A 137707-nucleotide genomic window follows, 5' to 3' on the forward strand; every position below is an offset into this window, starting at 1 on the left:
TCGCCTTCAAGACCTTTAATGAGACCTGAGACTCAAGTCCAGGAAAAATAGGAGGCAAAACCTGAATGAGCCGGCCCAGCTTGCTAGCCTCGCCTTCCTGTCTGGATTGTATCCTCCGAGCTTAGGAACCCTTCTTCATAGCGTTGGGGAAAGCTTTTCCAGTAGTGCCTTCCTGCTGCGACGAGCCTATTTCCCGTGCTGCACCGCGGCCTTCCTCTTTCTCTTCCGGTCCGACGCGCTTCGGTATCTGCGGGCCCCGGTGAGTACTAGCCGCGCGGTATCCGGAGCCATCCGTGACTCCTGGATGGCTGTGGGGCGCGAGGCTTGGGAAGGACTGGGAGACCGGCGCCTGGCTGTGAGGAGCGGAGGCCGCGGAGCGGGGGCGGTGCTCATGGGTTTTCACCGGGTGGATGCGAGTGGGAGGATTCCGTTTTAGCGGGAGAGCGCAATCTTGCGGCTAGGGGTTGGTTTCAAGGTACCCTTACCTGAGTTTGGAAGGGGGAGACTTGGCGTCGGGTCTTGCAGAGTGAATCGAGGCACATGCGTCTGTGCTGCAGCCTCATTCTGGCCGCACGATCTTCTAGATCAGGGCGAAAAGGTAGACCCAGTCTGGTGAGCCCCCAGCTCTGATCTCCACTGTCGTTCTCCAGGTGCAGACATGGCCAAGTCCAAGAACCACACCACACACAACCAGTGTAAGTTCCCTGGCCCAGCCTTCATCTAATGCTCCAGGCCCTAGCAAGGATTAGGGATACTGAGCAGGGAAAGGCACATTTTCTACTGTGGGCATGGGGCTGATGTTACTTTCAGCATTATCTTTGGGGTTTAGATTTACAAGCCTTGAGATACTCATTTGCATTCAGTGATAAAGGGTTTCTTAAACAAATATTAAGTAATGGGACGTTATGGTTCTCCCCGGCTTGCCACCTGTGATGGTTGTCATATTAGAGGAAATCTCTTACTTTGGTCTAATTCCTTTCCTTTCCTGCAGCCCGAAAATGGCATAGAAACGGCATCAAGAAACCCCGATCACAACGATATGAATCTCTTAAGGGGGTGAGTGTGTGCACCGAGTCATATGAGTGTGTCTGTTTGGCTCCAGTTGCATGGATAGGGTCTTTCATTCATTCATGTGCTTAACTGTCCTTTGTTCTACTTGGACTTCAAGCTCTGTCAGGCCTGTAATAAAGTTTTACTTGGCCTTTATCGGCCTGGTCAGGTGGTAACCTGCTACCTGAGGGCAGTCTGATCATCTCCCTTGGTCACCCAGAGCCTTCCAGGGAAAGGATGGCCTTGCCGGTGTGTGCCTGGTACCTTGTGAGCACTGCATTCCACTTTGACCACCCATATGACTTGATCTGACCCTGGGCTAGGGAGTTCTGATGATTAGCCAGGAAGGCTGATGCCATGGGGTCTGAGCAGAACTGTGCCCTCTCTCCACTTTGCTTCTCCCCTGTACCATTGGTCTCTCCCCCTACTCCTCTTTCCTCCCTCAGTCTCTTAACACCTTGTTTGCTGTGAATCTGTTGTACCAACCTTGGTATTTGACATTTTTTGAGGAGGAGTGGGGGGGGTGTCCCTGAAGGGGTTTTCGGGGAAGACTCAACCAAAATCCTGCTGTAGGAATTTCTTCTTTCCTTCTGTGCCTGCATTTGAACTCTACTGGGCTCTGGGCATGTAGCCCTGAAAATATGTTCTGTGTATAGCATTAGCAGGGTGGCATTACTGACTTTTGGGGTGGTGGTACGCATTTGTCTGCAGATAGTTTCTAAGGCTCAGGTTATTTTTGCATTTAAGGTTGACTTGATGCTGTCTCGAGTCCCAGTAGGCCTGCTAGTCTCCAAGGTGCTGCTATAGAGAGGGGGACCAAGGGTGACTTGGCCCTTACATGCTGCACTTACAGCTGTCTGTACCTTTCTTGTCTACCAGGTAGACCCCAAGTTCCTGAGGAACATGCGCTTTGCCAAGAAGCACAACAAGAAGGGCCTGAAGAAGATGCAGGCCAACAATGCCAAGGCCATGAGTGCACGTGCTGAGGCTGTCAAGGCCCTCGTGAAGCCCAAGGAGATCAAGCCCAAGATGCCAACAGGCGGCAGCCGCAAGCTCAGCCGACTTGCCTACATCGCTCACCCCAAGCTGGGGAAGCGCGCTCGTGCTCGCATCGCCAAGGGCCTCAGGCTCTGCCGGCCAAAGTCCCAGGCCAAGGCTTCAACCAAGGCCAAACCACCTTCGGCTGCGGCTCCAGCTGCCAAGGGTGCCCAGGCCCCCACCAAAGCTCCGGAGTAGAGACCTTCATCTGCCAGTGTGAGGACAGAAGGACTGGTGTGACCCCCTGGGCTGCTGTCTGCGTGGGGCTGGTGTCCTCCTGTGCTATTTGTACAAATAAATCTGAGACAGGATCTGTCGGTCAGCCTGTGTCTGTGATCCCAGGGCTGGAACTAGGGTTTGGGTTGGGTGGGTACCAATGTTTTATGTGGGAGTAGAGTTTTAGCCTTCCTGGATTGGTATCGTGTGTGAGTCAGGAAATACGGCCTTGAAGTGCAAGAATGGGACCTGGTAAGTGAGTGGGTGGGTGCCTCTGGGATATTGGGACACACAGGTTGCTGGACTGGGCAGGATGGTGAGGAAACAGAAAAAACCCAAACACCTTCATTATGTCTTCAAGCTTACCCAGAAGAAAGGGGAATTCTGCACTCTGGCCTGAGGATTTCCAGGTTCCTAGCAGGCTTGGGCCAGAGAAGGCAATGGTACCCCACTCCAGTACTCTTGCCTGGAAAATCCCATGGATGGAGGAGTCTGGTAGGCTGCAGTCCATGGGGTCGCTAACAGATGGACATGACTGAGCAACTTCAGTTTCCCTTTTCACTTTCATGCATTGGAGAAGGAAATGGCAACCCACTCCAATGTTATTGCCTAGAGAATCCCAGGGACAGGGGAGCCTGGTGGACTGCCGTCTCTGGGGTCGCACAGAGTCAGACACAACTGAAGTGACTTAGCAGCAGCAGGCTTGGGCAGCATTCACTACTGAACGGGCCCCCAGGAGGCCAAGCAATGGTGGCACTATCTGGTATGACTGCTGTCTTCTCTGCCCCCTGGATCAGCTGTTCAGCCTGCTGTCTTAGTCCTCAGAGCAGCCAGTGAAGCGCCATTCAGTCACACTAGGTCCTCAAGACTGGCTTTTGAGTATGGTGGTCATTTGTAGTCCACCATTTGAGTATGGTGGTCACTTGGGGTATTGGGAGGCTCAAAAGGAGTTACTGATATACCGGGGCAACGGGCGTGGCGTGTGGTGTATGGTCCCTCATCTCTGAAGTAGTTGTTATCTTTGAAACCCTGCTCCATGAACATCCTTGCTGTTAGTACTTCGGAGTGGCCCCAGTCCACAGAGACTTTATTGTAGGGCAGGAGGGAAGAGGGCTCCTTGGCAGTGGTCCAGGGTGGAGGTTGGACTGCACAGGGCTCAGCTTTCACTGGGCAGAACCGGCACACTGGCCAGGGCAGGCAGCAGCCGAGTATATATGTCTACCCCACGGAGGAATACGGCCTCGTGCAGCCGTTCATCGTGGTCATGGAGCAGTATGGGCGTGCGGTTCATGGGTGAGAAGCCCAGAGCTGGGACCCCTACCTGCAGGGAATGAGGGGAGCTATTAGGGGGAAGGCCAGCACCTTGGAACCACTCCAGTGCCCACCCTCCTGCAAGTGGCTCACCGCGCGAAGATAGCGGCTGTCCGTGGCAGCGGGGAAGATCTCTGGCTCCAGAGTGAGGTTCCTGGTGAATGTGGAAGCAGGAAGGGCAAGGGAAGGATTAAAGGAGCAAAGGAAAGTGGAAGAGAGGGGAAGGGGAGAGGAGGGCTGGCCAGCGTGCTCACATGTCTTTGCAGGCCCTGCTAAATGCTGCCCACCAAGGGTCTGAGTCATCAGTAGGTGTCACTTGGGGCTCTGTCCATTTCTGTGGGGAGAAGGATGGCAGGATCAGGACAGAGTCTGGGCATCTTGCCCTATTCTTCATAGAGTAAGCTGTGCCTGGCAGAGGACACACCCCCACGCACCTACCCAGACATCCAGCTGGCCAGTCCAGCAACAGGCCCTTTTTCAGTCTTTCAAAGGCCACAGGCCAAGGACCTCTGTCCTCCACTTCCCATCCATCCTCAGATCCTAGCCCAAGTGCCCCTTGCTCAAGAAGGTGGTCCCAGACCTCAGTCTGGTCAAAGACTCCAATTACAAGTCCACACAGTATAAGGTCCCACCCTTTCCTGGATCACGTGTTCATACTTATATAAAATAATTATTTGACTCATGTCTATTTCTCTCTTCATGCTGTAAGAACTGAGGGCAAAAACACTCCCCAGTGTTCCCCAGCACCCAACAGTGGCCTCTACAACTAATGCTTGTTGGTTAATCAAACATGTCTCTCACGGCTAAAGAAATGTCAGGATGTATGTAGGCATACCAAGTGTACAGCGACACGCAGCAAACCCAGTCTCCCCAGCTCCTATGACTCCCCCATCGTAGGCGCCCCCGTCCATACCTGAGCAAACTCGAAGGTGACCCCCTCGCCAGCTGCCTGGCACCAGTCCTGCAGCTGCCCCTCGAAAGCCTAAGAGAAGGGAGGTGAGCTGACCCCGAGGACTGGGCTGAGGACCCGGGCTCCCTCCTGCAAACCCAGGTGGAGGTGGCACCTTCAGGTCCACATCCGGGGCCACACGGAAGTCAAAGCTGGCACTCATGGTGGCAGGTACCACGTTATAGGCCACGCCGCCCTCTAGGATAGTCAGGTTCACGGAGGTCACAGCCCCCTCCTTCAGTTGAGGGTCTGACTGCAGCCTGTGGTGAGGGGGCAGGGACAGCCGGCAGCAAGGAGGAGGAACAGATAAAAAGGTGGCTCAACCCCACCTCCTCCCTTGCATGACCTCCCAGAGCCCCGTGCCCTTTCCCAGGCTGCCTCACCTCTGCCTCTCCTTCTCCCGAAAAGCCAGGATGGAGCTCACAACCTTGTGCTAGGAGAGTATGAGGTGACATGTGACAGGGGCCCCAGGACAGAGCCTCGGGAACTCCCACACTCCCTCCCCGTGGGCCACACACCAGCTTCTCCGCTGCTGTGTCCTCGATGAATCGCGAGCCATGGCCCGGCTTCCCAGTGCTGGTGACCCGTACCCCTGGGAGAGGCAGGGGGAAGGGGGTGGCTTCAGAATGGGACAGGTTGGAAAAGCAACCAGCCCCGAGATGGGCCCATGGCCTTCCCCCTCCTTCCAAACTCCTCAGGCCAGGCTCTGTCACCCTCCGAATGCACAGAGTAAAGCTGGTTTCTGCCCACAGTTAGGGCCTCCACTCAAGCTCAGGAAAGAGACGCCGGAGTAGGAAGGGGCTGGGAGGCAGAGGTCCTGGGTTCAAGGCCTACTCAGGCCCCAGCGTGCTGGGGAGCCCTGGGCGGACGGGCCCCTGTCCCTTGTGGCCCAGCCTCCCATCTGCACAGTGATCTCCACCCTCCAAGTGCATACTCACACCAGGGGCTCCGCTCACTGTAAAAGACAGTGAAGGCGTCAGTGGGGTTGGCCAGGCCTGAAGAGGAAAAGGCGGTTCAGAGGGTGGAGTGGCCCAGCCTCCACTAGCGGCCTCCCTACTCTGCTGGCTGCTCAGTGGCCTGCCACCCTGCTCACCCTCATCCAGGGCAAAGCCAGCCCTCAGGGCCTGGAACTCAGGCCGCTTCACAAACAGCTCCATGCCTTGGTGACCCCCAATCTCCTCATCTGTAAAGGCAGCAAGAATGTGAGACAGGGTGGGTACCCCAACACGCTCTCCCTGCCCCTGAAGGTGCCCCCCATCAGCCACTCCTACCTGGCACAAAGGTCAAATGGATGGTTCTGGGGAAATGGTGGCCTTCAGCCTTCAGCCTCCTCACAGCCTCCAGGTATCTGAGGGGCAGGGAGAGGGTGTAAGCTGGGTGCTGGGGGGAGCCATGAGATGCTTGAGCAGGCAGGCTGGAGCCTTGGGCCCTGCTCCGCCACAGCCTAGCAGGTGACTCCAGCAAGTCTCTGTCCCCATCTCCCCATCCAGGCAATGGTCATAGCAGGAATTCCCACCCAAGGTAAGGGGTCAAGATGTTCCTTGGCCTTGCGGTTCTCCAATCACGCCTGGGTCCCGTGAGGAAACTGGGAATGAAGGACACTCACTGGATGCTGACACACTTCATGTCCTGGGCGCCCCTGCCATAGATGTAGCCGTCTGCATCCTTGAAGGCCTCAAAGGGATCATGACTCCAATATTCCTGGGGGCATGGGCAGGAAGAGGGACCCAAGCCCCAAATGTAGTCATTGACCTACTTTGCTCAACTGTGGTCCCGCCCTGAAGAGGGCTGCTGACAGCCGTCATCCCTCATCTCTGCCTCCCACCTCCACCACCAGCGCCCCCAACCCACCCTGGCACGGAATGGCTACTGGGCAGAGTCTGCCAGAGTGGAGTAATGCTCTATGCGGTCAAGTCTGTGCCAGGACCAGCACCGCAGGCGCCCTGCAGTTGAATGGGCGGGTCTGTACTTTGTCCACAAGGGTTGCTCCATTGTGGGACACTGTGTTCCCACACCCCCACACCCCCAAGACACCTGGAAGACAGGAACCACATCCGTATGGGAGTTGAGCAAGACGGAGGAGAGTTTGGGGTTGGTGCCTGGCCAGGTTAACACAGTCACTACACGGCCAGGTGCCACCTAGAGAGGGCCAGGAGGAGGGGTTGTCAGTGCAGGGTGAGAAGCTGCTTCAGGCCCACCTCCCCCTTCCCATGCAGCGCTGCACGCTCACCTCCACTTTCTGACAGCCCAGGCCTAGCTGGAGGGCTCTCTCCTCAAAGAAGGCCACGGCTGCCCCTGGGGACACAGAGAGCCTGGCTGCTGCTTCTGCCTCCCCACCCATCCTCACCTCCCACGGGCCCAGGCAGAGATGGGGGGACATCCAGAGAGGGGAGCAGACACCTGCCTCCACACAATTCCTCATCCATAAGAGACCTTTGCATCTTGGTCCCCAAGGAAGATGTTTCTTGGCCAGTGACCCTTTGTGGAAGGCCAGGTGGCAAGTCCAGAGTGAGAAGCAGGTGTCATCCTTACCCTCCCTAAACATGAGAAAACAGGGACTTCCCTGGTGGTCCAGTGGTTAAGACTCCAGGCTCCCAATGCAGGGGGCAAGGGTTCCATCCCTGGTAGGGGAACTAGATCCCCACATGCTGCAATGAAAGCTCCCACACATGGCAAATAAGACCTGGCACAGCTAAATACTTCTTTTTTTTTTAATTTGGGGAAAGTGACTCAGAGATACAAGGCTCACCAGCTGGGATGTGGACTGGACCTAGGCACACAGTTATCTGGCACCAAGCCTGATTCCTTAAGGGCTGTGGCCTTTGTTCAACCCCAGGAGACTTCCGGGAGCCTCTGCTTCCCCTCCCCAACCGCAAGTCCTGGGGAGTGAGGGGGAAGATTTTCTAATCTAAACGCCGGTTGTAACTTTTGGAGCAGCACAGACTGGAAGGGCTGCTGAGAAGTCTGTTGACCCAGGGAACGACTTAGAGCAGTGGAGGAGCCATCTGAGGCAGCAGATTAGGCTCAGCTGGGTGATAGAGGCTGCTGCCTGGTTTAGAGCACAGTCCCCGCCCCTGAAGCCCCGCCACAAGTCCTGAAACCGCCGCGTGCTCACCATAGTCCGGCTCGGGCTGGAGGGTTCGGATGCGCAGGTACTGACGGAAGAGAGTCACGGATGGGTGCTCGCCCTCTCTACCCTCGCTGGCCATGGCGCTGCCCTGCCGTGGTGAGCTGGGGGCAAAGCGAGTGGCTGCCTACTCCTCCCCGCACCTGGCGCAGGTGGACTCCATCTGCACGCCGCCCCTCCCCAGGGCGGTTCCCCGGACGTCCCCCGTTACAGATCCCCCATTCTGTTTCAGGCGCTGTGCGGACCACTTTCAACACAGTTCCTTATTTAATCCCCCAAGGAGCCCCATGAAGTTTATGCCTCTGAATGCACACATTACAGAGGAAAAAGCAAAAAGAGGCTGAGAGACAGCTAAAAAGTAACTGAGCCACGTTTGAACCCACACGTTGACTCCCGCCGCCCTTCTCGAAAAGAAATTTCCCCATTGCCTGGATTTCACTTCAGGGAGCTCCAGATCCCGCTACCCCTCACCAAGGCCCCCCACCTCGCTCTCGGCTGGTCTTGGCCCGCGATCGCCGCTTGGCGTCCGCCCTGGACTCTGGGCGGGACTCGGGGTCCTGTGAGGTCTCAGGATCAAAACTGCCCTGGTCCGCCCACCACGTGGCCGGACCTCGCAGGGCGGAACCGAAGACTGCGAATCAGGGCCGTCCCAGACTCTAAGGCCCAGTCGGCCAGGGCGTCCCCGCCCGCCAGTGGTTGCAGCCTCCACCAGTTACCTGAGGCTGGGATTCAGGAGCCCGCCCCGGGGCGGCAGCCTCCGCCACCAGCTCCGCCCGGCACCCGGAGGCGAGCTCCTGGCTGACCCCGCCCCCTCAAGCCCAGTCCCGCCCAGCAGGGCACGCCCCCCACCCCGCCTTTGGTTCTGGGTAGCCGGTCCCACCTCCTGCAACCTCCAGATTGGGCGAGAAAAGAAGAGGGCGGGCACCGACTGGAAACTTCGCAGCAGCCCTCTTGGGCGCCCCCTCGCTCTCAGGGTTCAATCCCGCTAAGTCTTGCTGGAGCTGGTCCCCACCTGCTCCACCACCCCCTCCCGCGAGTCTCTACTTCTCCCCTCTTCACGCTTCAACTCCTTAGGGACGGCCTCCCTGACGGCCTCAACGCTCCCTGTGTGGAGAGGTTTACTGGTTAACAATCTGTGAGCGCCAGGAGGCTGGTCCAGGTACCCTCAGGATCCTGTTCCTGGCAGGGCACAGAGCAGACGGACAGCGTGCCGGGCACGGAGGATAAGTGAACGGATGAGCGCCTGTGTGATCGTGCCGCTGTGTGGGCAAAGCTGTGTGTCAGTGGGTGACTGTGTATGACCACGTGAGTGTGAGATGGTGGATGTGACAGAGGATGGCACGCTGAGAGGATGTAATCGTGACGCTGTAGACAGGAGAGGTGGGAAACTGCACAGAAGCATACGTGTGGCACGTTCTTTGCCGATCCTGGGCCAGTTTCCTTGGCTCTTCTGCAGCCACCGGAGAAGGACGATCAAAGAGGCACAGGTGTCCCACTGGCCACCCACAGGCCGCACACAGTTGTAGCTGCCCATTTGTGTGTCCGGCTGTCCTCTGTACTCTCAGACAGTTCTACCCTCTGTTCCAGAGGGTGACTCAGCTTGGGGAGGGGCGGGGTTGAAGACTTCAACCTCTGGGCACAGGGCAGGCAGGCTAGGAAGGTAGGGTAAGGTCCATCCAACCCTCCTGGGGTTTAAGTTCAGCTGCTGACCCACATATTCCCAGACACAAGGCTTGCTGGTTCACCTGCAATGCTATTGTTGGCATGTTGATTATTTTGAATTAAAGTCACTTAAGAAATGTCCAATGCCAGAGGGACATTCTGACCCTCCTTTCTGTCTCCCTGAAAGCAGGAAAGAAATCTCTGTGAAAGGTACACTCCTTGAATCTGGAGATAGGACACCCTTATCTCCAGGGATAGGGAATGCAGGCCGAGAAGCCTCTATAAACCAACTTTGTTACTTCTTTTAATTTACTACCCCCAAGCCCAAACTCTGTTTATTAATAGATTCTTTACTAATTGAGCATCCAAAATATGTTTTTGTCCTGTCAAGTCCTCACAAATTTATTGTCTAAAAACTATAAAAGCTGCCTGCTTTGGTCACTTCTTATGTCTCATTTCTATGAGACCTCCTTGCACACAACTAAAATTTCTTTTTCTCCTGTTAATCTGTTTTGTGTCAGTTTTATTGTTAGTCCAGCCAAGAACTCAAGATGGGGAGAGGGGGAAATTTCCCCCTCCCCAATACTATGTTACAAGATAAACCACATTCGCCATCCCCTCCTCTACACATCCTGCCCCTTTTGGCCATGGAACCTACATCCTGATTCACTCATCTCAGCCACCAGACCCTGGATTTCCCATGAATCCCAGTGATCATTTAGCAGGAGTAATGACCCCTCTCAATGACAGTCCCACCTGCCGGCCCTGTGTGGCCAAGTGCTCTGCTTACCCAGATTTAGTCAATCCTAAAACCACTTTCTGAACTAGGTGTTACATCATGCCCATTTTACTGATGAGGAAACTGAGTCACAGACTAGCCACTCAGCAGCCATCTAGTAAGTAGCCTATGTCCTCAGCCTTCTCAGGCTGCTGGAGCACTCCCTCCAGCTCTCAGTCCCGAGCAGTCCCACACTTGGCTCCAACTCTCACCCCACCTGCAGCAATGCCAGCAAACAGGACCTGTCACTCCCCAGGTATGACAAAAATGCCTTTTTTTTTTTAATTGTGCCTCTGAGATAAAATGAAAGGTCCCGACTGGGTCTAGCCCTCTGACCTCTGCCCTCTAATCACAGGGGCTGCTGCCCCGGTGTGGACTTGTCCCCCTCCAAGTTCCAGCCAGGCCTGGGGCCTGGACAGTGGGTGAGCTCACAGTAGATGGTCAAGGAAAGCAAGAAGTTCGAGGTGGAAGTCTTGTGGCTTGTGGAGGTAGCAGGCGTGGCCTGCGTTGCGCAACTTCACCGTGGCGTGGTTGGGCAGGTGGCGGAGCTGCCGCAGTGACTCCCGAGCCAGGGTGCGGTCCAGCTCCCCATACAGGATGAGAGTCGGAGTCTGCAGGGCAAGGCAAGGCGCCATGATCCTGGGGCCTGAGGGGGACTGATCCTCAAGCCATCTCCTTAGGAAATCTTCCCGATACACACCCCATCTCTTCCATCCAGATCAAGGATGGGGCCATGTGTCCTCCAAGTACAACCTATGTATTTTCCCCCCATGACCCAAGCCAGGGACAGGAAGCCAGGACTTTCAGAGACCCTCCTCCCAATACCTTCACGGCCTGGAATTGTTCCTGGGTGTAGTTCTGGGTGGAGGCAGGTGCAATGGGCACGAATCCACGCAGCTGGTGGTGGCCTCGCATCAGGAAGGGCAGGGCATAGCGGCCACTCAGTGAAGGGCTCACCAACACAGCGTTCTGCACACTTAGGTCCTGCAGCACTCGCTCCAACAGCTCTGCCCGCCCTGCCTCTGTGCTTGCCTCCTTTGAAGGTGCCGAGTTCCCAAAACCTGGGAACAGTAGAAGGCACCAGCTGAGGCAGGCTGGGAAGGTGGTCAGGACTTCCTGCTCACCATAGTGGCCAAAGAGATGGGGACCAGTGGCACATAACATCTGCTACCCCCAAATCCCCAGAAGTTATGTTTTTGTAAGGTGATAGGGCTGTTAAGAAAACCATCTTTCATTCATCATACTGGCAAAACTGAAGATTGATAGGGACCTCCTTGGTGGTCCAGTGGCTAAGAGGCTATGCTCCCAATGGAAGGGGCCTGGGTTCAATCCCTGGCCAGAGAACTAGATCCTGTGTGCCACAACTAAGACCCAGCACAGTCAAATTAAAAAAAAATTGATAATACACAGTGTTAGGGAAGATGAAGGAAAATGGATACTTTCATGTATGACTGATTGGAGAGTAAATCCATATAGCATTTTTAGAGGGTAAGATAATATTTGTCAAGAAATTTTAAATGTGTGTTCTCTGACAAATCAATTGCCCTGATGGCTACCCTACAGAAATTATTGCCCATATGCTCAAAGAAGCATGTTCAGGGGCCTCCCTGGGGGTCCACTGCTTAACACTCTGTGTTTCCAATGCAGGGGGCATAGATTCCATCCCTGGTTAGGGACCTAAGATCCCACATGGTGTGTTGCGTGGTCAAAAAATAAAATAAGCAATGCAAAAAAAGAAAAGGGGCATGTCCAAAGATGCTTCAACTTCCTTACTTGAGCATTTTGACTGACACTGAAAACTCTAAACCAGCCTACACAGCCACCGGTAGAGGAGTGGCCAAATGAAACCTGTTCATCCCTCCAACGACACACATTAGGATAAGGGAGGGTTACAGTGGCTGACATGACCCATGAGACACGGCAGAGGGGAAGAAAACCAGGTTGCAGAGAGGTTCGCTAAGCAGGCAGGACACCAGTCATGTTTACAACCCCAACCACATAACCCTGCATCTCTAGATCTAAAAGCACCCAAAGAGGATCTGGCACCCTCAAACTGCTTAGAGAAGTGACAGGGAAAGAGAAGTGGCATGGGTCTCTGAGAGGGGTCACTCTTGGTTGATTTTTTAATGACAAGAATAACAGCAAAAAATCATTTGTATAGCTGAAAAAGACATAAAGCTACCTACGTTGTCATAAAAAGTACAGTGAGCTCTCCCCATGTGATCTTTTGTGAGGCAGGTAATGTTTCTTTTATTTTACGGTCGTGTTTCTAAGTGCTCTGTGACATACAACAATCCACACCGTAGTTTCAAGGTAGAAAATAAACACAGAGCTTTTCGTGTTGCCCCTTTGTGTTGTGACTTGCCACTGCCTGTCTAGACCCTGGGGTCCAGATGCTCCCCAGCCACACCTTAGGGCTTTCCTACCCCTCCAGGTCTACCCTCTGGCATTCTGTCCCTTTGTCCCTGCTGCATGTTACCTCCCTGGACCCAGGGGCGGGGGCTCACCTGGAAGGTCAAGGGCCACAGCCCGGTAGCCCCTCTGTGCCAGCAGCTGCAGTGTGCCCAGCTGCTCCCACGTCCGGGAGCTAAAGGCCTTTCCGTGGAGCAGCACCACATCCACCCTGTGGGCACACGGGGGAGTGTGTGTGTCCTGGGGGTTCTTTCTTCCAAGGCTTCTTCCACCACCCTCCCAGGTCCTGAGCACTTGGAGTTGAGCTGGGGGGTCCCACACAGGGATGCTCCTTGGGCCTAGTCCTTCTACTCCACCCTAGGGTAAGCACCTACCTGTGGGCCCGGTGGAATGGGAGCACCTCACGGTAAAAAATGGGGGAGCTGCCAGGGGTGAGACCAGCCAGGATCGTGACATTGGAGTCTCCCCAGAGCCAGGAGGTCTGCTCAGGGGGTCCTGGCAGCCCCACATATAGCAGCAGCATGAACAGCAGGCCCAGGCCCAGGCCCAGCAGGGCAACCTGGGACCGGCTCATGGAGGTCTGTACCACAGTCTGGAGGAGAAGAGGAGATGGAGAAGAGGGTAGAGCTGAGCCCCCACAAAACCCCCTCAAATCCCACCTAGGAGTTCCCAGCAGAGGAAAAGCTCAGCCCTTGCCCTTTCCTCTGCTCTGGGCAAGTGTCTGAGGGTTCACACCCAAGTACTCCACACGCCAGGGCAAGGGCTGAGATACCCCATAAGTGTGAGGAGCATCTGAGATGTCCCCCTGGCATCAGTGGCCACCACCATCCCTGTGCCAGCTAAAACCACTTCCACTCATCAAGGACTTACGACAGCCAAGCCCTATGCTAGGCCCTTCACGTGTAATGACTCATGAATCCACACAAGAACGCTAGGGAACAGATATGATGATAGGTTTCTTATAAAGGAGCAAACTGAAGCTCGGAGAGGTAGATTCTCTTGCCCGATGTGCAGAGTAGCAAGTAGCAGAACTGACACTTGAGCCCAGGGCTGGGCTCCCAACTACCAGGCCACACTAATTTTGCCAAGAAGGAAACTGGGGCTGGGAGGTGATGGATGAACTGGTGGTTGGAGGGGTGAGGGTCATCAAAGGTGAAAGACATCAAAGAGCAAAGCAATGTCCCACTAAGGGCATGTTTGCAAATGGTTCTGTTTATCAGACTGCATACAATAATGCTAAAATCAGAATGTGATGGGAATATTTAATGTTCTACCCCAACTGATATTAAGTGGGAAGAGAACTCATGGAGAATATCCCTGATGGAGGAAGTGCCTAGGCCTGAGTACAGGGCTAGCAAGAAGCATGGCACACTTACAAATGGAAAGGGCAGCAGGAGGCTGGAGTGACAAATGCCTCCTACCCACCAGCTTTCATGCCAAGTGACCCGTTTCATGGACTCCTCCAGTCTGACTCTTTGCCAGCCCAGAAGACAGACCTCAGGACCCACACCCAGAGCAGTCAGCCCTGACTTTGAGACTCCTCTGCCAATTCCTGGCTGTGTACCTTGTTTGTCAGTAAAATGGAGAAAATAACCTTGCAGCTGCTCTCCCAAGCCTTCTGTGAGATTTCAATAATTCAAGGGGCCTGACCAAGGGCTAGCCTATCATCATTTTTTGGGTCTAGGAATCCTTGTTCCTGGATTCCAGGGAACATGTCTTTATTTGAGTGCCTGCTGGGCACTGGCCCTAGATCTGAGCTGGGGAATCGCCTTGGACCCTACCCACCTCTCCCAGAAGTTTTGGGGATGCTTCCCAAGCCCCCAGCCCCAGTCTCCAGGGTCAGGTGGTGACTGGGCAGTGGCAGCCCCTCTGGAGCAGAACCAGGAGCTGCGTGGAGGAAGAATACACTCCTCTCTTCTTTCTGCCCACCACCAGCCTCAGATGCAAGCATCCAGCACATAAGCCTAGGTTCCCACCAAGCAGAGCATCCACGCTGAACCTCTCCTGTGGTGGGCCTGGGGCACTGGGGCACCTCTCCAGGTAGGGAGGGATGGGACTGCAGCCGTTGCTATGGCAACCCAGGCAGCTGGGGCACTAGACAACAGTATGCTACAGAGATGGAAGAGGGGGAGGGGAGGCACTGTACCCACATGAGGTCCTCGGCGTATGTTTCAACAATGACACATAGGTGTACAGACATGCACACAAACTCTTGTCCCCGAACACTTTTCCTATGTACAGGCTAGTCCCTGCATGGCCACACAGCCTCCTTGCGCATGCATGGGCCTGTGTACAATCGATACCTTGAAATACACCCTCAAAATCACACATACATCAGTTATCAGGAAGGCAGACGCACAGGTACACGTACACACACACACACACACACACACGCTTTTAAAATATGCAAAAAAAAAAAATCATATGCAGACCCTCATATCTCAAGCACACAATCCTAAAACTACACACGTACACAAGAACGTGTATTTGGAGGTACAGGCAGGCAGACACCGAAACACAGAGCTTCAGAAATATATATACATACAGGTAGATATACATCCTTGAAGCCACACAGCGCACAGAAATACTCACAGTAGACATACACAGACACAAGCGGGCAGATAGACTGACATACTGCCCCCCCGCGCAGGCACACAGAGAAACTGACACACGCACGCACACACCCAGGCCCCCAAGAACACCCTGCCAACAACTGAGCGGGTGCACACACGTGACAAAGGAACAAAAACAAGCACACTGGCTGCCCCAGCGCGGCCCCTCCGGCAGGGCTCTGCCCCAGGGCTCCGGGGGCAAGGGGCGGGGCAAGAATGGCCCGCCCCGGGCAACCTGCTGGCCTCACTCCCCGGGGACACTTACCGGGCCAACAGGGATGACTGGACCCGCCACCGTTGGGCGGGCTCTGCTCGGATGCAACCAGCGGTCAAACGGCGCCGCGACGTTGGCGCTGCTTCCACCACTCTGCGGGCCGCTGCGGTCACTAGGTGGCGGAGAGCCTCAGTGCGCTTGCGCAGTCCGCGGTCTCAGTCCCGCGCCTGGCAGCCAAGTTGGAAGGGACACTGGGGAGAGGCACCCCAAAGCACAGAGGCCCGGCCCCACTTCCCACTGTCCAGATATTCCAGGTTGTTTTTCGGCCTGAGAGCTGGGACATAAAGAGAAGTCACCCGACTTCTTCCCACCAGCGTGTCTCCACCCTTAGTCTCTGGTCTGTATGGCAGGGTTAAGGATAAGGGTTGTCTTTAGGCCCACCAAGGGTTGTCACCACCGCAGAGAGTTGTCTTAAGGACCTAATGTCTGGAATGGAAGCTTCACTGTGTAACTGCCAGATATTAGTATTGTTTTGAAGCAGCCGCAGGTCTCTGGTCAGCCACTTCCCTGACCCCTGCAAACACACACACACACACACACACACACACATGCATGCACTCAGCCAGAGTCCTGGTGGCCTCTAGGCTCCTTCATGTCTCTATAAGTCATCTATCCTGGTTAGTGACATGTGACCAACATCTGACCTGTCCCTAGCCTGTGTGGCCAGGCCTGGAACAGGGAGGTTGAACACACAGCATTCACTCATTAGCACTCTGTGGAGTAGGCAGCATCACACCCATTCTACAGGCAAGGAAATATGCTCAGGGCAGCTGGGAGATCGATCAAGACCAGGCATTGTCAAAACTTCTCATTCTAATCGGTCTGGCTTCCATATATGTTCCAGATTGAAAACTCTGGGCTTGGGCAGCCCAGGCAGGGGATGAGGCGGGGGTGGGGGGGGGGTGGGGGGGTGGCAGTGGGGAGGGACAGGAGCGATGAGGCCCCAAAGGAACACTTCTTCTCAAGATAAACCATATGCACCTCGGGCAGGTTGCTCAGGGTCTCTGGGTCCGACCCAGTCTGGAGTACATGGGGTCGAGGGGCATGGGGAAACCAAGACCGCTGTGAGAAGATGGGTCTAGCATAGCAGCACCCACCTCCCTGCGACGGATTGCCGCCACAAGCGGGCGCCCTGGAGCACGGCCCAGCCCCCGCCCTCCGGCGGGCCACCTCCCTCCTTCCCCGCACCAGCCCCTTCCCTGCTTCCGCGCCCCGGCCCGAGTCGCCGCCTTCACTCGCCAGCCGCCTCGCGCAGCTCCCCAGGTACCTATCCCGCGCCCTCCGACCCTCTCTTCCTTTCTCTAGTTAGACCCCACCCCCACCCACCGCAAAGTTTCTCCTCTTCTTATCTTGGCTCCCCAGGCCCCCTTACTAGGGTCTGCCCCCCTCGGCTTTTGCATGCACCTTACCAGACCCTGCGATCCACAACCGACCTCGTCGGAGGGGACAGAGCCAGAGGTGGCGGTGCCGGAGACCGTGCCTGGCCTCGGCGACCGTGTGTTGGGCCTCAGCGGGCAGCGCGCTGAGCACCTCGCGGGCTTCGTGGGCCGGAACTCCAAAGCTTTTCCCCGCTCAGCGCTCCGGTTTCCGGCTCCGGAAAATAGATTTTTTTTTTCACTCCAGCCCCGACTCCCTGGGTCTGCGGTGCCAATCCATGACCTATAGCAGTGCCTGGAGGAGGAAAAGGCTGATAAGCAGAATAGTTAGCTACTTACTGTTGATACGTTTGCTATACTTACTGTGTGCCAGGCACAGGGAGTGTTTTACACGCCTGGCTTCATTTAATCCTACCTACCACCTAGGACTTCCCTGGTGGCTCAGACGGTAAAGCGTCTGTCTACAATACGGGAGACCCGGGTTCGATCTCTGGGTTGGGAGGATCCCCTGGAGAAGGAAATGGCAATCCACTCCAGTACTATTGCCTGGAAAATCCCATGGTCAGAGGAACCTGGTAGGCTACAGTCCATGTGGTCACAACTGAGCGACTTCACTTTCACTACCTAGGAGCTAAGTTCTATTGTATTATCCCCAAAGGTAGGAAAGGATAATAACAATGGGAACAATAATTGTAATGGGAGCCCCATGTATTGAGTTCTTTCCAAAGGCAGGCACACTCAATTATCAGTGTTTTGTTTTTTTTTTTTTAACTCATACATTCTTGAGGTGGACGTTCATGTTCCACAGTTCAGATGAGGAAACTAAGGCAATTAGGTAGTGGCAGAGGCAGAAATAACACCTGTTTTCCTCATCCAAGGCGCGCGCCTAGAGTTCTGGGAGCCTCCTTTGCTGCTGCAGGAGAGACCCCTGCCCTCTCCGGGGCAGCCTCCCTGCTCCACGTGGGCAGGGTGTTCTGTGGCAGCAGGTATGGCGGGCGTGGAGCAGCGCGAGGGCGCCATCCAGGTGCAGGGCCAGAGCCTCTTCTTCCGAGAGGCTCTCCCTGGCGGTGGGCAGGCCGCCCGCTTCTCTGTGCTGCTGTTGCATGGCATACGCTTCTCCTCCGAGACTTGGCAGAACCTGGGCACGCTGCACAGACTGGCCCAGGCTGGCTACCGGGCTGTGGCCATTGACCTGCCAGGTAACTCGGGGGGCGGGGGCAGGCTTCTGGACAGGGGTTGTGGGGGCCTCACCGGGGACCTGGGGCTGGGGGACTGGGGGGATTAGCCAGGCTGATCCCTGAGCTGGACAGGTCAGAGTGCACACTACAAGGCCTTCAGGCTTCTCTAGTCCATCCAGATACAGTCTGGACACTGCCCAGCTGCATCTGTGTTGCCTGGTGCAGTGTCTCAGTGTCTCTGAGCCTGTTTCCTTATCTGTAATGAGAGAGAACCACACCCATTCTGGAGGATGGTTTTAATGAGAATGGATTGAGATGCTCCATATGAGTATGTGACCAGTACGTAACACAGAATAATTAGTACTCAGCTGATGGCAAGTAAAATGTTTTGAAAGAGCTGTAACCACTGGCTCTGTTGGAAGCCCTAAGGAGTGTCCCCTGGCACCTTTGGGGGTGGCTAAGCCCCTGGTCATGATCCCACCTTCAAAGCCCTAAGTTAGGTCCTGAGGAGGGAAGGGCAGCGCCAGACCGTCAGTCATAACCTCAACTGGCAGGCCCCAGCCCACGGTGCCAAGTGTGAAAGGGGCAGCATGGCCGACCTGCTTCCATCTCTGGCCGTGGCTGGTATGGTTTCAGTGCCCAAGGGCGGGCCTCCAGGACAGGACAGGATTGGTTCTGACAGTGGGTTGGGCTGAACTTCCAAGCCAAGGCCATGAACGAATCCTTCTGCAGAAGGTAGGGACTGACTAACAGAGGGGAGATATGTGTGCAGAGACCACCCCTCATCCTGTCCTGGAGGGCATTTACCCTGCCAGCCCTGGGACAGGGGTCTCTGAAGCAGTTAACTCACTTAATTTTCACAACAATCTCAAATAGCAGATACTTTCGTTACCTCCTTTTAACAGATGGGGGAACTGAACAGTGGAGAGAGGGCTAAGGGCACTTTCCCAGGATTACATAGTAAGTGGATCACTGGGACTTGGATCCAGCCATGTGGGGCTTCAGAGCCTGATTCTTTGAGGACACTGTTCCGGTGGAGGTGGGCACAAACATGGAGGGAAATGCCTTATGGTTGCCACAGGTACGACAGACCTAGGTTTCTGCAGGAATAACTACGCGCATGTTGCAGGAACCTGACACAGAGCTTGACCTAGGAGGGCTTTCTGGAGGAAGGGACCATCTCTCTGCTGTCTTCCTACTCACCACCTTTGTCTCTCCCACACCTGAATCCCTGCAGGTCTGGGGCGCTCCAAGGAAGCAAAAGCACCTGCCCCTATTGGGGAGCTGGTCCCCAGCAGCTTCCTGGCAGCTGTGGTGGATGCTTTGGATCTGGGCCCCCCAGTGGTGATCAGCCCATCATTGAGTGGCATGTACTCCCTGCCCTTCCTCACGGCCCCAGGCTCCCAGCTCCGGGGCTACGTGCCAGTGGCCCCCATCTGCACTGACAAAATCAATGCTGCCGACTATGCCAGAGTGAAGGTACCCCTGTGTGGGAGGCTGAGATGCCCCTGCCAGGAACAAGGAAGAGTCCATCCTGGGGCCTCGGCGGGGCTGGGTAACCAAAGGGTAGTTTCTGAGATGAGTTGAACCACCAATCTCTACCCTTGGGGTAAGCTGACAGCAGATTACTATGCCAAGCCCATGCTGCGTACTGGGGTAGACACAAATTTATGCCTTTCCATACGACCCCTTCACTGGGCCAGCTTGTCTCTCCCCATCATTTGCAGTGACCCCAGGGAGAGACCAAAGTGATGGGGAGGGCTGGAGCTATCTCTAGGAGGCTGGGTCTGGAATGGCAGGTCCCTGTTGACTCTGCCTCCTTTTTCTTTCTCTAGGCATCAGTTCTTATCGTTTATGGAGACCAAGACCCCATGGGTCAGACCAGCTTTGAGCACCTGAAGCAGCTGCCCAACCACCGGGTGTTGGTCATGGAGGGGGCGGGGCACCCCTGTTACCTTGACAAACCCGAGGAGTGGCATACAGGGCTGCTGGATTTCCTGCAGGGGCTAGCATGAGGAGCAGCCCTGCTGATGGGGGTGGCCCGCTTGCCTGCCCTGGTCTCACTCTTGCTCATTCTCTCTCCTTCCCTTTGTGGGTTCCTTCTCATCCTGTACATTGCAACAGGTATGTCTGTCTATCTGGGTTCTTTTCTTTTAGGGTCTGTCATTTCCTCTTCTTTCTCTTGCAGGGACAGGCTGAAGAGGTGAAATCAAGAGGAAAAAAATTTCAGGAATCAAGGGACATAATCTGGTGGAGGGTAACCCATTAGATGAACTTCTATGTTTTCCTGATCAGCTTGCATTCCTTCTGCTCTGCCCAGCTTCTCCCCACCTACCACCTCCTCCTTTGGCTGCTCTGCTGGGTAGCACAGCCCCTAACTCCGCCTCTTAGGCCACAAAAATATACATACACACACGCATACTTACACATTAGAGTCATCTATGTTCCCAAATATGACCCTTCACTGGGCCGTACACAGCTCTGAGCTGACATTCAAGGCAGCGTTGCATTGCACGCACAGACACACACACATACTCTGCCACCACACAAGTACTTACACAGGCACATTCTGCCCTCCCCAGCCAGGCAGCACCCCATGTCTGGGAAGGCAGGGATCCCACGAGGCCAGCCCTTGCAGGAGACCCTCTACCAGGGTTAGGGTATGGCTAGCTCTGAACTTCACTAACCCACAGGTTGCAGCTGGCCCCGCATCACAAATGCTCCCAAAGGAGGGGTGGGGGAGGGCACCACTTCGACCCTCAGATCTCCCAGCTGGGTGCTCCACAGCTCCCCAGGCCTGGGTCTTCTCGGCCTAGCTAGTTTCCTGCTCTGAGGTTTGGCTGGTGGGGAGACCGAGAGTGAAGGTCTGTGAAATAAAGTGATACAACTAGACCCGCAGGCTCTCGCTGTCTCCAGAGCGCCGCCCCTCCCCCGTCCCTTGGGGACCGCCACTGCGAGCCCCTCCCCCACCCTGGCGGGACCAGATGGTCCCCCTGCCCTTTGTCCACCGGGCCAGATGGAGGGGAAGGGAGATTGGATTCCCCTCCCCACCCCCACACACCCAGGTGCCAAGAGACTCAGCTGTAGGGGAGGTGGAGGTCAGTGGGACCAGGCTGAGCCGATTACAGAGAAGGGGAGGTAGATTTGAGTCCCAGGGGGCGCGTCGGCTTGGGGCGCCGTGCGGGGAAAGCGAGAGCTTGGGAACCGCCCAGCTCCCCCCGCCTACTCTTATCCCTTCCCTAGTCGAGTACTCAACTACGCCGCGACCCTGGCCCAAAAAGGAATTCTGGGGGTAGCTTTGGGGGGAATCACGGGGCGGGTGCACCGGGTCACACCGCTCTCAGGCCCCTCCTCCAGCTGGTCCGGTAACCTGTCCTGGACGCACAAGGGCCGGGCCTGGCGGAAGCTGGGGGTGGCTGAGGGGCGTGGGGCTTGGTGGTGGGCGAGAGCCCCGCGCGGGGATGGATGGCGCAGAAGCCAGGAGCTCCGGAAACTCGGCCCCGCAATGGGTCGAAACCTGAGCTCCGAGGGATCCGAGCGGGAGCGGGGCAGAGGCCGAGATGGGGGTGCAGGGGACTCGGGACGGAAGGACCAGCTGGCCGAGAGCGAAGGGACTGGGAGCCGGGCGCAGCGCGGGCGGCGCGGGCAGAACCGTGACCGGGACCGCGCTTCAGGCCGGATCCCCCTTCGCCCCCCACTCCCGGGGGCTGGAGGAGCTGGCGGGGGAGGGTCGTGCTAGCCCTCCCGGAAGCGGCCGCCGCTCGGGGCGCACCGCGGCGCGCGGGGCGGGGCGGGCGGCTGCGGCACTGGGGCGGCTGGGGCGGGCCCGCCGCGCTGTAATCGGATCCGGGGAGGGGGCGGGGAGGGGCCGGGCCGGGCGGGCCGGGGGTGGGGGGGGGCGCGGAGCCGGGCTCCGGGCCGGCCGGGCTCCGCGCCTGTCAAACCCCTCATTGTTCGCAGCTGATGTCACTCGCAGTTGTGAGCGGCCGCCTCTCCCGGGGACAATGTGGGACTGAGCGGCCCAGCCGCCGCGCCGCCGCCGCCGCAGGACAGCCCCAGCGAGGTAGGGCGCGGGCCGGGCGGGGCACCGTCGGTCGCGAAGTTTGGGGGTTCGGCTGGGGGGCGGGGAGCCCGCGCCAGAGTCCACAGGCCAGGGTCCCGGGTTTGGGAGACCGGGAGACTGCGAGGAACACGTTCCCTGTCCCATACGGGCCCAGGCCTGCACAGGTGGGGGGCGCTGGTCGGCCAGAGGAGCCCCCAGTTACCAGGGAGGGGCTTTCTGGACCCGACACCCCAGATTTGAGGCCCTCATCCCACCTGCTGTTTCTGTCCTTTGGACCTGTTCTTCTCTAGACCTCCTGCCCTGGCTTCTGGTTCTGCTCCACCTCTGTCCCCATCAGCCACTCCCCTGCAGTTCCTGGCTCAGCACACACCCCTTCCCATTCTCTGCAGTCCCTGGGGGCGCCAGACACAGAGCTCCAGGCCAGGAGTGTGTGGAGATGTCAGCTTGGTGGCTCAGAATGGTCCCTGGTGCCCTGTGGCTCTTGAGCCCCTCAGCTCTGACCTAGCTTCTTAGCTGGAGTCTTAGGAGGTGCGGGGGCTCTGGCTACTCACTTGAGCCTGGCCCTGGAGCCTGCCTGGCCAGGAGAGGGAGGTGCCCGCCTCCTCACTCCCCTATCCCAGGCCCGCCATCTTGGGACCTGTGGCACCCAGTGCCCCGCCCGGCTCCAGCGCCCTGGGGAGTGGTCTTTAAAGGGATGCACTTCGGGCCAGGTGCATTCCCTCCTCCCGGAATTGGGCTCTTAGTCCCCCACCAAGCCCAGGATGATCACCTTCACGCGGGTCCAACAGTGTGTGTGTCGCCACGGGCTTTTCTTCTCCCACAAAGAGTTTTTAGACCCCAGGGACTCCCCAGGACCTTAAACATCAACTCCAGCCTTCACTCTTCCCTGGGATTACCCTCGCTGCTTCAGAGCCAGCACCTGGGACCCTATTGTTTTCCCATCTGACAGTCCCCTAGCCCCTTTGGGCCCTGGAACCCCCTCAAACTCCAAGGCGCCCCCATCCCTGCCCCCACCCCCTAGCCTTCATCAGCATGCAGGCTCAGGCCGCCCAAACACAAGGGGATTGTTCTTCTTGCATGCTCAGGGTGGGGGGCTGGGAGCAGGCGGCCCACACACCCTGGCAGGCCCAGGCCACAGGGAGGCTGCTTTGCCCCGCCCCGTGTCCCCAGACAGGCTCTGTCCACCCTCCCTACTCCCATCAGTGCCACCCCCCTACCCCAGCCTTCATCACCATTGCCTGGTGGCACTGACCTCTTGAGGAAGGAGCTCTGAGCCGCACAGGTGGACCCCGGGGTTCCGCCAGCTCTGCCAGCTGCCTCATTCTCATGTAGCTTTGCAGACAAGCTCCTTTTTCTCAGGGCCTCAGGTTCCTGTCTGGCAAGGCCCTTCCAGCTAAGACAGGTTGAGCCTGACTTTGTGAAACCTATCCCACACCGCAGCTCTTCCTTCAGCCTCCCTTTTCCGTGGGGAAACTCACTCAGGGCCCCCAGAAGTCTCAAAGCAAAGCGCAAATCCCCCACCCCAGTGATATGCCCGGGGACCACCTAGACTCAAAGACACAGCAGGAGCAAGGGCTGGGGTGCTGAGGAACGGGAACTGGGAGTCCTGCCCAGGCGGATCCTGACTCTCCCATGCGGCTGGTCCCCTGCGCCCTGAGTCTTCTCACCCTGCTCTCACAGTTTTCTCTGGGATCCTTAGCCTCATTGCTGGTCTTTAATGCCTCCGAGCCCTGAGTCTTTCTTCTCCCTATATACTGAGCCTGGTCCTGGCTCCTGGAACTCTGCATAGTGGAAAAGCAGACTCAGAATTGCCCAAATGGGGCTCTTAGTGAGAGGCATCTTTGAGGAGCAGAGAGGCCTGAGTGATTGGAAGGTTTGGGGAGGGCTTCATAGAGGAGGTGGCATTTGAGAAGGATTTGGACAGAGAGTGGGGAGGATGGGCAGTTGAAGCTAGGATCAGCCTGGGCAAAGGCCCAGAGGCCTGGAGGTGCTAGGCATGTTTTGTAGTCTGGTGTGTGTGGGGGATGGGGTAGGGATGAGACAAGAGAAGTTGGCAGAAGCCGGATCATGAAAGGCCTTGACGGCCTGTCTGTGGAGATCAGGCTTTATTCCTTGGAGACTGGGGAACCAAGGATGGCTGTTGGGCAGCAGAGTGACCCAGTCTTCAGCGTGGAGAGCAGGAGCTAGAGAGAGCTTTCTCAACTGGGGTGAGACAGTGAGGGGATGGGTACCAGTGGGTGGGGCTGTACCATGAAGTTGTGCCCGTTCTTCTGGAGTCCAATCTGGGCCAGGGCCTGCCTTGCTTCCCTTGGCCCTGAGGACTCTTGGGGGCGGGTTGGGGGAGGGGGGCGTTGCCTAACAGTGCTCTAAGGAAGACTGTAGCATTTCTGGCACCAGCCAGCTTGTCAGAGAATCCCTTCTCTGCCTAGTACTGAGTCTACAGGACAGTTCTAGGTCAAGAAACCAGAGGCTGTAGCTCAAGGACCCCAGGCTGCTCCCCTGCAGGCCCCTCCTCCCTGGACTCTCCCATAAAGTAGGTATGAATGGCTATCCTGGGAGGCTGTAAGACTGCGAGGCTGGGCATGTGGGTCCGAGGATGCTGGGGCAATTCTTGCGGAGGCCTAGCTAATTGGAAAGGCTAAGTGTGCCCAGAGAAAAGGATGGGCAGGGGAGTCAGGGTCCCTCAGTACTGATCCCCTCTAGGCCCAGTGTTGACCCCCCCCACCCCCCACCACGCCCTGCCTCGCCTGATGCCCCGAGCCATTCCCCAGCATCACTGGGTGTGGCCAGCATGGCTGCTTTTGGAGTAGGAATAGAAGAAGGCTGTTAGATTGGGGGCTGGAAGGGGATGTTGGGATGTGCGGTGGGGATGAACTTGGAGACTGGACCCTTCTCTCTCTTCCCAGCCCAGGTGGGTCTACAAACCCTAGTTGGGACAGACACTCTGGCTAACAGAGCCAAGGGAATCCCCCAAGGGGCGGGCCAGTCCACTTGAGTTGCTTGGCCCCAGGAGCCCTCCCTTCCCCTGGATTGTTCTTGCTCCAGAACAAAGCCAGGGTGGACACTTGATCCCTGCATGTAGGGGGGGGAAGCTGGCTAAGCCCCCGGCCCTTTGATTGGGCAGCTGTCATGAGAGAGAGACAGCTGGGGGGGGAGGGGCAGGAAGGGGCAGCCGCCATGGCTTACACAGCTGTCACCCCCCGCTCCGCCCCCTGCAGCCCGAGTGGCAGGAAGCCAGGGACAGAAGGAGTGGGCATTGGATCTGGGGTGGGGGTCTGGGGAGCAGGAGGGAACGCCCGAGGTCAGAGGCCTGGTCTGAGCTTGGTATGTTCTGCCAGGGAGCCCTGCTGACCAGAGGGGGCTGGGCACCCCCAGAGGTGAGCTGGAGGTCAGTGTGGCATGGTGCGTAGCTGCCATGTGGGTGGCCCAGCAGGGACCTAGGGCCCACCAGGCTGGAGCAGCGAACAATTCCCTAGAGCCCCTGTGAGGGCAGAAGGGGAGCCAGAATGCCTAGTAGGGCTGCTTGTTTACAGAGCTCCTGGGAGAAGCATTATAGACCTGATCAAGACTCCTTCTTCTCCCCAAAAGACAGGAAAGACCTTGAGGGTCCCTCAGAACAGGAAGGACAGAGAGACCAGCCATTCCCCTTGTCCCCCCAGCCCCCACAGACACACACGTAGCACAGGTGGGTAAACTGAGGTCTGTCAGGTGCAGGCCTGGTCAAGGTCGCTTGGACTTGGGGCAGTGGGGCTCAGTGTAGACCCAGGTATCTTTTTCAGGGCAGGAGCCCTAGTTTTGGCCACATCTCAGCCCTTCTGCCCTGTTTTCCCAGGAGCCTTTGCCCACAAGAGGTGATGTGGAGATGTCAGGTTTCCCACTGGTTATCACCCCAAAGGGGTCCGTGAGCCCCAGAAAATTCTAGAGCTTAAGATGTGGCTCTGGACAAGTACAGTCTTTTCCAGACACAACCCATGTCTACTAACTAGGCAGGGATCTCAGGGATGACTAAAGCCTGCTCCCCACCTTTGAAGAGCTGCCTCTGCAACCGTCCCCCACCCTCAAAGAGGACAGCCAGACAGAGGAGGCAGGCAGGACCCTGCTAGTCCCAGCAGACCCCACCTTTCTTGTGACCTTGGGCATGTTACAGACCCTCTCTGGGCACCAGGCTCCCCTTGTGTTTGGTGAAGTCTTCCATTCAGATAACCAGTGTGTTCTGAGTAACTTCTCCGGCTGGCTCTGGAACACAAGGAGAAGGTGGCAGTCTTGGCTTCTGCTCTAAGGGGCTCCCAGGCTGGCTAGGGTCACCGAAACGAAGCACGTCATCACGAGTGCTTTACTGGGGGAAGTGCTGGCAGCTGGGGGAACGTCAGCAAGGGCAGCCAGCGTGACGCTGGCCAGGATGCTCACAGAGCACCGGCCCTGCATCCACTGTTGCCCTCTGAACTCTGGAGAGCCTACGGAGAGAACTCAAGCAGAGGAAGGAACAGGTTCTGGGGAGGCAACAGTTACTGGCTGTTTGGGGAGTCAGGGTATCACCCCCTTAGTACGGATGAAGAAACAGAGGCCTCAGGCCATACAGTGGCTTCCTGAGTCAGCCAGGCTGGGAGACCCACCCCTCCTCCTCCATGCTCAACCTCAGGCTAGCGGTGGGGGGTGGGGGGTGGGTTTCTGAAGGGGACACTGGACAGAATAGATCTATACTCTTGATGCTGGAGGCAGGATAGGGCAGGGGGCTGGGGAGGAAGGTGCCTAGAGGTCTCTGGGGGCACTCAAGCCCCCGCCCCTCCTAGCAGTAGGGATTTTAGGGTCAGGGCCTGCTCTTGGCTCAGACGGCACCAGGTGGTCCCCTCCCTGTCTTCCTGCTTGGGCTTTGGTCCCCCATGAACTCCCCATCAAGGCTGAGCCTCTACGGGAGATAGCCGCTGAAGGAGAGGGATTTCCAAGCAGGATTAAGGTCCAGGATTAAGTCGGGGCATGAAAAGGGGTCGGGTGGGGAGGGCTGGCGGCCAGGCTAATCCCAGCAGCTAATCTCTGGCTCCTCCTTCCTCCATCAGTTAACAGCCTTGACGTTCCTCTACCGGCCCCCAGTCCCGTTCTTACCCATCACCTAGTCCCACAGGGGAAGCAGTCCCTCCATTTTATGGGTGAGAACACTGAGACTTAGAGTCCAAGTAATTTGTTTCTGGTACAGTAGAAAGTGCTCCAGGCTGGGAACACCGCCAGCTCGGACACTTCTAACCTCCCTGGGACTTAGGAGAGGGCTCAGAAAGCCACCGTGCACACTGCCGGTCCCAACACCCCACGCCCACCCCCAGTGCTGAGTGAACCCTGCTCACAGCTGTCGCAGGAGCCTCTGCTCTCGTGACTCCTAGTGGACAGGCACAGCCCACCCTCCCAGAGTCTTGCTACCTCCACTTCCACCCACCTTTCAAGACCGCCCGTGGCTGCTCCGGCTCCCTCTCCAGCTGCTCCAACCAGGCTCTAGCCAGCGGGGGCTCTGCTTCCTGGACGCAAATGCCTCTTGTTTGAAGTAACCTCTCAGTTTGAACCCAACCTTCAAGGCCCAGTCCACAGGGGTCCCCTCTCCCAGGAGGTCAGGGAGGAGGCTCCCTCTCTCTGGATTCCCACAGGCCTCCGAGTTCATTCTTTCTTTCCATGTACCAGGGAAAGGGAAGAATACTTGTGGAGACACAGGCACCCAACTTATTTTAATTCTCGTGAACTCTGGGGATTGGACTTGGTATTCCCTTTGTACAGATGGGGAAGCTGAGGCTCAGAAGGGTTAGAGATGCTGGCCAGGCTTACACAGCTGGTGAGTCGCACACAGCAGACTGGTCAGTGTGACACTTGAAACTTGTGCTCCACGCTGTCTCCCTGCTCTGGAAGTTTGTCTAGTTTGGCTTTGGGATTCCCATGTAAGGGCAGGGGACCTGAAAGAGAGTGGAGCTCCTCTCTAACCCCTCTCCCACTGTCCCCGCAGAGCCAGCCAGGCCACAGTGTGGACGCATTCCCAGGCGGCCTCAGCCCCAGCCCCGCCTGACAGGATGAGTGGCTCAGATGCGGGGCTGGAGGAGGAGCCAGAGCTCAGCATCACCCTCACACTGCGGATGCTGATGCACGGGAAGGTGAGGCGGGGCGGGGGCGGGGTGGGGGGGCGGTGAGGTGGCTTCCCTGTGGCTCAGGATGGGGCAAAGGGAAAGGTGAGGCAAGACCTGGCCGGCTTGTGGCGGGGAGTCTGATCTTGGGTATCCTGTCTCCTGTGGAGTCCAACCCGCCCCCACCCTCAGTGGGGCAAAGGGCGGTGCCTGGGGTATGGGTATGCTGCTGACTTCACTCTTGTCTGGTTTGCAGGAGGTGGGCAGCATAATTGGGAAGGTAGGTGCCTCGTTCTATTCTGTATGTCCCCTCCAACCTGAGACCTCAGGCTTGGAAAGGAAGCAACAACCGCTTGGCCTAAGAGCCATTTTCTGTTCTGTCTCCTGCAGAAAGGAGAGACTGTAAAGCGAATCCGGGAACAGGTGAGGATGGAGTTTGGGAGAGGAGCCCAGGGTACCTGGTTTGGAGGGGAGGGGAGATGCCTGCCCCACCCTGTCCCTGAATCCACCATCCAGGATCACCAGTCAGTGCCCCTAGAAGGTGGCCACTTCCAGCCTTGGCTGGGGCCTGGTGAGTGGGGGGCAGGCAGGTTCCTGGCCAGGAAGCAGAGAAGGAGCCCCGCTGCTTGTCCTATACCCGCAGAGCAGTGCCCGGATCACCATCTCTGAGGGCTCCTGCCCTGAGCGCATCACCACCATCACTGGGTCTACAGCAGCCGTCTTCCACGCGGTCTCCATGATCGCCTTCAAGCTGGATGAGGTCTGTGGCCGGCTGGAGGGAGGCCAAGGGTGGTCCCCTAGGAGGAACGGGACTCTGATCCACAGAGTGGCTACGGGCGGGATGGAAGGCCAAGTGGGATGTGGGTGGGCTTCCCTCCTTCGCCCCCTGGCAGGAAGGTGCCCCAGGGGCGGGGGAGCAGCACAGGCACGCACGGCCAACCGCGTCTTCCTGGCCAGGACCTCTGCGCTGCTCCTGCAAATGGAGGGAATGTCTCCAGGCCTCCAGTGACCCTGCGCCTTGTCATCCCTGCAAGCCAGTGTGGCTCGCTGATTGGGAAGGCGGGCACCAAGATCAAGGAGATCAGAGAGGTGAGGGGAGGGGGTCTCGAGGGGAGAGCTGGGCTTACGGCTTCCTGTCCCCTGGGGAGCTATGAGCCCGGGCCCTCTGCTCTGGGCTATGGGAGTAGCCGGAAGTGGCCCCCATTCTTTGCCCACAGACTACAGGTGCCCAGGTGCAGGTGGCAGGGGACCTGCTCCCCAACTCCACAGAGCGTGCTGTCACCGTGTCCGGGGTGCCTGATGCCATCATCCTGTGTGTGCGCCAGATCTGTGCTGTCATCCTGGAGGTGGGCCCGGGGGCAGGGAGAGAGGGCAGAGGCTGGACCCTGGGGCTGCCTTGTCAGGCCACCCAAGCCTATGCCTGTGACACCAGGTGGGGGTAGGGCGGGGCTGCAGGGATGGATGTGAGACGCTCAAGGACATCGAGCTGTGTTGATCTGGGGCTTATGGGGAGGGCCTTGGGAACACAGGGCCCTTGGGGAGGGCAGGGGGGCCTGAGAAGGTCCTGACCGAGCCTCCCCATGTGTCCCTTCCAGTCCCCACCCAAAGGAGCCACTATCCCATACCATCCAAGCCTCTCCTTAGGTACTGTGCTTCTCTCCACCAACCAGGTGAGGGGGAACAGCAGGAAGGGTAGGACGTGTTACTGGAGAAGCAGGGGAGGCGGAGGAAGGAATGGGGGGTCCAGGGAGAGGTGGGGAGGGGTGACTCTACCTACACTGCCCTATCACAGTGACCCTCTTTGACGCACTCTGTCCTCACAGGGGTTCTCTGTCCAGGGTCAGTATGGCACTGTGACTCCAGCTGAGGTGAGTGCCCAAAGCCCATGGCACCCCTTCCAGAACAGAGCCTCCTCTGACTCCTGACCCCTCTTCTTGGCACAGGTCACCAAGCTCCAGCAGCTCTCGGGCCATGCAGTCCCCTTCGCCTCACCCAGCATGGTGCCAGGTGAGCAGTCCCTGCGGAAGGAAGCAGGGGCAGATCCCAGGGGGCCAGGCAGCCCCCTCTGGAAAGGACGAGGGGAGGCAGGAAGGACCCAGACTCACGCCCAGTCCCTCTTCTTCCCGCCTGTAGGACTGGATCCTAGCACACAGACCAGCTCACAGGAGTTCTTGGTTCCCAACGACGTGAGCATGGGATGGGGTGGTTTGAGGGGGAGAGTAGGGGAGCCCGGGGGTGGGGGGTCTGGGCCTCACCTAGGGTTGAATTCCACCCCCTCCCCAGCTGATTGGCTGCGTGATCGGGCGCCAGGGCAGCAAGATCAGTGAGATCCGGCAGATGTCAGGGGCACATATCAAGATCGGGAACCAAGCCGAGGGCGCTGGTGAGCGGCACGTGACCATCACTGGTTCACCTGTCTCCATCGCCCTGGCCCAGTACCTCATCACTGCCTGGTGAGTGTGGGGTGGGGGTGTCACAGGTCATGGGGCATCTGTGCCTGAGAAAGGCACCGGTCGGGTGGAGAGAGCGGACCTCCCTTCTCCCGGGCCTGTCCTCTGCCTCCCTAAGCCTGCCGCACTCATCCACGTTGCCCCATCTTCCCCCTGCGTCTGTCCCTCGTGCCCACTGTCCATCCCTGTCTCTCCTCCCTGGCACTCCGGTCTCCCCATGTCTCCCCTTACCCGATGCTGTGTCTGCTTGTCCTTATCTGCTGTGTCCCATCCCCACCCTTCCGACCTGTCCCATCTTTTCCCCAAACACGCCCATCCATGTCATTGCTCTCAATTCCTGTTTTTCATCTAATCTCATCCCTTATATCTGCCCTCATTGCCCCCTGTCTCGCCGCCCCCACCTTCCCTTCATCTCCCCCCTCTGTCCCTCTTTCCAGTCTAGAAACGGCCAAGTCTACCTCTGGGGGGACACCCGGCTCGGCCCCCACAGACCTGCCTGCCCCTTTCTCGCCACCCCTGACGGCCCTGCCCACCGCTCCCCCAGGCCTGCTGGGCACGCCCTATGCCATCTCCCTCTCCAACTTCATCGGCCTCAAGCCCGTACCCTTCTTGGCTCTACCACCTGCCTCCCCAGGGCCACCGCCGGGCTTGGCGGCCTACACTGCCAAGATGGCAGCGGCCAATGGGAGCAAGAAAGCTGAGCGGCAGAAATTCTCCCCCTACTGAGGCTGGCTGAGGCACAGGTGCGGGGGCAGGCAGGACCGCCGGCAGGGGGCTGCCTCTGCTACCTGCCCAAGGACTCCATCCCGGGAGGGGGTCCCAAACGCCGCTAATGCCCAGACGCATGGATGCAACCCCCCCCCACCCTGCCCCAGTCTGTGGGAGTTCCTGCTCTTGGAGTGGGGGTGGTTTCCGGCCCAGGGTTTTGGGAGCTGTGGCAGCCCCAGGATATAGGGGGCTTGACCCCCTCTAGCTCTGTGCTTGGATGCAGGGAGCATCCTAAGTGCCCCCACTTTGGGGGGTGTCACTCATGCACTCCCCATCCCTCAGGGCTTCCCTTCTACTGTCCCCCGCGTGGGGATCAGGGAGGAGGCCTGGGGGTGGCTGGGGGCCTTGCTTCTCTCCCCACCTCCCTGCAGATTCCTGCTGCTTCCACTGATACCCTTTTGACTGGAATGGACTGGCTGGGCTTGGCAGAGGGCAGCCTGAAGAGGGGGCACTGCCAGGCAGCTGGGGGAGTGGCATGGGGGCAGGGGCCGAGTTCTCAGCAGCAGATACTCTGTACAGTTTTTTCAATTCCTGTTTTTGAATAAATATTCTCAGAGACCAGGAAGCTGTGAAACATTGTGGGTGTTGGCAAAACCTACAGAATATGGGTGCAGCCGAGGTCCCAGAGGACCCCAATCTATGACTCCATCAGCCCCAGCTGGGCCTCAGCCCCTTCCACATGCCAATTCTGGGGCTTTAGGGCTCTTTGGGGGTCATGTTGTCCAGCCTCCTGTCTCTGGCACCACAATGATCCAGTTTTTTTCTGGGCATTTTTAGAAGCTGATGGAGGAGTCTCAGTAGTTCTGTCCAGCTTCTTCTTGATGCATATGTCGCAGAGGTCTTTCCGAATGTCCCTCCACTTGTTCTTCCTGCTGTGGCTGTAACCCAGACCCTGCCCTGCTTGGCCCACTCCCTTTGGCTGTGAGCCCTTAGGGCCCTCTTCTCTGTGATCCTGCCCACCTCCGCTTCTTCCTTGGCCTGGGGACCATCTGTGAGTGTCCAGATCACTCAAGCTGGAGGAGCTCTTAGACATAGTCCCGGGTACAGATGGGAAAACTGAGGCCTAGGGAAGGGTAGGTGTGTGTACAAGGCCATGCAGAGTTGGCCCCGAACTCAGGATTGCTCCCAGAAGAATCTGGGCCTCACCAGGCTACAGGCCCCCTTTCTCCCATTCCAGGGTCAGAACTCCAGGCAGGGCAGCTGCCACAAGCTGTGCTGGAGGCTGGACGGGCCCTTTCCGATACCACCCTGCTTTCTCCAGTCCCGGCTCACCTGGGAGACATCTCTCACGTGGCCTCTGACATGCTCAGGCTTTCCCTTTCTGTCAAATCCCGGCCTTGATCAGGTGCCTCAGAAGGGCCAAGGGCAGGGCCCTCTGGAGGTCTCTGGAGGTGCTGCAGGAGGGCCCGCGGGTGCCAGGCCCGCGAAGTGCAGGCTCGGGGGGACCACGGCAGCGCTCGGCGGGCAAGGCGGCCCAGCGTCCGGCTTACAGGGCGCTGCAGCAGGCCGTACAGGAAGGGGTGAGCCGCGAAGGCCGAGTAGGCTATCCAGGTGACGGCCGCCTCGGCCGCTGCGGCCTGTGCAGCAGGCGCCAAGCACGCACAGCCGTAAGGCAGCCAGCAGGCTGCGAACTGGCCCACGGCCAGCGCCGGAGCCAGGGCTGCTTTGCCCCAGGGCGGGCGAGGCCGGAGGGGCGGCAAGATGGAGAGGCGACTATCCAGAGAGTCGGAGCGCGGCCGGGACCCGCGTGCGGGTCGTGGGGGCCGCAGGGCGGCCCGGCGCGCCACGAGGAAGATGCTGCCGTAGGCGCCGAGCAGCAGGAGGGCGGGTAGCGCGAAGGCCAGCAGCGCCCAGAGCGGCCGGAAGGGCCCGAGGCCTCCCGCCAGGACCGAGCAGCGAGCCGGGGCCGGGGGCGGTGCGGGCGGCGGCCCGAGCAAGGACAGCGCGCCCAGCAGCCCGGCGGCCGCCCACACGGCGGTGAGCACTAGGGTGGGCGGAGGTCGCGCGCCGGGCCGCAGCGGATGAACTATAAGGCGGTAGCGCGCCAGGCCGAGCGCCGCCACGCCGAGCGTGCAGGCCGGCAGCAACGCCGCCGAGAGGAAGCGCGCCGCGCGGCAGGGTGCGGGGCCCAGGCGCACGCGGCCCAGCCCCGGCGGCGGAGCGGCCAGCAGGCCCAGCGGCATGATGGAGGCGGCCGCCAGCAGGTCCACGACGCACAGGTGCACGAGGTAGAGAGCGTCGCGCAGTCCCGGCGTCCGCAACACCACCACCAGCAGCGCGCCGTTGCCTAGCAGTGCCGCCGCCTCCACGAGAGCCGCCAGGATCAACCCCATCGAGGCTGCGACTTCTGGGGCGCTCAGCCCTGTGGCGTTGGCCATCCGAGCGCTTAGGCTTCGCCCTGTGCTGGGAGGCAGAGAGAGAGAGGGAGATGGAGCTTTCCCCTCCCCGCCCCCCATTACCCTCATTCCCATCACCCACCATCCATCCCTTGCTCCTCTGGCCTCTCACCTCACAGGCTGCCCAGGCGCTGGCTCAGATGCCCGGGCTGACATCCTTCTGGGGGCTTGGCTGGCCCCATGGAAGGGTGCAAGCCGGGGACTGTGGCTCTGTCTTCCACACCAGCGACTCAGCCCCTGCTGGAGATGGTACCGGCTGTCACTCTGATGCTGCCCTTTGGAGACACACAGAGCTGGCAAGGGAGGGGCAGGGCCTGGCACCGGCCCCCTGGGTCCTAGCAGCTGCCAGCTGGAGGCTAGAGGCTGTGCTGTGGAAATGCTGGGAGGGCCTGGGGAGGGGGACCCGGAGCAATCATAGACTGGAGTGCAGACTGAGGACGTTAGAGTGTAGGCTTTGGAGTCAGCCAGGTCCTATTCTGTCTTTTCCAGGCAGAAAATCTGCTCTCTTATGCCATCCCCCTCAGTGAGGGTAACTGGATCATTCAGCCTTGGTACTGAGGGGAAACTCAGGTACCAGGGACACAGGAGCTGGGAGACGCCTAAGTACCCTCTAGTCCTCAGGAGGGCTAGTTCTCTAGGTAAAGTGAGGGGGAAGCACAGGACTTTGGCGCATAGTAGGTTGCTCTGCTGGTATTAGCTTGGCACAGAATAGGTGCTTCAAGACACTGTGGAATTAATGAGAGGAAGCCTTAGGGGCAACTAAAAGCTTTTTTTGGTTGTTTTTGCTGTTAGCAAATGAGTCCGCTTCTGCTAAGAACACCCTGAATTTTCTTTAGGAAGCTACCTTCCCCAACTCTCAGGACACGTGGTTTGGGTAAGATCCTAACCTTTCATGTCATACTGCAGGCACAAAAACCCAGCCCTAGCCATGGTATGGCACCCCCCGAACAAGGTATTGGCTCAGGGAAAGACGTGTGACTCCAATGGGGTCATGTCGCCCAGTCCCATGGCAAAACCCCATCTATACCCTGATAGCTTGCCTTTGTGTCTGAAGCTCCTTCCTTTCCTCTGAATCCCGGTCTGGATACCCAGGTGCCTCTTCAACATCACTCCCGTACAGAAACTACTGGGCATCTCAAAAGTTCTACACCCTAACATAGGGCCTGACTCATGGCCCCCAACCGCAACTTTCTCCACAGACTCTTAGTAAATGCCATCTCAGAAGTTTCCATCGACACCTCCTTTTCCCACTTACTCCACATCCAAAAGATCAACCTGTCTAAATTCAGCCACGTCTCACCACCATTATGTTCCCAGGCACTGCCACCCCTCACCTGGACTATTGCAGCTTCTTCCTCACGGATCTGATCTTCGTTCCTGCACCTCCTGGTGGTCATTTGTCTGTTTGCCCTTAGATCCACTCCCATATTCCCCAGCACTGCTCTGCCTTCCAAGAAACTGATTTACTGGGCTCCTCTGTCAGTTGGTTTTGGGGTATATTCAGCCAATGGAAGTTACCAGCAGAACTGGAGGGTGGCAGGAGGGAAGAAGCCAGGGTATTTTTCCTCTCATGCTCAGCCTGGATCTACCTCTAGATCCGCCTCTGTGGAAGACTTCATCTCCCTCCATAGCCCTGGCTCCCTTCAGGCAGCCCCCTCTGGGATTCTGGCACCTGCTGGGGGAGCCCAGTCTTGGGCATTGGAATTCCATTATCCTTCCAACCTAAGAATGGTAGCAACTTCCTGCGGTTGCTAATCCCAGGATTGACTCACCAGCCCCTCTGGTAGTTCAGCTCCTTCTTTGTATCAAATTCCTCTTGTCTGGAATACATAGAGTGATTTGTGTTTTGTTGATTGGATCTTGACTGACAACATAGATCCACTCTCTATGCAGCTGGCCAAAGTGGATCTCTCTAAAGACAAACCAGGTCAGGTCATGATTCTGCACTCATCTCTCCAAGAGCTTCCTGTCATCAAAATAGAATCTCAGCCCCTCTGTGCTGAGATTGCCTTCTCACCTTTCTGACCTCACCCTCCTCCTCCTTGCCTCCCATACTTCCAGCCATGCAGTCTTTGTGCTGGTCCCACATGTCAAACTCCTTTTCCCTTGAGGAAGTTTGCATGTGCTGTTTCTTCCGTCAGAACACCCTTCCCCCAGATCTCTTCATGGCTCGCTCTCTCACCTAATTCAGGTCTCTGCCTTCAGTGACCATCTTTCCTAAAATTGTTCCACCTTCTCATCACTACCTCTTTAACCCTGTTTTATTTTTCTTACTGGCCCTTTTCCTACTTGAAATTGTGTTTCCTATCTATGCACGTACTGCTTACAGCCTGTTTTACTAGAATGCAAGCGCCTTGGTAGCAGGGACCCTGTCTGTGCCTTGCTTGTGCCTGTGCCTCGCAGGCATACAGTCCTCACCGGCACGGATCTGGGTGGCAGACAACAGGGCGTGGGTCTCTGGGTTTAACTCACCTGCTGCTGGAATTTGAAGAGCCCTGGTCCGGTTCTCTGTTATTTGGATGAGACTGGTGCTCAGAGAGGGAAGGAGTGTGTTCTAGATTACCCAGCTGAGTTGTACCTGGAATCTGGGTCACCTGCTTCCTACGCTCTGTCCACACAGTCACTACTTCCCATACCTGACCACAACTTTGAAGTGGGTATTTGCCTCTGAGATCCTGGTTCAGAGGAAGGAGAGGGCATTGGCTTTCCCACTGCCCAGTTAGGCCTGTAGGGCCTAGGGAGGACTCAGCAGGACTAGATGGGAAAGCAGATGAGAACAGGTGCCTGGGGAAGGCAATAGGCAGGGATGGGGACTATGGTGGGTTGGGGAGTGCATTCTCCCTCTAAAATCGTTCAACTAAATTAACAGTGAAAACATTTTGTAGTTTATCATCTTTTTTTTTTTTTTCAAAAAGAAATGTAAGGAGGATAAACCAGAAACTCCAGTAGGTTGGTAGGCATGGAGCATGGAGTGAGAGAGCTAGGAGAACACTCTTCCGAGCACAGATTTGGACAGACTGGACTTTGGAGGACCATATTAATGGTCTATGTGTTGAAAAAAAAAATAACCAAGATGAGAAAGCCCCCTAAAAGTGAATATATATAGAAACAAATGAACCTACCTGCATTCCAAATAAATAACCACCACAATGAAGGGAAATAAATAACTAATCCAAGTAATATTTGAACCTGTGTTCAAATTGTTGCTTTGACCATTGACCTTCAGTCTAAAGACAAAAAAGTTAGTTTGAATAAGGTTTGATAAATCTTGAACTCTACTGAGCAAGTTTGTTTTTCACAATGGTTGTAGGTACAGCAATTCTGAAACTGCTTTTGTGTCAGATTAGGCAAATAAGTAAATGATTTGAGGTTGATGTGAACCAAGGTTCCGACTATAGGAGAAGGGAGGATAATTATAGATTTGGGAAAGAATGGAAGGACACACTGGAATCGGAGAAACAGACAGAGATAGATGTGTTTATTTACATGTACATATTTCCTAGTGCTCTTTGCTGCCAGGACTGAAAAGCAAAGACATGCGGTTCCAAAGAGCACACCTCTGCCCAGATCTTGGATTCTCAATATCATCTCCTGCTCTAGGGAACCCCTGTGGAGAAATGGCTGATTCTAGGTTTGTACAAGATGAGCCTGGAACGTCATGTGATAACCAGAACCTAAGGAAGTGCTCACAAAATGATGTAGACACAGGAGTTAGCCTGAAGGACCTTCTGCTAGCCAAAGCAGGGACAACTTGAGGATCAAAACAGCAACAAAACAGCAACAGTCTCATCCAAATAACAGAGAACTGGACCATTCAATGTCAGCTATGGCACAGACATTGAATATAATCAGAACCCATGGGTCCATACTGATAATAAGGAAAGAAAGGTGACTGTTATTAATAAATACAGAAGAAATGGTGGAATTAGATAAAAATTTGCAACCATCGTAGCAAAAATTCATTGAAGTCATCAATTTCAGGTAAAAATCGTCACTGAATGTAAAAGCTAGCAGGTGAAAGTTGATAAGGAATGGGACATTTACACTCAAAATATTTCCCCACAGATTACTGATCAATTACAAATGGGGGAAATGATAACTTCCCCATGGAACAACCTGGTGGACATGACTTTGAGCAAAGTTACATCACCAAGGATGGGATATGTCCCTCCTGATATAGTACACCAAGGACATGTCATTCACATAATGTTCCTGCCAAACTGCAATGCCTGAATCTAATTATTGCAAAATATCAGACAAACGTGAACTGAGAGAGCCTATAAAACAACTGACCTGTACTCTTTAGGAGTGTCAAGAGTGTCCAAAGTTATGGAGGGAAAAGAAAAGGCTCAAGAATGGTTTCAGATTAAAGGAAACCAAAAAGAATGACAACGAAATGCAGGGTATGACCCAGCACTGGGTCCTGACCTGCTGTCTAATATCTGCTCCCCTCGTTTGTGGACAGAGTAACCTGGGGTGATAATTACCACTCCTTTCATGACAGCAGAGCTGAACCCCTCACAAATATTCTCAACTCATTTATAATAGACAAAAGATACACATGGGTGTTTGGTGGCAAGACATGAGAAATGCTTGATTTGCCTGGCTGTGTCTGGACTGAAGAATCACTAGATGGGTCCCCACATGACTAACAGCTCTGAGTGGAGGGGAAGGGTCCCTTTCAGAGGCTCAATGATCAGAGGAGGACAGTTGTTGCAAGGACCAACATAGACTGTGACCACAGTGGGTGGGAGTGTGTGCATGACTGGTGTTCACCCGTGTGAGTGGTCACTCCCTGGAGTGGGGCTGGAAATGCTGTGTGGTGTGGCAAGTTGCCCTGGAGAGCAAGGAGGCCCGGGCCTCGTGCAGCTATGGCACAGACAAGCAGAGGCCAGGGAGTAAGCCAATACAATGTTTAATAAACTTGCCTGTGCATACCTGACGTGCAGCCTACCTCTCTTGTTTATTCATTTTTTTTTTTGATGGTGAAAGATTTTCATAAACAAAAATTATGACTTCACAGAGAATTCATTTATTTTTTTGCCATACATCTTGTGGGATCTTAATTCCCCAACCAGGGGTCGAACCTGTGCCCCCTGCAGTGAAAGCAGAGTCTTAACCACTGGGCCGCCAGGGAAATCCATCATCTCACCTCTCTTGGATGGACAGTTAGGCCACAGCGGATGGCCTGGGTGGATGTGGGACCCACCCACTCTCAGTTTGTGCCCCGCTAACTACACAGCCTTGAATAGGCTGCTGTATTCGTGTTGCAGTCCATCACACCCATCACCTTAGGAGGTGAGACTGAGGCCACAGCCATGCCAGAACCAACAAGGATCAGAGGGAGAGGGAATCCCTGGAACACAGGAGGGAGATGTGAGGGCAGGAAGTTGATATGGGATTGAGGATGATGGTTGAGCTCCTGCCCAGGGGGCGGGAGGGTTGGGCGGACAGCTCAGAGGTGAATCTCTAGCAGGTAGCGCAGGCAGCACTGGCTCTCCTGGTAGATGAGATATTCGCTCTGGGAAAAGTTGCAGCTTCTGAAATCTGGGCAGAGCACGGGATGGCCCTGGGGCACCACTACTCGCTGGCCATCTAGCTCCAGCTCAGTGTCCCGGGTTGGATCTGCAGGGCACAGCAAGGGCCATGGGTCACCCAAGGGCCACTGGTCCTTGGCTTTACCAGTTAGTCCTACCCTCTATGCTCTTCTGTCACAGGGAGTGCCCACTCATTCCCCCCAGCCAACCTCCAAACTGCTGCACAGGGTGGGCCTTCTGCCTGGAATCTCCTCCCCCATTTCTCTGCCTGGGAAATGCTTGTTCATCTTTGCACGCTCAGTCAATGACACCTCCTCTTTGAAGCCCTCCTGGATGCCCAGGAATGATTTGTTGAATCAGTGAGCGTATGTTGAATGACAAAGTGAAGGACTGCGGTGAAGAAGCCGGCTTCTTCTTGTCCTTCTTCACAGTCCCTTTCCTGCTCACCTTCTTCCTGAAAGCGTCCTGCTTCATCTCAGCCTCACCTCTAATGCTTAGGCCTGTCCAGCTTCCTGAGACTCACCAGGCTCTGTGTGGCCACGAGCAATGACACTGTCGAAGCCAGAGGGTGGCTGCTTCAATCTGGGCTCGTCGACGGTGATGTGGTACTCTCTGCCCAGTGCCACCTCACCCAGGAACATGTAGCCAATGTGATGGGCCCCGCAGGATATGCCAGTAACTGGGGGCACAGGAAGGCTCAGGGTAGGCAGACTGGCCTCTGCCTGACTCCCTGGGCCCCTGTTGCACTGTTACCTCCTCTGGCTTTGCTGCCCGGGCCTTCTTCCATCCTTCCTCCCACCATTTCTCCAGGCTCCTTGTCCCTGCCTGCTTCTTTTCTCCTCTCTGCTCCCTGACGCCAGGCCTCTGCCACCCTCATCAAGGTTGGAAATGGCCTTTCAGTGACCATATCTGGGGTGGGGGCTCTTCTGGCCTGCTCTGCTGATCTTGCCACTGGCCTCCTTCACCCTCTATCCTGGGATCCTCTTGCAAAGATCTCCTGAGGCCACTCTCCTCTCCTTCTTAGGCTCTTCTGCCCTCCTAGTGGGCTCCCAGGCCTTGAGCAAACTTCAGCCCCATCTGTTCTTAGACGACTCCCCCAACCTTGCTCTCCTGAGTGGTGGTGGTCTCCAATAATGTGGTCAACCTGGACCAAGGAGCCAGTATAGGGAGATCACCTCAGTGAGGACACCTCTGGACAGAAACTTGGGGGGCATCAGAGACACCCTCCACCGTTTCCCACACGCTGCCCACCCCACCTCTCACATATTCGTCTCCTGGCTTCTCTCCTCCTCCTCCTCCACCTTCACTGCCCTGGACTGGGTGCCCATCAGTTGGCCTGGATGGGAACACAGCCTCCCAGCAGCCTCTGACCTTAACCACCCTCCCTGTGGCTGCAGCCAGGTTCAACTGTACTCCCCATCTTTCTCTGAATAGGTTCTTTTGATCGTCCTGGGCCCCAAGCCCCCCATCCACACCAGGCATTTTCTCTAAGCTTTGTTTCAGGCTGTGTTCAGAGATGCTGACCTGCTGCAGCCTCCCAGGCTTCGTGCCACACCCGGGCTACTTTACCTCAAAGGCTCCTCTTTCACCACCCCCCTCTCCAGGTCAGGTTGGCACCTTCATCCTATCCACATTGCCTCCCTCAGGAAGCTGTCCTGACCACCGGATGCCCCCTGAGTCCCCCAACCGCCAGGATTCCCCACTGAGCTCTCGAGTGAGTAAGCATCCAAGAGATCCACTCCTGGGCCCACCACCAACTGGACAAGCACCGGGCCCCATGCTCCTTAGTGTCCCCATGCCCACCCAGGACTTGGCTCTGAGGGACGCCTCACCACAGCCAGCCGACTTGTGGTTCTCTGAGGAGAAGTAGATGCCATTGCCGACCCGGCCTCCAGAATGTGGCATAATGCGGAGCCCACTGGTGAGGATGGCGGCCACCACGGCCACGTTGGTGCCATGCCACAGTAGCTTCCGATTGCCCAGCTTGGCATGGACCTGGAACCGATCTCCCTGGGGTGGGCGAAGGTGGGAACCAGAAGAGTCATGCCCCCCAAGCTCAGGTGCTTCTGTCTGCCATCAGAGGAGATAACCAAGGCCAAGGGCCCCCTGGCCACTCACACACTCATGCACACATGCACAAGCCCTAGGCCTGGTGGAAACCGCTCAGAGTAGCTCAGCCTACTCCCTAAGGAGCGGGTAAGCCAAGGCCTTCTCCCTCAGGGAGAAGGCAGTGGTGACGGGGGGACTCTCCCTCACCTCCCCTTCTCGGTCCACCTTCTAAACATGTTGAAGAGCAGGGGGCCTGTTGCTGTTGCTAGTCTGTTTTAAGTAGGCATGTACCACCTGCAGAGACAGCAGAAGTTGGGTGTCAAGAGCAAGCGACATGCGGACCAAGCTCCTCTTGTCCCCCAGTCCCAGGGCTCTCCTCAGGGTCTGGAGACACAGTGAAAGAAGGACCAGGCCGAGGGACCCCTCTGGGCACCTGGAGGGCAGACAGGCAGAGGAACAGTGCCCACTGCTAGCTCGGCTCCTCTGCGGGGCCCGGCCCACCTTGTACTCAGGGGTCTCTGGGCCCAGCAGCTGGAGCTGGCACTTGAGGAGCTGGTAATCTCGGTCCAGTGGGTGCAGCACTTCCTCCACTTTCTTTGTCTCCTCGGGGGCGGCCTGCAGGGTCTGGGCCAGCTCGATGTCCGCCAGGACCTAAGGTGATGGGCACTGGCAGCTTGGCTGTCCTCTTGACCCTCCCTCACCCTCCCACCTGACTAGGGCTGTGGCTGCCCCACCTGTGTATCCACCTATTCAGCTGCATCTCGTCTATCTGCCTGGCCTTCCCCTCCTCTGTCCTTTGGCCTGCTCGTCACAGTCCATCTCTCTGTCCCCCATCCCCCTGTCTGTCTGCTTTGTAACCTGCCAGCCCTCACCAGCAACATGTCCTTCTTTGCCTGCAGAAGCTCAGGGGAGTTGATGGGTGGGGGCCGGCTGCGGCCGAAGTTGTGGGGAATGATGGTGTAGAAGTGGGAGGACAGCTCCTCCAGGCTGCGCCCACTGTCTGCGGGGGCTTTCTAGGCCGCCTCCACTTCCTCCAAGGCCTCGAAACCCGGGCAATCTGCTGCTTGCTCAACTTCCCTAGTGGCATCTTCTTCACATCTGGGGGGATGGGGAGAGTGAGGAGACCGTCCCGCAGCCTTGCCACCCCCAGGCCCCTGCTACCCTGCCCGCCCCTGACTCCTCACCCAGGTTCATGAGGGCCATGGCGTTCTGGAACACGTCCTTGCTGAAGATGTTGGTGATGAGCTTCTGCGTAGCTGCGTCCAAGGAGCAGGGCCGCACCCGCTGAACCACAGCCTTCACTGGGCCTCCGTCCACCTAGGGGTAGAGGATGCACATGGGCAGGAGCAGCTGGGCTGGGCACCTGCAGCCAGAGCAGGTCAAGGCTAGAGAGCGAGGCCTGTCCTGAGGGCGCTCAGCCAGGCAGTAGTGTCCCCTCCCTCGGCCCAGGCCCACCCTTCCTCCCTGGCCACTTCACCTTCTCCACGACTTCCTGGGCCTCGTCCTCTCTCTGCACCTCGGTAAGTGTATACTTGCCGGGCTGGGCCACAAAGTGGTCCCGCTCTGCCCAGCTGTTCTTGGTCTTGTCCCGAAATTTCTTCTCAAAACTCTTCTTTGCATCCTCCAGTGACTCGAAGCGGCTGAGCTTTGACTGGCCCACCTCTCCCTGTAAGCGACACAGCCACAGTGCCTGCCACAAATGCTTGCTGGCCTCTGTTGTGCCGGCCTGTGCCAAGTGCCCCTGGGCGTCAGAGACGGGGCAGGGCCACAGTCAGTGGCTGTGGCCTTTCGGCCTGCGTAAGCTGTTGGGACCCTTGGGGGCAGGAGGCATGCACTGAGCAGGGAGAGGTGGGGAAGAGGGGGCACAGGATGGCTGGGTGGCACTTACCACGCGTCCCCAGTAGGTCCAGCAGAAGAAGCAGTCAGCATCTTTCAGCAGCTGGATGATGTAGAACTTGTTGTTTCTCTCAATGTTGGTTTGGTTCAGGGTGCAGTTGTAGTCTTCATGCACCGGTGGCCAGAGCGGGTACAGGGAGGGCAGGCTGGCTCGGGCACCCCAGGGCTACCTGGCTGGACGCTGACAGGAATCAGACTGCACTGGGGCATCAGAGGAGGCCCTGTCCGGGAACCCCGCCTTAAAATGTGGGAGGGGAACGCCTGAGAAGCTCAGGGGCTTGCCCTGTGGTCTGAAGAGCAGACACTGCCTGGATCTGCCTGACCTGCCTGGATCTGATGGGCTATAGCCCTGCCTGACCTCTGGGGTCTCGGGAGAACACAGCTTTCTTGGGAGCCTGGAACCACCTGGCCAGGGCCAAGGCGGTGGGGAGCAGGTCTGAGTGTCCTTGTACCCAGGAGGGAGCAGGCATCGGGACTGGCTGGGGACTACAGCTTACCTGGGTTCCAGGGTTGCAGCTGAGTGGACATGAGGGGTCCACTCGGGCTATGCACTTCTCTGTGGGCGCGGCCTTAAGGGCCTCAGCAGTGGAACGGAAACTGTCCTCTTCTTCTGCCCCCTGTCGCCCCTTCGTCTTCTCAGGACCCTCATGCTGCACTTGGAGCTTGTGCTTTGGAACCGTGGCTGTTCTGTGGCACAGAGGAGTCCCTCAGACCTCCACAGCCTTTGTACCTGACCTGGCTGCCACAGTACCAGTTTGCCCCACTCTGAGTTTGCCTTTGGTAACCTCCTTCTGCCTCCATTTCCCCCCCGCCGCCCCCGCCCCAGTCCCTGACCAAAACCAAATCTCTGCACACCGGACAGACCTCTTTCTCTAGTCACTGGGGCCAGGCCTGGCCTCTGTACAATCTTCCCAGTTTGGTTAAGGAAGAGGGGCTCTCCACCCTCTCTAGCTCTCCTGTGTGTACTGAGGTGGAAGGGAAAGTGAAAGGAAAATCTACCCCTTCCCACTTCTGGGCTCCTCCTTGCAGAGCACTCTCTGTTCCTCCCCCCTCTCAGCTGACTTGGACTTGGCATGGTTGCTGGGCTGTGTCACCTCAGCTATGGAGGAGAGTGGGCAGTGGTTCCTGGGGCAGCACTCCTGAGGCCAGCTCTGTCTCTCCAGAGCTTGGGACCCAGTAGCACAGAAACTCTTCCCATCAGACTCGAGACTTCTGGGATGCCAGTCCGGGTCCTGGACCAGTGGCACTGAACTGGCAAAAGCCAGTCACACCCACCCTGCCCTGTCCTGCCGTGTGGAAGGCTGTGGGCAGAGCCATAGAGCACTCACCTAAGAGAAGCAGGGACCTGGGAGAAGTGGTGGCCACCGGGTCAGTACCTCCTAGGCAGTCAGTTCTAACAACCGTCTGTAAGCCTTAGGGGAGCAGGGATGAACTGGGTGTGGATAGGATTCCAGTAATTTGGTCACCAGTCTGGTGAGTCAGAGGCTGGGCAGGCGGAGCCGGGGCAGCCTGTCCCATGAATGGGTAGACACTTGACCTGGACAGAGCCAAGGCCCAGGGGACTGACGCACCCTTAGCGGTGCACATCTCGCCTGAGACATGCAATACGTGTCCACTGGTTTGTCAAGTGACCTTGGCCGCAGGTGCAGGCATTGCCTTCCTCTCCCAAGGACTGCCTGGCTCCCTCTCCCCCAGTTACTAGGGTGTCAGACTCTCACCCTGGTCCCCGCCCCTGACGGGGAGGAGTCACGGTCCAGGGAAAGGGACCCTGCATCTCTGACGCCCCCCAGCGTCCAAAGGGCGCAAATACAGAGAAGGCGTCGGAGTCTGACCCCTCTTCAGACGTCAGTCAGCGGCGGGGCGCATGCGCCACAGTCGTTGGCCGGAAGCGCCGGGAAGAGGCTTGCTTCCTTTACTGTCTGAGCCACGGCGCAGGAACCTATAGGAACTTTGGGAGGCGGGGCCACAGGCATTTACCCTATGGGAGCTTGGGGGCGTGGCAGAACCTATCCAAGGACCCAATAGAGCTGTGGGAGGCGGGACCTATAGGGCGGTGGGAGCCTATCCCAGCGGGGAGTCGGGTGGGACTGCCTGGGTTTAGCCGCCACGTGAGTTCTCTAGCGGCTGCTGCAACACGCACCGTGGGCAGCATGTCGGCGACACGGGCGGCTCGTAAGAGGGGAAAGCCGGCCTCAGGGGCCGGGGCTGGTGCGGAGGCCTTCAAGCGGCGGCGAAAGGTGAGCATGGCGCTTTGGCAGGCGGGGGTCTATCCTGCCTATTGGGACCACCCTAATCCCATCCGGGGGTCCCGGCCCCGGTCCCCTCGCCCCCGGGACCCGGGTTGGAGTCAGCTTCTTCCCTTTCTCCGTGCGTCAAATCCTGAAAAGTCTTTCACTTGAGCCAGGGGCCACTGCCTTTCCCAGTGGCTCTCGAGGGACCCTAAGGGACTCTTGGTCAGAGCCCGAGTGGTCGGGACCCCTGACCAAAAACGTATTATGTGATTCCCAGGGCGACTCCTCTGGGGACAAAGTCAAGTCCAAGGATGGCGGCAAGATGAATGAGGAGATCTCGAGCGACTCGGAGAGTGAGAGGTGAGCTCTTTTTTTCCACGTAGTGGAAAGGAACCCTGGGACCCATGGTGTATGCAAGGAATCCTCAGTTGAAGGGGTGCTAGAACTGGGCCAGCACCCAGAATCTCAGGTCTTGACTCTTTCCTCCACTTTCTGACCCTGAGAACTGTCATTTCCTTCTCTGCAGGGTCTCTGTGTGGGGAGGACCCCCAGTCCCAATGGGAGACCTGCTGAATCTTCCTGGCTCGTGACAGGGAGCTGAACTCCAGGCAAGGGGAGGATACAAGAAATGCTTGTTAGTTCTTCACAATTTCAGTTACTGAAAGAGCCACGCACTAGTTTCATTTTTTTGAGAACAGAGATGAGCAGGCAGGTGAAGACAGAGTGTGTTGTGATGGGAGGCGTATCTTAGAGCTGTGTGTTGTGGGAACAGAGAAAGGGAGTTTAAATAGGGCTTGGAGAGATCAGGAGGGCTTCCTTATCGAGAGGTAGGGAATGCATTCAGGGATCAGAGAAAAGTCTAGGGGTTAAACGGGCTAAATGGAAGATGGAGAGGGTGGAAGGGCAGGTGGTACGTGCATCCAGATTGTGAAGGGCTTTGTGTACCTCATTCATTCTGCAGGTGATGGGGGTGAAACATACTGCGGAGTTCAAAGGGAGCTAGCAAGTGTCAGGCCTAACCTTGTGGAATGGAAGCTGTCACACCAGGAAATCCTGGTGCCTTCCTTAACAGTTGGCTTTAGAGGACTTTCCTGGTGGTCCAGTGGCTAAGAATCCACCTGCCAATATGGGTTCAATCTCTGGTCTGGGAAGATTCCACATGCCACAGGGCAACTAAGACTGTGTGTCACGACTACTGAGCCCACACAACCTAGAGCCTGTGCTCGTCAACAAGAGAAGCCACCACAGTGAGAAGCTCGTGCACCACAGCTAGAGAATAGTCCCCACTTGCCACAACTAGAAAAAGCCCAGGCACAGCAGCAAAGACCTAGCACAGCCAACAAATAAATAAATACAAATGTTAAATTATTTTTTTTTTAAGTTGGCTTTAGAAATTCTGCCTCTAAATGTTGAGTACATGTTGGTCTTAACCTGCTCTCAGAAGGACTTTATATACTTTTTTGTAGTCCTGAGGTTACTGCAGGTGAGTGTGTGCCAGGCCCTGTGTGAAACACTTTGAAATATTTTTAAAATGTGTTGTGAAATTTATTAGCTACAGAAGAGTTAATGAAATGTAATTGTACCATAGACAGTAATGATGAAATGATGGACCTCTGTGCACCCACCAGAACTAGACCTGTGCAGAAACGTAGAAGACCCAACTGCCATTCCTGACTTGAGTTAATAATTTCTTTGGTTTCCTTCCTTCCTTTTTCTTGATCTCCTTTTTTTTTTTCCTTTTCTGATTCAGGTGTAATTTACATACAGTGATATTTGTTTCTTAGTGTACCTTTCTGTGAGTTGTAACAGACTCATATAAACTGCCACCGCTCTGAAGATAGAGAAGGGTTTTACCACCCTCCAAAATTTCCCCGGCTCCTTTGTAGTCAGTTCCTCTCTTTCTCTCTCCCCTGGTAACTGCTATCCCTAGAATTTTGCCTTTTCCAGAATGTTATATGAGTGGAATTATAATGGTGTGTGCTTCTCTTGATTTTCTTTAGAGTTCTGTCTCCTGTGTGAAACCCTAAACAAAGATTTATTCCTTTGAGTAAACTGAGTAGAAGTGTAGACCTTGGTTATATGAGGGAAGGGCAGCAACTCTGTCAGCTGAAGACTTGCTTGGTGCTGGGTACTAACTGGTCTCAAGAGCATGAGGCCTTGGCTTCCCTGAGAATTTCCAATGTCCCTTTCTGGGAAGCTGTGGGCAAGGTCATGGATGAGTGTTGGAAACAGTTGGGGTACCTGACAGGGACTAGATATCTGCAGGCACGTGATCAGAGGGAACAGGCAGCCCTGGGTTTTCTGCTTCTGAGTTCCCATGACCTACCTCCAGCTCCCAGGAGCAAGTCAGCGTAGGACTCATCTTAAGTGAGGGATGTGGAGGGGAAATCAAGATCTTCACAAGGTCCAGCCAGACCCAGTTAAGCTTCACCTGGAATCCCATCCTCAGGGTAGAGGATGGTGCTTCGGCAGTGAGGATGGGGCGATGATAGTCCCAATATGTCTGCCTCTTGGTTTCTCACGTCAGATCTGGGTTGGCGGCTCCCTTGTGTCTGGGGGTGGTTGTTGTTTTGAGATCTACCTTTTCTGCTTTCCATGTTGGATCTTCTGTTTCTTGTCTCCCATGCCTGGCTCAGACAGTAAAGAATCAGCCTGTAATGCAGGAGACCCAGGTTCTATCCCTGGGTCGGAAAGCTCCCCTGGAGAAGGGAATGGCAGCCCACTTCGGTATCCTTCAGTATTCCCAATCCACTTCGGTATTCCCTTCAGAAGGGAATGGCAACCCACCCTTAGTATTCACGGAGAATTCTGTGAACAGAGGAGCCTGGTGGGCTACAGTCCATGAGGTTGCAAAGAGTCGAACATGACTGAGCAACTAACACTTCCACACCTTCCCCATTCTTAGGTCAGTCTTCTTGTTCAGGAAACACACCCTCCATCCTTAAAAGGAGAAGGGACCAATTCTGTGGCACCTTATACCCCTGAAAATATCTTCATTTGTCACTGATGGCTTAACTTGGCCCGCCATCCAGTGGTTAGCATTTTACTCCGAATTTTGTGTGTGCAGTTCCTTTGTGTCCTGCTCTCAGGGCTGGTGTTGAGGGATGTCTGGAGTCATTTTGATTCTTGACCCTTTGAACATGATCTGATTTTTCTTGGACCTATAGAACCTTCTCTTTCCCTCCAGAGTTGAGAGACTTCACAGTTATATCTTTGGGTTTGGGGTCTGTTTTCACCCTTATGTTGGTCCCTGGATGGGCCCTTTCAGTTTGGTAAGTCACATCTTTTTTCAGTTTTCTGTGTGTGTGGTCACTGGCCATGAGGGCTGGCAGGGATGGAGGTGGTCAAGTGGCAGGGAAGGCAGTGAGGAGGCAGAGTCCCAGTGGCCAGAGGAGTGGGCCGAACCTCCTCAAACCCAGCCCGCTCCTGCCCACAGTCTAGCTCTCAGGAGGACTGAGGAGGAGGAGGAAGAGGAGCTGGAGGAGACCGCACAGGAGAAGAAGCTGCGCTTGGCCAAGGTCTACCTGGAGCAGCTCAGGCAGCAAGGTGAGCCTGTGGGCTGGGCAGGTGAGGGGCATGGCCTGTGCCCCTGGTGGGTGACTGATGCAGGTACCTGGTGGGCAGCCAGGGCTTCAGGTTCTGGCTGCCCTATGGGAGGGTGGCCGTGAGCTCTGATGGACCTCTTCGGGTGGGCCAGGCTTCACAGGGCTTTAGACTGATCTGATAAGCAAAGCTAGAGGGTGGGCAGGAGGAGATCATCCAGCCCTCCCTGCCCTACCCCCCATGCCCCGCCACCTTTGCCCAAGGTGGGCTGAACTTCCGTGGGACACAGCCCAAGTGTTCAGGGCCTAGGACTGAGGCGGCAGGTTGGGACAGGAAGGGAAAAGTGGGGTCTTGGCCTGGGTTTACTTGGGCTCCTCTGTCCTCCACAGAGGAGGAGAAGGCTGAGGCCCGCGAATTTGAGGAGGACCAGGTGGCAGGGAGGCTGAAGGAGGATGTGGTGAGTGTGGAGGGAGGGTGGTGGCAGGGAAGGGATGGGATTCGTCTGCTTCTGGGATCTCATTCCTCTCCTCTCTACGCAGCTTGAGCAGAGGGGCAGGCTGCAGAAGTCAGTGGCAAAGGAGGTGAGTGGGCAGGGCACTTTGGTGTCAGATTGGAGGGAATCACCTGGGTCGGTGGGCAAAGGGCCCAACTGGGGACTCAGGCTGTGGGGTCTTTGCTGTGAAACATAGTGGGCACCTGGCCAGACAGGGTCAGTCCTTGCAACCTTGGGTTTGGCTTTCCTTCTTGGCAGTGTGGTGGGAAAGGGTGGCGTGTGTGTGTGTGTGTGTCTGTGTGTGTGTGTGTGTGTCTGTGTGTGTGTGTGTGGAGGGTGGCCTTCCTGCCCCCAGTCGCAGTGACCCAGCACCTGCCTGCCTAGATCCAGGCCCCAGACCCAGCTGACATTCGAATCTTACGTGGCCACCAGCTGTCTATCACGTGTTTGGTTGTCACCCCTGACGACCTGGCCATCTTTTCTGCTGCCAAAGACTGCACCATTATTAAGTGTGAGTGAGTGCCTGGGTGGGGGTGCAGCCCCAAGGGATCATCTGGGAGGGCTGGTCTGGGGAGGAGGGAATAAGCAGGGAAGACAGAGGCCTGATGGGGAAAGCTTCTGGAGGCAGGTTTGCTCCCTGAGAGGTGTTTTCTGGGTGACGGTGGAAGTGTCTGTCCAGGAGTGGGGCTTTGTGAGCTCTCTGTCACTGTCATCGGAGATATGGAGGAGAGGCGGGATGGTGATTTAACAGAAATTGATGCTGCAGGTGGGCAGTTGGACTAGAGGATGCTTGAGGCTCCGCACAGCCCTGGGATTGAGTTCCTGGTCCTCCTGCGTTCCCAGCCTTTGACCACTGAGGGGTGGCCTCCTCCACCCACAGTAGTAACAGGAGGAGCTCGCACCATCAGCCCCAAGCACTTTCCTGTGCCTTCTCTTCCGGGCTTCCTGGCTGCCCTTTGGGATTACTGGCACCACTTGACAGATGAGGAAACTGAGGTGACTTGTCCAGGAGCTCACAGTGGCTGAGCCAGATCTTCTGACCTGAGGCCAGGACTTTTTCCATGGTCCCATGGGGCCCTTAAAGGGGACTACCAGACGCCTACCCCAGTCCTAGCAGCATCTGTCTTCCCCTTGGTGCCAGGGAGCGTGGAGAGTGGACGGAAACTTCATGTGATCCCTCGAGCCAAGAAGGGCACCGAGGGGCAACCCCCCGGCCACAGCACCCATGTCCTCTGCATGGCCATCTCTTCCGATGGCAAGTACTTGGTAAGGCTGCGTTGGCCCCGGGGGTGGGTGAGAGGTGTGGGCACACAGTGGGTGCCTCTGGCCATGGTCCTTGTCCTCATAGGCTTCAGGCGACCGCAGCAAGCTCATTCTCATTTGGGAGGCCCAGAGCTGCCAGCACCTGTACACCTTCACGGGACACCGGGACGCTGTGTCGGTAAGGAGCTGGGCCGCCTTCAGTGGACATTTCTCAAGCACCTGAGTGGGCCAGGCTTGGTGCTTGGCTCCAGGGAATGGCGTGAATGAGGCAGAGGGTCCTCATCCTCATAGAACCTGCATGTCGGTGTATAGGACAGAAACAGGGAAGCGATGGGGAAGAGCTGGGGGAGACTGAGGCGAGCTTGCCTAGGGAGGAGGCGGCCTCCAAGGAGTCTGTACCTGCTTGACAAGGGCAAGTGAGTGTGCCTCTGTCTCCACGTAGAGCCCCACAGAGCACTCTCGAGGGGGCTCCCTGGGCCTGACCTCTGTCTCGCCTGCTGTAGCCCAGGTCCCCTTCTTCCCTCTTTCCATGAACTCCCAGGGGCTGGCATTCCGCAGAGGCACCCACCAGCTCTACAGCACATCCCACGACCGCTCTGTGAAGGTGTGGAATGTGGCAGAGAACTCCTATGTGGAGACGCTGTAAGTGTGCCCGGGAGAGGGCATGCACACGTGTGTGTTCAGGTTCATGGGTGACCTCATCGTCCATCTGTCCCCTGCTCCAGCTTCGGGCACCAGGACGCTGTGGCCGCACTGGATGCTCTGAGCAGGGAGTGCTGTGTGACCGCCGGGGGCCGGGACGGGACCGTGCGTGTGTGGAAGATCCCCGAGGAGTCCCAGCTTGTCTTCTATGGCCACCAGTAAGGCGGCCTGCCGTGCCCAGCGTGGGGGGCAGCGTGGGCTGGGGGTGAGGCTGGGCCATGCCCCTCACGGCTCCTTTCTCAGGGGCTCCATCGACAGCATCCAGCTCATCAATGAGGAGCACATGGTGTCGGGTGCAGACGACGGGTAAGAGCTGCCCCTCCCCCCGCCCCAGGCTTGCTGCATAGAAAATCCCCCTGGTCGGGAGCTGGAGTAGCCGCTTTCCATAGGTGGGGACACTGAGGCAGAGAGCGCAGGTCACCCTGTCTGCTTCACGTGGCTGGTGTGCACTTGGTCCCTTCCTGCCATGTGGCCCTCTGCCCTGCCCCTGACCGCCCACTCACCCTGCTCCCTGTCCACAGTTCCGTGGCCCTGTGGGGCCTCTCCAAGAAGCGGCCACTTGCCCTGCAGCGTGAGGCCCATGGGCTGCGGGGGGAGCCGGGCTTGGAGCAGCCCTTCTGGGTGTCGTCAGTCGCAGCCCTGCTCAACACAGACCTTGTGGCCACAGGTGGGTCCCCTGTGTGGCAGAGAGGAGGTTATCCCAGGGTAGGCTGCTGAGGGGGTTGCTCACTGTCTCCCTGTCTCCCAGGCTCCCACAACAATTCTGTGCGGCTCTGGCAATGTGGAGAGGGCTTCCGGCAGCTTGACCTTCTCTATGACATCCCCCTGGTGAGTGGGGCTTGAATACCAGCCTGTCTTTACCACTCTCCCAAAGCCCCTTACCAGTCTTTTTCTGCCAGAAGGGTGGTTCCTCAGGGCAGGGCCAGCTGTGACTTCCCTTTGTAGCCCCAGCTCCTACAGGGCCTGCAGAAACTCTCCCTTCTTCCTCTCCCTTCTCCTCCTCCACTCCCCTCCCAAAGGAGTCCCAGGCTCTGTCCTGGGTACTGGGGTACAAGGCAGGGAAGTGTGCACAGAGCACAGAGGGCCTGACCCTGTGATGGGTTCTGCATGACTGGTGCCGGGCTGAATGCCAGGCTAGCGTGTGGACTTGGAACAGCCTAGGGCAGAGTGGCAGTTCAGGGCTCGGTCATGGAGTCTCCTGAGCCAGGATCCAGGCCATACTTGGTGCACACTGTCTCCCTAATCCCCACAAACTGAGATTGTTTGATCCCCTGAGATCTACTTTCCCCATCTCACAGATGTGGAGGCTGAGGCCCAGGCGGCAGAGGGCAGAGCAGGGTAGACCTTTAACTGTGATGCTGGGGCTGTGGTGGAGGGTCTCTTCTCACATCTCACTACATTGTCCTTCCCTCTTCTCAGGTGGGCTTTGTCAATAGCCTCAAGTTTTCCAGTGCTGGGGACTTCCTGGTGGCTGGGGTGGGGCAGGAGCACAGGTATGAGGCATGCCTCGGGGGGCGAGGGTGGGGCAGGTGGCACTGGCTGGGTGGGAACAGAGGTGGATGCTGCGGGGGGCTGGGCCTGGCCTCAGCGGCATCTCTCCCTCCTGCAGGCTTGGCCGGTGGTGGCGGATCAAAGAGGCCCGGAACTCTGTCTGCATCATCCCTCTCCGCAGGGCCCCCAGGCCCCCGGCTGCTGGCTCCTGACACTCACATCCCCTTTATTTAAGTTCTCCCCAGGTCATCCCCTGCTTTCTTTGTATTAAAAGTCTCCTCTTTTGGGTCTTGTCTTCTCCAGCTTCTTGGGTAGGGAGGGCAGAGATGGCTTAGTAAAGGCCTAGGGGCTTTAGCCTTTCCAGGGAATTTGGGGATGGGACCCTCAGCTGGCTTCTGGCTCCTGGACCCTGAGTGTCCTCTGTGACCTCATTAGGCCAGCTTCCCACCCCCCTGCTCTGGGCTCATTGGGGTCGGAAGCTGCTGACCCCTCAGCTAAGAAGCTGTGGCTGTCCAGTGTGTGTAAAGGCCTGGCTGTGGGGTCTGAGGACTGAAAGGAAGACCGTCAGGGGGCTTCCCTGGTGGCTCAGTGGTAAAGAATCCGCCTACCAATTGCAAGAGACGTGTTTGGTCCCCAGTCCGGGAAGATCCCACGTGCTGCAGAGCAGCTGAGCCTGTGTGTGTGTGCGTAGTCATTGCAGTTGTGTCCGACTCTCTGCGACTGTGTGGATCGTTGCAGTTGTGTCCGACTCTCTGCGACTGTGTGGATCATGGCCTGCCAGGCCCCTCTGTCCGTAGGATTCTCCAGGCAAGAATACTGGAGTGGGTTGCCATTTCCTTCTCCAGCCTATGCACCACAACTATTGAGCCTGTGCTCTGGAGTCTAGGAACCGCAACTACTAAAGCCTGCTCACCCAAGAACCCGTGTTCCACAAGAGAAGCCAATGCAGTGAAGAGCCTGAGCACCGCAACTAGAGAGTAGTCCCTGCTTGGCGCAACTAGAGAAAAGCCCACACAGTAATGAAGACGCAGCACGGCCGAAAATAAATAAGTAAAAATGAAACTGTTGTCCCAACAGACCATCCTGGATGTATTCTTACAAGTCAGGCTGATCTGCCCCACCCAGGCCAGGTCAGGAAGCTTTAGGAGCCAGACTGCCCTTGGGGTGGGGGTCGGGGTGGAGGTGGGACCCTGCATTGCTCACTGCTTGGGGACAAGGGTCAGAGGTGGGAATAGCTCTGCCCTTGGTCCAAATGACAGCCAGGCTGCATGACTCCTGTGAGCAATGCCCCTGCCAGGTAAACATGTCAAAGGAATGTTCATTCTCCTGATTTCACTGGATAATTCAGCTCCTGCTATGGGGTGGAGTAAAGAGGTGGAGAGGCTTTACTGGAGAGCTAGCAGTGCAGTGAAGCCACCTCTCCTCTGGAAACTCAGTGGAAAATGGGAATGTTAAGGATTCTGCCCATACCTTTCCTCTAATGCCTTGAGTCCAAAAGCTGAGCCTGTGGTTCTCAAGCGGCAGTGGCTTCCCCCCGGTCTCCCCAGGCCTCCCCCTTGGACAGAGCTGCTCCTTTCATTGTCTTGGGGCCTGTAGGGTCAGGTTCAGACCGAATCCCTGAAAATCTTGTTATGGATCAGAGGATGTTACTAGAATTCACTCCCTATGTCTCCGCCTTAAATTGAGCTTAATGATGGGATACACATACCTCCTGAACAATATTGCAAGTAATATGGAGATGCCCCTTAATCCACAAACCCCTTTTCCATTAACACATTCCCAGGGAGAACGAAAATAAATGCCCTTGGAATTGAAACTGAAAATAATCCCTCCTATGGCCTCTATTCTTGGCCTTGGTCAGCTGAGACTCTGTAGTTGGGCTCTTCCTCCCTTTCTCCCTTGCTCGCTTCCAGGCAATGGGAAGCCACGAGAGGGTTGAAAGCAAAAACGTAAAATGAGCTGGTTCACAGTAAAGAGAAAACACAACTCGCTGCTGTGTGGAGAATTAATTAGTAGAGGTTTGGGAGAAAGAAGGGTGGCCACTTAGGAAGCTATAGTAATAGCAGGTAAGAGGTGATGGAGGTGTGAGAGGGCCCAGTGGCAGAACGGGGAGACAGAGCTGTGTTTGGAGAAGTCAACAGATACTTGTTGATTGTGCAATGAGATGAACGTGGCAACATAGTAGTCAGTGGTGACATTTATGAAGATGAGGAAGACCGAGTGGGGAAAGCAGGATCGGGAGGAGGATGATCAAGACTTCAGTCTGCAGTGTCCAGTAAGTTGCAGGGAAGCTGAGCAGGTGATGAGCTCACTGCTCTGTTTTATAACCAATACAAAGCTCTGTGACTCAGGGGTGCTGCAATATGCCTCCCACCACCCACTCCAATGGGCTCAAGCGCTCTCCTGTCTTCTTCCACCCATGATGGACTCAAGGCCACAGGTGAGGGTGAGGTGAGCCACTGTAGAAACTCTTAGCTCTGTAGCTCTGAACCAGGCAAAAGACACCAGGTGGGGCCCTTCCTGGCTCTGCCTATTTCTGTCCTCTGCAGACCCACCTGGTCATCATGAGGCCCTGGGACTTCCTCAGATCACAGCCCCAGGGTCACTGAGGTGTGCGTTTCTCATTCCTAAAACACAGGTGTGCAGTTTGACAGAAGGGTGGGGAGGGGCTGAAAGAACAGCAGGTAGGGCTTAAAACATATCAAATTGATGCAGAGCCCACTAACCACTTCACAGGTTCCATCAGGAAGCCTGCCCATGTCACTGAGGATGCCTCACCTCCGGATCCCCCAATTGGCCTACAGGCACCCCCAGTCTACCCAAAAAAATACAGGAATAAGGAAATCGTGCATGTCTCTGTGAATATACTAAAAAACCATCGAATACAGACTTCCCTGGTGATCCAGTGGTTAAGAATCTGCCTTTCAGTCTTTTCTCCATCATCCTATCTTATGTTCAGTTGAATTTGCTCCTTGCTGTCTTCTCACAGGACTTGCAGGATCAAGTGATTCCTGGCCAGGAAACAAAAACGGAATCATCCTATTCCCTAGTGGATTCGAATGAAAACTGGTAATAAAATCAGGCAAAGCTCCCAAGAGACGACGCTGGAGAAGATCCAAGCTGGGGATATAAGGAGTCTCACATATGAAGTGGCAAACATTTATGCTGTGTCAAGATCATGTGCATCTTAAGGGAATCACGGCAATGAGAACATCACCACTGTCTGAACAGCTCACGAGTATTTTATGGGAGCAATGGAATGTTTGGCTGTGGGTGTTTCCTCCCTAGGGATCTGTTTGCTCAGTAATAAGTATGTGAAACATTAAAGAAAAAAAGAAGAATTCACCTTCCAATGCAGGGGATGAGGGTCTGATCCCTGGTCAGGGAACAAAGATCCCACATGTGGTGGGGCAATAAGCCCACACACAACTACTGAGCTGGTGAGCCACAACTAGAGAGAAGCCCCGATGCCACACCAAAGTTCCCGTGTGCCAAAAAGACTCGACACAGACAAAACATTAAAAAAAAAACCACTGAACCATGTACTTTAAGGGGATGAATTGTATAGCATCTGCATTATTATACATTCTAACAAAGCTGTTAACAAAAAAAAATTAAAAGCACACCTGAAATGGAAAGATTCAAGGGTTATAGTATACAGAGATCAACTGTATGAGCAGTTGTGAGATGCTTGATACCGAATTGCAAAGTTGAAGAAGATAAATTATCTAATTTCAAGACTTATTGTCTTGAAAAACTATAGTTACAGTAGTCAGAACAGGTAAGAATGTAAGAAGAGACAAACAGATCAATGATACAGAATAAAGAAGCCAGAAATAGACTCATATTTACACAGTCTATTGATTTTTTTATGTACCAAGCTAAGTCAATGCAGAAAGGAAATGTATTTTTCAATGGAACAGAAAACTTGACCCCTATCTAACATCATAGCCAAAAATAAATTAATTCAAGATGTATCATAGACCTAAACAAAAACTAAAGCTAAGCTGATACAAAGCTTCTAGAAGAAAACCCATGAGAAATATTTTGTGACCCTGGAGTTGACAAAGATTTCTTAGGGCAGAGAAAGCACTCAGTATAAAATATTGATAGAACTGGACTTCATCCAAATTAAAACCATCTGTTCATCAAAAGACAGCACTTAAAAAGTCACAGATGGGGGAAAAGAACATCTACAGTACATGTATCTGACAAAGGACTCATATCCAGAGTATAAGAGCTTCTATGACTCAGTGATGAAGACAAACAGCCCAATAAAAGTGGGATAAATGTTTAAACCAATACTTCATAAAAGATAAACGAATGGTCACTGAACACATGCTCCTCATAGCTGGATCCGTGAGCATCTGAGCAGTGAGGGGAGGAATTAAAGTCCCTGCACTCCAAGGACACAGGCACGATTGCACAGATGGAGCCCCGGTAAACGAGGGGGCTGAGTCCCAGTGGGGAGGGAGACTCAAACAGGAGAGGCCAGGGCAGGGGTGTTGGTAAATGTGGTGACCCTAGGGACAGGGAGGATACGGGTGCTTTGAATGCCACCAGGATGGACTCAGACTCAATCCAGTGGGCAGGGAGGAGCTGCCCCAGGGGCCGAGAAGCGGAGGGGCACACTATTCAAGCAAGGGGCCTGGGGCGAGCGTGAGGGGGGTGAGCGTCCTTCTCCAGCCCCCATCTTCTCTATCATTCTTCTCCACCTCTACCAGAAGTCCTAAGGAGACCTCTTCAGGGAAGAGCGGAAAGAAGAGAAGAAAGGAGGGGGTCTGTGAGGGTGTCAGTGGGATCAACGCCCTGAATAGGCTCCCAGCCCCAGAGCCTGAGGGGGAAGGAAAGAAGGTCTGCTGGTTCTGGGGGCCTCACAGAGTTCTGCCGTATTGTATGAATGGGTCAGCAACTCAACTCTTCTCTCCTAAGGTAATCATTGGTAGCTGTTTGGTGTATATACCTTACTCCCTCTTTATCTGCATTTATAGCATATATGTATAATTATACATTTTGATGGGTTTTTTTACCATCCCATACAATGATGGTTTTATATCTCATCTAATGGGATCATAATGATGTTCAGCTTTTTTCACTTACAAATACATCTTGGATACACTTACTCATCAGTACATGTATATAAAATTATTCTTCAACAGTTATGCTATAGGCTATAGTATAAACGGACTATAAACCATTAGATCCATGCCCAATTTTACCACCTGGGGATGTCACCAATGACTATCTTTATACACCTTTATATCGATGGGCCACTCTTTCCAGTGTCTTGCTTTTGGCCATTTCCAGCAGAAGAGAATGGACAGCACTGTTGCCTCTTCCTTGGATGGGGCTTAACTCTTGGGAGCCATCCTGGTGCTTGAGTCACAACTGGCCTTATGACATCACAGGTCTGCCACCCTGACTCTTTTCTCCCATGCCATGACTAGAGGAACACAGACCTGAGGGGATTTGAACCATCTACACCCAATCCATGTGGAACCAATAATGGTGAGTAAGACAGAGGCTGACACACTAGGCATTTGGGGATGTCCCCATAAATCTCAGGGTTGAGAGAACTCCCCCTAACTTCTGACTAGTCTGGGAAGCCCTGTGCACTAGGGCTGTGTGGCTTGCTTACTGGAGAGAGAGGGAGAGCAGCCTCACTCTTGCCTTTCCCCTCTCTGCTGATTGCAGGAGACAGACCAGCCTAAGACAGTTGATGAAAACACTGAAAATAAGCCTCAGGAGAATAAGGGGCTGGTGGAGAATAGTTTACCCTCAGAACCATCGCCGACGTTAGAGAAGGCAGAGGTAAGGGGAGCCCTGACTTGGATGTGTCCGGGCTTTGTGTCCTGATACCGCGGCTAGTGTCTTTGGTATGTTCCAGAGCCAGGAACAGGAATAAACTCTTTCTTGTCTGTCCCCTTTTCCCGTTTTTTTTTTAAAAAAGGCTCAACAAGAGAATAAAGCAGCAACAAAGGGAGCAGATGATGCTGATAAGAGATCAGGAGTGGTATGATCCCCTCACCCAGATGACATGGGGCTGGGAGTGCAAATGTGGGAGTTGTGTTTGTGGAATGGAATGGCCAATATTCTATTTAGAAGCTGGGTTTAATCAGTGGTGTGTATGTGTGTGTGTGTGTATGTGTGTGAGCGTGTGTGCATGTATGTTTGCTTGCTAATTAAGATTTAAAATTTGAAAGTCAAGAGAAGTGAAGATGAGGAAGAGATGAGAGGCAGCATTTTACGGGATGGGGGAAACTTTAAACACTATGATATTGCAGAGGAAGAGAGCAGGTTGTGAATTGGAGCTCGAGCCAAGGATGAAAGGGCAGGATAGCAGAGGAAGCCACTTCTCCAGTAGGTGTGTGGGCTCTGAAGGGAAGAGTCCTGGATCCTGGTTGGGTGGGCAGTCTCAGGTAGACTTTGATAACACTCTGATTATGGAATTCTGGCCTGAGGTTGGCCAACTTGACCCATGTAATACTGGGTGGCCAGAACAAACACATGAAAAGATGCTCAGCATCACTCTTTATCAGAGAAATGCGAATCAAAACCACAATGAGGAACCATCTCATGCCAGTCAGAATGGCTGCTATCAAAAAGTCTACAAACACTAAATGCTGGAGAGGGTGCAGAGAAAAAGGAACCCTCTTACACTGTTGGTGGGAATGCAAACTAGTACAGCCACTATGGAGAACAGTGTGGAGATTCCTTAAAAAACTGGAAATAGAACTGCCACACAACCCAGCAATTCCATTGCTGGGCATACACACTGAGGAAACCATAATTGAAAGAGACACGTGTACCCCAATGTTCATCGCAGCACTGTTTATAATAGCCAGGACATGGAAGCAACCTAGATGTCCATCAGCAGACGAAAGGATAAGAAAGCTGTGGTACATACACACAATGGAATATTACTCAGCCATTAAAAAGAATGCATTTGAATCAGTTCTAATGAGGTGGATGAAACAAGCCTATTATACAGAGTGAAGCAAGTCAGAAAGAAAAACAATAATACAGTATACTAATGCATATGTATGGAGTTTAGAAAGATGGTAATGATGACCCTATATGCGAGACAGCAAAAGAGACACAGATGTAAAAAACAGTCTTTTGGACTCTGTGAGAGAAGGCGAGGCTGGGATGATTTGAGAGAATAGCATTGAAACATGTATATTATCATATTTGAAACAGATCACCAGTCCAGGTTTGATGCATGGGACAGGGTGCTCAGGGCTGGTGCACTGGGATGACCCTGAGGGAAGGGATGGGGAGGGAGGTGGGAGGGGGGTTCAGGATGGGGAACACATGAACACCCATGGCAAAAACCACTGCAATATTGTAAAGTAATTAGCCTCCAATTAAAATTAATTAATTAATTTAAAAAATACCAGGTAGCCAGGACACATATACTCCCGTTTTACAGATGGGTGCTCTGAGATTCAGAGGTCAATGTGGTGTATCCATGCCCATTAACCAGAGGGGAACAGAGAAAGGACACCTACTTGGCCTGTGGGTCCAGCCAGCATCCTGCACAGTGCTCCTGGGGATCAGAGGAGGCGTGGTTGCTCATAGGGCATCAGAGACCCTTCGTGGCACACCCTGGGGCTGAAGTGGGTGGGGAATATCCTCTCAATGTCTCCTTTTATTTTTCTCATTAGGTCACAAAACCCCAAAAGAAGCCTCCCGTCAGTGATCCAGAAGCAGTAAAGATCCAGGCCTGGTGGCGGGGCACCCTGGTGCGCAGGACGCTGCTGCACGCGGCGCTCAGAGTGTGGATCATTCAGGCCTGGTGGAGGGTCAAGCTGGCGCGGCTGCAAGATAGCAGGCGGCGGGCAGCTCTGGAGAACTTCACACGGAAGGAGTGGGCAGCAGTCAGGCTGCAGTCCTGGGTCCGCATGTGGCGCATCCGTCGGCGCTACTGCCGTCTGCTCGATGCTGCCCGCATCATCCAGGCCTACTGGAGGTGCCACTCCTGCACTTCCCGGGGTTTCATCAAGGGCTACTACAGAGTCACAGCCAACCAGCTACATCTCGAACTCGAGATCTTGCTGGGCTCAGGGCCTTGCATTGTGACGGAGTGTATTCCCCTTCCAATAAAGCAGTGAAGTGGTCTATACCCAGCCCCTCTCTGCTTGATAAACTCCAGGACATCAGGGCCAAGGGTGGCAAATGGTTAGCATCTCACATGCTAGCTCTGAGGAATTGGCACGGGTTGTCTGAGGCTCTGAGGTTTTCTGAGGAAGAGGATTCTGAGCCCTAGTCCAGACTGAGCAGTTCAGTTCAGTCGCTCAGTCATGTCCGACTCTTTGCAACCCCATGAATCGCAGCATGCCAGGCCTCCCTGTCCAGCACCATCTCCCGGAGTTCACCTAAACTCATGTCCATCGAGTCAGTGATGCCATCCAGCCATCTCATCCTCTGTTGTCCCCTTCTCCTGCCTCCAAACCCTCCCAGCATCAGAGTCTTTTCCAATGAGTCAACTCTTCGCATGAGGTGGCCAAAGTACTGGAGTTCCAGCTTTACCATCAGTCCTTCCAAAGAACACCCAGGACTGATCGATCTCCTTCAGAATGGACTGGTTGGATCCCCTTGCAGTCCAAGGGACTCTAGATTGTGATTGATTAGCAATGTCTGACATAGGCAGGGAAGTTGGGAGTACAGATCTGCCATGTCGCCAACTCAGAGAGCATCACTCATGTTTGGTCAATGGAAATGGTGCCTCTCCCCAAGGCTGGGTATAATGGAAGCCTGGGGCAGGGATGGGGTTGTCCCACACAACAGCACATTTGCCAGGAATTCATTCACCCCAGACTATTTGCTCTGGGCATGATCTCCCATCCTCATGACTGAGGGGAGCCCACCACCCCAAAGTCTTGATCCTGGTTCCTGTTGTTTCATAAACTGCACCCTGCATCCAACCCCCTGTAAATGGAGGACGAGAAAAGATGGAAGAGGCAGACTACCTCAGATCAGTAGGTGGCAGGTTTAGTAAGCAAGGGAACTTATTTACAAGGCTTGTCTTGGGCAGCTGCAGACAAGTAGATCTCTGTTCTGCACTTGCATGCCAGCATTTTGAAAGTTTATATAGAGGCCTTAATGAGGTTCAGCCACATAAACCATCCAGATATTCTCAATAACACATTACTCTCAAGGCTATATCCTTGAAAATGCCTCTCACTGTGGGAATGGTGGGTAGATCCTACACTTCAAGGACAAGGGAGGCAGTGTTCAGTTCAGTTCAGTTCAGTTGCTCAGTTGTGTTCGACTCTTTGTGACCCCATGGAAACGTCAGGGTTCTCTGTCCATCACCAACTCCCGGAGCTTGCTCAAACGCATGTCCATTGAGTCACTGAAGCCATCCAACCATCTCACCCTCTGTTGTCCCCTTCTCCTGCCTTCGATCTTTCCCAGCATTAGGGTCTTTTCCAATGAGTCAGTTTTTCGCATCAGTTGGCCAAAGTACTAGAGTTTCAGCTTCAGTATCAGTCCTTCCAATGAATGTTCAGGACTGATTTCCTGGAGGATTATTGACTGGTTTAATCTCCTTGCAGTCCAAGGGACTCTCAAGAGTCTTCTCCAACACCACAATTCAAAAGCATCAATTCTTTGGCACTCAGCTTTCTTTGTAGTTCAACTCTCACATCCATACATGACTACTGGAAAAACCATAGCTTTGACTAGATGGACCTTTGTTGGCAAAGTAATGTCTCTGCTTTTTACTGTGCTGTCTGGGTTGGTCACAGCTTTTCTTCCAAGGAAAGGGAGGGGATGACGGGCATCCAGTTGCCCAGGTCTCTCTTGTGTGTCAGCAGCAGTACGTCTTTTCAACAACCCCTTCCAATAACTTCCTGCTCACTTTAGGGGCTGTAACTTCACACTTGGCCTCCAAGTTAGAATCTGAACCCCAAACTGAAAATGGTTAGAGTGCATGGCCCCTGTCCTCATTCCTACCTCAAACTCTGTCCCTCACTCTCTGACCCTGAATGGAGGCTTGGACTCATTCTCTTCCAGACCTTACTGATGTGGGAGGTTCCACAGGCTTGGGGTTGGGGGTGGGGTTAAAGAAGGCATTCCACTTCTAGCTGAACCTTCTGGTGAGTGTCAGCCCCTAGGTGATCACAGATCCAGACCTGAGAAGGCAGAAGCTGGGTCTCCCTCACCCTCTCCCCAGTTTCTGCAAGAACTGGTCCTCTGACCATCCCTTCTTGTGACAAGCTGCCACACTGGGGCCTAAGTGATGATAAAGGGCCAATTAAGAGGTCAAGCTTAGGTTGTCCTTCTGCCCATCTAGGCACTGCTATTTCACGGTTTCCTGCAGAGAGAGGCGGTCTGAGGTCTTGGGTTATTCCCCATCCAAGCTGCAAGCCCAGAAGCCCTACCTCTATCCCGGCTCCATGTGGTCTGCCCTGGCAAGTGGGTCCCTGAGCTCACATTTCCCAGAGGTCTCCTGCTCCAGCTCTCTGTCTTGCACTGGGGCTTGAGCTGTGTCTTTCCCACTTTTTGTCCCTCTGTGTCCTGCCCCTGTGTCTCACTCAGGTTCTGGTCTCTCTCTCTTGCTCTGAAGGATTTCTGTCCCCTCTCCCCTCATTTCCCTTTCTCTCTTGTGTTCAGTGACTCAGAGTTAACAGCAAGGACTTTCGAACCAAACCGAGCTAAGTCACACCAACGTGGCTTCCCCACTCACTGCTGTGTGGCCATGGATATGTCATTTTTCCTATCTGAGCCCCAGTTCCCTGAGCTGTGAAGTGGGGCTAATAATCCTCATCATTCAGTGTGAATGTCAAATAGCATAAAAATCCAGCCTTAGCAAAAGAACAAGGAAAGAAGGTTACATTTACACACCTTAAAAACTGGCAGTCAGAGTGGGAAGGGAATCATGTTTAGTCCAATTAAGAACACCAAAGGTTCCCTACCATCAGAATCAACTGCAAATGTTTGGGGCTTCCCTGGAATGCCCTGGAGCCTGTGCTCAGCAACAAGAGAAGCCACCGCAACTAAAGAAAAACCCACACAGCAAGAAGACCCAGCACAGCCATAAATAAATACATAAAATTACAAAATTTTTAAAAAAGGAAAAAAGTATATACACGAAACTATAAATAATTACATTAGGAGTGTGAGTGTGCATGCTGAGTCACTTCAGTCATGTCTGGCTCTTTGCAGCCCCATGGACTATAGCCCTCCAGGCTCCCCTGTTCACGGGATTCTGGAGGCAAGAATATGGGGTGGGTTGCCATGCCCTCCTCCAGGGGACCTTCCTGACCCAGGGATCAAAACCACATCTCTTATGTCTTCTGTGAGAAGAGTTGAATTGCTGATCCATTTATATAATAGTGGGAACCTCTATGAGGCCCCTAGGACCAGCAAACCTGCTTTCCTTCCCCTTCAGGCTCTGGGGCTGGGAGTATATTCAAGGGGCTGATCCCACTGACACTCATTGACTCCTCCTTATTTCTTTCTGCCCCTCCCGGAAGGGATCTACTGAGGCCCTCTAGGAGGAAACTCTGGTAGAGGTGGCAGAGAATGGTGGGGATAGGGTAGGAGAATGGGGAGAGACCCCAGAATGCTGGTACTTCTGTGGTCACCCGAAGTGGTTCTGAGGGCTGCCTGTGTTTGGTTTCCTGTGCTATGGCCCTTACCCCAGCCTCAGGAGATGTACCCTCATCATGATCAAGCCAGCACACCTGCAAAAACTCCCCTTGGATGATGTTACCCCTGTGCTCCTCAGCCCCTGAGGAGGCTCCTCCCTGCCCACTGGCTTGAGTCTGAGCAGGTCCTAGTGGCATTCAAAACCCCAACACCCTCCTTGCTTCTAGGGTCACCACATCCACCAACACCCCAGTCCCTGGCCTCTTCCCTAATCAGTTGTAAGGTCTCAGCACCTCAGTTTCCTCATCTGTGAAGTGGGATGAACGTCATCAGGGACAGTAGTGACTAGGGGCTAGACTCTGGAGGCAGACTAATGGGGACATTAAACTGATGTGGGTCTCCCAGGAGTCTGGCCAACACCTTTATCTTCACAGGGATGCTTCCTGTGCCTTCACTGTCCCATGCATTGTACTCCACTGTTGCCGCATTCTCCAATTTACTCTTGTTCTTTCCACTCTCCCATTCATTATCTTCACATTGACACTCCCTTTCAGCCTTCAATGCCCTCCTCCTCTTCTCTTCAACTGCTCTCCCCCTAGCCCCACACCGATTTCCTCCACACTCCCTCTTCACACTGCAATGCATTTCTGTGACCCCCGGGGCTGTGACCCTGAGGGGACCAGGGCCTCACTATAGCCAAGCGGGTCTTTAGAGGCCAGGAACAGGAAGAGGTGGGGCCCTGTGCGGTGTCTGACTGACCCCCCATCTCCTCACTGCGACATTGAGGTCCTCAGGGAAAGAAGAAGAATATAGAAGAGTGCTTGAGGCCACTTGAGCCTGAGATGTGGGTCCTGGCTGGTCCTGAGGTCTTAGGGGTTTTCTGGCCTGTGTGGTTCTTGCTTTCCCTGCTAAGTCACTTCAGTCATGTCTGACTCTGTGCGACCCCATAGACGGCAGCCCACCAGGCTTCCCTGTCCCTGGGATTCTCCAGGCAAGAATACTGGAGTGGGTTGCCATTTCCTTCTCCAATGCATGAAAGTGAAAAGTGAAAGTGAAGTCGCTCAGTCGTGTCCGACTCTGTGCGACCCCATGGACTGCAGCCTACCAGGCTCCTCCGTCCATGGGATTTTCCAGGCAAGAGTACTGGAATGGGGTGCCATTGCCTTCTCCTCTTGCTTTCCCAGGGACCTAATAAACAGGAGACTTACAGATAGATAAGACATAGGAAGTTTAGCCACAGGAAGGGAGTTTACTTTGTTCCCCCAACTCTGATATCCTCATCAGAGATGATCATTGTTAATTTTTGTGGATATCTTCCTAATTTCTACCACCTTTTAAATTAATACCTTTACAGGATATGTGTATAAATCTATGCTTTTATTTAGTTCATTTTGATTTGATGAACTTGCTAATCTTGCTAAATCTTGTACAATCTTCTATATCAGTACATAGAGGGCACACTCGTTGCTTTTAACTGTTATTTGGTATACCATTGTTTAAACGAACTGAAATCAGGACTGCCCTGGTGGTCTACTGGCTAAGACTTTGCACTCCCAATGCAAGGGGCCCGGTTCCACCCCTGGTTGGAGAATCAGATCCCACATGCCACAGTTAAAAGATCCCGAATGCTGCAATGAAGATCAAAGATTCTAAGCATGACAGCTACCATCTGGCACAGCCAAACAAACAAACAAATAAAAATAACCATTAAAATAAATTAATTGAATTCTATCATACTCAGTGAAGTAAGTCAGAAAGAGAAAGACAAATACCATATGATACTCATATGTAGGATCTAAAATATGACACAGATGAACTTATCTACGGAACAGAAACAGATTCACATAGATAACAAACTTGTGGTTGCCAAAGAGGAGGAAGAGTTGGGGAGAGATGGACTGGGAGTTTGGGATTAGCAGCCACAAACTATTATGTATAACATGGATAAACAAGGTCCTACTGTGTAGTGCAGGGAACTGTATATTATATCCTATGATAATCCATAATGGAAAAGAATATGAAAAAGAATGTATATATATTATATATAACTGAACCACTTTGCTGTATAGCAGAAATTAACACAGCATTATAAATCAATTACTTCAATAAAATAAATTTAAAAAACAAATGAACCAAAACCCTCTTAACGAATACCAGGTAGGCTTTAATGAGCAACGTTATATACCTTTCCATCAGTGGGTCAGTATTTGAGGTGTTCTTCTTTGTAACCAGAACTGTGTTCATTTAGGTTGGAAAGAAAGGACAGGTTCTTAAGTTTTCCTTAGAAGGGGCTCAGCCGTTGGGAGTCATTCTGGTGCCTGAGTCATAGGTGCCCTTATGACATCATGCTCTCTCCTTCCTCCCCTCCATCTCTTCCGGCCAGAGCACTGGCTTGGACAGCAGACCTGAAAGCAATGGGAACATCTAGCCCCTAACCATGGGTAATTTAGTAGAGTTAAGACCTAAGGGGGTTTGACTATCCAACCCAAACAATGGGCATTTAATGTCTTATGAGATAGATCTACCCAAGCTTTCTGGAGCTGGGTACATCTCCATAGTTAGCTCAGGATAGGATCCCTTCTCATGTCTGAGATCCTAGGAAAGTCCAGGAAGCCTCGTGTGTGGCTGACTTGGCACCTAGTGGTGGGGAGAGCACCCTTACTTTTATGTTTTTCTCTCTAACCTCTGATAAGGACAGCAAACCTTCCAAATTATAATCACAGGTTATGATGAAGTCTCACTGATAGAACAGAGCTTGAAGGAGCAAAGGAGAGGGGAGCAAGGGATTCCACTTCCAACACCCTACCCACACCACTGCCACTGCCCTCCCACCCTTCCCTGGGTAGATGGATCTGGGATACTGTGTTGGGGAGAGCCTTGACTTGTGTTATCTCTGGCCCTTGTGGCCCAGTGGAGTGACTCAAAGGTCTGTGACCATGTAATTTATTTTCCAAAGGCAGATGCTTCAGGGAGTGAAAGGGGCACTTATCAACATCACACCAGGACAATAGGCACAGACCCAGGATATGCTAGGCAAACTGGGACGAACGGCCACCACACAGAGTAGGAAATGGAGAGGGGGTGACCCCTCCTTGGCTGTCTTTTCCCCCTATTTCTTCCTTAGGTTGAGAGTCTAGCCAAGGTGTGTGCTAAGGAGGAGGGCAAAGAGTGTGAATCCAGGCCTCACACGGTTGAGAGACTCAAAGTGAGGATTGTGTTTGGGCAATGCAAAGGCCAAGGTACAGGAAGACTGGGGTGTGTGAGCGCACGCACATATGCGCGTGTATCTTTGTAATGAAGTACGTGTTGACTGGTGTTAAGAGCTTAAAGTGTGTGAGGTGCAGGAATCTTTTAACATTTTGGTGAGGCAGAGGGAGGCAGCAGGCAGGTTTAACCTGAAGTCAGAGGTGAGACAGCAGGGAGAGCAAAAATGCCACTCTTCCAGCAGATGAGAGGCGACGGAAGGGAAGAGTCATGGTTCTCAGGTAGGTGGTCAGGTCCAGGTGAAATGGCTATCTCTTTCACTTCTAGATCAGGGTGTTCCTGCTGTAGATGGTCAACCAGGTCCGTGCAAAACTGGGTAAGGTTGCAAGTGCAGGTGCACCTCCATTGTACAGACGGAGACCCTGAGACCCAGAGGACAAGATGAGGCTCCCATGTCCATTAACTGGAGAGTGGCAGAAGCAGGACACTTAGTCGATCTCGAGGTGCAGCTGCTGCTCACGACAGATCTCCCAAACGTCAAAGAAATGGCCCCTTCCTGCCACAACTTAGGGCCAAAACGTATGTGTTTCTTAAGTGTCCTCTGTTTTCTCTTTTAAGGCCCCAAAGTAAGAATCGTGAGAAAAGAAGAAAACAAGGCGATTGTTTCCATTCAGGCCTGGTGGCGGGGCACTCTGGTGCGCAGGACGCTGCTGCATGCGGCTCTCAGAGCATGGATCATTCAATGCTGGTGGAAACAGAAACTGGTGCTGCTGATGGAGAACAGGCGACGGGTGGCCCTAGATGCCTTCGCAAGGCAAGAATGGGCAGTGGTCAAGCTACAATCCTGGGTCCGCATGTGGTGCATCCGCCTTCGTTATTTACGTTTGCTCCATGCCGTCCGCATCATCCAGGTCTATTGGCGCTGGCATAGTTGTCATACCCGTGGTTTCATTCAGGGCCATTATGACCTCAAAGAAAACCAACTGAATCTTCAACTTGAAATCTCTTTGGGTTCACAAGCTTGTAGAGTACAACAATGCATACCACTTCCAATAAAGGAATGACCAGGTCTGCTATATCTGTGTCCCCAGCTCTTTTGTCAGACATACTCAAGAAGGTCATTAGGCTAAGGATGGCAAACACTTCAGTTCAGGTTTAGTTCAGTCGCTCAGTTGTGTCTGACTCTGCGACCCCATGAATCGCAGCACGCCAGGCCTCCCTGTCCATCACCAACTCCCGGAGTTAACTCAAATTCATGTTCATCGAGTCGGTGATGCCATCCAGCCATCTCATCCTCTGTCATCCCCTTCTCCTCCTGCCTTCAATCACTCCCAGCATCAGGGTCTTTTTCAATGAGTCAACTCTTCGCATGAGGTGGCCAAAGTACTGGAGTTTCAGCTTTAGCATCATTCCTTCCAAAGAACACCCAGGACTGATCTCCTCTAGAATGGACTGGCTGGATCTCCTTGCAGTCCAAGGGACTCTCAAGAGTCTTCTCCAACACCACAGTTCAAAAGCATCAATTCTTTGGTGCTCAGCTTTCTTCACAGTCCAACTCTCACATCCATACATGACCACTGGGAAAACCATAGCCTTGACTAGATGAACCTTTGTTGGCAAAGTAATGTCTCTGCTTTTCAATATGCTGTCTAGGTTGGTCATAACTTTCCTTCCAAGGAGTAAGCGTCTTCTAATTTCATGGCTGCAATCACCATCTGCAGTGACTTTGGAGCCCAAAAAAATAAAGTCTGACACTGTTTCCACTGTTTCCCCATCTATTTCCCATGAAGTGATGGGACCAGATGCCATGATCTTAGTTTTCTGAATGCTGAGCTTTAAGCCAACTTATTCACTCTCCACTTTCATTTTCATCAAGAGGCTTTTTAGTTCCTCTTCACTTTCTGCCATAAGGGTGGTGTCATCTGCATATCTGAGGTTATTGATATTTCTCCCAGCAATCTTGATTCCAGCTTGTGCTTCTTCCAGCCCAGCGTTTCTCATGATGTACTCTGCATATAAGTTAAATAAGCAGGGTGACAATATACAGCCTTGACGTACTCCTTTTCCTATTTGGAACCAATCTGTTGTTCCATGTCCAGTTCTAACTGTTGCTTCCTGACCTGCATACAAATTTCTCAAGAGCCAGATCAGGTGGTCTGGTATTCTCATCTCTTGAAGAATTTTCCACAGTTTATTGTGATCCATACCGAAAGAGGCTTTGGCATAGTCAATAAAGCAGAAATAGATGTTTTTCTGGAACTCTCTTGCTTTTTCCATGATCCAGCGGATGTTGGCAATTTGATCTCTGGTTCCTCTGCTTTTTCTAAAACCAGCTTGAACATCTGGAAGTTCACGGTTCATGTACTGCTTAAGCCTGGCTTGGAGAATTTTGAGCATTACTTGACTAGCATGTGAGATGAGTGCAATTGTGCGGTAGTTTGAGCATTCTTTGGCATTGCCTTTCTTTGGGACTGGAATGAAAACTGACTTTTTCCAATCCTGTGGCCACTGCTGAGTTTTCCAAATTTGCTGGCCTATTGAGTGCAGCACTTTTACAGCATCATCTTTCAGGATTTGAAATAGTTCAACTGGAATTCCATCACCTCCACTAGCTTTGTTTATAGTGATGCTTTCTAAGGCCCACTTGACTTCACATTCCAGGATGTCTGGATCTAGGTCAGTGATCACACCATTGTGATTATCTGGGTCGTGAAGATCTTTTTTGTACAGTTCTTCTGTGTATTCTTGCCACCTCTTCTTAATATTTTCTGCTTCTGTTAGGTCCATACCGTTTCTGTCCTTTATCAAGCCCATCTTTGCATGAAATGTTCCCTTGGTATCTCTAATTTTCTTGAAAAGATCTCTAGTCTTTCCCATTCTGTTGTTTTCCTCTATTTCTTTGCATTGATTGCTGAGGAAGGCTTTCTTATCTCTCCTTGCTATTCTTTGGAACTCTGCATTAAGATGCTTATATCTTTCTTTTTCTCCTTTGCTTTTCGCTTCTCTTCTTTTCACAGCTATTTGTAAGGCCTCCCCAGACAGCCATTTTGCTTTTTTGCATTTCTTTTCCATGGGGATGGTCTTGATCCATCTCCTGTATAATGTCATGAACCTCCATCCATAGTTCATTAGGCACTCTATCAGATCTAGTCCCTTAAATCTATTTCTCACTTCCACTGTATACTTGTAAGAGATTTGATTTAGGTCATACCTGAATGGTCTAGTGGTTTTCCCTACTTTCTTCAATTTAAGTCTGAATTTGGCAATAAGGAGTTCATGATCTGAGCCACAGTCAGCTCCCAGTCTTGTTTTTGCTGACTGTATAGAGCTTCTCCATCTTTGGCTGCAAAGAATATAATCAATCTGATTTTGGTGTTGACCATCTAGCGATGTCCATGTGTAGAGTCTTCTCTTGTGTTGTTGGAAGAGGGTGTCTGCTATGACCAGTGTGTTCTCTTGGCAAAACTCTATTAGTCTTTGCCCTGCTTCATTCCATATTCCAAGGCCAAATTTGCCTGTTACCCCAGGTGTTTCTTGACTTCCTACTTTTGCATTCCAGTCCCCTATAATGAAAAGGACATCTTTTTTGGGTGTTATTTCTAAAAGGTCTTATAGATCTTCATAGAACCGCTCAACTTCAGCTTCTTCAGCATTACTGGTTGGGGCATAGACTTGGATTACTGTGATATTGAATGGTTTGCCTTGGAAATGAACAGAGATCATTCTGTCGTTTTTGAGATTGCATCCAAGTACTGCATTTCGGACTCTTTTGTTGACCATGATGGCTACTCCATTTCTTCTAAGGGATTCCTGCCCACAGTAGTAGATATAATGGTCATCTGAGTTAAATTCACCCATTCCAGTCCATTTCAGTTTGCTGATTCCTAGAATGTCGACATTCACTCTTGCCATCTCCTGGTTGACCACTCCAATTTGCCTTGATTCATGGACCTAACATTCCAGGTTCCTATGCAATATTGCTCTTTACAGCATCGGACCTTGGCTGTATCACCGGTCACATCCACAACTGTGTATTGTTTTTGCTTTGGCTCCATCCCTTCATTCTTTCTGGAGTTATTTCTCCACTGATCTCCAGTAGCATATTGGGCACCTACCGACCTGGGGAGTTCCTCTCTCAGTATCCTATCATTTTGCCTTTTCATACTATTCATGGGGTTCTCAAGGGAAGAATACTGAAGTGGTTTGCCATTCCCTTCTCCAGTGGACCATATTCTGTCAGACCTCTCCACTATGACCCACCCATCTTGGGTGGCCCCACAGGACATGGCTTAGTTTCATTGAGTTAGACAAGGCTGTGGTCTGTGTGATTAGATTGACTAGTTTTCTGTGAGTATGGTTTCAGTGTGTCTGCCCTCTGATGCCCTCTTGCAACACCTATCGTCTTACTTGGGTTTCTCTTACCTTGAAAGTGGGGTATCTCTTCACATATTTGCCAAGATGGCAAATACTTGGCATCTCATAAATCAGCTCTGAGGAAGAGACAGGGTTTGCCTGGGGTTCGGTGTGGAGGATTTTAAGAGTCTGGTGCTGGATAAGTGGGGTCTGTGGTTGATTAGCAGTGTCTGCTGCCATGGCTAGGAGAGTTGAAGTTGCAGGGCTGCCAAGTCCGCCAACTCCAGGGAGGCTCCTTCAGTGTGTGGTCTATGTAAATGGTGCATCAATGTAATCATGCAACATGGAGGCCTGTGTCATCTTTTGCTCTTTTCCCCAAAGTCTTTAAAAACTACTATTTAAAAATGGTGGTAAATATATACAACATAAAATTTCCCATTTTAACCATTTTTGAGTAAAGAGCTCAGTAACATTACGCATATTCACATTGTTGTACAACTATCACAACTGTCTCCAGAACTTTATCTGCAAAATTGAAACTCTGTACCCACAACCTCCGGCAACTACTATTCTACTTTTTTGTCTCTATGAATTCGATTACTCTAAATGCCTTGTATGAGTGGAATCATACAATATTTGTCCTTTTGTGATTATCTCACTTAGCATAAGGTCTTAAAGGTTCAGTTGTTTAGAGTATTTTTATATTAATGCTACCCTCTTGCCTTTCTCAGGGACTGTTTCTGTTGATTTACTTTTTTCCTTTGAATGGGCCATAATTTTCCCTTTCTTTGTATGCCTTGTAGTTTGTTGTTGTTGTTGTTCTTGTTGAAGACTGGACAATTGAGGGAACTTCCCTGATGGCCTTGTGGCTACGACTCCATGCTCCCAAACCAGGGAGCCTGGGCTCAATCCCTGGTTAGGAAACTAGATCCCATATGCCACAGCTAAGAGTTTGCATGCCACACATAAGACCCAGTGTACCAAATAAATACATGACATGAATGTTAAAAAAATGGTTGGACATTTAATCTCACAATGTGGTTCTTCTAGAGGTCAGATTTTCACTTTTTCCCTGATTTTGCTGTTTTTGTTGGTTTGTTGTAGGGAGTCTCTGTGATGAGGATCAAAATAAGGTGTAAACTTAAGATCATCTTTGGGGTTTTCTGGGCCTGCACATTTCCCTGGGAATACATGGTAACTTTTAAAATTCTCCTTTATATGTGGTTGCTTTTAAGTGTCCTAGTCCTTGATTGTCTGGCTTCCAAAAAGGGGAAAAAAAGAAAGGAGGAGGAGGGAAAAAGGTTTTCTTTAAATCCCGTGGAAGTCACTTCAGGTGGAGGGTGAGGGCGTTGCAACAATTGTCTATGGGACTTGAAATGAAACAGTGCCCCCACCCGTTTCTGTACCTCTATGATAACAAGCAGCCATCAGCAATCTGAGCACAGATCCCCACCAATATTGAAGCACAGACTCTATTGCTTACCTTTGATTCTGCAAGCTTCATACACATTTCTCTAGAACTCATTTATGGCTGCCTGCCATAAATGTCTTGCGGGTCATGATGAGAGCTGAAATTAACCAAAATTAGCCACAATTTACTGTCCAAGTTTCTGGAATTATGCCTTCAACTAGACCGTAAAGACTCTACCAGTAAACTGAACTAATAAACAAATTCGGTAAAGTTGCAGGATACAAAAATCAATTGCATTTCTATATACTAAAAATAACCTATCTGGAAAAGAAATTAAGTCTCATTTACAACTGTATCAAAGACAATAAAATACCTAGGAATACATTTAACCAAGGAGGTAAAAGATCTATATATTGAAAAAAAAAATCTATATATTGAAAGCTAACAGAATGGAAGAACATAAATACATGGAAAGATATCCCATGTTCAGGGCTCAGAAAAGTTAATATTGTTAAAATATCCTTACCACACAAAGCAATCAATAGACTCAGGGCAGTCCCTATCATAATTACAATGGCATTTTTCACATAAATAGAAAAAAAATGATCCTACAATTTGCATATAACCATAAAAGACCTTGAACCAGTCAAAGTATTGTTGAGAAAAGAGAACAGATCTGGAGGCATCACACTTCCTGATTACAAATTATATTACAAAACCATAATAATCAGAGCAGAATGGTATTGGAAAAAAAAACAGACACATAGACCAATGGGACATTGACAGTCCAATAATGAACACATACATATATGTATGGTAAAGTAATATTTGACAAGGGTGCCAAGAAAATACTATTGATAAAGAATTGTCTTTTTCAGTAAATGGTGGGAAAACTGGATATCCACATGCAAAAGAATGAAATCGAACCGCTCTTTTACATCACATGCAACCAACTCAAAGTGGATCAAAGACTTAAGTGTAACACCTAAAACCACAAAACCCCTAGAAGAAGAGAAGGGAAAAACTGCTTGACATTGGTCTTGGCAATTATTTTTTTTATATGTGACATCAAAAGCACAGGCAACAAAAGCAAAAATAAACCCAAGTGAGATACAGGAAATTAAAAAGCTTCTGCACAACAGAGGAAACAATCACTAATATGAAAAAGCACCTTACAGAACAAGAGAAAGTATTTGCAAGACTTGTGTCTGATAAGGGGTTAATAGCTAAAACATACAAGGAACTCAAATAACCCAATAGTGAAGAAAAGCAAAAACAAACAACAACAAAAGTAAACCTGATTTTAAAATGGCCAGTGACCTGATTAGACATCTGTCCAAAGAAGACATACAAATGGCTAACAGATGAAAAAGTACTCAACACCACTAATAATGGAAATGCAAATCAAAACCATGTGAAATACAACCTCATACTTGTTAGAATGGCTATTATCAAAAACATAAATGGTAAGTGTTGACGAGGGTGTGGAGATGAGGGAATCCTTGTACATTGCTAGAGGGACTTAGAAGTAAAAATCCACAACAAAACATTAGCGGATCAAACCCAAAAATGTACAAAAGAAATTATGCACCAGGACCAAGTAGAAATTTATATCAGGTAAGCAAAGCTTCTTCACTTTTATTTATTATTTTTAGAGAGTGAAGGAGGCTTTTACAATAATTAATTACTCAATTAGGCTGCATTGGGTCTTAGCTGTGGCATGTGGGATCTTTCAGTGCAGCATGTGGGTTATTGTGGCACAAGGGCTTCTCTCTAGTTGTGGCATGTTGGCTTTTCTCTGTAGTTGTGGTGTGGGCTCCAGAGTGCATGGGCTCAGGAGTTGTGGTACAGGCTTAGTGGCTGCGGTGTGGCAGGCTTAGATGTCCCCTAGCATGTAGGATCTTGATTCCCTGACCAGGGATCGAGTCTGTGTCCCCTGTACTGGAAGGCAGATTTTTAACCATTGGATCACCAGGGAAGTCCCAAGGGTACTTTAAACATTCAAAAATTAATTGACCCACCATATCAACAGGCCAAAGAAGAGAAATCACATGGCTATTTAATATAGACAGAAAAATCATTTGACACAATCCAATGCCTATTCATGATAAAAAGGAAATTCTTAGAGAGTTAGGAATACAGGGAACTACCCTAACTTGATAAAAAGAACCTATATCTAACATCACACTTTTACTGTTTCTTGGTATGGTGAGTGATTTTCTACTGTATAATGGACATTTTGGATATTAGGAGACTCTTGATGCTATTTAAATCTTCTGTTCTAGAAGGCAGCATCCTGTTTAGGTTTAGCATGTGGATGCTGGCCTACTTTTGTGGACCCTATTTCCAATGAGAACTTTCTTTTCTGGGTTCCTTCAATGCAGTTCTGGTCTGCTTTATTCTTTTGGTTCCACTGGACCCCTTCTGGTGCCACCTGCAATGTTGAAGGCATTTTCCTAGGTTCCTTCTTGTCATTAGATGGAGGGTTTAGGATGTTGGACTTCTGAAGTAGAGAGCAATACCCTGGCCTGTTCTCTGACCAGCTGATGCCAAATGGGTTTCCTACTCTGTCTCTGTTGGTGCTACTGGATGAGAGAAGGGCCTACTTGGACTGACTTTGCTGTTGGGTAGAGGGCCAGGAGGCTCCTGTTCTGGATCTTCTGTGGCTGGACAGACAGCCAGGGGCTGCTGGGTCTGGATTGCCTTCTGAGTGGAAAGCGAGGAGATTCTAGGCCTTTTGGAGCTGGGGTACAGGAGGACCCCACTCCTTCTTCCCATCTAGTTTGTGGTGGGAGATGCATTGGCCTACTCAGGTTCTGCTGTTACTGTTGTGGGCAGATCATGCCTGCTTCTGCCAGCAGATGAGAAATGCAGTGGGTTAGCCCACATGGATTGTGCTGTTACTGCTGCTGAGGACAGACTGCGTCATCACTGCTGGCAGATACGGGGTGTGGTGTGGGTGGATAAGCCTGGGTTCCACTGTTGCTATGAGCAGATTATGCCTACTGCTACCAGTGAGCGTGGGGCATGGGATGGGTTGGCTTATACAGGTACTGGAGTCACTTCTGTAGGCAATTCGGTCTGCTGCTGCCACTAGACATGGATCTCCCTGCTGAGTCTCTGCTGGGCTTCTCTTACTTTGACCAGAGGGAGCATGCTTCTCACTTTGTTTTCTTTTGCTTTCCCTATGCCTGCTGTTGGTACTAGGTTGCAGACGTATCTGATGTCCAGTGTGAGATGTATGGCAGAGAAAACAAAACCCAGGGAATTCATCGAGGTGCACCTTTAAAAATCTTGAGATTCCTAGATAATCTGCCATCTTTCCACATTTCAGAGTCCTTTTATGATTGTCTGTTGGATTATTTCCAGAGTATTTAGTTTGTGTTCAGAGGAGAGGAAAGGGAGGGAAATGAGTTACACCATCTAGTAGAAATGGAAGCTCTCACTCCTAGGTTTTTAGCTAAATAGAATGCAAAACTTGTTTACACACACACACAAAACCAAATATGTATAGCAGATTAATTTCTAACCACTCAAACTGGAAGAAACTCCAAATCCTTCACCTGGTAAAAACTTCTGATAACATTCTTTAAATGGAATACCACTCAACAATTAAAACAAATGAGTACACACAATACCAGAGAGAAGTTTCAGACACATTATGCTAAATGAAAGGAAGCCAGACTCAAAAAGCTACAAAATATTCCTTTTACGATGTCCTGGAAAAGGGAAAACAATAGGTACAGAGTACAGATCAGTGGTTACTAGAGTCTGGTGGAGAGTAGTGGGCGAGTACAAAGGAGTACAGAAGAATCCTGCTTTATGTATCTAGAAGCTCAGTTATTGGGTACATATATATTCTATATCAAGGAATCATTGTGACTGTTGAAAGATATGATAATACTGATGTTATATTTTTTACAAAGGTCTTCTATTAAGAACACATATTAAAGTACTTATGGATTGAGTGGTATGATTTTTATTGTTTGCCTTTAAAAATTATTTTAACAAGAATGGAGTAGCTAACTCTGTAGCCTGATGTAGAGAGAATGCATAAGGACTGAGAAATGACCATTGGATTTGGTCAGCTGGAATGTTGGTGATGTTGATCAGTGCAGTCTCAGTGAAGTGAGCGGGGCATAAGCCTGATTGGAATGGGTTGAAGAGAAAATAGTGGGAACAGAAATGGAAACAGTGATGGCATGTTTTGCTATTAGGAGAAACAGAGAACTGGACAGAAATTAAGATGGCATTTTTAAAAGATGGAAGAGGTAGACATTGATACTTTGGACAATACGGTTATGAATGCAGGATCGAACACCTCGAGATGGCAGCAGGATAGTGGAGGGGTTAGCCTTTGATGGGATCAAAGACTCTTCATTTATTTCAACTGGAGGGAAGGCAGCAAGTGTGGTCCAGATGGAGCTGGGATGGAGAACAAGGTGGTAGGAAGATGGGGGTCCAGTCTGTTTCCATTTCGTCAGTTAAGTATGTTGTAACATATATCATCATTTTGGAGTTCAAGCGGAGAAGTAGAATTGGGCATTTGGAGAGGAGGTACTATGAATTATTCAATTCAGAAAAAACAAAATGCAAACACACCAGAGAAATTTATAGGGAAATCTGTCCAGTGGAGGTCTGCAGTCATGAATGTGAACTGGGACCATGCGTCATGGTTGAATGCGAGCTGAGTGTCATGCTACTCTTCTGCAGGCACAAAGCAGGTAGATGATTAAGTTCATTCCACACACCTTTGCAGAGATAGGGGTCAAAGGAAGTCATGTTGTTCAGGGGAGAGATCACAATAATTAAATATAGAATCTGAACTGGATAAAGATAGATACAAGGGCTTGTCAGGGATGATGGCTATAAAAAAATGGTGGAGTAAATAGATTGGAAGATATTTTCACACCTGAAGAAACATTCTATTAGAGATATTTGAAAGGTGAACTGGAAGAAGAGAATAAAATAAAAAAGAATGGAATGAAAAAGCAATTTGGGCAACAGTACAGTTATTGGTAATGGTAAGGTCTGCTGCTGCTGCTAAGTCACTTCAGTCGTGTCCGACTCTGTGTGACCCCGTAGAAGGCAGCCCACCAGGCTCCCCCGTCCCTGGGATTCTCCAGGCAAGAACACTGGAGTGGGTTGCCATTTCCTTCTCCAATGTATGAAAGTGAAAAATGAAAGTGAAGTCGCTCAGTCGTATCCGACTCGTAGCGACCCCAGACTCATTGGACTGCAGCCTACCAGGCTCCTCCGTCCATGGGATTTTCCAGGCAGGAGTACTGGAGTGGGGTGCCATTGCCTTCTCCGATGGTAAGGTCTAGAGCCACACTATTCAACGGAATAGCCACTAGCCCTATGTGGTTATTTAAGCTTAAATTAATTTAAATAAAATTTAAAACTCAATTCTTTAATTGCACCAGGCACATTTCAAGTCCTTCATAACCACGTGTGGCTCGTGGCTACCACACTGAACAGCACTGATACAGAACATTTCCATCATCACAGAAATTTCTATTGAGCAGCACTGGATTAGTATGACCATAGGAGTGAGAATGGAGCCAAGAGTAGGGATGGAGGTAAAATCAGTGGGAGCCCTGTTTGCTGTACAGCCCTCAGGGAGAGGAGTTCTGGCAAGGGAATTGGGAAGATGGAGTTGAAATGTCATGAACTCCTGTTTTCTGCCAGTCCCCAGGGTCATCACCTGCTCATCAGCATGCCCAGTCTCATCAACACTAAGGCTGGTCTCCTGCCCTTCACCTGGGGCTGCACTACACTCCTCCCAGAAGAGTCAGCCACAGGTTGGCCTTTCCACTAGGTGATTGCCAAAGACACCTTGTCTAAGGCATCTGAGACCACCCCCCAACCCCAGGAGGACAGAGAAAAGCCTCAGTATCCATTCTCACGTGCAAAGGTACCCAGAGTCTTCAGGAAGATGCAGCTTACCTGACTCTCAGATTCCCAGTGGAGAAGAAAGGAATGGGGTTGGGAATGGGAGCTGGGACTTCTGACTCTGTTATACATATAGGTAGACTAGGACCTCAGTTTCTGTTTTGACAACTAAGTACATGGCATACGGAACTGTCAGTCCAGAACAGGGTTCGTGGGCACAAAGGGAGAACCTCACTGAAGTTCTTTCCCAGGGAGAAGAGGAGGCAGCATGGCTTAAGTTCTAAAATTTCCATTAGCAGAGGGGAAACCATGAGACATACTTTATGTCAGGTTAGACCTTTACTATGGGACAGGAGACACAGTGCCCCTTCTTGCCATCCCTTAGGGGTTAATGATCTCAATGTGAAACTGTAGGTGAGTGGCTGTGACTACACAGTGGCCCCGGAGGAGGGCACAGGTCTGGCAGTTGTGGCATTGCCAGTGGCACTGGATGACATAGATGGCATTGAGTACTTGGCAGTATCGCCAGTGGATGCGCCACATACGGACCAAAGACTGGAGCTTGACCACTGCCCTCTCTCTGAGTGCATAATCACTCAGGGCTGCCCTCCGCTTCTTCTGCAGCAGCCTGTCCTTTGTCAGTCTCCACCAGCTCTGAATGATCCAAGTGCTCAGGGCTGCATGCAACAATGTCCGGCGTACCAGGGTGCCACGCCACCAGGCCTGGATCTTCTTGGCTGCTATTACTCTTCTTCCGTTTTTAGTTTTCTAGGCAGAGACAAGAGAGCCCACTCAGAGAACTGCCTGCCACCAACTTGTAGGATATTTCTGGAAAGGGCCTGGTTCTCTTAATATCCCTACTTTGGAGTGTTCAGGGCAGATAGCAGGACACTGATCAAGAGGCCCTAGGTGCTGTTCTTCTCTGCCGATAAGGACACATCACCTTGCCTCAGAGTCACAGCATCCTCCTCTTGACTACCTCTCAGGTACATGGATCAAGGGAAAAACATTAGTAACTAGAAGTAAGCATTAGGGGTATGAGGGACTTTGTTAGTCATATTCTACCCCATCAGTGCTTATTGGGTTTTGGAGGTTTGGTTTCATAGTGCTTTTGCCTGGTATTCTCTGCTAATTCTAGTCCTATTGATTGATTGCTTTCTGCCACAACAGTGTATTTCAATACAGTTGTTGGTTTTTAACACCCTTATCATATATTCTACTCCAAGCTTCTACATATTGAGAACATTCTTTCTAATTCAGGGTCTTCACATTCTCATCTCCTGGCTTGTGTGTTTCTTGATGGCTTTCCTTTTCTCCATTCACTCGTCATGTCACAGTCAAACCCAGACTCAGAGTTCATGCTGAGAACAGAGTGGAGGGAAAATGAGCCAATGTTGAGTTGACTCTTGACTATCTTAAACTCAAAGATAACTGTGGCCTAAGAGGCACAATTCCACATCCTCATGACACTGACATAAATGTCCTGGATATCTGTACATTACACAGAGATTTTACCTACCTCTCTTTTCTTCTGCTGCTCTTTCATCTTCTTCATAGTTACTTCTTCTTTGTCCTCAATGATAATTTGAATTACATGGCCATCTTTCTGTTATCAGAAATAAATGGGAAATGAATGGGAGAGTGAAAACTACTGTTTCTCTCTATGGCTCTGCACAAAAGCTACCTACTGCCTCACATCCCCTCTTTTTCCCAAACTCATAAAGTCTTGAGTGAGTCCTACCGACCCTCAAGCCTGTTTAAAGTATCTGAACATGTTTCTTACACAAAACCGAACCCCCATGGCTTGTCTCTTGATGGTTCCTTCATTTATCTGCTTCCCAAGGTCTGGCACAAGTCATATGAGGGGGAAAGCCCTGAGTTAACAATGGCTTTATGACATGAGGATTAGGATATCTGCACATAGGTTGAGTCTTCCTCAGAAACAAGATCCATGGGAATCTGTATTACCTGTCCACTTCGCTTCTGTCAGAAACGTATCAGAAAAAAAAAAAAAAAAAAAAAAGAGATGTATCAGAGCTCAGAGTGGAAAGATAGGGCATTTGTGTACCATTCCTCCAGTGAGGCCCGTCCACATCCTCTCTTAAAACTAGTCACACAGGACGGCAAGAGGGACCATGGCAGTATAGCTCCATTCAGCTCTCTTGTGTCTCCTCAGACTTAGCACTTCCTGTCTTCCCTGGATTCAGGTTTTAGTACCTCAGTGCACCATAGGAAACTAGAAAGAGAGACCAGATGGATCTAGAAAGCAGTAGAATAAAAACAACAATATAAAATTAATTAAACAGAAAACAAAAATGCGTGGTGCAAGGTAGATTTTGAAGGTGATACCTTTCAAATTGGAGCTTCCCTGGTGACTGACTCAGTGGTAAAGAATCTGCCTGCCAATGCAGGAGACTTAAGAGAGGCGGGTTCGACCCCTGGGTTGGGAAGATCCCCTGGAGGAGGGCACAGCAACCCACTCTAGTATTCTTGCCTGCAAAATCCCATGGACAGAGGAGCCTGGTGGGCTACAGTCCATGGGGTCGCAGAGAGTCAGATACGACTGAAGGGACTGAGCACACACACACAGAGTATATATGTCAGTGCCAAACTCTCACTTTATCCTCCCCCTCATGGCCTCATAACCATAAGCTTGTTTTCTACATCCATGACTCTACTTCTATTTTGTAAAAAGTTAATTTGTACCTTTTTAAAAAAAAGATTTCACATGTAAGCGCTATCATATGATATTTGTCTTTCTGTGTCTGACTTACTTCACTTAATATGACAATCTCCAGGTCTATCCATATTGTTGCAAATGGTATTATTTTGTTCTTTTTACGGCTGAGTAATAGTCCATTGTATAAATGTATGATACCTTATTTACCCATTCCTCTGTTGATGGACACTTAGGTTGCTCCATCTCCAGGCTACTGTAAACAGTGCTTCAGGGAACATTGGGGTGTGTGTATCTTTTTGAATTAAAGTTTTCTTTGAGTATATGCCTAGGAGTGGGATTGCTGGGTCATATGGTAGTTCTATTTTCAGTTTTTTAAGGAGCCTCCATACTGTTCTCCACAGTGGCTGTATCAAATTACATTCCCAACAACAGTGCAAGAGGGTTCCCTTTTCTTCACACCCTTGCCAGCATTTATTGTTTGTAGATTTTTTGATGAAGGTCATTCTGAAGGTATAAAGTGATACCTCACTGTAGTTTTGATTTGCATTTCTTTATTAGTGATTCTGAGCATTTTTTCATGTGCTTTTTGGCCATCTGTATGTTTTCTTTGGAGAGATGTCTTTTGTAAATTTTCTGCTCAGTTTTTGATAGGGTTGTTTTTTGATATTAAGCTTCATGAGCTGTTTATATATTTTGGAAAGTAATCCATTGTTGGCTGCTTTGCTTCCAAATATTTTCTTACATTCTTAAATTTATCTTTTTGTTTTGTTTATGGTTTCCTTTGCTGTACAAAAGACTTGAAGTTTAATTAGACCTCATTTATTTTTGTTTTTATTTTAATCACTATAGGAAATGAATAAAAAAAAAATCTTGCCGCAAATCATGTCAAGGAGCATTCTATGTTTTCCTCTAAGAATTTTATAGTGTCCAGCCTTACATTTAGGTCTTTAATCTGTTTTGAGTTTATCTTTGTGTATGGTGTTAGGGAGTGTTGTAGTTTCATTCTTTTACATGCAGTTGTCCAGTTTTCCCAGCACCATTTATTGAAGGGACTCTTTTTCTTCATTGTATATTCTTGCCTACTTTGTCATAGATCATGTGACCACAGGAGTGACAGTTTATCTCCAGACTTTTTATCTTGTTCCATTGATCTATATTTCTGTTTTTGTGCCAGTACCGTGTTTTTTTGACTACTGTAGCTTTGTAGTATGTCCAAAGTCAGGAAGCCTGATTCCTCCAGCTTCACTTTTCTTTCTCAGGAGTGCTTTGCTGGGATTAAGAATTCACCTGCCAATGCAGGGGACATGGATTCAATCCCTGGTCCAGGAAGATCCCACATGCCACAGGGCAAAAAAGCCCATGCGCCACAACCACTGAGTCTACCCTCTAGAGCCTAAAAGCTACAACTGCTGAGCCTGAGTACCCTAGAGCCCATGCTCGTGCCCTAGAGTGTGTGCTCCACACAAGAAAAGCCATGGCAATAAGAAGCCCATGCGCCACAACTAAAGAGTAGCCCTTGCTCGCCACAAGTAGAGAAAGCCTGCAAGCAGTGATGAAGACCTAGTGCAGCCAAAAATAAATAAACACATATTTTAAAAGTCAGCTGCTCAAAAGTAATATTTATTAATTATAATAAATAGAGATGGCACGCTGACTCTAGAGTGGGCTGGCTTCAGTAGTTATAACGTGTGGACTCAGTATTTGTGGTTTGCAGGCTCTATAGTGTGTGAGCTTCAGTAGTTATGGTTCATGGGCTTTGGAGCACAGGCTCAGTAGTTGTGGCGTGTGGGCTTAGTTGCCCCATGGCATGTGGAATCTTCCCAGACCAGGGATCGAACCCATGTCCCATGCACTGGCAGGCGGATTCCTAACCACTGAACCATTGGGGAGTTCACCCATGAGCTTCTTACAGACACCAGAAAATGTTTCAACTTTGTGTTCCACATTGTTCTGCTGTGTTTTATCCAAATGAACCTTTATGAGCCAGCTGCCATTCAGTTTCTTACAGATTCTCTTGCCTGTAATCTCACTTGGGGAAACCAAATCTTCCAGGATTACATCATGCACGGTTGTCAGACTGCAGCTCCTGGGATGCTTTTGCTTATTTTTTTGTATGGTTTTTTGAGTTGGCTTAGGCAGAATTCTTCTCTGAGCAACAGACAACGTGTTTCCTGCTGAACTTCTCCAAGTCACGCAGTAGTCAGACCTGGAATTTTTGGAAATATTTCATTTGAGGAATAAAAACAAAGATTAAAAGAGCTTTTTGACCAACACTAACTTCAGTGGCCTTGGCAGCTGTGATATTCAGCTCCCGCAGCTGAGTTTTCAGGTCTGAGTTCATCTACAACTCTAGGAGGGTGTAGAAGATTTCAGACCAGAACTTGTCCAGCTTCTCACCATTGGGCTTCATGATCTTTGCCCTGGAAATGAACATGGCTTTGATCTTGCCAATGTGGCTGATACAGTTTTCCCCCAACACTTGGAGGCCTAGGCCTCAGGAGAGCTTGTTAAATCCAGGAGGCGAGGGGAAGAGGCAGGAATAGCATGAGTGGAGAAACAAGAAGAACCACAGAGAAATGGTAGAAGCCTAGAGAGTCCTAGGAAGCACTCTTGTAATTTCTTAAGTGATAAGAGCATGAGGAGTATCTTTTGTTCTAATATTTTGTCTTTGAACTGGATTTTGATACAGAGTTCCTGAAATTCTTATGGTTTCCTGAGTGTTAGAAGTATCCTTTGTTCTAATGTGGTGACTCTGGGAGAGCTCCTGGATGGACTAATGATGAGGCTGGTCATCAAAAAGATCAATGCAAGATTAAAACATGGAATTTTTAGTTTAAACCCTTTTTCTTAAGATGGGAAAGGCCAGAAATAAGATGCTCCAAAAGTGTCAAATATAAAGTATTTTTTATGAGCAGTAAAGGAGACACATAGGAGAAGACTTATAGGAGGCAGAAACTGACCTTTCCCATTCAGAAGGGTAAGAATTATAGATTTTTCTACTGTAGTGGTGTTCCCTAGATAAGTTGCCACACCATCACTTGGAAATTTATTAGAAATACTCATTCTTGGGAACATGATATACTGAGCCAGAAATGATGGATGGGGTTCACAGTCTGCTTTAATTAAACCTTCCACATCATTGGGACCATTGATGAAATTTGAAAAATACTGCCCTGACAATTTCCCTGTAGACCCATGATAGGATATCTTCATGGTAAGACTACCCACTTTCTTTAGAAGGTAGAGCTCAGAGGTTATTCTTGAGTGAAGGCTGACAGACACATGCTTTGCCTAAGTAGAGTAGAGGGCAAGAGAAGGACCTGACCACTTCATCTATTCCTCATGCAGCTGTTTCATGAATGGCTGATGATTGCCCATGGCTTCCTTCTGCTGACTAGTTGAACTAGGCAAATCATAACACTCCACTTCTGGCTCTCAGGTGACCAATCCATGATTAGATTCACTCTCAGATCATTCAAATTCTAGATGAGGCAACAAGAGAAACACATTGATATTAGCAGAGCCACCAGGAAGGGCACTGAGAGAGTGAGGTGGGAAAGGCCATGCTGTGCAGGCTTATGTAGCCCAAGGCAGGTGGGGGGACTTTTGGAATTCAGTTCAGTTCAGTTCAGTTACTCAGTCGTGTCCAACTCTTTGCAACCCCATGGACTGCAGCACGCCAGGTTTCCCTGTCCATCACCAACTCCTGGAGTTTACTCAAACTCATGTCTATTGAGTCAGTGATGCCATCCAAACATCTCATCCTCTGTCATCCCCTTCTCCTCCTGACTTCAATCTTTCCCAGCATCAGGGTCTTTTCCAATGAGTCAGCTCTTCGCATCAGGTGGCCAAAGTATTGGAGTTTCAGCATCAGTCCTTCCAAGGAATATTCAGGAATGACTTCCTTTGGGACTGACTGGTTGGATCCCTTTGCAGTCCAAGGGACTCTCAAGATTCTTCTCCAATACCACAGTTCAAAAGCATCAATTCTTCAGCGTTCAGCAGGCAGATTCCTAAGCAAATACATAGTTTCATTAACATAGCTTAAGAAAAACATTTCCATGAGAAAAACACATTGGTTAACTCAAGGCAGAACCAGGTGTCTCTCCCAATTTTTTGTAAAGAAGGAAAAAATGTCTGCCACTTGCAGTTAATTTCCTCCTGCCGCTTGGGGACTTCTTGCTTTCCTACCTGTTACCCTCTCATAACCATTGATTTACATGGGGTTGTCCAACTTTCCCAACACCACTTGCTGAATAGATGTCTTTTCCCCATTATATATTCTTGTCTCCTTTGTTGAAGATTTTTAAAAAGATTTATTTTATTTCATTTTTAGCTGTACTGGGTCTTTGTTGTGCAAGGGCCTTCTCTAGTTGTAGCAAGCGAGGTCTACTCTCTGGCTGTGGTGTGCAGACTTCTCATTGTGGTGGTCTCTCTTATTGTGGAGCTCGGGTCTAGGCACACAGGCTGCAGTATTGCGGCTCCTGGGCTGTAGAGCACAGACTTGGTAGTTGTGGTGCACAGGCTTAGTTGCTCCACAACATGTGGAGACCAGGGCTCAAACCACTGTCCCCTGAATTTCAGGGTGGATTCTTAACCACTGGACTATCGGGGAAGCCCCTGTTGAAGATTAACTGACCACTGGTGTATGGGTTTATTTCTGGGTTCTCTATTCTGTCCCATTGATCTATAGGTCTGTTTTTGTGCCATGTTGCTTTGATTACTGTAGCTTTGTAGTATTGTCTGAAGTCTGGAAGCGTCATGCCTCCTGCTTTGTTCTTTTTCCTCAGGATTGCTTTGCCAGTTCTGGGTCTTTCTGGGTTCCATATAAATTTTAGGATTTTTTGTTTCAGTTTTGTGATAAATGTCATGAAAAAATTGATAGGGATTGTGTTAAATCTGCAGATTGCTTTGGGTAGCATGACCATTTTAACTGTTAATTCTTCTAACCCAAGAGCATTCCTAGGCCAATTCCAAAAGCTGGAATCAAGATTGCTGGGAGAAATATCAATAACCTCAGATCTGCAGATGACACTGCCCTTATGGCAGAAAGTGAAGAAGAACTGAAGAGCCTCTTGATGAAAGTGAAAGAGGAGAGTGAAAAAGTTGGCTTCAAACTCAACATCTAGAACACTAAGATCATGGCATCTGGTCCCATCACTTCATGGCAAAGATGGGGAAACAGTGGAAACAGAGACAGACTTTACTTTTTTGGGCTCCAAAATCACTGCATATGGTGACTGCAGCCACGAAATTAAAAGATGCTTGCTCCTTGGAAGGAAAGTTATGACTAACCTAGACAGCACTCATCTCACACGCTAGTAAAGTAATGCTCAAAATTCTCCAAGCCAGGCTTCAGCAATATGTGAACCGTGAACTTCCTGATGTTCAAGCTGGTTTTAGAAAAGGCAGAGGAACCAGAGATCAAATTGCCAACATTGCTGGATCATGGAAAAAGCAAGAGAGTTCTAGAAAAACATCTATTTCTGCTTTATTGACTATGCCAAAGCCTTTGACTGTGTGGATCACAATAAACTGTGGAAAATTCTTCAAGAGATGGGAATACCAGACCACCTGACCTGCCTCTTGAGAAACCTATATGAAGGTCAGCAAGCAACAGTTAGAACTGGACATGGAACAACAGACTGGTTCCAAATAGGAAAAGGAGTACGTCAAGGCTGTATATTGTCACCCTGCTTATTTAACTTATACGCAGAGCACATCATGAGAAACGCTGGACTGGAAGAAGCAAAAGCTGGAATCAAGATTGCCGGGAGAAATATCAATAACCTCAGATATGCAGATGACACCACCCTTATGGCAGAAAGTGAAGAGGAACTAAAAAGCCTCTTGATGAAAGTGAAAGTGGAGAGTGAATAAGTTGGCTTAAAGCTCAACATTCAGAAAACTAAGATCATGGCATCTGGTCCCATCACTTCATGGGAAATAGATGGGGAAACAGTGGAAACAGTGTCAGACTTTATTTTTTTGGGCTCCAAAGTCACTGCAGATGGTGATTATAGCCATGAAATTAAAAGACGCTTACTCCTTGGAAGGAAAGTTATGACCAACCTAGACAGCATATTGAAAAGCAGAGACATTACTTTGCCAACAAAGGTCCATCTAGTCAAGGCTATGGTTTTTCCAGTGGTCATGTATGGATGTGAGAGTTGGACTGTGAAGAAAGCTGAGCGCTGAAGAATTGATGCTTTTGAACTGTGGTGTTGGAGAAGACTGTTGAGAGCCCCTTGGACTGCAAGGAGATCCAGCCAGTCCATTCTGAAGGAGATCAGCCCTGGGATTTCTTTGGAGGGAATGATGCTGAAGCTGAAACTCCAGTACTTTGGCCACCACATGCAAAGAGTTGACTCATTGGAAAAGACTCTGATGCTGGGAGGGATTGGGGGCAGGAGGAGAAGGGGACATCAGAGGATGAGATGGCTGGATGGCATCACTGACTCGATGGACATGAGTCTGAGTGAACTCCAGGAGTTGGTGATGGACAGGGAGGCCTGGTGTCCTGCGATTCATGGAGTTGCAGAAAGTCGGACACGACTGAGCGACTGAACTGAACTGGACTGAGACAGCATATTAAAAAGCAGAGACATTACTTTACCAACAAAGGTCCATCTAGTCAAAGCTATGGTTTTTCCAGTAGTCATGTATGGATGTGAGTTGGACTATAAAGAAAGCTGAGTGCCAAAGAATTGATGCTTTTGAACTGTGGTGTTGGAAAAGACTCTTTAGAGTCCCTTGGACTACAAGGAGATCCAACCAATCCATCCTAAAGGAAATCAGTCCTGAATATTCATTGGAAGGATTGATGCTGAAGCTGAAACTGCAATACTTTGGCCACCTGATGCAAAGAGCTGACTCATTGGAAAAGACCCTGATGCTGGGAAAGATTGAAGGCAGGAGGAGAAGGGGACGACAGAGGATGAGATGGTTGGATGGCATCACTGACTCAATGGACATGAATTTGAGTAAACTCCAGGAGTTGGTGATAGACAAGGAGGCCTGGCGTGCTGCAGTCCATGGGGTCACAAAGACTGAGCAACTGAACTGAACTGAACTGAAGCTTGTCTGACAGAAACCTTGTGACAGAGTGTTGGAGCCGACCCAATCAGTTCTTTTTTGGGAAGGGGATGCAGTCCGTAATCCGACAGATGTGTGACCCCAGAAAGATGTCAAGCTCAAGTCTTAGCTGGCTTGCTTTGAGGTCATAACGGCCCTGGAAAAAGCCATGGGCCTGGCAATTATGCCAGCACCAGCAGACTTGGATGATTCGGGCAGCTTGGAGCAAACGGCAGTAACAAAGACGGGTGTGCCACATGCGAACCCAGGACTGTAGCTTGACCACTGCCCATTTTCCCCAAGTATAATTCTCCAGCACAGATGATCGCTTCTTCTCCAATAGCCCTTCCAGCCTCTGTCTCCACCAGTACTGAATGATACATGCTCTGAGTGCTGCATGCAGTAGTGTCCTGCACACCAGGGTGCCCCGCCACCAGGCCTGAATCTTTATAGTTTTCTGTTCTTCACCTTCCTTTTTAGGGAGGGCCTGCAAGGAAAAAGAAGGGACACTCAGAAAATGTTCCCCACCCACCTCAGCTCTGGCATTAGCCAGGAAGGGGCCCTGATACTTCGTTAGCAATGGTCAGTTCCTCAGTAGTTCCTGAGCACTGGGCAGGCCACTGGCTGGAGCCAGAAGACCAGACAAGTTCCCCATCTCTGCCACTCTTGATTAACAGGCATATCACAGCTGAACTTGGAGTCTCACAGTCCTCACATGTTGCTTGGGGGCACACCTGCCCTAGCTGTCACTTGGTTCCTTGGGCTTGTTTGGCCAGTCTAGAACAAGAACACCACGGTCTATGAGTCAAAGGGTTATTCTGTTGCAGCTGGGCCTGAAACCTACCTGGGAAGCATATCACTTCCCTTCAGATCTCATCCACAGGCTGAAAAAGGGGCATCCTTTGCTCTCCTTTCATGCCTGACACCAGCTCCAATGCACAACTTGCTGGCTTCTCTGTCAAATCACAGGATTAGATGTTTGCCTGTCCCACACAGTTTGGAGCCCTGCTCATTTATTCCTCACTTTCACTTCTTTTGGTTCTCACATCTTGAACTTCAGTTAACACATATATATGCACTCATGTAAACACACACACACTCCCACACAATTCCAGACTTGGGTTTCACTATAGTTGATTATGTATCCCGCAAACACAGCCCTCACAACCCCACTCCCCAACTTTGCATAGCCTGGGGTTCCCACTTTGCAGGGTTTCTTCTCCCTGTAATCCATGTCTCCATGTCTCAGTCACCCATCTTTTCAGACCTAGAAGGAACTAGGAAAAAAGGACAACTGAGGATGAGTCAATTTTTATTCATTCCAACTCTGGACAGGACAACCACTCATCTTGGTTGGACTGGGAAACTCTCGGCTTATGACTGTTGTTCCTGAACAATAATCCTTAACACTATCTTTCACTCACAAATAGACTTTGCTTTGGGTGACAAATTCCCTGCTCATCCCATGCTATGGGCCACAGAGAAGACAACAGTCACTCCTGGGTGACTTTAGACTCACTGCATGTTGGGGTCGCCCTCAACTTTGAGGGGCTCTGTTGACTTACTTTTGGTTTAGAGGGTGAAGTTTTTGGTTTGGAGGGTGGAGGTTTTTCTCTCTTTTTCTTTTCTACTTTCATGCTCATCAATGCAGTTTTATCAACATTTTCCTGTAATCAGAGTTAAAAGGGGAAAGATAAGGGTAGGTTGTTCTTTGTAAACTCTATGCTGAATCCACCACAGGCTCCACCTCCTGCCTTGCCCAGAGACCCCAGATATAGGACTTGAATCCTTAACAACTGTGGAAATTCACCTTCCCCTGCCTGCAACTTTGGGTAGACTTGACTCTCTCTCTTAAACAACATAGAATGCCCATGACTTGGGAATATTGGTTCAAATCCCTCAGGTCTGCGATCCCTTAGATTTCCCCATAGTTGGAAGGTAGATGGTTCTACCAATGTCAGGTCTGTACTTTTCTTTGAGGTCCATACAAGTTGTATGTAGCACTTGTTCATTTCTATGGCTGTGTAGTATACCATTGAATGACTGTACTATGATTTATTTAGTCATTCACCCATTCTGGTTGTTTCCAAGTTTTTAGCTATTATTTAACTACAAAATTTTGAACCTTTTGTTTGAACATATGTTTTCAGTTCTCTTGGGTATATATCTAGGTGCTGGGTTATTCATAATTCCATAATTAACTTTCTGAGAGAATACCAAACTGTTTTCCATAGCAGTTACTCCATTTTATATTTCCATGAGCAATGTGTGAGAGATCTAGTTTTTCGAATCTTCATCCATCTCTTATATTGCAGGTACTGTTGTATTGCAGAGATGGAGCCAACAGCATTTCATGATGGACTGATGTGGAAGGGAATGAATGGAGGAAAGTAAAAGTGAATATTCAGAGAGGATTCCTCTGAATCAAGCAGACTGAGTGAATGGTCAAGGGAGGTATTCTTTTTTTTTTTTGGCAGCACCGTGTGGTATGTGGGATCTTAGTTCCCTAACCAGGGATTGAACTTGTGCCCCCCTGCAGTGGAAGTGCAGATTCTTAGCAACTGGACCACCAGGGAAGTCCCTAATTTTCATCATTTTTGCCAACAGTCTCTCTCATTGAGTACTTTTGATGCATATTGTTTCTATGGAGTTGGGGGTAAGGGAAGCCCAATTGGAGTGAGTTTAGGAGAGTATGGGAACAGAAGAAGGGGAGGCAGTGACAACATATTTTGCTTTGAGATGTAAAACCTGGAATATGAGATAGTCAAGCATGGACTTTTTAATTATGGGGGATAGTTTGTAGGCTGATGGGAATGACTTGATGACAAGGTGGAAACTGATTCAGAGAAATGAAATTACAGGATGACATCATTGCAAAGGTAAGAGGTGACAGTGAACAAAAGATAAAAAAAAACAGTACAAGAAGAGCAAAGTGGAGGGGTAGCCTCAGATAGGGCAAAGACAGTTCATTTCAACTCAAGGAAGGCAAAAAGTGTGGTGCAAATGATGCTGAGATAGAAGGATGAGACAATAGCAAGATGGGTTCCCGTCTGCTGCTGTTTCCTCCATTAAGTGTGTGGTAATATCATCGTTTGAGGCTAAGAAGAAAAGAGGGAGAACCTGACCTGAAGAGACAGGAAATAATGTAAAATCTTCAGGTCAGGAAGCAAGATTATAACCTATTACAAAACCAAAATAGTCACAGATGTAGAAAACAAACATGTGGTTACCAAAGGGTAATGGGGGGAGGGATAAATTAGAAGATCAGGATTGACGTATACACATTAGTATATATAAAACAGATGAACCTATTGTATAGCACAGAGTACTCTGTTCAATATTCTATAATGACCTATATGTGAAAAGAATCTAAAAAGAGTGGACATATGTATATGTATAAATGATTCACCTCACTGTACAGCAGAAACTATTACATTGTAAATCAAGTATGATCCATCAGAGGGCAGACAGAATGAAAACCATAATCACAGAAGACTAACCAAACTGATCACATGGATCACAGCCTTTTCTACTCAATAAAACTATGAGCCATGCTGTGCAGGGTCAAAGCTAGTGGAGGTGATGGAATTCCAGATGAGCTATTTCAAATCCTCAAAGATGATGCTGTGAAAGTGCTGCACTCAATATGCCAGCAAATTTGGAAAACTCAGCAGTGGCCATAGGACTGGAAAAGGTCCAGTTTTCATTCCAGTCCCAAAGAAGGGCAATGCCAAAGAATGTTCAAACTACCTCACAACTGCACTCATTTCAGATGCTAAAGGTCATGCTCAAAATCCTCCAAGCTAAGCTTCAATAGTACATGAACCGTGAACTTCCAGGTGTACAAGCTGGATTTAGAAAAGGCAGAGGAACCAGAGATCAAATTGCCAACCTCTGTTGGATCATCAAAAAAGCCAAGAGAATTCTAAAAGAACACCTACTTCTGCTTCACTGACTATGCTAAAGCCTTCAACCGTGTGGATCACAACAAACTGGAAAATTCTGAGAGAGATGGGAATGCTAGACCACCTGACCTGCCTCTTGAGAAACCTATATGAAGGTCAGGAAGCAACAGTTAGAACTGGACATGGAACAACAGACTGGTTCCAAATACGAAAAGGAGTACGTCAAGGCTGTGTATTGTCACCCTGCTTATTTAACTTATATGCAGAGTACACCATGAAAAATGCTGGGCTGGAGGAAGCACAAGCTGGAATTAAAATTGCTGGGAGAAATATCAATAACCTCAGATATGCAGATGATACCACTCTTAGGGCAGAAAGTGAAGAAGAACTAAAGAGCCTCTTGATGAAAGTGAAAGAGGAGAGTGAATAAGTTGGCTTAAAGCTCAACATTCAGAAAACTAAGATCATGGCATCTGGTCCCATCACTTCATGGGAAATAGATGGGGAAACAGTGGAAATAGTGTCAGACTTTATTTTTGGGGGCTCAAAAATCACTGCAGATGGTGACTGCAGCCATGAAATTAAAAGACGCTTACTCCTTGGAAGGAAAGTTATGACCAACCTAGACAGCATATTGAAAAGCAGAGACATTACTTTGTCAACAAAGGTCCGTCTAGTCAAGGCTATGGTTTTTCCAGTGGTCCTGTATGGATGTGAGAGTTGGACTATAAATAAAACTGAGCACCGAAGAATTGATGCTTTTGAACTGTGGTGTTGGAGAAGACTCTTGAGAGTCCCTTGGACTACAAGGAGATCCAACCAGTCCATCCTAAAGGAGATCAGTCCCGGGTGTTCATTGGTAGGACTGATGTTGAAACTGAAACTCCAATACTTTGGCCACCTGATGCGAAGAGCTGACTCATTGGAAAAGACCCTGATGCTTGGAAAGATTGAGGGCAGGAGGAGAAGGGGACAACAGACGATGAGATGGTTGGATGGCATCACCGACTCAACGGACATGGGTTTGGGTGGATTCTGGGAGTTGGTGATGGACAGAGAGGCCTGGTGTGCTGCGGTTCATGGGGTCGCAAAGAGTCAGACACAACTGAACTGAACTGAACTGAAAGCAATTTGAAATAGTAATTTTATGTATGTTCTAATAATTAAAAACAAGCTTTGTATTCTATATGCTTTTCCATTTATATTCATCAAAATTTGATTGTTTTACAAAATAATTGGCCTATGATGGATTGAACGTTTAAAAAAATGGTCCTTCCCCATAGATAGCCTCAGAAACAATGGTCTTTAGTACAATCACAGGAGTGAATGACTAAGTTAGGGTGGAAGTCAAAATCACAGGAGGTGAGAGGCAAGAAGCATGGGGGTATCATCCAGTCAATGTTGAAGTCACTAAGAATGGTGTCATCCATAGAGTGGAAGTGTTTGATATCAGTGGGAGCCTTATTTGTGTTAAGCACCCTTGAGAAGCTTGCAATCATGGGGGAGGGTAGAGGCAGTTCTGAGGTTCCTTAAGATCATGGTATCTGCTATTTCCCAAAGAAAATAGCATCCAGATACAACAAAGACCCCATAATGTGCTGCAACTAAGACCCAACACAGCCAAATAAAGTAATTTTAAAAAAGAAAACAGAATCTAAATTAGCATTAAGCTTGTAAAACATTGTGTCCAGTCATCACTCAGGCCAGCCTCCTGTGGTTTCTCTGGGCTGCTCTGTTCCCAGGAGAGCCAGCCAAGTGGCTGACTTCTGTCTGGGGCTTGCCAAACACAAAATCAATGGGTGTAATCCTCGCTGGGTCCTAGTGGCAGGCTGAGAGTGTGTAGCATGTTTTCACTCTCATACGAGGAGGTACCCAGAGTCTTCAGAAATACAAAGCCCAGTGCCTCCCAATTGCGAGTTTAGGAGACAAGACTGATGATGGAGATGTGGAATGGGACACCTGGCTCTGCATATATGAGGTCACCCTCAGGCAGCAGTTTCTGATTTGGATAGAGTGGCACATGGCTACTGTGGGTCCAAACAGGGGCCACAGGCACTGAGGGGCGGGAGTGGGGGTAGGAGGGAGAGATACCTATACTGAAGTATTCCCTGAGTAGAAGAGGGCAGGGCCTGAATCTTTGGGGTCCCCACCCTGAGAGAGTCACTGAAACACACAAAACCTGGTCAGACATTTATTGGGGTGGTGGAGCCAGTTCTCCACCCTATAGTATTCTCTTAGATTGATAGGATTTCAATATGGAACTCTGGCTGGTTGAAAGCACCTCCGTATAGTGCCTGTGAAACATCACTGGTCTGAAAGGTGAAGCAGCTCTTTGGAGCTTGTAGTATGCATACAGCGTTGCACACTTGGCAGTAATGTTGATGGCACTGCCACATGCGAACCCAGGACTGGAGCTTGACTGCCGCCTGCTCCTCCATTACATACATCTTCAGTAAGTTCTTCCGTCGCATATACAACTTCCTCCACAGGACTGTTCTCCACCAGCACTGAATCATCCAGGCCCTGAGGGCGGCTGCCAGCAGGGTCCTACGCACCAGGGTTCCACGCCACCAGGCCTGGATCTTCCTAGCCGCCTTCATCCTTGCTATCTGGCGTTGTTTTGCAAGAAGCAACTAACCAAGAAAAGCAGAAGACTCCCAGTGAATTTGTCACCATCAACCACAGCTGTGGTGTCTGCCACAAAGGACCTCTGATTGTCTCTCTGAACAATAAGCCTTTTCCCTGGTGGTTCTCAGGGCTGGCTGGGTGGGGTTCTGGCTCTACCTCTGTCTTGTCAATGCCCACAAACACATCTGCTTACCCTCTGAGTCAATGTCTTTGTCTGTATAAAATGAGGATATGCTTTCCCTGTGGTCTTCACAGGTTCATGGAATCAGTGGAAACACTTTCTGATCCAGAAGACCAGACATAGATGTGAGGAACCAAAGGGTCCTCATCAGGATTAAACTCTGAGTTTGTAGCTTGCATCTTAGCCCATCAGATTCCAGCCTGTGATGCTACCTCTGTCACAGCCCCCTCGTAGCTTCCTCCACTTCATTTCTTTTGACTTCCACTACTCTTTCCTGGGGGCTCAGATGGCAAAGAATCTGCCTGAAATGCGGGAGACTGGCTTGGATCCCTGTGTCGGGAAGATCCCCTGGAGAATGGAATGGCAACCCACTCTAGTATTCTTACCTGGAGAATCCCGTAGACAGAGGAGACTGGAGGGCTACAGTCCATAGGTTTGCAAAGAGTTGAACATGGCTGAACAACTAACACTTTCACTATCTCTCAGTCACTCTCATATCCTTCTAGGCCCAGGATGCCCTTTCTCCAGCTCTCCAGTTTTCACTGTGCTGTGTCTCACTTTCCATGTGGCCTGTTACTGACTCCTTGCGTCTCTACTGTCTCCCTGCCTCACCCAGAATATGGAGGGAATATACCAGGACAGGAAGGCACCACTGAGCTGATACCTGTGAGACTAGAGATGAAGCCTTTACTTCCAGGGACCCTGGGGTCAGAAGGCCAATGGTCTGAGGTTCCCACATGCTCCTGGGCCCCACCTACCTTCCTTTTCCTCTCTTTCTCTAGATCGTCATTATCTGGTTCTGGTTCTGGTTCAGGCTTCTGCAATCAGAACGTAGGGAGAAAACATGAGTGAGGACCAGTCTCTGTGCAAAGTTCCCAAAGCTCCAGCTCCCTGTTCTTTTCCAGGGTCCTTGAAGTCATCCAAAGCTTCCCTCAGCCATGGGGAACTCCCCACCCTTGGGGAAGGGAGTGTCTAAGTCTTACAGAGCATTTACTGCCCATGGTTTTGGGGCAGTGGTTCAGGTGTTCATATCCCTCTCTGGTCGCTGCTCCATTGGTCTTGGCAGAGGCAGGAAGGATGGTAGATGAGGAGACAGCCATGATGTCACAAGGGCAACTATGACCCAAGGACCATGTTGCCTTCTCCAGGCTCAAACTTGTTGGATAAAGTGGAAACACCTGCATTTCCCTCCTACTAGGGATGTACCAGGGTCTTTGGTAGAACCACATCCCCTGAGAGTGTGTCTTGTCCCAAGAATGATCTCTGGTTTGGTCCACCCACAAGATCATCCTATCCTCAGCTACTGAGCAGAGCAGCTCCCATAATGCAGAGGAAGGTGCATAGGCTCAGGCTGCTCTCCACACCCTCCCATTTTCTCTGCAATGGTGCCCTTCTTCAGCAGGTGAGAAAGTCCCTCCTCTAATGGGGAAGAGTGTGGGTATGGATGGTGAGCAGAAGGGGCCAAGGAAGGTTTGGGATGGATGCACCTCAGTCAATTTCTGCTCAGTCAATTTCTCCAGCTGCTGTCCTTCTATAGCTGTTGAGCTGCACTTAGCAGGCCAATGTTACATTCCTTATAACAAAAGAAGCCCTTTCATCCTGTCTGAAATATACTGGGCAGGAGGAATTTCCCAAATGATCATTACCTAGGAGACAGGTAATATCTCAGACTCCTCCTGTAGTGGCAGTGGTCATTTAAGGTTAATTAGGTATTCAGGCTTGCTTCAAAAGCCATCAGTCTTCCAACTGTCTCCACAGTCACTTCCCAGCCATGTTCACACTCTCTCTCTCCAGATCTCAGTTAACAGGCTGACATGGCCTCTTCATTTCAAAGCGTTATCTATCAACTTTCCACCAAAGAACAGGATTTAGTTTTTCTGCCCCATTCCAAACAACCTCACATTTTCCTCCCCTCATTTTCCCTATGAGGTTATTTGCAACTTAGGTCTGATCATGACTTAGTGTTTACATTATCATGACAAGAGAGTGCTACTGACAGCCATACCATGAAGTACACTCTTGATTCCCTTTCTCTTCCCACACAGCTTCATAAAAACTCTATTATGAAAATGTTTATATATATATATATACTTTGATAACAGTGACTCTATATGTACTCATGACCCAGAATAATCTGTTTTTATCCTCTGAATTAATTTCTAAGTGACCTCCAAGGATTCCCTACAACAGACAATGCTGCAAGGAGCATCTTCCTAACGCTCGGCAGCTGTGGGAGGCATTCTCCAGGGTAACACACAGGGTGGCTTGCTGAGTAATAGAACAGGTGGCTCCTCCACACCACAAAATCCTGACAAACTGCTCTCCACTGCGGCAGATCTGATCTAACTTCTGTCAATCTCTAATTTTTCTTAAACTGAAAGATGCAAAGTGGTGTTGCCTAGCTGTTTTACTTTGCATTTCTCTGACTAGAGACTTGTATGAGACAGTCTGTGAGACACAGTGTGACTCAAGGGTAAGTATCTGGGTTCCAGTCTTGATATAGATTCTTTCTGGCTGTGTGAACTTGAGGCAGGAGATAGGTGGGCTCCAGGCTGAGCAGCTGAAGTTTGTCCCCTGTGGACAGATACTCCCAAGATGAAGATAATAGCAGGAGCAAGAGAGGAGCTGAGCCCTGCCTAGACAAAAGATAGAGAGACCACATATTTCTCATTCTCGAGGTCAAAGAGGTCTTTCTGACTACACATGAGCAGAAAGGCTTCTTGGGGGCCAGAAAGGGAGGAGGCACCACCCCATAGTAGATGATGTAAACCTATCCTTGGCCTCTTCACTAGAATCCATCTTGGCTAAGAGATGCATGCACATACATGGGAGGACCCTGAGTTAAACCAAATACAGACTCAGAGCCAGGCAAGGGCAAGATGACTGGCTAGAAGAAACCTGTAAGACATACCCCATATAAATGATTCAAACTACCATGAGGATAGGACTCTTTCTGAGCCCGCCTGTGTGATTCAATTCATTTGTACTTTTTCCTTCTAATAAACATTTTACTTGTTTCGATACTTTCTGTGGAAATTTCTTCATGGAAATTCACCTTCTATGAAGCCGACAGGCCAGGGCCTTGTCACTGGCCATTAGCTTTTAATACTTACACAAATCTTATTAGTCAGATCATAGAGCAATCCTCTAATTTTTCAATATTTTCTACATTATCTTCCAACTCTTTCGTGTTACTTTTGAGACGACTTTTTCCATTTTTTTAAGAGTCAACTTTCAGGCAGTCTTTTTTGTTCTCTGAATATTCTTTTAATGGCACACCATTCTTTTTTTAAAATTAATTAATTTTAATTGAATCAATCCTCTAATTTTTCAATATTTTCTACATTATCTTCCAACTCTGTCTTTCCTGTGTTACTTTTGAGAAGACTTTTTCCATTTTTTTAAGAGTCAACTTTCAGATGCTCTTTCCTGTTCTATGAATATTCTTTTAATGGCACACCATTCTTTTTTAAAAATTAATTAATTTTAATTGGAGGCTAATTACTTTGCAATATTGTGGTGGTTTTTTGCCATACATCAACATGAATCAGCCATGGGTATACATGTGTCCCACCATCCTGAACCCCCTGCCATCTCCCTCTCCACCCCATCCCTCAGGGTTGTCCCAGAGCACCAGCTTTGTGCTCTGCTTCATGGATCAAACTTGCACTGGTCATCTGTTTTACATACGATAATATACATGTTTCAATGCTTTTCTCTCGTATCGTCCCATTCTTACTTTCTCCTACATGGTCCAAAAGTCTGTTCTTTACATTTGTGTCTCTTTTGCTGTCTTGCATATAGGATTGTTGTTCCCATCTTTCTAAATTCCATATATATGCATTAATATACTGTATTGGTGTTTCTCTCTCTGGCTTGCTTCACTCTGTGTAACAGGCTCCAGTTTCATCCACCTCATTAGAACTGACTCAAATGCATTCTTTTTTATAGCTGAGTAATATTCCATTGTGTATATGTACCACAACTTCCTTACCGATTCGTCTGCCAATGGACATCTAGCTTGTTTCCATGTCCTAGCTATTGTAAACAGTGCTGCAGTGAACACTGGGGTACATGTGTCTCTTTCAATTACGGTTTCCTTGGTGTTATGCCCAGCAGTGGGATTGCTGGGTCATATGGCAGTTCTATTTCCAGTTTTTTAAGGAATTTCCACACTGTTCTCCATAGTGGCTATACTAGTTTGCATTCCCACCAACAGTGTAATAAGGTTTCCTTTACTCCACACCCTCTCCAGCATTTATTGTTTGTAGACTTTTTGATGGAAGCCATTCTGACCAGTGTGAGATGGTACCTCATTGTGGTTCTGATTTTCATTTCTCTGATAATGAGTGGTGAGCATCTTTCCACATGTTTGTTAGTCATCTGTATGTCTTCTTTGGAGAAATGTCTGTTTAGTTCTTTGGCCCATTTTTTGATTGGGTCGTTTATTTTTATGGTATTGAGCTGCATGAGCTGCTTGTATATTTTGGAGATTAATTCTTTGTCAGTCGCTTTATTTGCTATTATTTTCTCGCATTCTGAAGGCTGACACATCACTCTTATTTCACTGATTTATCATCTCTTATCAGTCTAGAAAACTATAGTTGTTAGCTTGAGTTTTTTTTTTTAACCTTTTTCTTCTGTTCCCAGTACTGGCTCTATTTCTTTTAAGCTCTTTTTCCTGTTTGTGTTTTTGTCTTAGTCTTTCATGTGAGTAGCCTTATGAAAATATCAATGATTTATGTTAAGTTGCCTATTTATGTATAACAGGAGAATGCTACTCAGTGTCCATGGTGGGGCTTAGGATGCCATTCAGTAAGGGCTAATAAGGCAGAGTTGGGTTTCATTTCAAACATCAGTAATCATTTGTTTTATTCTTTGGAGCCCATGGTAGATTGCATTAGAGGCCTTATATTCACATCTTTTGCTATGGAACTTTGAAGTTTCTTTGCATAAGGGAATAGAATCTGTCCTCCTGTGTGTTGGGTCTGGCTATGTGACTTGCTTTGGCCAGTAGAATAAAGGCAGCATGACATGAAAGTTTGACTTTGGCTTTGAAAGGTTTTGTCCATTAATATTTGCCATTTCACATTTTTGCCATTGCCAAGACAAGAAAGTGCCTAGGTAGCTTGCTGGTATGAGGAGAAGAATGAGAAATGTGGAGCAGAGCTTCCCCAATCAAACCATCCCAGTGGAATGCAGCCTAGGTTTACTGTTGCATGCAGCTGAGGCTTGTGGCAGTTTGCTATTCAAGCAACAAAAATGGACTGATTCCCCAGAGAAGAATCCCAAACTTTGAGTCAGAGAGTAGGAAATGAAAGTTGACCACAGGCCATTCGGTAGCTGAGTTGGCACAGACGGCTTGAGGCTTACTATTCAGCCCACACACTTCCAATCAATCCCTCCACGTTAGTATGGCACTTCACCTCTGCCTTCAGCAATGCGTGAAATCCTTGAGTCCGGATGTTCTTTGCTTTAAATTATCCAGAAAATAAAACACTCTCCTGCTACGGCAGAAGAGGGGCTATCACCCAATGATACCCATGAAGGAGGGGAATGGCATGAAGGGGAAATTCTACAAATCCTTGAATAAATGTTTAATCCTCACCTTAGACTCTTAACAGCTGGTGCCTCAACTTCACAGTATGTTATTATTACAAGTTTATAATGTATTTTATGTGACTGATCATTTTCCCAGTCTCTTTTTCTGTGGATATTTACTTATTCTTCAAAATGATACTTTTTCCTCAGTTTGGTAATTTCCCCAAAACTTCTAATGAGATTTTTACTGGAACTGAGGTTAATTTACAGATTAACTTAGAGATAATTGACAACTTTACAACTCTAAGTCATTTTATCAATGACTTATTTTTCCTATTTATTTAGATCTTCTTTTATATCCTTCTGAGCTGTGCACAAAAGCAGCATATGTAATCAAGGATATGCCCTTAAAGAGAAGTAGCATGCCTTTCTCCTTCTCGTTCATCTTTACTGGCTAGATTGCAGATCTAATTATTGATCTTGAAGCTGCCATTTTGGATCATGAAGTGACCTGGGGATGAGAGGCCATATATAGCACAGTAACAGATTGTAAGGGGAAAAGATTTCTTACCCTATGGGTACTGTACCAGGCTTGGAACCCCTGTTTGTAAACTGAAACCTCTTTTTGTTTAAACCACTGTTACTTTAGTTCTGCTTTCATCTACAGCCACCACATAGTTAAACTCTACCCCAGTGATATGGATAATGGAGTTTCCTAAAACAGTAGTCACAGCATCACCTGGAAACCTGTTACAAACACTCATTCTTGGGAACATGATATAATGAATCAGAAATGATGGGTTGGGCCCAACAATCTGCTTTAATGAGACCCTCCATGTCATTGGGACCATTGGTAAAGTTTGGAAAACATTGCCCTATTTCCTGTAGATCCAGCATACATAATAGGATCTCTTCACGGTAAGACTGCCCACTTTCTTTAGGAGGTAGAGCTCAGAGTTATTCTTGAGTGAAGGCTGACATACACATGCTTTGCCTAAGTGGAGTAGAGGGCAAGAAAAGGACTTGACCAGTTCATCTACTCCTCATGCAGTTGTTTCAGGAATGGATGATGATTGCCTATGGCTTTGTTCTGCTGACCAGTTGAACGAGGCAAAGGATAAAATTCCACATCTGGCTCTCAGGTGACCAATCCATGATTAGATTCTCACTCAGGCCATTCAAATTCTAGATGAGGCAACAAGAGCAAAGCACTGAGATGGGAGGGTGCTGGGTTTATTTGATATCAACAGAGCCACCAGGGAAGGTACTGAGAGAGTGAGATGGCCAAGGCCAGGCTGTGTGGGCTTCTGTTGTCCCCAGGTGGGTTGAGGGGACTTTGGGAATTGGGTCTAAATTGAATGGAAATGCTCTTGGATTGACAGAAATAACACTGTTAAAATGGCCATGCTACCCAAAGCAAACCACAGATTTAATGGATTCTTTACGGAACTGAGCCACCAGGGAAGCCCAGATTTAACTTACCCACATAATTTTTCACAGAACTGGAATATATAATCCTAAAATGTATATGGAACCATAAAAGACTGAGAATTGCCAAAGAAATCCTGAGGAAAAAGAACAAAGCAGGAAGCATAACACTGCCAGACCTCAGATAATACTACGAAGTGACAGTAATCCAAACAACATGGTATTGACACAAAAACAGACTCATGGATCAAGAGAACCAAACAGATAGCCCATGATCAATTAATCACCTATGGTCAATTAATCTTCAACAAAGGAGGTGAGAATACATAATGGGGAAAAGACAGTCTCTTCAGCAAGTGCTGTTGGGAAGTTGTACAGCCCTATGTAAATTAATAAAGTTAGAATACACCCTCTCACTACACACACAAAAAAACCTACAAATGGCTTAAAGACTTAAATATAAGACAAGACACCATAAAACTCCTAGAATGGAACATAGGCAAAATATTCTCCAACATAAATCATATCAATGTTTTCTTCAGTCAGTCTCCTAAGGCAACAGAAGTAAAAGCAAAAATAAACCTAATCATCTACAAGCTTTTGCACAGCAGAGGAAACCATTGACAAATGAAAACAGAAAACTATAGACCACACTGTGAAGGAGTTTCCCTGGAGTTGGCTGACTTGGCAGCCCTGCAACCCCATCTCTCCTACTCATGGCAGCCACTACTAATTAATCATAGACCCCACCTATCCAGTTCCCGGCTCTTAGAATCCTCCTTCATATGGGACCCCAGATAACCTCAGAGCTGACCTGTGAGATACCCAATATCTGCCATCATTTACTTTGACCCTTCACTGAGACAGGACCTCCTGAAGCTTGTCTGACAGAGACCTTGTGACACAGTGTTGGAGCCGACCTGATCAATTCTTTATTGGGAAGGGGATGCAGTCCGTAATCCGACAGATGTGTGATCCCAGAAAGATCTCAAGCTCAAGTCCTAGCTGGCTTGCTGTGAGTTCATAGCTGCCCCTAAAAATGCCACGGGTATGGCAATTATGCCAGCGCCAGTAGACTTGGATGATGCGGACAGCATGGAGCAAACGGCGGTAACGAACCCGGACGTGCCACATGCGAACCCAGGACTGTAGCCTGACCACTGCCCATTTTTTCTGAGCGTAATACTGCAGCATAGCCCGTCGTTTCTTCTCCAGGAGCTCTACCAGCTTCTGTTTCCACCAGTATTGAATAATCCATGCTCTGAGAGCCGCATGCAGTAGTGTCCTGCGCACCAGGGTGCCCCGCCACCAGGCCTGGATTTTTATTGCTTGCAGCTCATTGCTTATAACCACCTTTTTGGGTGGTTTTGGCTTTTTCACCTGGGGCGGAGGCTACAAGGAAAAAGAAAGGACACTCAGAAAATGTTCCCAACCCACCTCAGCTCTGGCATGAGCTAGGAAGGGGTCTTGATACTTCATCAACAATGGTCAATTCCCCAGCAGTTCCTGAGCACTGAGCAGGCCACTGGCTGGAGCCAGAAGACCAGACAGGTACCCTGTCTCCACCACTCTTGGTTTAACAGACACATCACAGCTGAACATGGAGTCTCACAGTCCTCATATGTTGCTTGGGGGCACACCTGCCCTAGCTGTCACCTGGTTCCTTGGGCTTGTTTGGCCAGTCTAGAACAAGAACACCACGATCTATGAGTCAATGGATTCTGTTGCACCTGGGCCTGATACCTACCTGGAAAGCATATCACTTTGCTTCAGACTGCACCCACACGCTGGAGAACGGGCATCCTCTGCTCTCCTTTCATGCCTGACACCAGCTCCAATGCACAACCTGCTGGCTTCTCTGTCAAATCACAGGATTAGACACTTGCCTGTCCCACACAGTTTGGAGCCCTGCTCATTTATTTCTCACTTTCACTTCTTTTGGTTCTCACATCTTGAACTTCAGTTAACTCATATACATGCACTCATGTAAACACACATGCACTCCCACACAATTCTAGACTTGGGTTTCTAACACCCAGCTGTGGATGTGACTGGTGATGGAAGTAAAGTCTGATGCTGTAAAGAACAATATTGCATAGGAACCTGGAATGTTAGGTCCATGAATCAAGGAAAATTGGAAGTGGTCAAACAGGAGATGGCAAGGGTGAACATCAACATTATAGGAATCAGTGAACTAAAATGGACTGGAATGTGCGAATTTAATTCAGATGACCATTATTATCTATTGTGGGCAAGAATCCCTTAGAAGAAATGAAGTAGCCCTTCACAGTCAACAAAAGAGTCCAAAATGCAGTACTTGGGTGCAATCTCAAAAATGACAGAATGATCTCTGTTCATTTCCAAGGCAAACCATTCAATATCACAGTAATCCAAGTCTATGCCTCAACCACTAATGCCGATGAAGCTGAAGTTGAACGGTTCTATGATGACCTACAAGACCTTCTAGAACTAACACCCCAAAAATATATCCTTTTCATCATAGGGGACTGGAATGCAAAAGTAGGAAGTCAAGAGATACCTGGAGTAAAAGGCAAGTTTGACTTTGGGGCACAAAATGAAGCAGGGCAAAGGTTAACAGAATTTTGTCAAGAAAAAGCACTGGTCATAGCAAACACCCTCTTCCAACAGCACATGAGAAGACTCTACACATGAATATCACCAGATGGTCAATACAGAAATCAGACTGAGAAGTGAAAGGCAAAGGAGAAAAGGAAAGAGATATTCATATGAATTCAGAGTTCCAAAGAATAGCAAGGAGAGATAAGAAAACCTTCCTCAGGGATCAATGCAAAGAGATAGAGGAAAACAACAGAATGTGAAACACTAGAGAGCTCTTCAAGAAAATTAGAGATACCAAGGGAACATTTCATGCAAAGATGGGTTCAATAAAGGACAGAAATGGTAGGGACCTAACAGAAGCAGAAAATATTAAGAGGTGGCAAGAATACACAGAAGAACTATACAAAAAAGATCTTCATGACCCAGATAACCACGATGGTATGATCACTCACCTAGAGCCAGACATGCTGGAATCCAAAGTCAGGTGGGCCTTAGGAAGCATCACTAGGAACAAAGCTAGTGGAGGTGATGGAATACCAGCTGAGCTATTTCAAGTCCTAAAAGATGATGCTATGAAAGTGCTGCACTCAATATGCCAGCAAATTTGGAAAACTCAGCAGTGGCCACAGGACTGGAAATGGTCAGTTTTCATTCTAATCCCAAAGAAGGGCAATGCCAAAGAATGTTCAACTACCCCACAATTGCACTCATCTCACACGCTAGTAAAGTAATGCTCAAAATTCTCCAAGCCAGGTTTCAACAGTATGTGAACCAAGAACTTCCAGATGTTCAAGCTGGATTTAGAAAAGGCAGAGGAACCAGATATCAAATTGCCAACATCTGTTTGATCATAGAAAAAGCAAGAGAATCCCAGAAAAACAACTACTTTTGCTTTATTGACTATGCTAAAGCCTTTGACTGTGTGGATCATAACAAACTGTGGAAAATTCTGAAAGAGATGGGAATACCAGACCACCTTGCTTGCCTCCTGAGAAATTTTTATGCAGGTCAAGAAGCAACCGCTAGAACCAGACACAAACAACAGACTGGTTCCAAATTGGGAAATGAGTACACGAAGGCTGTATATTGTCACCCTGCTATTTAACTTCCATGCAGAGTACATCATGCGAAATGCTGGGCTGGATAAAGCATAAGCTGGAATCAAGACTGCCAGGAAAATATCAATAACCTCAGATATGCAGATGACACCACCCTTATGACAGAAAGCAAAGAGGAACTGAAGAGCCTCTTGATGAAAGTGGAAGAGGAGAGTGAAAAAGCTGACTTAAAACTCAACCTTCAGAAAACTATGGCATCTAGTGCCATCACTTCATGGCAAATAGATGGGGAAATAGTGGAAACAGAGACAGACTTAATTTTCTTGGGCTCCAAAATCACTACAGATGGTGACTGCAGCGATGAAATTAGAAGATGCTTGCTCCAAAGAAAAGCTATGACCGATCTAGACAGCGTATTAAAAAGCAGACATTACTTTGCAGACAAAGGTCCTTCTAGTCAAAGCTATGCTTTTTCCAGTAGTCATATATGGACGTGAGAATGAAAGTGAGAATGAAAGTGAGAATGAAAGTGAAAGCTGCTCAGTCATGTCCGACTCTTTGCGACCCCATGGACTATTCAATCCATGGAATTCTCCAGGCCAGAATACTGGAATGGGTAGCCTTTCCCTTCTCTAGGGGATCTTCCCAACCCGGGGATCAAATCCAGGTTTCCCAGATCACAGGCAGATTCTTTACCAGCTGAGCTACAAGGGTGACAAATTCCCTGATCATCCCATGCTATGGGCCACAGAGAAAGACAACTGTCACCTCTGGGTGACTTTAGTTAGATACATTGCAGGTTTGGGTCCCCTTCAACTTTGAGAACCTCTATTGGCCTACCTGTGGTAGAGGTGTTTCAGGTTTTTTTTTCTTTTTCTTCTTCGCTTCACGTAGTAATGTGGTTTCATCAACGTCTTCTACTACAATTTGACAAACGTGGCCATCCTTCTGTAATCAGAGTTTAGAGGGGAAAGATAAGAGTAGGTTGCTCTCTGTAAATTCGGTTCTGAGTCTACCACATGCTCCACCTCTTGCCTTGCCCAGAGGCAAGAGGACTTGTATCCTTAACAACTGTGAAATCCACCTTTCCCTGCCTGCAAATTCGGGTAGACTGGCTCTCTCTCTTACACAAAATTGAATGCCCATGACTTAGAAATAGATGGTTCAAATCTCTCAGGTCTGCAATCCCTTAAATTTCCCATAGTTAGGAGTTAGATGGTTCCATTGCTGTCAGGTCTGTACTCTTCCAGCTACATCTCAGGCAGGAAGAAGGGAAACCAGGAATGATGTCATAAGGGCACCTATGACTCAGGCATCAAAATGGTTCCCAACCATTGAGCCCTTTTTTGTGAAAACATGTAAGTTCTGTCCATTCTTAATGCTATAAATGGCCAAAATGGCAGAATACTGAAAATATTGGCCCACTGGCTCACAAAGCTATACAAAGTTCATCATTTCATGCCCGTTGATAAAAACATACATTTGAGACAATTTAAATATTCATCAACAGGGAATTCAATTGCATGGATTTCAGTTCAATCAAACAATGGAAGCAAATAATATGCAGAAAGAATGAGTTTGGAGCAAAATCTTAGGTGTTTTACAAAAGGGGATGTACTATGACTAAGAAGCACATGAAATGATGCCCAGTATCATTATCCATGATGGAAATAAATTTAGAACCACAATGAGATATTTTTTAGACACTCTAGAGAATGGCTAAAGTGAAAGACTGCTGCTGCTGCTAAGTCGCTTCAGTCGTGTCCGACTCTGTGCGACCCAATGGACGGCAGCCCACCAGGCTCCCCCGTCCCTGGGATTCTCCAGGCAAGAACACTGGAGTGGGTTGCCACTGCCTTCTCCAATGCGTGAAAGTGAAAAGTGAAAGTGAAGTCACTCAGTCGTGTCCGAAAGTGAAAGACAGTGACAATCAAATATTGATGAGAATGTACAGTAGTTGAATCTCTTATATACTGTTGGTGGTTATGTATAAAACAGTATAAGTACTATGGAAAATGGTTTGGCAGTTTCTAATATATTTAAACATATCTCCACTCTATAACTCAGAAATTCCACTCCCAAGTATTTACACAAGCAAAATGAAAACATGTTTTCTACAAAAGATTTGTGCAAGAATGTTCATAGCAAGTTTATTCAAGTAGGTCAAAATTGGAAACAATTGAAATGTTTACCAAAACTGACTAGAGAAAGCAACTTTAGTATATTTATATAATGAAATACACAGTGTTAAAAGTGAACAACTCACTGAAACACACAATAACATAGGTGAATCTCAAAAACATGCTAAATGAAAGAAGCCAGACAAACTATTTACAGGATGATTCATTTACTCAAAATTTTAAAATAACCAAACTTAAACTATAAGTGAAATGATTCCAGATAAAGATTATACCTAGAGTAGAGTTATAAGATGTACTGCTTGCAAACCACACACACACACACACACACACACAAATGTGCTCTGTCTTATTCTCGGTGGTGCTTACTGGGGAATACAGAATTGTGAAAACTTACCCAAATCATCTATTAAGAAGTGCTTAAGGGGAAAGATCAAGATGGTGGAAGAGTAGGATGTGGAGTTCGCCTTCTCCCCACAGATACATCAAAAATATATATACATGTGGAACAACTCTTATAGAACATCTACTAAACACTGACAGAAGACCTCAGACCCCCAAAAGGGCAAGAAAATATCAACATAACTGCACTGGACAAAAGAAAAAAGAAGAAAAGAGAAAGGAATCTAGACAGGATCTGTACCCTTGGGAGGGGGTTGTGAAAGCAGAAAGATTTTCAAACACTGGTAAGTCCCCCTCACTAGCAGGGGGATCAGCCATGACAGAGCAGCTTTGGAGCCTCAGGGGAGAGGGTGGCAACAGGTTTGCAGAGAGCAAAGCAGAGAGAAACTCACACAGACCATCAGTGCTGACAGGGGGTGTGCAGGTACATAGCCCACATGCATGCTTCCAGGAAGGAAGGGCAGTGGTTGGCTCCTGGTCTCAGGTCCCTTGGCAGAGGTGGTTGACCACTCCTACCAGAGGGGATAATGGCCAGCACACACTGAGGAGAGACAATAAGCATCCAAACCAAAACTAGCCCTCTGCGGGAAAAAAAAACAAAACTAAATTCAAACAAGCTATGTAGGGACACTCCTGCATATAAACAGCCCTCCAAGAGTACAGTAGAGGTTTTTGAGGTTTTGATATAGTAATAGATATATGTACAAGGTTGTTTTAAATTGCTGGTCTCTTTCTTGCCTAGGAGTTCCTTTAGCATTTGTTGAAAAGCTGGTTTGGTAGTACTGAATTCTCTTAGCTTTTCCTTGTCTATAAAGCTTTTGATTTCTCTGTCAAATCTGAATGGAGCCTTGCTTGGTAGAGTAATCTTGGTTGTAGGTTCTTCCCTTTCATTACTCTAAATATATTATGCCACTCTCTTCTGGCTTGCAGAGTTTCTGCTGAGAAGTCAGCAGATAACTGTACAGAAGTTCCTTTGCATGTTATTTGTTGTTTTGTCCCTTGTTCCTTCAAAAACTTTTTCCATTGTCTTTTAATTCCCACGTTAGGGAAGTTTTCAGCTATTATCTCTTCAAATATTTTCTCAGGTCCTTTCTCTTTCTCTCTTTTCTCCTTCTAGGACCCCTGTAATGCAAATGTTGGTGTGTTTAATGTTTTCTCTGAAGTCTCTTAGGCTGTCTTCATTCATTAAAAAAAATCATTTATTTAATTTTGGCTGTGCTGGGTTTTTGTTGCTTTGGTTGTGGCGGGGGGTAGCTTTTCTCTGGTTGTGGAGAGTGGGGACTGCTCTCTAGTTGCAGTGCAAGGGCTTCTCTGTGTGGTGGCTTCTCTTGTTGTAGAGCATAGGCTCGAGGGCATGTGGCTCAGTAGTTGTGGCCTCCTGGATTTAGAGCACAGGCTCAACAGTTGTAGCACATGGGCTTAGCTGCTGTGCAGCATGTGGGATGTTCCACCAGGGATCAGACCCATGTCTCCTGCAATGGCAAGCAGATTCTTTACCACTGAGCCACTAGGGAAGCCCCTGGAGGTATCTTAAAGTATCCTCATTTTTAAAATTCTTTTTTCATATTTGGACAACCTCTAGTGTATTTTTTCATTTAGCCATTTACTCATCAGCTCCGTTTGGTTCCTCTTTATATTTTCTCTTTGTTAAAATTCTAACTGTGGCTATCTAAATGGTCTGAGGAGGCTGGGTCCCTGGTGTTAACAGGCTAGAGAAAGGATTCCAAAATGGTGCTTACCATTGCAGGTTATTATCATAGTTGAAAGAGCTTCCCAAAATGGCTGCTGTCATAACCTCTATCCACAGGAAGATCCCCAGTTGCACTCTGCCCCTCCAGGAGGGTTTCCAAGATGAGCAAGTGGGTCTGACCCAAGCTCTTTTCAAGCTACTGCTTCTGTACCTGGACTTGGACTCTTTTGAGATTTTGCATTCACCCTGTCAGAGTCAAGTTTGTTTCCTATAGCCCTCTGGCTCTTCTCAAAATAAGCCCCTCTAGTTTTCAAAGCCAGATGTTCTGGAGGCTCATCTTCCCAGTGCAGGATCCCTGGGCTGCAGAGTCTCAGACCCCTCAATCCTCGGGGAGGACTTCTGCAGTTGTGCTTATTCCTTCCATTTGTGGGTCACCTTCCCAAATGTGTGTCCTGACTATATTGCATTTCTGGCCCCCTGCCCATTTTGTTGTGGTTTCCCTTTTATGTCTTTAGTTGTGGAAAATATTTTCTATTACTCTTCAGTCATGATCATAGATGGTTTCTCTGTAACTACTTGTAATTCTGGTGTGCCTGTAGTAGGAGGTGAATTCAAGGTCTTCTGATTCTGCTCTCTTGGCTACCACCCATCTCTCAGGTTGTAATTTTGATAGCTATGTTGTTCCTCTCCAAGATCCCTAAGTGGCTCTTTCAAATAATGTGTTATTCCTTTTTTAAGGTTAAGTGGTCTTCTCCTGTCAAAAATATGAACACTGAACTTTCCTGGTGGTCTAATGGTTAAGACTCTGTGCTTCCACGGCAGCAGGGGGCTCGGGTTCAGTCCCTGGTTGGGGAACTTAAGATCCCATATTCCATGTGGTGTGGCAAAAAAGTGTAATTATATATTTTTTTATACTAATGTATAACTCCGAGAGTTGGTGATGGACAGGGAGGCCTGGCGTGCTGTGATTCATGGGGTCGCAAAGAGTTGGACATGACTGAGCGACTGAACTGAACTGAACTGATACATTAACTTAATTCCTTTAAACTGTCTTAAATCTTCCCTTTAGTTACTGTATTTCTGCTTGTTGGGCTTAGGGAGGTTTTTTCATGCTGTTGGTCTCCCCTAAAGCTTGATGATTCCTGGTTGGGTGTTCATCTTTGAGATTTCCTTTAACTTACTGATGAGTGCTTAGTCCCTGATTCCACAGATTACTTGGGAGATGTGGGATGAACTGTTTGGGTGAGATGTAAGTGGGAAGACTCCTGGGAAGGAGTCTTCTTGTACAAGAATGTTACATGGTACCAGGCCCTGCCTCTTCTTCCCAGGCCAGTCAGTTCCTCCCTGAAAACAGGTCCTATCTTGCCAACTGCATGTCGCAGCAGGAAAGTTGGCTGTTCCTATTACAGATATATTCCAACTGGTTCCTATGATAAAGCACAGCCTCTGCTGCTCCCTGCACAAGCTGCCTCCTACCTTGCAGGAACTGGATGGCCATTCTCCACTTATATATGAAATCTTTTTTAGACCTTTGGTTCATTTTCTTTAACTCTTTTCATATTTGCCTCTGTTCTTTAAAGTATCCATATAATTTCTGTCCACTGAAGATCTCTATTTTTTTAAGGTACTATTGGTTTAGTTGCTAAGTCATGTCAAACTCTTGCCACCCCATGGACTGTAGCCCACCAGGCTCCTCTGGACATGGGATTTTCCAGGCAAGAATACTGGAGTGGGTTGCCATATCTTTCTTTAGGGAATCTTCCCAAACCAGGGATTGAACCCAGGTCTCCTGAACTGTAGGCAGATTCTTTACCGATTGAGCTACCAGGGAATTCCCAAGGTACTATTAGAGGTTTTTTAAAAAGGTATGCCTTAAAAAAAAGGTATACCTTTTCCGTTATTCCCAGAAATTTGCTGTGGGAGAAGAAGGTCTGAACCTGTGCTCAAATATTTTAATCCATTTTCTCATGGACATTTTCTGAGTTTGCTTTGTGGGCATGTTTCCTTAACGTTTGGGGTTAAAATACGTAAGCAGATTTTAGCCAGTGACTAAGAATTTCCTTATGATTATACAGTGAAAGTGAGAAATAGATTTAAGGGACTAGATCTGATAGACAGAGTGCCTGATGAACTATGGATGGAGATTCATGACATTGTACAGGAAACAGGGATCAAGACCATCCCCAAGAAAAGGAAATGCAAAAGAGCAAAATGGCTGTCTGAGGAGGCTTTACAAATAGCTCTGAAAAGAAGAGAAGTGAAAAGCAAAGGAGAAAAGGAAAGATATTACCCATTTGAATGCAGAGTTCCAAAGAATAGCAAGGAGAGATAAGAAAGCCTTCTTCAGCAATCAATGCAAAGAAATAGAGGAAAACAACAGAATGGGAAAGACTAGATCTCTTCAAGAAAATTAGAAATACCAAGGGAACATTTCATGCAAAGACGGGCTCAATAAAGGACAGAAATAGTATGGATCTAACAGAAGCAGAAGATATTAAGAAGAGGTGGCAAGAATACATAGAAGAACTATACAAAAAAGATCTTCACGACCAAGATAATCATGAGGGTGTGATCATTCACCTAGAGCCAGACATCCTGGAATGGGAAGTCAAGTGGGCCTTAGGAAGCATCACTACGAACAAAGCTAGTGGAGGTGATAGAATTCCAGTTGAGCTATTTCAAATCCTGAAAGATGATGCTGTGATAGTGCTGCACTCAATAGGCCAGCAAATTTGGAAAACTCAGCAGTGGCCACAGGACTGGAAAAGGTCAGTTTTCATTCCAACCCCTAAGAAAGGCAATGCCAAAGTATGCTCAAACTACCACACAATTGCACTCATCTCACATGCTAGTCAAGTAACGCTCAAAATTCTCCAAGCCAGGCTTCAGCAATATGTGAACTGTGAACTTCCAGATGTTCAAGCTGGTTTTAGAAAAGGCAGAGGAACCAGAGATCAAATTGCCAACATCCGCTGGATCATGGAAAAAGCAAGAGAGTTCCAGAAAAACATCTATTTCTGCTTTATTGACTATGCCAAAGCCTTTGACTGTGTGGATCACAATAAACTGTGGAAAATTCTTCAAGAGATGGGACTACCAGACCACCTGACCTGCTTCTTGAGAAACCTGTATGCAGGTCAGGAAGCAACAGTTAGAACTGGACATGGAACAACAGACTGGTCCCAAATAGGAAAAGGAGTATATCAAGGGTGTATATTGTCACCCTGTTTATTTAACTTATATGCAGAGTACATCATGAGAAACGCTGGGCTGGAGGAAGCACAAACTGGAATCAAGATTGCCGGGAGAAATATCAATAACCTCAGATATGCAGATGACACCACCCTTATGGCAGAAAGTGAAGAAGAACTAAAGAGCCTCTTGATGAAAGTGAAAGAGGAGAGTGAATAAGTTGGCTTAAAGCTTAACATTCAGAAAACTAAGATCATGGCATCCGGTCATGTCACTTCATGGGAAATAGATGGGGAAACAGTGGAAACAGTGGCTGACTTTATTTTTGGGGGCTCCAAAATTACTGCAGATGGTGATTGCAGCCATGAAATTAAAAGACACTTACTCCTTGGAAGGAAAGTTATGACCAACCTAGATAGCATATTCAAAAGCAGAGACATTACTAGTCAACAAAGGTCTGTCTAGTCAAGGCTATGGTTTTTCCAGTGGTCATGTATGGATGTGAGAGTTGGACTGTGAAGAAAGCTGAGTGCCAAAGAATTGATACTTTTGAACTGTGGTGTTGGAGAAGACTTTTGAGAGTCCCTTGGACTGCAAGGAGATCCAACCAGTCCATCCTAAAGGAGATCAGTCCTGGGTGTTCATTGGAAGGACTGATGTTGAAGCTGAAACTCCAATACTTTGGCCACCTGATGCAAAGAGCTGACTCATTGGAAAAGACTCTGATGCTGGGAAAGATTGAGGGCAGGAGGAGAAGAGGATGACAGAGGATGAGATGGTTGGATGGCATCACCGACTCAATGGACATGGGTTTGGGTGGATTCTGGGAGTTGGTGATGGACAGGGAGGTCTGGCATGCTGCGGTTCATGGGGTTGCAAAGAGTTGGACACCACTGAGTGACTGAACTGAACTGTGCTTAAATGTATGTACTTTTTCTTGATTTTTCTGTTCATTAATTCTCTCTTCATCTTTGTGTAATCTTGTTAAATTCACCCATTGAACTTTCTAGTTGGTCGTTGTGCTTTTCTGTTCTAAAATTCTCCACTTGACACTTTTTAAATTAAGTTTCAGTTTTCTGCTGAATTCTCATTTTGTCTTCTGTTTTCATTAACACAGTGAGAATATTTATTTTAAAACTTTGTATCTGTACCTTCATTATTTGTCTGCACTTGTGAGTCTAATTCTCCTGTCAGTTATTTCTCTGGTTTTCAAGTTTTGTTTTTTTTTTTTTGTTCTTCAGTTTGGCTATTTTTTATTGAGTGATGGACACTGTATAAGAAAAATTTTCACAAAGAAAATCTCTTTCTTCAGAGATGATTTACATTTGCTCTGGTAGGTGACTGGAGCATTAGAAATCCTGGGTTGCCCTAAACCAGTGTCTGAGATGATGTGAAACTGACTTTTCATCATTGGAAACACTAGTCTATTTCAAATTCACTTTTCTCCTGGTATGTAAGTCCTCTTGGCTTCCAACACGAAACACTGGAGATTTACCAGGATGCCCTCATTCGTGGCAGTCCTGGTCTACAAATTCTGTGTCTCCTCACAAAGAAACTGTCAAAAATTCTGCTCAAAAATTCAACTTGTTGAGACTTCCCTCATGGTCCACCGATTAAGAATCACACACTGTGCTTCCACTTCAGGAGGCACAGGTTTGATTCCTGGTCAGGGAACTAAGATACCACATGCCATGGAATTAGGCAAAAGGAAAAAAAAAATAACCTTGTTGACTTTTCAACAAGTCACCATACTTCCCACCACGTCTACCACTAACCAGAAAAGTGAATAAGATACCAATGTTGAGTTCACCTTTTTATTTTTTGAATTGTGTCCAGAACACTGAACACTTATGACATCAACAATCTAGATTTCTCTTATTTATATGGAACACCCATCTATTTTCTGCTTCCCTAAAAGTGCTTCAACTTTTTCAGCTTTAATTCTAGTTACCATTTACTTTTTTATTGTCATAAGATACATGTAATACAAAATTTACCATCTTAAGCATTTTAAGTGCACAGTTCAGTGGTATTATATATGTTCACCCTTGGACAGCAAGGAGATCAAACCTGTCAATCCTAAAGGAAATCAACCCTGAATATTCACTGGAAGGTCTGATGCTGAAGCTGAAGCTCCAATACTTTGGCCACCTGATATGACTCACTGGAAAAGACCCTGATGCTGGGAAAGACAGAGGGTAAGAGGAGAAGAGGGTGACAGAGGATGAGATGGTTGGATGGCATCACCAACTCAATGGACATGAGTTTGAGCAGACTCTGGGAGATAGTAAAGTACAGGGAAGCCTGATGTGCTACAGTCCATGGGGTGGCAAAGAGTCAGACACAACTTAGCGACTCAATAACAATGTTGTACACTGTCACCACCATTCCTCTTCATAACTCTTTTCTTCTTGTAAAATTGAAACTCAATACCCATTAAACAATAACCACCCATTCCTCCACCTCCAGCCCCAGGTAACCACAATTCTATTATGTAGAATTTGTCTTTCTTTATGACTTTTAACTACTCCAAGTATCTCTATGATTTTAACTGCTCCAAATACCTTCTATAAAGTGAAGTCATTCAGTATTCGCTGTTTTGTGACTGACTTACTTCACTTAGCATAATGTCCTCAAGTTTCATCTATATTGTGGCATAAGTCAGAATTACCTTCTGTTTTAAGGCTAAATAATATTCCATTGTACGTATATACCACATTTTGCTTATTCATTTATCCACTGATGGGCACACGGGTGCTTTGATATTTCAGCTGTTGTGAAAAATGCTGCTATGAACATATGTAAACAAATATTCTTCAAGACTCTGGAATGGAACTGCCACATCATAATTCCATCTTTAATTTTTTTTTTATACAGCAGCTATATCCCCTTACATTTCCACCAACAGAGTACAACAGTTCCAGTTTGTCCACATTCTCATCTCCATTTATTATTTTACATTAAAAAAAAAATAGTATTCATCCAAATAGATGTGAGGTGGTATCTCATTGTAATTTTGACTTGCATTTCCTTAATAATCAGAAATGTTGAGGATTTTTACCTGTACTTATTGGTCACTTGCATATCTCCTTTGGACAAATGTCTATTCATGTCCTTTGTTCATTTTAAATTGGGTTTTGTTGTTGTTGAGATTTAAGAGCTTCTATGTGCTCTGGATATTAATTTCTTACCAGATATGTGATTTCAAGTATTTTTTCCCATTCCATGGATTGCCTTTTTGCTCTGTCAACAGTGTCTTTTGATGCATAAAAATTTAAAATTTTCATGCAGTCCAATTTGTCTGTTTTCTTTGTTGCCTGTGCCTTCACTGTCATATCCAAGAAATCGCTGCCAAATCCAATGTTGTACAATTTTTGACCTCTTTTCCTCTAAGAGTTTTAGAACCCTGATCCACTTTATTTTTTATATGGTGTTGGATATGGGCACAATTTCACACATATGCATGTAGATATCTGGTTTTCTCCATACCAGTTGTAGAAAGCACTGTCCTTTCCCCCACTGAGTGGTCTTGGCATTCTTGTAAAAAATAATTTGAATACATATGTAAGGGTTTATTTCTAAGCTCTCTTTTCTATTCCATTGGTCTTAATGGCAGTACCATATTATTTTGATTACTGTAATGTAGGCCCTTCAGCTTTATTTTTCTTTTTCAAGATTTTTTTTGGATATTCAGGGTTTCTGAGATTCCATATGAATTTTAGGTTAGACTTTTCTATTTCTGCAAAAAAATGTCGTCAGGATTTTGATAGGGATTGCACTGAATCTATAGATTATTTTGGATAGTACTGACATCTTGCTAAGTCTTTTGATACATTAACAAAGTATATTTCTATTTGTTTATATTTTCTTTAGTTATTTTCGGCAATGCTCTGTAGTTTTCATTGTATGAGTCTCTCACTTTCTTAGTTAAATTTGTTCCTAAGTATTTTATTCTTTTTGATGCTATTGTAAATGGATTTTCAGGGATAATTTTCTTTTAGGATTGTTCATTGTTAGCAACTGATTTTTGTCTTCAATTTTGTAGCCTGCTACCTTGCCAAATTAATTTAATACTGTTATAACAGTATTTGGGGGACTTCCCACATGGCACTAGTGGTAAAGAACTCTTGCCAATGAAGGAGAATAAGAGACTAGGGTTTGATCCCTGGGTTGGGAAGATCCCCTGGAGGAGGGCATGGCAACCCACTCCAGTAGTCTTGCCTGGAAAATTACAAGGACAGAGGAGCTTGGTGGGCTACAGTCCATAGGGTTGCAAAAAGTCAGACACGACTGAGGCGACTTAGCATGCATACATGCATAACAGTATATTGTTGCTTGTTCAGTCGCTCAGTTGTGTCTGACTTTTTGTGACTCCATGGACTGCAGCATGCCAGGCTTCCCTGTCCTTCACCATCTCCCAGAGCTTACTCAAACTCATATCCATTGAGTTGGTGATGCCATCCAACCATCTCATCCTCTGGCATCTCCTTTTCCTCCTGCCTTCAATTCTCCCAGCATCAGGGTCTTTTCTAATGAGTCAGCTCTTCACATCAGGTGGCCAAAGTATTGGAACTCCAGCTTCAGCATCAGTCCTTCCAATGAATATTCAGGATTGATCTTCTTTAGGATTGACTGGTTGGCTCTTCTTGCAGTCCGAGGGACTCTCAAGAGTCTTCTCCAACACCACAGTTCAAAAGCATCAATTCTTCAGCGTTCAGCTTTCTTTATGGTCCAACTCTCACATCCATACACGACTACTGGAAAAACCATAGCTTTGACTATATGGACCTTTGTTGGCAAAATAATGTCTCTGCTTTTTAAAACAGTGTCTAGGTTTGTCATAACAGTGTGTTAATGGAACCAAAAGAAACTCTGGTGCTGATATTTTTCCTGCCTCCAGAGGGAGCTCATCAGCCAAAATAAAACGCCGTGGAAAATACTTTGAGAATGCATGCTTTGAAAGGTTTTTTTTTTTATGTTCTTTCACTTATTATTTTTTGCTTTACAATATTGTATTGGTTTTGCCATACATCAACATGTATCTACCATGGGTATACACGATTTGGTTGTGAAAAGGAAAGGGGTTTCCTCATAAAAATTCTTAGAGCTTAACACTTAAAATTTTGGAAATAAAATTTCCTTACCTACTTTTCACTTACTTATCCTCTCCTTCCCCTGCCAAAATTGTATTGGTTTGGGATCTATTTATTAAAATATTAAAATGCAATCCCTGATTTGTTTGTAGAATAGTTGACTGCCATTAGGAAATATAGTCTTTTTAAGCCAATAAAATCTTTGCATAAGTGGTGGATACAGCTGAAAAGTGTATTGAGTTAGGAGGCAGAAACAACAATGCCAACTTCCCTCCAAGTGAGGGTTTTTTCCAGTTCAGCACCCATTAAAATCAACATCAGAGGGAACTGAGCTTCCAGACCAGAAGATCACTGCAAGACAAAAGGGTAAACCAGAACTTTGCCCAAGTAAGAAAAACCAGTAGTTCATAGAAAAAGAAACAGCAGGGGGGAAACAATTCTGAACATATGCAAAGATGCTCAATTCACACATTAAAAAAAATAAAAGGTTAACTGGTAATGACAGGTCCTCCAAGTTGGTAAGAGTAAAGAGAAACAGGCAGTATTATATGTTGTTGGTCAGAATGTAAATTGGCAAAACCTCTTTGAGTAACAATTAGATAAAATCCATCAAAATGAAAAATGCACAAACCCCTTGATCCAGCAACTCTACTCTGGGAATTTTTTCTTCAGAAATACTCCCAGAAGTCAGCATCCATTTGACATCAAAATCAGGTTAGGTAAGCAAAGGAAGAGAAAACTATATAGGCCAATCTGGCTTGTGAACCCACATGCAAATATTAACAAGCTTAATTCAATGATCATTTCAAATAATACTTAAATGAGTGGAATTTACCTTATGAATGCAAGTGTATTTATCATTTTCTTAACTATAGACAATACAAGCTGATTCATATTTATTGAAGCAGAAAATAAAAGTACTGAAACAATATTTATTTGCTCACCAGATTTTCAAGAAGCATGAAGAGCAGTCTCACAAACAAACAGCAGGTAATTCCCTGGCAGTCCAGTGGTTAGGACTCCACGCTCTCATTGCTGAGAGCCGGGGTTTGATTCCAGTTGGAGAACTAAAATCCCACTGTGTGGCCAAAAAAAGAAAGAGAGAGAGAGAGGAAAAAAAAATAGAGCAAAGAAAAGCTACATATCCAGTACCACAGAAAACACCACAGCCTAGAACTAGCCTGATGAAGATTCCACCACAGGCACAAAGGATGCTCTCTTCGTTCTCCACATCCCAAGCTGCAAGTTGAAAAATCCTAGTGGGTACATTTGACTGGCCAAACCTGTCGTATGTCTGCCCAGCAGCCAGGGAAGCTGAAAAAGCAAGAAATTGGCATTTACATCTCTATAATTAGAGGCAAGCTGTCTTCCACCAAGACAGATAAGATGGGTAGTCCCCAAACACAGGGCTCAGATGCCAGGTAGTCTTAAATATGGCCAACGCCCACCACTGTGAGGAAATTGCCAGAGTAAAAAAAAAAAAAAAATCTATTGATGTAATTCACAATGTTAACAGATATAAGAGGAAAACCATTTAATTCTCTCTATAGTTGTAAAAAGAAAAACATTTAATAAAATCCTTCATTAATAGCAAACAACCTAGCTTAAAAATGGGCCCAAAACCTTACCAGACACCTCATCAAAGAAGATATGCTGTTGCTAAGCTGCTAAGTCACTTCAGTCGTGTCCGACTCTGTGCGATCCCATGGACTGCAGCCCACCAGGCTCCTCCGTCCATGGGATTTTTCCAGGCAAGAGTACTGCAGTGGGGTGCCATTGCCTTCTCTGAAAGAAGATATACAAACAGCAAATAAGCACATGAAAATATGCATCACACCATACATCATCAGAAACATGCAAATTAAAAAACAATGAGAAACCACTACATACATACCAGAATCGCCAAAATCCAGAATATTGGTAACACCAAATGTTAGTGGGAATATGGAGCAACAGGAACTCTCATTCATTGCTAGTGACTGGGAATACAAATTGTTACAGCCAACTTGAAAGACAGTTCAGTAATCTCTTACAAAAATAAGCACACTCTTCCCATATGATCCAGCAAACTTGTTCCTTGATATATACCCAAAGGAGCTGGAAATTTATGTTCCCACAAAAATCTGCACACAGATGATTACAGCATATTTATTTATAATTGCCAAAACTTAGAAGCAATCAAGATGTCTTTCAGTAGGTGAATAAATAGATGAACTGTGACACACCTAGATAATGGAATATTAACCAATGTTAAAAAAAAGAAGAGATATCAAGCCATGAAAAGACATGGTGGCTCAATAAATGCACATTACCATGTGAAAGACATCGATCTGAAAAGGCCACACACTGTATGATTCCAACTATATGACATTCTAGAAAGGCCAAAACTATGGAAACGGCAAAAAGAACAGTGGTTGCCTGGGGCTGAAGGAGAGAGGGATAAATATGTGAAGCACAGAGGATTTTTAGGGCAGTTAAAACACTCTGTATGGTATTACAGTGGTGGATACATGTCATTCATTACACATTTACCTATATCCCTGGAATGGACAAGAAGAAGAAAAGTGAAAAGTGAAAATTGCTCAGTTGTGTCCAGCTCTTTGTGATCCCATGGACTATGCAGTCCATGGAATTCTCCAGGCCAGAATACTGCAGTAGGTAGCCATTCCTTTCTCCAGGGGAATCATCCCAACCCAGGAATCAAACCCAGGTCTCCCACATTGCAGGCAGATTCTTTACCAGCTGAGCCACCAGGGAAGCCCACAAGAAGAAGAGTGAACTCTAATGTAAACTATAAATTTTGGGTGCCAATGTAGATTCAACAGTTGTAATAACTGCACCACTTTGGAGAACAATGTTGACAATGGAGGAGGTTATACATATGTACGTCCAGGAAGTAAATGGGAATTCCCTGTACCTTCTGCTCAATTTTGCTGTGAACATAAAAGTGCTCTAGAAAATAAAATATTTTCAGAGAAAGACAAATACTGTATGATCTCACTTATAAGTGGAATCCTTACTTAAAAAAAAAAAACCTCATTGAAAAAGAGATCAGACTTGTGGTTACCAGAGGCAGAGATGGGGGAAGAGGAATTGGAGGAAGGTGATCAAAAGATACAAACTTCACTTATAAGATGATTAGGTACTAGAGATGTGGTATACAACATGATGACTATAGCTACCACTGTATGATATATAGTAAAGTTGTTAAGAGAATAAATCCTAAGAGTTCTCATCACAAGTAGAAAAATTCTTTTTATTTTATCTATATGAGAAGATGGATGCTAGCTGTGGTAATCATTTCACAATATATGTAAATCAAACCATCATGCAGTATGCCTTAAACTTTTACACTGATGTATAAATAAATTATCCCTCAATAAAACTGGAAATAATAAAGTATAATCTTAAAAAATAAAGCCTAAAACCATGAGCATATTAGAATAGGAAGAAACATAATTAATTTGAAAAGTTTAGCTAAGAGAAACCTCCCACCAATACTCTTATTAGTGGTAAAGCACAAAAAGTGTTAAAGTCAGAGAGAAAAGTGGTATTGCTCCCCTCAAATCCTTTTCAACACTGTATTGGAGTTCTTGAGTAACAACAACAATAAACTCAAATTATTAAAACCAAGAGCAAGTAGGGACCTTATAAATAAAAAAGAATCAGAAGAGAATACTATGAATAATTGTATGCCAACAAATAAGATAACCTAAGGCAATGGCACCCCACTCCAGTATTCTTGCCGGGAAAACCCCATGGACGGAGGAGCCTGGTGGGCTGCAGTCCATGGCGTCACGAAGAATTGGACACGACTGAGCGACTTCATTTTCACTTTTCACTTTCATGCATTGGAGAAGGAAATGGCAACCCACTCCAGTGTTCTTGCTTGGAGAATCCCAGGGACGGGGGAGCCTGGTGGGCTGCTGTCTATGGGGTTGCACAATCGGACATGACTGAAAGGACTTAGCAGCAGCAGCAGCAGCAGCAGAACACATGCCTAGAAATACAAACTACCCAAACTGACTGAACCGACCTACAACAAGCAAAGAAATGAGTAAGTAATCCAAAACTTCCAATAAAGAAAGTCCAGGGCTGGTTGACTTCATTGGTGAATTTTATAAAACATGAAAGAACTGACACAAATTCTTCTAACATTCTTTCCACAAAAAGAAGAAGAGGAAACTCTTACTAACTCATTCTTTGAGGTCAGCATTACCATGACACCAAAGCCAGACAAAGACACTATAATAAAACAAAAGACCAACACCAATTATGAGTACAGATGTAAAAATCTTCAGCAAAATACTAGGAAATAAAATCTAAAAGCATACTGATAGGGTTACACATCATGACCTAATAGGATTAACCCCAAGAATTCAAGGCAGGTTCAATATATCAAGACCAATTTAGTAATATGCCATATTAATAGAATAAAGGGGGAAAAGTCATAGGATTATATCAACTGATACAGAAAAAGAATTTTACAAAATCTAACATCTTTTTGTGATTAAAAAGAAAACCATTCAATAAACTAGGAATAGAAGGGAACTTCTCAAACTAATCAAGAGCAGCTATGAAAAAACTACAGTTAATATTATCATACTTAATGGTGAAAGACTGAAAGTTTTTTCTCTAAGATGAGGAATAAAACAAAGATACCTTCTCTCACCACTGCTATTCAACACTGTACTGAAAGTTTTCAGCTCGGTTCAGTCGCTCAGTCGTGTCCGACTCTTCGCAATCCCATGAACCGCAGCACACAGGGCCTCCCTGACCATCACCAACTCCTGGAGTCCACCCAAACCCATGTCCATTGAGTCAGTGATGCCATCCAACCATCTTATCCTCTATCGTCCCCTTTTCCTCCTGCCCTCAATCTTTCCCAGCATCAGGGTCTTTTCCAATGAGTCAGCTCTTCGCATCAGGTGGCCAAAGTATTGGAGTTTCAGCTTCAACATCAGTCCTTCCAATGAACACCCAGGACTGATCTCCTTTAGGATGGACTGGTTGGATCTCCTTGCAGTCCAAGGGACTCTCAAGAGTCTTCTCCAACACCAGAGTTCAAAAGCATCAATTCTTCAGCACTCAGCTTTCTTTATAGTCCAACTCTCACATCCATACATGACCACTGGAAAAACCATAGCCTTGACTAGACAGACCTTTGTTGACTAGTAATCTCTCTGCTTTTCAATATGCTATCTAGGTTGGTCCTAATGTTCCTTCCAAGGAGTAAGCGCCTTTTAACTTCATGGCTGCAGTTAGCCTCTGCAGTGATTTTGGAGTCCCCAAAATAAAGTCAGCTACTGTTGCCACTATTTCCCCATCTATTTGCCATGAAGTGATGGGATCAGATGCCATGATCTTAGCTTTCTGAATGTTGACTTTAAAGTTTTAGTCACGGCAATTAAGCAAGAAAGACAACTAAAATTCATCCAAAGTCGAAAGGAACAAGTAAAACTATCTCTGTTTGCAGATTACATGATCTTACATAGAGAAAATCCTAAAAAGGCCACCAAATGCTCATAATAGTACTATTCACAATCACCAAAGAGTGAAAACAATTCAAATCCCTGTTAACTTATGAATATATAAACAAAATGTATCTATACAATGGGATATTATTTACCATAGAAAAGAATGAAGTACTGATACATTCTACATGGAACCCTGAAAACATGCTAAGTGAAAGAACCCCAGACACAAAAGGCCATATAGTATATGATTCTATTTATATGAAATGTCCAAGGTAGGCAAATCCATAGAGACTATCAGCAGATTACTGGTTGCTACAGTGTGGGGTGAGGGAAAGATAATGGCAAGTAACTACTTAATGGGTACAGGGTTTCTTTTGGGGATGATGAAATTAGAATTAAAATTAGATGAAATTAGAAACTGGACTTAGATAGTAGTGATGGTTGCATAGGGGCTTCCCTGGTAGCTCAGTTGGTGAAGAATCTGCCTGCAAGGTAGGAGACCCTGGTTCAATTCCTGGGTTGGGAAGATCCACTGGAGAAGGGATAGGCTACCCAATCCAGTATTCTTGGGTTGTATATAACACTGCGAATGCACTAAAAGCAACTGAATCATAAACTTTAAAATGGTTAAAATGGTCAATTTATATTATATGATTTTTACCTCAATTACTTTAAAAAAGATACACAGAAACACATAAAACAGTTTTCTATTTCTTAAGGTACATGGATGTTCTGTGTCCATAAATGCACAGCTAATTGTCCAAGATACTCTACAAACTAGGAGCAGTAATAATATAAGGCAGAAATTTATTTTTAAATGTATGAATTAAAAATAAATTATTTAAACTATCATGGAAAAGAATCTGAGTCCATATATATGTATGGATAAAACTCAATTTGCTGTATACCAAAAACTAACAGAACATTGTACATCAACTATACTTCAATAAAAAATTAATTATTCTTAATACCAAATTTTAAGTCTGTGCATGGCATAAGGTCTGAAACACTATCTCTGGGAGTAAATTTAAAGGAAAATTCACTTTCTGCCTTATATGTCTGCATTTTTCTGTATTTTAGAAACAGACATACTGTGTTTATAATCCAGGGGACAAGAGAAGGCAGAATCTGGAGAAGGGAGCAGTGAGGAAATAGAGACCAAGGAATGTGGTCTGTGAACACTTAGTAGGATAGGATTCAGGGGGTGCATCTTCCTGGCTTTGGCCTCATACCCTGCCACTTTGTGAATAACTACAAAAGCGTGAAAGTAAAAGGGGCTGACAGGTTTTTCCAGAGACTTCTAAGGAGACAAAACCAGGACATTCTGGCAATAAACAGCCAGGCCAGAGTTGGGTAGGGGAGAGAGCCATAAGGAACAGTGAGATCTAGTGTTCTGACCATGGCAATCTGACCTGTATAGACTGAGCCTGCGTGTTAACCACAACCACAGCCCTTTTATAAGTGCTCCCTTCAGAATCCAGCATACTGGACTGGAAGTAGATGCCTGACACCAGGATCGATGGTTCAGTGCAGTGATGCAGGCCTTTGAGATGGTCGATACCAGCGTTCCACTCACTCAGACTGAAAGACATTAATGGAGGCAACAGGGTCCACTCTTGAGGACTTTTCAGTACAGTTCAGTTCAGTTGCTCAGTCGTGTCTGACTCTTTGAGACCCCATGAATTGCAGCACGCCAGGCCTCCCTGTCCATCACCATCTCCCGGAGTTCACTCAAACTCACATCCATCAAGTCAGTGATGCCATCCAGCCATCTCATCCTCTGTCGTCCCCTTCTCCTCCTGCCCCTAATCCCTCCCAGCATCAGAGTGTTTTCCAAAGAGTCAGCTCTTCGCATGAGGTAGCCAAAGTACTGGAGTTTCAGCTTTAGCATCATTCCTTCCAAAGAACACCCAGGACTGATTTCCTTTAGAATGGACTGGTTGGATCTCCTTGCAGTCCAAGGGACTCTCAAGAGTCTTCTCCAACACCACAGTTCAAAAGCATCAATTCTTCGGTGCTCAGCTGTCTTCCAGGGAAGGCAGTGGCACCCCACTCCAGTACTCTTGCCGGGAAAATCCCATGGATGGAGGAGCCTGGTAGACTGCAGTCCATGGGGTCACTAAGGGTTGGACATGACTGAGCGACTTCACTTACACTTTTTACTTTCATGCATTGGAGAAGGAAATGGCAACCCACTCCAGTGTTCTTGCCTGGAGAATCCCAGGGATGGGGGAGCCTGGTGGGCTGCCGTCTATGGGGTCGCACAGAGTCGGACACGACTGAAGTAACTTAGCAGCAGCAGCAGCTGTCTTCACAGTCCAACTCTCACATCCATACATGACCACTGGAAAAACCATAGCCTTGACTAGACGAACCTTTGTTGGCAAAGTAATGTCTCTGCTTTTGAATATGCTATCTAGGTTGGTTATAACTTTCCTTCCAAGGAGTAAGCGTCTTTTAATTTCATGGCTGCAATCACCATCTGCAGTGATTTTGGAGCCCAGAAAAATAAAGTCTGACACTGTTTCCACTGTTTCCCCATCTATTTCCCATGAAGTGATGGGACTAGATGCCATGATCTTAGTTTTCTGAATGTTGAGCTTTAAGCCAACTTTTTCACTCTCCTCTTTCACTTTCATCAAGAGGCTTTTGAGTTCCTCTTCACTTTCTGCCATAAGGGTGGTGTCATCTGCATATCTGAGGTTATTGATATTTCTCCCAGCAATCTTGATTCCAGCTTGTGCTTCCTCCAGCCCAGCGTTTCTCATGATGTACTCTGCATATAAGTTAAATAAGCAGGGTGACAATACACAGCCTTGACGTACTCCTTTGCCTATTTGGAACCAGTCTGTTGTTCCATGTCCAGTTCTAACTGTTGCTTCCTGACCTGCTTATAGGTTTCTCAAGAGGCAGGTCTAGTATTCCCATCTCTTGAAGAATTTTCCACAGTTTATTGTGATACACACAGTCAAAGGCTTTGGCATAGTCAATAAAGCAGAAATAGATGTTTTTCTGGAACTCTCTTACTTTTTTGATGATCCAGCAGATGTTGGCAATTTGATCTCTGGTTCCTCTGCCTTTTCTAAAACCAGCTTGAACATATGGAAGTTCACCGTTCACGTATTGCTGAAGCCTGGCTTGGAGAATTTTGAGCATTACTTTACTAGCTAATATGACCTAAAGAAGTTGCTTGCTTGAAAATATGGCCAGAATCTGTAAGACACGCTGATGGACAGTGCCATGGCAATTAGTACAAGTGATGGTACGAGGCCTCAAATACACATAAACAGAAGCCACAGTATGTGGCTCATGAAGAAAAATGAGGAATATCATGCATGTTAAAACTAGAGCCAGAATGGCCTTTCAAATCCCAAAGGACGCACAGCAGCTCTGCATCATCTGTTTCTGCAGTTTCAGTCCTAACTCTGAATTCTAGAAACTCATGTGAACTCCCATGAGCCCTGGCCACACAGTTGCATTCTTACAGCACAGCAGGGCAGACCCAGGTTTTGTGGGAACTAAAGTTTATATAAATTGGAAGGCCTACTTTAAGAAAAAGAATACAAAATTATAGACTTAAAATCAGGCCAGTGAATATTTAGGACAAGTCAAGACAACAAATGCACATATAAAAGAGGTGGCAGAGATCACAAATGTAACAAGGTACATATTAGTTAAGTGTCCTACCTCTGTGGTATTTTTCCTACATTTTTTGCTGCATGATCTTTTATTATTTCTTTATATGATGATTTTTCATATGATTTTCTATAGAAACATTATTGACTTTCAAGATGCATAAAACAGGATTTCTCATGCCAGCATATACACCATACATAGAGTTCTGCTTGGTTCCCTGTAATCACTGTTCAGTTCAGTCCCTCAGTCGTGTCTGATTCTTTGAGACCCATGGACTGCAGCACGCCAGGCCTCCCTGTCCATCACCAACTCCCAGAATTTACTCAAACCCATGTCCATTGAGATGGTGATGCCATCCAACCATCTCATCCTCTGTCTTTCCCTTCTCCTCCCGCCTTCAATCTTTCCCAGCATCAGGGTCTTTTCAAATGAGTCAGTTCTTCGTATCAGGTGGCCAAAGTATTGGAGTTTCAGCTTCAGCAACAGTCCTTTCAATGAATATTCAGGACGGACTTCCTTCAGAATGGACTGGTTGGATCTCTGTGCTGTCCAAGGGACTCTCAAGAGTCTTCTCCAACACCACAGTTCAAAAGCATCGATTCTGGAATTCTGATACACTCTATTTTACAAAATTTATACCAAAACAGAAAAAAAAAAAAGCTTGGAATATTTATAACCGTCTCACTGCATTGTCAAATATTATATTTTTGACAAGACAGAACTTCAATTTTAATCAGGCCATCAATGAAAACAGAATCTACTACTTAGGATTTTACGTGTCTAAAAACAGTAAGAATTTTCTAGGGACCAGTTTTTGTCTTCAAACTTTTCAAACCTTGCTTTTCCTCCACTGTACTTACACTTCTGGTGCCAGGCACTGCAGGGAGTGTCCACATCACTGTAGCTGCACTTCTGTCCCCATATCAAAGCATGACACAGGTGAATGGATGTTGTAACTGGTAGGAAAACTCCTGGGAAGTCATTGCTAGCAGAATGTCTAACAAGAATTTACCTGTTCCCAGGGGTGACTGTGAACCACATAAATCTATCACATTAACCCATACTAAGTATATCCCAACTCAGCTTCCCCTTAGTCACATTCCAAAAGAAACTGCGGCCATCCCATGGCACCTGACAGGAAAAGGGTGACAAAGGGGTCAGAGAAGGGGAGACAGAAGCCCTCTCCAACCGCAGATAAAGTATCTTGCTTCCACAAATTTAACAAAACACATACTAGCCCATGAACACACTGCTCAGGTCCCTCCCAAAGACCCTGACACTTAGGCTTCCAGAAACCCACACTGGTGACGAGTGTGTGTGTAATCCCTTACTTGAAGGAAAGCTGAATGAATCTTTCTCTCCACTGACACCAGCAGGACCGGAAATAAGTGGCTGGAAGGTGTAGAAAGAGCAAGGCTTAAGACACCAGCTGAGTCTGAGAAATAAACTGGAAGCAAGAAATAATGACAGCCCCCCTAAAGTTACAGGTATCAGTAAATAAGGTGGCTGGTCAATCCATAAGAAGATACAAACAAAAGAAGAGGAGAAAGAGATGTGGGTGAAATGTGGGTGAACAGGACCTAATGAGGGGAGACTTGTGTGCAGGTGGGCGGAGTCTAGTGATGGGGTGTCTAACAGTTGAAGGCGGGGCTACAGACTAGGGTGGCCTAACTGATAGATGAGTGGACTCTAAAGACCAGGGCCATGGACACACAAAATGTGAGTGAGGTTCATACAGAAGGGATCTGTCCAGAGGATAATGAGCAGTGTCTAAAGGTGAGTAGGGTTTGGAAATAAGATGGATGGGGCCCAGAAATAAGAGGCCAGGGCTACCTGGGCCATGCCCCCTTTCCTCCCAGCACCAGAGGTGGGGTTAGGAATGGGAGGGTACCCCACTGAGCATCTCCATGTTCTTCCTTCCCCCAATCAGTTAGAGAAGGCAGCCATAAAGATTCAGTCATGGTGGCGTGGCAACATGGTACGCCGGACGTTACTGCATGCAGCACTCAGGGCCTGGGTCATCCAGTGCTGGTGGAGGTCGATGCAGGCCAAGATGCTGGAGCAAAGACGGCGCCTGGCACTAAGACTCTACACCTGCCAGGAATGGGCAGTGGTGAAGGTGCAGGCACAGGTTCGCATGTGGCAGGCCCGCAGACGGTTTCTCCAGGCACGCCAAGCAGCCTGCATCATCCAGTCTCACTGGCGCTGGCATGCCAGCCAAACCCGAGGCCTGATCCGGGGCCGCTATGAGGTCAGGGCCAGCCGGCTAGAGCTCGACATCGAAATCCTCATGACCTAGGGTGCTGGCAGAGCCAAGGAGACTGGATCTCTCTTCCAATAAAGACATTTACTGACCATGGTCTTGCCCTTTGGAAATCAGATCCACAGAAGAGGGATCAGCCCCTTATCTTCCTGCCTCCACCCTCCAAAACAATGATTTCCTGGCATAGTCTAAAGCCTGTCCCAGGACAACTCACACTAGGCCCTTGCTCCTAAAGTAAACCTGACCAATCTTGTACCCAAAAGAAAGGTCAGAGCTCAGGGCTGGCTCTGACACTTGAGCCAGCCTGATCCCAGCTCCCACCACAATTTGGGTAGGCACTGGGCTTTACTCTTCTGCAGCCCCTGCCAAGCCGTTTCCGTTCAGATTAGGACTGGCTGCAGTCAGAGCCAGCTGGGAAGGGCAGGATTCCACAGGCTTCTGATCGGCAGGGCCCTCAGGGCCGGCACAGAGCTTGGCAGTGAGCCAGGAGGACAGGGTACCCCCAGCTGAGCAGCAGCAGGACAGGCACTGTGCCTCAATGGGGGACAGCCAGCTAAAGCCAGCCCCTGGGGAAGGCCAGGGCAGAAGCAGAGAGGCTGCAGCTGTGCCTGCTGCCTCCCTCCCCAGAGGCTAAGAGACATGCCTCCCCACCCCCCAACCCCACCTTGTGCTAGCCACTTCCTGGGAGAACCAAGCATGGAGTTGGTGTCGGGGGCGCGGAGAGAGCCTGAGGATTGGAGTGGATAAACAAGCAGAGGGAGAATAGGGGTGAGCAGGCAGGAGGGCTATCCCTCTGCCATCAGCGGTCATTAGCTTGGGGATACAGCTTCTAAACCTTATCACATCCTCAGAAGCAGCTGAGCTGGCCTTCCCTCAAGATTCCCTCTCTCCCCCAACCCTTTCACAAACTACCACATCCTCTGCTGAGCCTGCCTTGAGTGGGTGCTGATGTGTCTATGCTTTGCTGAGGCTCTTATTATCTCTTGGCATTTATGTCTCAATCATCTCTGAATATGCTCTCTCAGTCTCTGCTTTGTCAAACATGCCCAAGTCTGTCACTCTCACCCTATGTCAGGTGTGATACTTGTCTGAACCTGCATCCCAGGAGTCTGAGGTCCATGACCCTCCCCAGGATTTTGCGAAGGGTGGCCTTGCACAAGGGATGGGAGGACCAGCTGGGGAGGTGTACAGAAGCCAGAGGTTTTCATGGGCCTCGCAGCTGGGTAAGGTTCTCCCTCACCCAGGGCTCAGTGCGTGTGTGTGTGTTCGGGATTCAGGGCAGGGTGTCCCTAGAACAGCTGTGACAGATGTGAGGATTCAGGGTTCAGTTCAACATCCATCACCTCCAGTAGCAGCAAGTGTCAATGATGCAGCTAGGTTCCTCACTCTTCCAAGGGCCCTTTTTAGGAGCTTCAACACAGCTTTCTCCTCCTTACTGGCAGTGGTGAGTGGTAGGAAACTGGTTAGGTCTACAAACTGAACACGGCAGGAATTCTGCATGGCTTAGCCTGTGAGGCATTCACCCCTGCAGTGAGAGGTGTTTCAAATCTACGCTAGCAAGAGTTTAACTCTCTGATTTACAGTCTACAATAGGCACTGGAATCCCCTAAGATACTGGAATGCCCTGATGCCTAGGCTCACCCAGAGATTCTGCTTTATCTGGGCTGGGGAGTGGCCTGGGCACTGAAATTCAGTATGCATCCACAATGTGAAAACTGATGAATTAAGTCCTTCCCAGCCCAGGTTACAGTCCCCTACTCAGCTCGCGTGGTCCCATCTGCAGATGGTCATGTAGAATTCCCAGCTTTACACTCAGTGGGCTCAAGGAAATCAAGGTTTTCTGCTCTCTGATGAGCTAAGCATGCACAGTAAAACAGGGATCTAGAGGCAGAGCTACCCGGGGTCAAAAACCTGTGGAAGCAGGAAGATCCAGCACCTCCAGACAGCTGGGGTCTGAGATGGGGAAAGGCTATTGGGGAAAGTAAGCTAGGCCTCTAGTTCCAGGTAGACAGTATCCCAGGAAGATGGCACCACACAGGTGTCAGTAATGGAGACTGTGGGGCAGTCCAAGAAGGCCAAATTTCATCCAAAGTCTTCACCACCACTGCAAGAGTCCCTTCAAAGACCAGGGGTCTTGAGAAGCCAGGGATGCTCTAACCCTGTAGGTGTTGGGCATGAGAGAGCTCCAAGCAGAGGAATGAAGCACAGAACAGGATTCAGGAGAGAAGCTCTTTTAGCAGCAAGGTCTGTGGCTAGCTGCCTGGATTAGTGGAACCATCCTTCCCTCCTTAGCAAGGATGAGACCACAGGTGGGACTTCTCACCGGCAGACCTCTCAGAACGCTCTCTTCTCTTCTCCACCATCACTGAGGACTGAGCTGCATAGGAACTCTTCCTGAGAATACACTGAAACAACAGAAGCAGGAATGGGAGGAGCATGATTGCGGCTAAGGGGCAGGTGTGGGCCGAAGAGCATTCTGGGGGACGTGGTGTCCCCACACATGCTCCTTCCTCAGGTGACATGGTGGCCCCAAGAGATATGTAACCCAGGCCTGATCAACAAAGAAATCTACTGATCCTCAGACTGGTCCAGCCTCCTGGGCCTCTAAGAAGGTAGTTCAGTAAGTGAAAGCCCATCCCCTACCAGTCCCCTCCTGCCCTGGAAAAGGACCCCCACGTTACAGCTAGTCTCCTTGCCCCACAATGCCCACTCCATGCTCTCCAGCCCCTCACCTGATGCATCACCAACCTCAGTTCCGATCCCATCACTCCAGGGTCTCCATCCTAAATTTTCGTCTTTCTCTGTCCCACATGCCAAACCCAAAATGAGATGCCACAGCCACTGCCATGCATGCCCAGGAGCTTGAGTGGACCGGCCCACATCCCCGATCACTCACACACATTCACACACATCACAGGAGGACTGGTTCTGACCACTATCCCACCACTCCCATTTCGCCAGGTGGATGCTGCTTAGTCTTTGTTCAGCTTTGTTTCTAAAACTCGTTTGTTCAGGTCTGCCAAAAGTTAGTAGTCTGGAAATAAGCACTTAAGATGTAGAAGGGCTGGACTGAGTTGAGAAGAAAATTTGTTTTCTGGGCACTCACAAGCTGAGCTTTCATATAAACTGTTCAGAACAAAGAACTTCGGATAGAGTATATCCCTAAAGAGGGTGATAGATGTTGACAGTGAAAGGAGGTGGAGCACAGGGCCCACAGAGAAAGTTCCAGCCATACAGGAAGAGACAAAAGTCCATTCAGAGGCTTGAGATAGAGGAGTGTGAAGGGGCTCAGGTACCACTGCAGCCTGTAGCCAGATCCTGCCCTCGGCCCCTCCTCTCAGGTTACCCCAGGAGACACAGGGGAGCCTGGGGGAGGCTGTATGATTCAGAGGCAAAAGTAGTACATGCCAAAGAAGGGAGAGTTCCCTGGTGGCCTAGTGGTTAGGATTCTAGGCTTTTACTTCTGTGGTCCGGGTTCAATCCCTGGCCAGGAAACTGAGATCCTGCGGGTAGTGTGGTGGAGCCAAAAACAAAAAGCCAAGGAAAGTACTGAAGGAATGGGTCTGAGGGCTGCCCTCACTGAGCCCTGTATACTCCTTATGGGACTGGGAAAGAGCCAAGAGTCCCGGACCCCAAGATGGGAGAGGCAAGATATCACAAAGGGGCCTAGGACAGAGACAAGAAGCCACAGACTGTGGGGACCTTACCATCCAAGGCCAAGGCAGGAACCACGGGTATCAGAAGGTGAATTTAGGTCTGTGGGTGGAGGACACAGTAGGATTATCTATTCGGGGTGGGTTGAAAACATGATTTCCACAAGAGCAGGCAGAACCACCTGCAAGATCCAACCCCGGAGGGGAAAGTGGGAGGTATCAATGAAAGATGTTTGGCTATGAATTGGTAATTGCTGTTGGAATGATGACTACTCTGTCTCATTCTGAGATATGTTTGAACATTTCCACAGTAAAAACATTAAAAAATAACTTTAGTATAAATAATAGAAGGATGAAAATTACTTAAATAACTTCCATAATAGTTAAGAATTGTATTGGGCTCTTAGGAACAGAAACCTGAAAACCAGCAGCTTAAACAAAATATAAGTTTGTTTTCTTCTCCCATAAATAAAGCCCAGGAATGGGAAGGCCAAGGTACAGCAGGTGCATAATATCAAGAGGTTCCATCTTCTTTGTTTCCATACTGCTGTCCTGGGATGGGACTAGTCCTCTTACTCTAGGATGACTCCTAGAATTCCAGCCATCATGTCTGCGTTTCAGGAGAGTAGGTGAAGAGCAAAGAGAGAAACATGTATGCCATTCATTTCGTTTAAGGGCCTTTCCCAGAAGGCTCACTCACCCAGCCTCCTCCACTTATATTTCACTAGCTAGAACAGTTACCAGACCTTCCCTGCTACAAGGACACACTGTCGCCAAGTGTATCCAGAGAGGCTAGATTCTGCTCTGATGCAAACTTTCAAATCTCAATGGCTTAACTGAAATGTATTTCTCACTCACACAAATCTGCTGATCTCCAGGCAATTCTCCATGGTTGTCTCTCCGTGTGCTTGCTCAGCCTTCCGGGCTGCTCCAGGCTTATACCACCTCCATGTGGATATGAACTCCTGTGATTACACTCATCCAAGTAGGGGCAGGAAGGGCTGGAGAGATGAGTACTAGACTTGCAGTCTTCCACTTAGAAGTGTCTTATTTCACTTCTGCTCTGTTTTATTGGCTCAACACCCACGCAGCTGTGTCTAACTTCAAGGAGAAAGACAATGCAATCTTCCAACATGCCTGAAAGGAGAGGGAATAAGAAGTTGGTGAAGAAATCAATGTGCCCCTCGTCATGGTGCCATTTATGAGATAGAAGAGAGAGTAGATGGGGTGGTGGTGACAACCAGCTTGAGACACAGCTCCTAAAACATTATAGAAAAAATAGGAAGAAAAGATCTTGACCAATTCAACAGAATGGAAAAAATTAATAAGAAAGCAGGATAGAAAACCCAAAGATTCAAATAAGCCTGTATTAAATAGAAATGGGTAAAATTTATCTACTAATATTAACAGAAATCTTGCATTAGGTTTTTAAATATAGCCAATCGTATGTTGCTTTATAATGGACACATCTAAAATAAAAGAAAGCTGGACACTGAAATTAAAACAACAGAAAAAGATAAAGCAGAAAAGAACATTTAGCTGTTTAAAAACACATTTACCTTTCTCTCTTCTAAGATCTAAGAAAAATGAAAAACTAATTAACTTCACACAAAAAGCTCACAATTGTGAACAGAGTGAAACAAGGGCCATTAGAGGCTATAGGACCACAACTCTGGAAAAAGGAAAGAGGAAAGAGGTACCAGATGAAGCAAGGAAGGAAGCTGAAGAACAAATGCTCAGGGGGCAAAAGGATGAGGGACAAGAACGCAAACACAGACATCTGACTCCAGGACGTGGGCCCATTCTCCCAAATGCTTCCTCCATGAGACTTGTGGCTCTGGTGTAAGAAAGTCCTAATAGGGACTTCCATGGTGGTTCAGTGGTTAGGACTTCATGCTTCCACTGCAGGGGGCACAGGCTTAATCCCTGGTCAGGGGACTAAGATCCTGTAAGTGAGGTGCAAAAAAAAAAAGAAGAAGTATTGATAGAATGAAAGAATACAGAGCTCATGTTCCTACATTTAAAGGATAAAATGAGTATTGAGGGCAATGAGCAGTCTTGCCACCTGAAATTCTGCAAAATATCATAGTTGATCATTCCAAGTAATATAAACCATTCCAAAATAGAGAAAGAACAGAAGGTTACCCAACTGTCTTTATGACTCTGGCATAGCATTGTTATCAAAACCAGACAAGTATTCTGAGGATCTAATGTATTAACATGGTGACTGTAGTTGATAACACTGTATTACATAATTGAAATTTGCTGAGAAAGTAGAACTTAAATGTTCTTACTACATATAAATATAGATATATAATATGTTAATTAACTAGATGGGAAGAATCCTTTCATAATGTATTTATACATAAAATTATCAAAGTGTATAAATCTATTTGTCAATTACATTTTAATAAAGTTGAAAAAACTAAAAAAAATAATCCAGACTGGCATATTATAAGAGAGATAAATTAAGACCACCAGCTATAATAAATATAAATGTAATATATACCTAATAAATATAAAAATTAATATAATCCTTAAATAGAATATTAGCAAATTACAAACATTAATTTTTGTTTATTTGTGTTTTTGTTTTTTGGCCTTGTATGGCTTATGGGATCTTAGTTCCCTGACCAGGAACTAAATCCCAGCCCTACCCAGTGAAAGCAGAGTCCTAACCACTGGACCACCAGGGAATTCCTCAAGAATCAAGATTTAAATGTATAAACATAATGACAAAACAAGGATTTTCCAGGAAACCAATAATGATTCAACACTGAAAAACTCCATCATGTTAGCTGATTGATTAAAAGAAGAAAAAAATCATATGATCAAAAGTAAGCACTCATTCTCATTTTTTAAACATTACTAGTAAAATGTAAAGAAAATAAATATAAGGATATAGTAAGGATCCAAATAGAAAATATAGTAAGGATCCAAAGAATAAAAACATATAAGGATCTCACACAACTCAACAGCATAAAAACCAAACAAACAGTCCAATTTAAAAATGGACAAAGGACTTGACATTTTTTCAAAAAAAATAGACAAATGGCCAACAGATACATGAAAAGGTGCTCAACATCACTAGTCATCAGGGAAATGCAAATCAAAACCACAGTGAGATACCAGCTCAAATCTATTAGAGTGCCTATTATCAAAAAGATAAGAAATAACAAGTGTTGGTGAGGATATATGGAAAAAAGTGAACCCTTGTGCAGTCAGTGGGAATGTAACCTTGGTACAGCTACAGGGGAAAAAAGTATGGAATTTCCTCAAAAAATGAAAAATAGAACTACCACATGATCCAGCAATCCCACTTTCGGATATACTTGAGAAGGAAATGAAATCACTATCTCAGAGAGACATCTGCACTCCCATATTCATCACAGCATTACTCACAACAATCAAGATATGGGAACAACCACAGTTTCCGCTGACAGATAAACAAATAAAAACAGTATTGTTTTGGCTATTTTGAGTCTTTTGACTCTCTATACCAGCTTAAAATCAACTTGTGGTTATCCACAAAACAACTTTCCAGGATTTTGTTTGGAATTGTGTTGAATCTGTAGTTCAAGTTGAGAAGAGCTAACATATTGACAACGTTGTGTCTTTCTATTTATATAGTGAATATCTCTCCACTTATTTAGTTCTTATTTTATAT

The 137707-nt window shown here is 48.6% G+C and overlaps 13 protein-coding genes and 2 pseudogenes across 20 annotated transcripts; 8 read left to right on the forward strand and 7 right to left on the reverse strand.

Annotated features, from left to right (window-relative positions):
- The first annotated feature begins 207 nt into the window (after positions 1 to 207).
- RPL29 (ribosomal protein L29) lies at positions 208 to 2399 on the forward strand. Its single transcript, XM_005898107.3, has 4 exons — positions 208 to 259; positions 651 to 695; positions 992 to 1056; positions 1930 to 2399. Exons 2-4 carry the CDS (start codon positions 659 to 661, stop codon positions 2284 to 2286), a joined length of 459 nt encoding a protein of 152 aa, XP_005898169.1. The 5' UTR covers positions 208 to 259; positions 651 to 658; the 3' UTR covers positions 2287 to 2399.
- Positions 2400 to 3356: 957 nt separating this feature from the next.
- ACY1 (aminoacylase 1) lies at positions 3357 to 8480 on the reverse strand. Its single transcript, XM_070359549.1, has 15 exons — positions 8176 to 8480; positions 7680 to 7795; positions 6795 to 6859; positions 6599 to 6703; positions 6171 to 6265; positions 5836 to 5912; positions 5658 to 5747; positions 5503 to 5559; positions 5083 to 5156; positions 4948 to 4997; positions 4680 to 4824; positions 4529 to 4597; positions 3870 to 3949; positions 3709 to 3769; positions 3357 to 3625 (listed from the first exon to the last, which is right to left on the reverse strand). The coding sequence occupies exons 2-15, from the start codon at positions 7771 to 7773 to the stop codon at positions 3461 to 3463; spliced, it is 1227 nt and encodes a 408-aa protein (XP_070215650.1). The 5' UTR covers positions 7774 to 7795; positions 8176 to 8480; the 3' UTR covers positions 3357 to 3460.
- A 1906-nt stretch (positions 8481 to 10386) lies between these two features.
- Positions 10387 to 16996, reverse strand: ABHD14A (abhydrolase domain containing 14A). 5 transcript variants are annotated; one of them, XM_070359557.1, is made up of 6 exons: positions 16863 to 16996; positions 15421 to 15596; positions 12918 to 13135; positions 12639 to 12754; positions 10957 to 11192; positions 10387 to 10742 (listed from the first exon to the last, which is right to left on the reverse strand). In XM_070359557.1, the coding sequence occupies exons 3-6, from the start codon at positions 13115 to 13117 to the stop codon at positions 10560 to 10562; spliced, it is 735 nt and encodes a 244-aa protein (XP_070215658.1). In that variant the 5' UTR covers positions 13118 to 13135; positions 15421 to 15596; positions 16863 to 16996; the 3' UTR covers positions 10387 to 10559. The 5 variants fall into 5 exon arrangements, with proteins under 5 accessions (XP_070215658.1, XP_005898175.2, XP_014334396.2 ...); XM_005898113.3 differs by having other exon boundaries at positions 16839 to 16990; XM_014478910.2 differs by having other exon boundaries at positions 15421 to 15703; positions 16839 to 16990.
- On the forward strand, positions 16400 to 20875 carry ABHD14B (abhydrolase domain containing 14B). Its single transcript, XM_005898114.3, has 4 exons — positions 16400 to 16692; positions 17684 to 18004; positions 19221 to 19462; positions 19819 to 20875. Exons 2-4 carry the CDS (start codon positions 17794 to 17796, stop codon positions 19996 to 19998), a joined length of 633 nt encoding a protein of 210 aa, XP_005898176.1. The 5' UTR covers positions 16400 to 16692; positions 17684 to 17793; the 3' UTR covers positions 19999 to 20875.
- Positions 20876 to 21866: 991 nt separating this feature from the next.
- PCBP4 (poly(rC) binding protein 4) lies at positions 21867 to 31920 on the forward strand. Of its 3 annotated transcripts, none has more exons than XM_070359552.1 (13): positions 21867 to 22046; positions 28027 to 28171; positions 28398 to 28421; positions 28532 to 28564; positions 28785 to 28901; positions 29099 to 29230; positions 29359 to 29487; positions 29737 to 29811; positions 29965 to 30009; positions 30085 to 30148; positions 30275 to 30327; positions 30425 to 30594; positions 31136 to 31920. In XM_070359552.1, exons 2-13 carry the CDS (start codon positions 28091 to 28093, stop codon positions 31290 to 31292), a joined length of 1080 nt encoding a protein of 359 aa, XP_070215653.1. In that variant the 5' UTR covers positions 21867 to 22046; positions 28027 to 28090; the 3' UTR covers positions 31293 to 31920. The 3 variants fall into 3 exon arrangements, with proteins under 3 accessions (XP_070215653.1, XP_070215654.1, XP_070215652.1); XM_070359553.1 differs by having other exon boundaries at positions 31226 to 31920; XM_070359551.1 differs by having other exon boundaries at positions 21869 to 22046; positions 31029 to 31920.
- Positions 31921 to 32523: 603 nt separating this feature from the next.
- GPR62 (G protein-coupled receptor 62) lies at positions 32524 to 34867 on the reverse strand. The gene has a single exon (XM_070359554.1). The coding sequence runs from the start codon at positions 33828 to 33830 to the stop codon at positions 32646 to 32648; it is 1185 nt and encodes a 394-aa protein (XP_070215655.1). The 5' UTR covers positions 33831 to 34867; the 3' UTR covers positions 32524 to 32645.
- Positions 34868 to 38771: 3904 nt separating this feature from the next.
- PARP3 (poly(ADP-ribose) polymerase family member 3) lies at positions 38772 to 43403 on the reverse strand (the record flags this gene model as incomplete). Its single annotated transcript, XM_005898128.3, is given in 10 exon segments — positions 38772 to 39380; positions 39816 to 39971; positions 41125 to 41302; positions 41549 to 41635; positions 41843 to 41992; positions 42214 to 42392; positions 42395 to 42439; positions 42526 to 42658; positions 42819 to 43007; positions 43230 to 43403. Coding segments are annotated over 10 exon segments (1461 nt in total), but the record flags the coding sequence as incomplete, so codon positions are not given.
- Positions 43404 to 45312: 1909 nt separating this feature from the next.
- On the forward strand, positions 45313 to 53248 carry RRP9 (ribosomal RNA processing 9, U3 small nucleolar RNA binding protein). Its single transcript, XM_070359471.1, has 15 exons — positions 45313 to 45474; positions 45746 to 45828; positions 48905 to 49014; positions 49401 to 49468; positions 49551 to 49592; positions 49889 to 50015; positions 50646 to 50770; positions 50853 to 50945; positions 51309 to 51409; positions 51493 to 51627; positions 51713 to 51775; positions 51991 to 52136; positions 52218 to 52297; positions 52889 to 52962; positions 53079 to 53248. The coding sequence occupies exons 1-15, from the start codon at positions 45388 to 45390 to the stop codon at positions 53170 to 53172; spliced, it is 1428 nt and encodes a 475-aa protein (XP_070215572.1). The 5' UTR covers positions 45313 to 45387; the 3' UTR covers positions 53173 to 53248.
- A 1918-nt stretch (positions 53249 to 55166) lies between these two features.
- On the forward strand, positions 55167 to 56092 carry LOC138984620 (large ribosomal subunit protein eL39-like; annotated as a pseudogene).
- Positions 56093 to 57283: 1191 nt separating this feature from the next.
- Positions 57284 to 61074, forward strand: LOC102277021 (IQ domain-containing protein F1). Its single transcript, XM_070358951.1, has 3 exons — positions 57284 to 57319; positions 58655 to 58771; positions 60628 to 61074. The coding sequence occupies exons 1-3, from the start codon at positions 57284 to 57286 to the stop codon at positions 61072 to 61074; spliced, it is 600 nt and encodes a 199-aa protein (XP_070215052.1).
- An 823-nt stretch (positions 61075 to 61897) lies between these two features.
- On the forward strand, positions 61898 to 68826 carry LOC102277309 (IQ domain-containing protein F5). The gene is made up of 4 exons (XM_070358953.1): positions 61898 to 61941; positions 63261 to 63378; positions 67683 to 67797; positions 68381 to 68826. The coding sequence occupies exons 1-4, from the start codon at positions 61898 to 61900 to the stop codon at positions 68824 to 68826; spliced, it is 723 nt and encodes a 240-aa protein (XP_070215054.1).
- Positions 68827 to 79802: 10976 nt separating this feature from the next.
- Positions 79803 to 81222, reverse strand: IQCF2 (IQ motif containing F2). The gene is made up of 3 exons (XM_005898120.2): positions 81205 to 81222; positions 80941 to 81027; positions 79803 to 80189 (listed from the first exon to the last, which is right to left on the reverse strand). Exons 1-3 carry the CDS (start codon positions 81220 to 81222, stop codon positions 79803 to 79805), a joined length of 492 nt encoding a protein of 163 aa, XP_005898182.1.
- Positions 81223 to 83892: 2670 nt separating this feature from the next.
- Positions 83893 to 84535, reverse strand: LOC102280409 (small ribosomal subunit protein eS7-like; annotated as a pseudogene).
- Positions 84536 to 95314: 10779 nt separating this feature from the next.
- IQCF3 (IQ motif containing F3) lies at positions 95315 to 96989 on the reverse strand. Its single transcript, XM_070358954.1, has 3 exons — positions 96873 to 96989; positions 96648 to 96707; positions 95315 to 95713 (listed from the first exon to the last, which is right to left on the reverse strand). Exons 1-3 carry the CDS (start codon positions 96987 to 96989, stop codon positions 95315 to 95317), a joined length of 576 nt encoding a protein of 191 aa, XP_070215055.1.
- Positions 96990 to 129828: 32839 nt separating this feature from the next.
- Positions 129829 to 130423, forward strand: IQCF6 (IQ motif containing F6). 2 transcript variants are annotated; one of them, XM_070359119.1, is made up of 2 exons: positions 129829 to 129843; positions 130055 to 130423. In XM_070359119.1, exons 1-2 carry the CDS (start codon positions 129829 to 129831, stop codon positions 130421 to 130423), a joined length of 384 nt encoding a protein of 127 aa, XP_070215220.1. The 2 variants fall into 2 exon arrangements, with proteins under 2 accessions (XP_070215220.1, XP_005898183.1); XM_005898121.2 differs by lacking the exon at positions 129829 to 129843 and adding an exon at positions 129927 to 129944 and having other exon boundaries at positions 130049 to 130423.
- Positions 130424 to 137707: the final 7284 nt, after the last annotated feature.

The sequence above is a fragment of the Bos mutus genome, chromosome 22 (assembly GCF_027580195.1).
Source record: "Bos mutus isolate GX-2022 chromosome 22, NWIPB_WYAK_1.1, whole genome shotgun sequence".
In the NCBI taxonomy this organism is placed as follows: Eukaryota; Metazoa; Chordata; class Mammalia; order Artiodactyla; family Bovidae; genus Bos; species Bos mutus.

Coding starts and splice junctions, on each gene's coding strand:
- ABHD14B (XM_005898114.3), top strand. CDS start 17,794: ATGGCGGGCGTGGAGCAGCGCGAGGGCGCCATCCAGGTGCAGGGCCAG. Junction 18,005..19,220: donor TGTGGCCATTGACCTGCCAG/GTAACTCGGGGG, acceptor GAATCCCTGCAG/GTCTGGGGCGCTCCAAGGAA. Junction 19,463..19,818: donor CCGACTATGCCAGAGTGAAG/GTACCCCTGTGT, acceptor TTCTTTCTCTAG/GCATCAGTTCTTATCGTTTA.
- LOC102277309 (XM_070358953.1), top strand. CDS start 61,898: ATGGAGGACGAGAAAAGATGGAAGAGGCAGACTACCTCAGATCA. Junction 61,942..63,260: donor AGGCAGACTACCTCAGATCA/GTAGGTGGCAGG, acceptor CTGCCCATCTAG/GCACTGCTATTTCACGGTTT. Junction 63,379..67,682: donor GCTCCATGTGGTCTGCCCTG/GCAAGTGGGTCC, acceptor TTTCTTCCTTAG/GTTGAGAGTCTAGCCAAGGT.
- IQCF2 (XM_005898120.2), bottom strand. Junction 80,190..80,940: donor AGCAGCAGAAGAAAAGAGAG/GTAGGTAAAATC, acceptor GTCTCTGCCTAG/AAAACTAAAAACGGAAGAAG.
- GPR62 (XM_070359554.1), bottom strand. CDS start 33,830: ATGGGAATGAGGGTAATGGGGGGCGGGGAGGGGAAAGCTCCATCTCCC.
- RPL29 (XM_005898107.3), top strand. CDS start 659: ATGGCCAAGTCCAAGAACCACACCACACACAACCAGT. Junction 696..991: donor CCACACCACACACAACCAGT/GTAAGTTCCCTG, acceptor CCTTTCCTGCAG/CCCGAAAATGGCATAGAAAC. Junction 1,057..1,929: donor GATATGAATCTCTTAAGGGG/GTGAGTGTGTGC, acceptor CTTGTCTACCAG/GTAGACCCCAAGTTCCTGAG.
- PCBP4 (XM_070359551.1), top strand. CDS start 28,091: ATGAGTGGCTCAGATGCGGGGCTGGAGGAGGAGCCAGAGCTCAGCATC. Junction 28,172..28,397: donor GGATGCTGATGCACGGGAAG/GTGAGGCGGGGC, acceptor TCTGGTTTGCAG/GAGGTGGGCAGCATAATTGG. Junction 29,231..29,358: donor AGATCAAGGAGATCAGAGAG/GTGAGGGGAGGG, acceptor CTTTGCCCACAG/ACTACAGGTGCCCAGGTGCA.
- LOC102277021 (XM_070358951.1), top strand. CDS start 57,284: ATGGTCACTGAACACATGCTCCTCATAGCTGGATCC. Junction 57,320..58,654: donor TGCTCCTCATAGCTGGATCC/GTGAGCATCTGA, acceptor TGCTGATTGCAG/GAGACAGACCAGCCTAAGAC. Junction 58,772..60,627: donor CGACGTTAGAGAAGGCAGAG/GTAAGGGGAGCC, acceptor TTTTCTCATTAG/GTCACAAAACCCCAAAAGAA.
- IQCF3 (XM_070358954.1), bottom strand. CDS start 96,989: ATGGCTGTCTCCTCATCTACCATCCTTCCTGCCTCTGCCAAGACCAAT. Junction 96,708..96,872: donor CCATGGGCAGTAAATGCTCT/GTAAGACTTAGA, acceptor TTCTGATTGCAG/AAGCCTGAACCAGAACCAGA. Junction 95,714..96,647: donor AGAAAGAGAGGAAAAGGAAG/GTAGGTGGGGCC, acceptor TTTCTTGGTTAG/TTGCTTCTTGCAAAACAACG.
- ABHD14A (XM_070359557.1), bottom strand. CDS start 13,117: ATGAGCCGGTCCCAGGTTGCCCTGCTGGGCCTGGGCCTGGGCCTGCTG. Junction 12,755..12,917: donor CCATTCCACCGGGCCCACAG/GTAGGTGCTTAC, acceptor GTGTGCCCACAG/GGTGGATGTGGTGCTGCTCC. Junction 11,193..12,638: donor TGTGGCCCTTGACCTTCCAG/GTGAGCCCCCGC, acceptor TACTGTTCCCAG/GTTTTGGGAACTCGGCACCT.
- RRP9 (XM_070359471.1), top strand. CDS start 45,388: ATGTCGGCGACACGGGCGGCTCGTAAGAGGGGAAAGCCGGCCTCAGGG. Junction 45,475..45,745: donor CCTTCAAGCGGCGGCGAAAG/GTGAGCATGGCG, acceptor TGTGATTCCCAG/GGCGACTCCTCTGGGGACAA. Junction 52,137..52,217: donor CACAGACCTTGTGGCCACAG/GTGGGTCCCCTG, acceptor CCTGTCTCCCAG/GCTCCCACAACAATTCTGTG.
- ACY1 (XM_070359549.1), bottom strand. CDS start 7,773: ATGGCCAGCGAGGGTAGAGAGGGCGAGCACCCATCCGTGACTCTCTTC. Junction 5,913..6,170: donor ATGAAGTGTGTCAGCATCCA/GTGAGTGTCCTT, acceptor CCTGCCCCTCAG/ATACCTGGAGGCTGTGAGGA. Junction 4,825..4,947: donor CGGGAGAAGGAGAGGCAGAG/GTGAGGCAGCCT, acceptor CCCTCACCACAG/GCTGCAGTCAGACCCTCAAC.